Source organism: Dermacentor albipictus, chromosome 7 (assembly GCF_038994185.2).
Source record: "Dermacentor albipictus isolate Rhodes 1998 colony chromosome 7, USDA_Dalb.pri_finalv2, whole genome shotgun sequence".
NCBI lineage: Eukaryota > Metazoa > Arthropoda > Arachnida > Ixodida > Ixodidae > Dermacentor > Dermacentor albipictus.
The window spans coordinates 65,697,221-65,838,108 of record NC_091827.1 but is presented as its reverse complement, the minus strand read 5'-3'; the positions used below and the strand labels follow the sequence as shown (position 1 = coordinate 65,838,108).

Here is a 140,888-nt window from a genome sequence, read left to right as displayed (position 1 = left end):
TAATCTCATGGGTGGCCATGAGTAACTACTTAAGAGGAAAAAACGAAATCAGGAAAGAAACAAGTTATGATAACTCAAAGCGAAGCTCATTACTTTTTTAAGCGAGATCCGGATGCCTTATAACACGCACCTATAAAGCGAGATACAAGAAGTTAAGAAGAAGCACGTGCTTGCTGCGGTGAAGCTAGGGAAACTGTGGAGCATGTTTTATTAGAATGTGAAGACGTCTGCCCAGCGGTCGATTTAGGCACCACTGGCCTCCTTGAAGCCCTTGGGTTCAGTGGGAGTGGAGTGGTGGTAAAGTAAACCTGTCCGCAATAGGCATTAGTAAGAGGCGATCGGAGGATTGGTTGAAGAAAAGTAGGGAAACGACAAAAGACGTACAAAAGCACAGTTCGCAATAGGGGATCAGAAAATTTGGGTGTGGTAGTTCATAGTGTCTTTTTTTCTTTTTTTATTGTTTAACCTAGGTAGGACATTAGGCAGTATAATAGCAAGAGCTTGGTGGCGCAACCCACCGCCCCGTTCCAAAGGGGACGCTCATAACATCCATCCATCCGTCCGTCCGTCGTCTGCCGTTTTATCCATCCATCCATCCATCCCTCCATCCATCCATCCATCCATCCATCCATCCATCCATCCATCCATCCATCCATCCATCCATCCATCCATCCACCCATCCATCCACCCACCCACCCACCCACCCACCCATCCATCAACCCATCCATCCATCCATCCATCCATCCATCCATCCATCCATCCATCCATCCATCCATCCATCCGTCCATCCATCCATCCGTCCATCCGTCCATCCGTCCATCCATCCATCCATCCATCCATCCATCCATCCATCCATCCATCCATCCATCCATCCATCCATCCATCCATCCATCCATCCATCCACCCATCCATCCGTCCGTCCATCCGTCCATCCGTCCGTCCGTCCCTCCGTCCGACCGTCCGTCCGTCCGTCCGTCCATCCCATCCATCCAGCGCCCGCAAATGACCGGCGCTTTCCGCCGATTTGCAAGTTCAGAAAACAGGCATGCAATAATCTGTGAGGGCCAGTCAACCTTACAGAATTAGCGAGCACGCTTATCGCGATGAGCGGTGAACTAAAACTTTTTTTGGGGGCTAGTTGGCCCTCATATATGATGGCCATGACGGCAGCGTAACTGAGATCAAGAGACACAGAAACGAGAAGGTGCACTTCTGATGTGTTTCTATGTGCCTTGTCTTCGTCTCTGTTGTGCTGCCGTTTTAGCCAGAGTGACGGAAGCTACGCAAGCAGCCGTAATAAAATGGGCTTGGTATTCTTTTCTACTGGAGATGCGACACCAATCAGCCCACAAATGTGGAGAGAGGAAATTAAATACATTCTGTTCGTGTCGCGCATATAGTTATTTGCAGCTTTACAAAATTGCACACTGTGGTCCGCAAAAACGCTGTATGGGGAGCGCTTTGAAAACCTATGTGACAAGCTTTTTTTTGTTTGTTTGTACAAAGCCGAAAGAAGAATCTTTTCGCCTCCGCATCGGTCTCTCTCTCTCTCTGGAGTGCGCTCGCATTTGGCGGCGCCTCCACGGAAACAATTATACATCACCATATTGGATCTACTTAATTCAGACAAGGACCTTTAACGACGCCCTCTGCAAGATGTGTAAGGAGAAAGGTACGCTAGACCATGTAATATGAGAGTGCGCTGGCTCCCCAGGGACCAAGGAAAAGATTGGCAGTGGAGAAGCCTGCGAGGCCTTGCTCCGTGAGCGAGGCCGTAGACGAGCAGCGTCGAGCAATCCGCCTGGCCGTTGAGGACGTGAAGACTCACTGCCCTCAACGCGCGGGGATTGCTTTGTCCCCCCCTGCGTGTACGGTAAGAGGCGGGCACCCCAGCTCGATAGAAAAATGGCCAGGCTTAGCTTGTTCAAGCCAAGAATGCGTTGCATATTGCGCGAGTTGGGGCCCAGCTTTTCCTCCGGCTGTCGTGACGTCACGTCACGTGGTTGCGCTAAAGGTCAATGGTGGCTGCCCGGCCGCGCCCAAGGGCTGAACTGATTGCAATATGCAACGCATAAAAATAGAAGCAACTTAATAACAAGGATTGCAAACTTAAAAGAGAATAGACCCACATATGAGACGCGCGCAGCAATGAACAATGGCTCATACCCTCAATGGTGGCTGCCCGGCCGCTCCCAAGGGCTGAACTGAGTGATTGCAATATGCAACGCATAATAAATTTTTCAATCAATCAAAATCGCCTTGCGGAGTATGCCGGGCGGTGGGCAGTCGCCGTCTTCTACCCCAGCTGGCTCCGATGCTGGTCATCATGCAAAAAAAAAAAGGCAAAGCTAATTTAAGATAGAATTAATTCAGGCACACGAACCCACTACCTCAAGTGGCAATCGAGCCCTCGAGCTTATGTGGAATTCGAACGCACGACCTTTGGTGTTGTGGCGATGTTGATTAAGACACCGTTAATTAAAAAACTCGAGTCCACGAGCGTTTGTGTTAATTAGGGTGAAGTTAATTAAGGTACAGTTATTTAGCGTAGCATCAATTAGGACACTCGGACCCACGATCTTTGGTGGAGAAAAGAAGTAAGAAGTAAAACGCATTCGAATGAGAATGTCAAGTAATTCAATTAATGTCTCCTGAGCGCGCAAGCTTTTGCCTTCACCCTTTGGTGCGTGCTATAAAGTGACTGTAATTTTTTTTTATGCGTTATGCCCGTCATTTAGTTGTTTCTGCCCGGTACTCTCGGTGAGACATGCGGGGCACGGCGTTTATATTTATTCGAAGTACGAAGCGTTGTTCTGAGTGGCCAGCGATGTATGTTTACACAGCGTCGGTTCATTACAGCCTTTGTAGAAACTTACTCATTGAAGCGTTCCAAGGCATCGTATACTGCCGCTATTCGAAATGTTTCCCAGGCTCCTAAAACAACGCGAGAGACGGTTAAAATCCCGTGAAAATAGAATTTTAAAGGCAATGCGTTGCGAGACTTTCACTTTTCTACTTTATACGCAAGTGTTGCAGATAGTTACTAAACGCCTGCTTTTGCATATTTTTGTTTTCGTGCATCGTACGAGATTCGTAGTTTGTTTCCCCTGTGTTCACTGTGAACTAAACAAGGTATCGTGTTGATATCTAGGGAATATGTGGCATGGAAGGCCAATGCCCAGGCAATGTTCCAGATGGGTGGGTGGCATGGTAACTACAATGTGCTACAAAATTGTTACGTTCCTAATCAAGTTAGAAGCGCTGAAAATAATTAGAGACGTCGTTTCTCCTTCGATATTTTCAGGCGTCATAACACGTTCCGACTTGGTTTCAGCGATGTCCTCGGGGGAACAAGCAAGACAATTTGTTTATGTCTGGCGAAAATAATGGGCGCCTTATGAGCAATATGTGGGTAAACTTCAAAGACAGGCGACTAATTATGACATCTGCGGTAAATTGCTCATGCAAGCGATACAGATCTCTATGACTGTGTTTTGGGAACAAATCCTTTATCCCGTTGTTCTGGGAGGACTACGAACTCAACCGATATCAAATCTAGCGGAAATTGAATGGGTGCGGAGGAAGGGAGATCGCGATGATAAATATTATGGCGAAATAATGTGCGTTGAAGAATTACTGGCTTTTTAAAAAAGATAAAGCAATACATGTTCGAAAGCATTACATGCGTGAAAGCTTTCAAAAGGAACAGCCATATATATATATATATATATATATATATATATATATAATACAGACACAAAGGACAACATAGGATAAATTACTTGTAACAACTAATTGATTTGAAGAAATTATAAATTAATGACAATGAAAGTGGACGAAAAAAATTACCGACGATTACGTTACTTCCTAATGCGAAATTTGAGCGCAGCAAATGCGAGCCTTTGTTTGCGTTTGGCCTCGGCCTCGGCCGCGCGAACGGTAGAGTCTTCTCTGCGATGGCGATGAGCTTCTGCTTCAGCCTCGCTTACTGCTGGTTGCTCTCGACGGCGGCGATGAGCCTCCGCTTCGGCGGCGGCGCTTAGCCTCTGCTTCGGCGACGCGTACTCCTGGATCATCTCGACGGCGGCGACGGTAAGCTTCTGCTTCAGCGGCACGCACCTCTGGATTCTGACGGCGACGGCGCTGGGCCTCTGCTCTGGCAGCTCGTTTAGCAGCAGCAGCAGCAGCAGACGGAGGACTTCCATCGGTCGTCTCGCTCATGGCTCAGAAAGAACTGGCAGATAATTTCGCAGTGGCGAACGGCAGCGGCAATTTCGGCTCGGGCGGTGCACATATACAGATCCGCCGCCACCGATCTGGCTCTCTGATTGCCACCGCACAGGGCGAACGGCAGCGGCAATTTCGGCTCGGGCGGTGCACATATACAGATCCGCCGCCACCGATCTGGCTCTCTGATTGCCACCGCACAGGGGTTGCATTGGAGGAGGAGCGAAGAAAGGAATTAAGTTCGAGCCGGCGCTTTGGCAACCGGAGACTCGCAGGAAGAGGGGGGAGGGGGGCGGCGTGTACACCCAGCGGCAAACGATGGGGGCAGAAGCGCGCGCAGCAAGCGGACAACACGATAAAGGGAGGAGGGAAGAGATAGCAGCGACTGACTGATGCCGCTGACGCCGATAGTGAGTCAACCCCAGCTGCGGAGTTGGTTTCAGGGACAACGCCGCCGATGCCGACACAAACAATATGATACCCTCGCTTCCGCAGCGCTAAGAACCAGGTCTAGCCGTGGGAAGGTGGTCACGTATTCGTCGACGTGCCGGGGCCTACGTGAAATAACCGGCGCGTCGGCAACTGAAGAGCACCCTATCCGCCACACAAGAACAGGGGGGGGGGGACCCTTTCCTCCTCTTTCTGCATGGCGGCGACGGTGTTCTATGCAGTCACGTTATCTTGACTCTCTAGCGGCGTCAGCGGCATCCAGCGGTATCAGTCGGTCGCTGCTAGCGCTGGGGGGATGAAAGGGGGGGAAGGATCCCACGTCTTTGCATTACGCGTATCGCACACGAAAATTTTAGCAATGCCGTATTACCGTACAGCACGTCCGGTATACGGTACGGTATTACCGTTCCATACCAACCTACCGCGATGACCGAAGTCGTTTTAGCCACCGTTACTAGATTACTTCTTTCAGTTTGCAAACTCCGCCGGGATGCGGCGGCAAATGTTGCCCCCTTCGGTTCCCGCTCACGAGATGGCGCTTCTGACGCCATTGGCCCGGTCGCATCATCGTTACGGAGCCTGCGCGCTGCGTTCAACGCAATTTACGCAGTTAGTTATGTGTAATGGGAGTTATTTTCGAGACAGTGAGCAAACGTTATTTCCACTTCGCTACTAGAATATCGTTTGAGCCATTAGATCGATGCCACCCGACAGAGGTGCTACTGAGATGCCTGAACCTAGCTACTGCTGCGCGGGACTCGTCTATTGAGCTGTGAGTATTCATCGGTTTCCTGTTCTTTTTAATTCAGTTTTGCATAAAATCACATGTTAGCGGTGAGCCACGTAAAATAGGTATCTGATGCCGCCGAAAATACTGAAACCTAAAGCTTTTTATCTGCTGTTTAGCTGCTGTTTATCTGGAAGAATGTCAAGTGCACGTTCCACTCTCTCTTTAGTAACATTCTGAAGTTTGTTTTTTTTCATGGTGGTTACTTCCTTCTTCATCTCTTCTCTCTGCATAGTTGCTCTTAATGCGTTTCGACGCAGGGACTTCACTTTAGTGCTCCTATATTTCAACCTGTTGCTTGTCTTGCGACGCCGTGAAAAGAGCTTGGGCAAACTCCGGCATTCGTGGCATGTTGCAGTTAGAGACAGAATTGTGCATGATTTGCGATGCCATGTTTCACTATTTTTAGTGGCCACAGCTGATGACAAGACACAGGGGTAATTATCAGCAGGGCAACCTTCACAAAAATTTAGCCTTTCAATACATGAAAGTAGCAACTTTAGGTCGTCACATGATTTCAGTTCAATGCTCGCATCAGAAGCATACACAGCCGATTGCACACGTTGCCCCTTGGCACTGACAGAGGCGGTCATGTCTCGATACTAACACAGCCCTGTCGATTGCTGGAAGGTCTTCTCTCATTACCAGCTTGTACACCACTATTGTAGTGCCAACCACCTCAAGTAACCAACCCTGCAACCATTGGCCTGCTGCTGCCATGCCACACAACTCATTGAAAAGCTGGATGTTGTTCTCCTGCACAACATTGCTGTCAATGTCACCACTGCTTACCCTAGAAACGCAGAAATTCGACGTAGCAGCCCACTGATCTCCACTAGGGTTCTGGATGGCGCTTTGAGCGTGCCTTCGCACGGCTACCGGAAGTTCTAGGTCATGTCCCGGAAGTCTGGCAAATGGCCGCCGTGTTTACATGGTAGTAGCTGCCGTTGCGCCGTTTCGCCGGTATTTGTTCTGTTTTTTTTCGAGAAAATGCCTGCTTGCTGCGCTATAAACTGCACAAGCAGGCCGGAGAAGACATCTGGGAAGACATTTCACGCGTAAGTATTACGCATTCATGTTGACTTTATGCGACACACGGCGAAAACGCGACCGCTTGTCATGTATAGAGGTTGTGTTTCTCGTCTTATGCAGGTTTCCACGTTCAAACCCTCAGCTGTATCAGCGGTGGGTCGTGAACCTAAAGAGGGACAAATGGACACCATCTCCTGGCAGCAGACTCTGTAGTGACCACTTCGAGGAGGGTTGCTTTGATCGAACGGGCGCAAGGATACGTCTTCTACGTGACGCAGTTCCCACGCTGTTTTCTTTCCCAAAACATCTGCAGAAGGTAGGACGATTCTGAGTTGATGTTCCCTAAAACATATCAAACTAGAATAAAGCTGTGCCGTTGTATTCGCTCGCCCGGGGTATAGTCAGAACACTTGCCTAGAACGCTGGAACTCCTCGATGCCGCACAGAAATGACATCCTTGTTCAGGTACTTGGTTTCCCAAGACAATGCTTGCGCTATAGTGAGTGCACAAACGCACAAAGTGCCTGGTCAGTTTCATTTTCCCAGACTAAGAGCAGCTGGGCACACCTCTCCAAAGCTCTGCACAAGCATGGGGATGAGTACACCTGAGGTTTTCCCTAAAAATAATTTTCTTTCTTATAGCAGAGGCTTGTGCGCGACCGCCTTGGCAGTCTTATCTCGAATGGCCCGAACTAAATTGAGAGCACTGGGTGGCCACTTTAAACTAAACCGGCATTACACTGTGAAGAAAGAAATTTAGTGAGATGTTTACAGTGCTGATGATCCAGATTGCTAGTGTATCCTATTCATTTCGCCAAGTTTCTTTTTTTTTTACATGCTCTGAGCTGTACCGTAGGTAGGCAAATAATGGTGTTACCATGCTCACACTATGTCCCACATTTGTGTTGTTGTGGCCAGCATTACTTTTTTTTTACTGTTATGCAGTCTTGGTAAGAACTGAGCACCATTCACATGGCTGTTTCAGAAAACGGCTGGGAGGAAACCACCAAAAGAAAGAACCCCAGCTGAGGACACGACACCAGAGAATGAGCCGACAACTAGCACTCGTACATCAACTGAGGACAACTCAGCTAATGTAAGTCTTTGTCACCTCACCATGATCAAATTCATATGCTTTAGCCTCCCTAAGGCATTACTATTGTGGCATTTCTATGAAACGAGAATTATCTTAGTGTATTTTCACATTTTCAAAGAAAAGGAATTCTACGCAAAAGCCACAGTGCTATTCTAGTTGAAGTATTTTGAAAATTTGTTTGATAGGTTGAAATATACTAGCTCTACTTGGCTGTGATGTCTGTGTCGCTAGATGTCTGCTTTCAGCTCTCATAATTTTCTGCACATTGTACCTGTAAAAGCTTTAACTCCCTGTGGTTTATTTACAGCTCTCTGATCACAACTACGCCGTGTTCGAGTCTCCCAAGACATTAAAGAGGAAAATGGATCTCTGTGTGGACTCAGTAGTTGGTGTCAAGAAAAAGCTGAAGCTGAGCCTTGAACGAGAGCGCCGACTGAGAAAAAAGGTGTGCACATTCACTGAGATAATTAGTGATCTCAAAGAGAAGAACCTTGTTTCAGAAGATGCCTCTGCAATGCTTGAAAGATGTTTTTCAGGCGCGCCTCTAGAGATCATGCAACGCCTTTTGAAACATGCACCAGCAGAAGGAGATAAGTCTGTCAAGTACAGCCGAGAAAAATACCCCCCTATGTTGCGCATGTTTGCACTTACACTGCAATTTTACTCAACAAAAGCCTACAACTATGTGAGAGAAACTTTTGATTGTGCGCTGCCGCATCCATCAACAATTACGAAGTGGTATAGTTCTATAAATGGTGAAGCTGGTTTCACTGGTGAAGCTCTAAATGCTATCAAATCAAAAGCCAATGAGGCCAAGAACAAGAACAAAGAACTTCTATGCAATCTTGTGGTCGACGAAATGGCCATCAGGAAGCATCTTGAATGGGACGGAAAGAAGTTCAGAGGCTACGTTGATATTGGAAATGAGGTAGATGATGACAGCAATGCAGTTGCATCTGAAGCACTAGTTTTCATGCTTGTATCTCTGGATTCTCACTGGAAGATACCCTGCGGTTATTTCCTGATCAATGGTCTCTCAGGAAAGGAACGGGCAAATATAGTGAAGTTATGTCTTACCAAGTTGCACGACACAGGAGTGCATGTCACATCTATCACTTGTGATGGCCTCCGATGCAATTTCACTATGTTTAAAGATTTGGGTGCCAAACTTGAGGACGAATCGGCACTGTGCACATCATTCCCCCACCCTGTGACCAGTGGAAAGGTGTACTGTCTTCTGGATGCATGCCACATGGTTAAGTTGGTCAGAAACGCTCTGGCTTCACTTCAGTGCCTGAAAGACGCCTCGGGAGGATCGGTGCAATGGCACTATATCCGCCAGCTGCACGACGTGCAAGAGAAAGAAGGCCTCCATGCTGCTACAAAACTTCGTGCTGCTCACATTGAGTGGCATAGGCAGAAAATGAAGGTGAACCTCGCTGTTCAAACTTTGAGCTCCAGTGTTGCTGACGCCCTAGATTTCTGTCGGGAAGATTTAAAACTCCCGCAATTCAAACACTCCGAAGCAACAGTGAAGTTTATTCGCTTGTTTGACAGACTTTTTGACTACCTAAATTCACGCAACCCTATTGCCAAGAATTTCAAGGCCCCACTCCGACCTGCCAACAAGGGAACATGGATGAGTTTTTTTGAAGAAGCAAACAGCTACATAAAGGGGCTCACTGATGTAAAAGGCACGCCTGTCTTCAAGACACCAAGAAAAACTCAATTTCTTGGCTTCCTTATTACAATTGAGAGTGTAAAATGCCTGGCATCCACTCTCCTCTTGAGTGAAGCTCCTCTGTTGCGCTACCTGCTGACTTACAAGCTTTCCCAGGATCACATTGAACTCTTCTTTGCTGCTGTGCGAGCAAGAGGGGGATGGAACAATAATCCCACAGTGGCACAATTTGTATCTGCATACAAGCGACTCGTCACCCGCAACCAAATCAAAGGCGGTGCAGGCAATTGCACATCTCTTGATGAGACACGCATCCTGTACGTGTCCAGCCACATTTGTGCTGATGAGCTAGACATGGCGACAGCAAAATTGAATGGCACCGAAGACCTCATGCAACACGCTGACTTTCCAAGTGAAAGTGAACTTGATGCGGAAGTTGGAAAGCTCCCTGTATTGTCTCCCTACTTAGGAAATGTTGTACGATACATTGCTGGATTTGTGTGCCGTATGGTAGAGCGCAAGATCCCATGCACCCTATGCCACTCAGCTACTATTGCAGAGGCATGTTCTTCAGCGCTTTTGAACAGGAAGAACCGCGGAGGCCTTGCCAAGCCATCATCATCCACCTCGTATATCTGCGAGATGACCGAGAAGGTCATTCGTCTCCAGGAAAAAGTTAATGGCGGTAGCCTTTCAAAGAGACAAAATGTGGATAGCGCATTGACAGCCAAGGTCATGGTTGAGCTCTCGGCAACTCGGCTCGGCCAGCTGTATCCAGAACTGCACGAGCACATGTTTGAGTCAGCTGCTGACTCAAATCATTTTGTGCGTCTGGTTAAATGTGTCATTGGATGCTACATCAAGATTAGAATGCATCACGCTGCAAAGCAAGCAACAGCAAAGATCAACGGCCCAAACATCCGCAAGCGCTTGACGAATTTGGTACTTTTCAACCACCAATAAGGTAATGTAATATGTGATGTGAGAAAACTGCCAATTTTCGAGTGAAATAAACCATGTTTTATTTGTGTACTTATTTTGTTCCTAGTCAAGGCCTCAAACACATGTAAGTTAAGTGCATTGATGTTTTCCTCTAGTTGTTTTTCAAGACCTGAATGATGACTGGTAAAGAGATGACCATATGTAGATAGTTGTTGGTCCCGAGAAAACCATAACATACGTTCATAGGCTGCAGCCATTACCCATCAGGTTTTGGAGCTCGTTACAGGTTACCATTTCCAAGGTGGATCCAACAGCACAGCATATTGTAGCTAAGGGCTGCAGAAAGTGTTTGACCACCTGCTCTGCAACGCATATTAAAATCTTGATACGGCACTGTGGCAGGTTGGTTTAAGTTATGAAACCTCCAAAAGAGCTAACAGTGCACATAGAGGTTGGGAAGTTGAACAACACACAAATGATTTGAGGGAGGAGCCTCAGTCTGCTATCCAACATTTCAACAGACTTCTCTGGAAGACCCCTCCACCCTTCAAAGAAAGGTAAATACTGCATGTGTGCTGTGTACTCTGAAAACAGCAAAAATGCCCGGCTGTGCTAGCTCAAGCGTAGGTCTCTTGTCCCTTTTTGAAATGCCATTTAGTACTAAGTTACCGCCTAGAAACAAGCATCAGAGCGAGTTTGAGGTTATTTTTATCTTAAACGCGCTGCAAAAGCGATGAATTTTCGTTTACAATCGGCCAACTAGTTCTGACTTAAAGTAAATTCTGTTGAACTGGTTGCCTTGATCAGCCGCTTAGCGACAGGACCACCCATATTTCGTTCCATACTGTTTCAGCAGCGCGAACACGGTTAGGAAAAAAGAAGGCGGACAGGACAGAGCGCTGACATACGATTTCATACGATAGAATAACACGATCTGGCGGGCTAGTTGGTGGGAATCCATACGATTTCAGCAGCGCGAACACGGTTAGGAAAAAAGACAGAAGGCGGACAGGACAGAGCGCTGAACTATCAACACGATTTCAGCAGCGCGAGCACGGTTAGGAAAAAGGACAGAAGGCGGACAGGACGGTCCAACCACTGGGTCCAACAAGCCCGCCAGATCGTGTTATATTTCGTTCGAGCTGCTGCTACTATTTCTAGGGAGCACTGCTACGATATACAAGCAGAAAACGTTATATTTTACGCCTTTAAACATTCACTACGTGTTCTTCCAATAGCCAATTTGAACTGTGCAGTTCTAATTGCAACAAAGCGCAAGCAAAAACGCCAACTCCGCCGTTGAAAACCGCAGCAGACGCCGACTTCCGGGACAAGCACGCACACTTTCGGTCACTTCCGGTTGCCGTGTGAGCGCGCGGCCCCGAAAGCGGCGATGCGCCATCCAGAACCCCCTAGTGGAGATCAGTGTAGCAGCCTCTTTGTCGTTCTTTTTTTTTGTTTTAGCTGAGTGTGCCGCTCGACGCGTAGGGTAATGTGATAATGATGATAGCGGCCAACATTGGGGCTTTGCAGAATACAATAACTATGTGCTGAGCTGGAAATATTCATTTTGGCGAATACGGGAAAGCTTTAGATTGTCCATACACGGCATTATTCTTTGCAGTAGTGCCCGGCTACGGCAAACGTTGAGTCAGAAGGCCCGTAGCGAGATCTTGTGACACTTTGTCCTGCAACACGTGAAACCCTTTTTGTTTTTTTGCTACATAGGTGCTCTTATCTAATCAATATATAAAACAAAAGATTTGTGTGTTGCAATTTGACCGCTGCCGGCACTGTGCACCAGCAGATAAGTAGAATGCAGTTATTTACTGCAGTAAAAACTCTGCCTCCCTTATAAGTAAACTCTGCATCACTAGATGGCGCCACGAACCTGATGCGCTTTTTAAAGCGAGGTTTTCTTTGCCTCTTCCTTCGACTTTCCCATTGCTGCTGCTGAAGTGGGCTGTTGCTGTCGCGCACACCGCTTCTAGTTGCGCATAACTTTTCCGGCGCCGCTCGTACCGCTATTGGCCGAGCGCGAAAAATGACGTCAAATGATCCGCGCCGCTGCAAAGCCAACTTTACGGGCGCATCGCCGACTCATACGAACTCGTCGTTTCCGTCAGTGCCATCGCCATTGCAATCAGAAGACTGTCGATCGTGCGATCAGAGGAGCAGCTGCGGGGTTCAGGTACGGTATTCGACGATGTGAAGTCAAGGACCTTGGTGAAGTGATACGAAACACATCGTACTGGCACTTGTATTCTAGTATGACGGGGTGCAGCGCACCATACTGCACAAACCGCACGGAAGGCGGTAAAGCGCTCTACGCGGTGCCAGTGGAACAAAACTTGTCGTCCAATTAAACATACTGGAAATCTACGTTGTGCTTTGGTGAATGCTGTTTCCTGTGGGCGGGAGTGGAGTGAATGCACTGTTCAATGACGTAAAATTTCCTTGCCTCTGATGCGATAGGTCACAAAGCTTTGTAACTTGGCTTTTTGGCCAAAGCCTGCTTCAGTGATGCCATTGACTTGATACAGTGTCTTCAACTACTGGCTCTTCTCTGAGTGGTGAGAGATCAAGAAAAATGTGTTGTCATAATACAGTCTGCACTGTGTGAATAATTACTCTGCAAGTTTGCCATCTTGATGTGATTAGTGCAATAACAAATATCCTGTTGTTACTCTTAATAGCTTGTTGCCTTTCCAGTTTCTTTGGATTCTGCCCCCAAGGTTCCAAGAACCAGCACACTTGGCCTGCTGCCAGCAGCCGTTCATGCATTCCCTTGTATGAAATAAATTTGATCTAGAAGCTCTTGCATCTTTTTCTACTTGCAGATTTGCTGCTACTAAATAGCTGATTGGTCTGTGGTATGAATTAATCGTAAAAATACGCTTTACTTAAAATGTGCGCATGTGAACATTTGAAATGCGCGTAAATCGGTGTCTGCACCACATGTATCGAAAAAGTGCAGCTGTTGTGAACGATGGTTAGTGATAAATGACGCTCTGTTAACGGTCACTGACATAACTGCAGGCACGATAGCTCTCTTGGCGACGGTCATTAATCGGCTGGTTTCGGCAGCCAAAATGCGCTAAGTGTCCACCTTACGTGTGTGAAGTTTTCTTTAAACACTCTTTAAAACATTTCTTGCCTTCTGACCATGATAAGACAACTTCATATGCGTGCTGAAAATCATTGGACCGCTTTTTGTGGCGACGTACTGCGCGTTTGCGAGCGAACTTTGGAGCTGTTCGAGCCACGGAAGTATTTTATTTTGGGGAATCGAAGGCGGTCCTACCCCTATTTGTACGTTCGTGCGTGTGTTTGTATATGCGTGTTTACACAGGTACATACAAAGTTTCGGTTGGTTGGAAGCCCACCCCCTCCGACTGCACGAATGACTCGTTCGAGCGTAGCCTGTATTAAGAAGTGCCCTTTGCTAAGCGCCTGCGAACAATTGGTGCTTGTAGCTCGCGACCACTAAAGAAAAAGGCGGAACACCGCGCGGCATTTGGCTCCTGCGCGCGCGAGGAGTGGCTTCGCTGCAGAGCTGGAGCACGATGGCGGACCTATGCGCAACTCTGCTCCCTGCGGGAGCATATGCAGAAACACTAACCGCCTCGGGGTGTGGTTCAGATGGCCACCTAGCGGGAGCTTTCAACAGTACGCGCGGGAGCAGTAGCAGACGACAACCCTTTGCAGCAAGGATGGCTGAAGTTCGTGGCTGCGATTTCTCCTTTGTTCGCGCGCCAGACTGCTTCTTCTGCGGTGACAGCTGTAGTCAAGAAGCTGACCTCTGTGGGAGCGAGTATGAACACGATGTTACCGGTGTTTTGGGCAACATGGTCCACATACGTGCCAGATGCGTCCAGCAGACAAACGCCATGAACCCCATTTACGTAAAGTGGAGCTCATGTTAACTATAGTCGATAAATTTTGTTTAGTAATGCGATGTCTCGATCGCTCTTTTTAGATTATGCCCTTGCCGTAATGCTGCGTCTATACCTCAATAATAAGCACCCGTCGTTAGTGCAGACTTATATCAAACAAATCCGCACGGTGCGATGTCTGCATATGCCGTTGTGATTTTTCTTCCAATGAATACATGTGGCATCGCCGAATAAGTGCAGTCAAAGTCGCCTCAAGAAGAGTAATTGCGAATTTTTTGATGGAAACGCGTACACTAGTCAACGAATCACCAAACGCACGGGTTAATAAGAGCGCGTGTTAGGGCTGCACCGCCGGTGAACTGCTGTTTCCTCTGCAGTTTTTGCAATTTTAAATTCCCCAAGGGAACTGGTTGGAAACGTACAAAGCTAAAGTCTGACTAACTTTTCAGTACTTTTTTTTATGTTACTAGAGAGAGTTGCCACATGACATATTTATAGGCAGGGCAGCGCCAGCCAATGCAGATGAGCGCTGGCGGCAAGGCCGGGTTTAGTCCTCTGCGGCGTAAGCATAATAAGAAAGAATTTAGTTGAGTATAGAATTCACATTCAAGGTGGGACTACGTTGTGAAATAAACAATTCACTCGGCGTGTTAAGTCTGCTCAGACAGCATCGGAGGTGCGATGACTTCCCAAACGTGACGCGAAATTGTCAGCGAAAAATGGAACAAAAATACCATATGCAGCAACTATTAGCAATTCTCGCCCCCCTGAACTACCTATTTTCTAAACACATTTCCCCCCCAAAAACACAATATCTAAGATGCCCTCGGGCGAAAAGAATAAAGCTGTTAATGAAGGACTTCCTTGGTATCATTCCGATAAGACACAGCGTGAGTTATACCCTTTACAAACGAGGCAGGGTGAAAACCTCGCAGCTCAAAAAGAATCAACAAGAGTTATGCACGAAGCAACTAGCAACAGTTAAGCATGTGCGAAGCCACGTATAAAATAGATGCAAAAACATGAAGTGCGCGACAGCTGGTGCGAGGATTTACCGGGCCACATATAACCAAAAATTTCAGTTCTTGCAAAGTTCAGTAGTTTTAACATACAACACAATGCGATCGTGCTGTCCTGCTGCCTAGTTAGCGCAACGCGGTAATGAAGCGGAAAACAGCATTTCGAACTTTAGCGAAATACCTTTAAACCGCATGCTGCACTGCAGACGAACTTCCTCGCTTGCGTGTCTGTGATTGAGTGGGAAAAAACACCGACGCGACAGTGGAAAGGATGAGAACAAGAAATTTCCCGCCGAAGCGACGATCCATCGCTACCGTTGCTGCCGCTGATGAGGCTTTGCGGGGAATGATTAGAACCGTATCGCCGGCACGTTTTCGCCGGCATTTGAGCCCCCCACCCGGCAACAATTCTTCTCCAACATTCCTTGAAGCTTTGGCCACTTCACACATGCGAAGGGCTTGGCCCATTTTGCTCTGAAAACGTGAATAAGACTGAGAAGCACTGTCGACGACACAACAAACTACGGCGCGCCTGGCTCCTCTCCCGTGTATTCTGCGCAAGGCCGCCACCAGTGGCGCGTCCATCGGCGCGCACTACGCGTTTAGATGACAAGCGGAGAGGAAAGTGCGACCGGCGGAAATCGTTTTCACCCCACCGCGTCGAATGTGCACAATGCCCTCTGGAGCTCCCTGGCCGTCGCCACTTTTGCCGCTGTAATTATCCACGACTCCCCTCAGAAGCATTGCAGAAACTGCAGTGCTTCCCTTTCCACTAACGTGCGAATCCAGAGGGGACACAAATAGAACTGTAGGGAGAAGCAGTGCAGAAGAAGGCGAGGGAGAAGAGGCATATCCCATACAAGAAATGGTGGGAGGTGACGTGAGAAGGCAAGGAAAACCCACTAGTATACGACGGCGGTTGCGGAGAAACAGGATAAGCTTATGCTCAAGGTACGCTACCGTACGTTGCTGCTATTTCTGAAAAATAAACGCCATGCAAATATGTCAAGCGGGCAACTTGCGCAGGGCGTGCAGAAGCACAGCCGCATTAATTAAATCGCACCGCAGGGTCGAGGAAACACTATACGGAAGCGGTCGACCGTCAGATCAACTCTTCTGTGCCCGCCGCGTTAGCTTTGCGGCTATGGCATGTTTAGAGGTTGTGGATTTGATCCCAATCGCAGCAGCCGCACTTCGACGTGGGCGAAATAGAAAACGCACGTTCACTTTGATTTTGGGACACGTTAAAGAACATCACGGTGTCAAAATTAACCAGGAATCCGACACTACGGCGTTTCTCATAATCCGAGTGTGGTTTTGGCACGTACAGCCCCGTAATCCAATTCAAGTGTAATACTTCTGCCACAATGCAATGTGCCATGTGACGCAATGACAACGCTGAACCCTCTCAGAGGTTATAAAGTATGGCGCACAGCAACACCTCAAGCAAACACCTCTCCCTGTGCGTTCTGTGTACTACGCAAACAAACAGCAGTGGTGCACGCAAGGTAACGTTTAACATCAACTCACCACTCTCGTGTTAGCTCAAACGTTGAAGAAATTAAGCTGTAGCCGCCAACATCACCACCAATTATCGTCAAGCAAAGCATCCAGCACGGAAAGCTTCGCTTACGTCGATTCCCACAGTGCGTGGCATCTGCATAATTTTTTAATGCCATTTTTTAAATTTTCTGTTTGACTTTTCGATTATTTGCTCTTCTTTTAAGATATTTTTTTTCTCATTCAGCCAAAGTATATTAATCACCTGTTACGAAGGGTACGTACGGCCACAAGTTCAGTTCAGTTCTCCTCAAGTTCACCTTCCGCTTAGACGGGCTGTCATACTTGCTGCCACTTCGTCGAGCCGCAGAAGGTGAATTAAAGGGAACTCTTGCCTTGGTACTATCATATTGAAAAACAAAAAACAAAAAAAAACACGTGAGGTGTGGCCATGCACGGCGTGCACTCTGTGGCCGACGCCATTTTCTCACTGTCTTGGCTTGGTGCGGCTCGGCTCGCAACATATGGTGCGAGCCGAGTCTTACCGACTGCTTACCCTCCAGTATGCCGTAGAGTAAAGTGCGCATGCGCAGTCTTTAGAGACTTTTAGCAGTGCCTTATTACGGTACGGTAAGCGCGGTATACGGTACGGTATTACTGTTCCGTACTAAATTACCGCAATGACCGAAGACGTTTTAGCTGCGTGTGCCGCTCGATGCGTACGGTAATCTGATAATGATGATAGCGTCTAACATTGGGGCTTTACAGAGTACAATAACTATGCGCTGAGCGCGAAATATTCATTTTGACGAATACTAGAAAGCTTTAGCTTGTTCATACACGCATCATTTTTTACAAAAGGGCCCGGCTACGGTAAACTTAGACATCAGTCACAAGGCCGGTGGCGACATCTTGTGACACTTCGTCCTGCAACACGTGAAACCTTTTGTTACATAGGTGTTTTTATCTAATCAATACATAAAAAAGGGTTTGTTTCTTGTAAATTGCACCGCTGCTGACAATTTACACCAGCAGATAAGTTGAATATAGTTAGTTACTGCAATAAAAACTCTGTGTCCCCTCTAAGTAAACTCTGCATCACTAGATGGCGCCACCTACCTGGTTTTTTTTTATGCCACTGTTTACTTGTCATTTCGTCGCCCCGCAGATGGTGGTTTAAAGTAACCTCTTGCCTTGGTATTATCATGGTAAAAAAAAGCACGCGAGAGGTGGACTCTGTGGCCGACATCAGCTTCTCACTGTTTTGGCTTGGTGCAGCTCAGCTCGCGACACACGGTGCTAGCCGAGCCTTACCGCCTCGTATGCCGTACGGAAAGTCATACCGTACGGTACAGTTCGCGCATGCGCAGTCCTCGACCGGTACGGTATTACGCACTTACCGTACCGTATACCGTACTTTCCGTAGCACCGCTAAAAGTCGACCTGCACGGTAATTTGCCGCACTCACTGTACGGTAACTTGGCGCTGCTAAAACTCGCTAATAAAGCAACAACTGCATAAGAACGCGTGAACATATTCCATTAGTTGCAAACTGGTTTAGATAGTCGTTTCTCCTGTCTTGCTCCAAAACAAACGCGCAGTGGTCGTGACGCGTCAAATCTGGCTCTGTATGTGCTCCGTGCTGGAGCTTTGTACACACTGTGCTTTTTGTTGTGCATTAATGAGCCAATGTATGCAGCTCGGGTCTGCGCCAAGATCAAGACGCGACGGCTGGAACCGGGCTCATTCGTGCCGATGTTTTCTCGCGCTTAGAACAACAGAAGTAAGGTTGGAGCTACACCGTAGCACAAGTCGAGTATTCGCAAATTAGCATTTCTCTCGCTCACGCTAGCGCACATTTGTTCGGTCTCACGAACGACAATACCAGAATATGCTCGAGGAACTTTGTCAGCGGAGAAAAAAGCAATCGGCAGCCAATTCGCCACAACCTCGACCATTGTGAGGTGCAAGGCACGCTCCAACCAATGAGATAACAAATGACGGTTGAAAAACGTCCACGGGCGTATTCGCTGACTTACGTGGCATGAAATAAAGCTTTGTTAACACACCTTGAGTTCGACATCGTAAACATGCTTGCTTTGTTGTAACAAACACTTCGCGACCTGCGGTGGTTACATTAGTGGCTATGGTGTTGGGCTGCTGATCACGAGGTCGCGGGATCAAATCCCTGCCACGGCGGCCACATTTCGATGGCAGCGAAATGTGAAAGCACCCGTGTGCTTAGATTTAGGTCCACGTTAAACAACCCCAGGTGGTCCAAATTATTCCGGAGTCCTCCACTACGGCGTGCCTCATAATCAGATCGCGGTTCTGGCCCCTAAAACTGCATAATTTAATTTCAGCGCTTCGCTGCGATGTTCGTGCTGTTTACTTCTTTGACATGATATACATGGTTGTAGTGGTAAATTTGAAGTTAATTGTCAAACGTCGGTGGTCGAAAGTTAGCCTCGATGTCTTCGATTTACGTGTCGGGGTCGCACTCACCCCGTCTGTGACCGCTCTCCACAACAATACCATGGTCCTTACGGCTACGGCTCATCGTGCCCATTTTACAACACAGGAATCCAAAATGTGACAGTGACACACCTATTATGGACGTGCCCAGGGCTTCATCTAAGCCGTCTCCGCCATCTCCGGGCAACAGGCCTTCGGCCTGGCCGCCCACCCGACCTTGAACGATGGATTCATGGACCCCATCATCGTTCACTCCTACATTTTTTGCACGAGTCGAATCTGTTCGTGTATTTCTAACATCTTTTGTATTATGCCTAAGGGCATGCTTTCGAATTTAAAAAAAATGTCTTCGATTGCCTTAAAATCACAATTTAGAACGACCGACACGTTTCAAATGAGCGCCGCAAAAGCATGCCTCCGTAGCAGTGGCCTACTCGGTGTTCCGCGGAACTGGCACGGTGACACGGAATTCACACGGCTGAGCGCATTGCTGCGCCGCCTGAACATTTGAGGTAAACAATTCTACGAAAAACGGGAGTGGTTTAAGGCGCCGCGTCACTGGCGCGGTGTACTCGTATGTGATTCATATCTCTTGTGAAAAAAAAAAAAAGTACATGGGACAGGCGCAGACCTGTAGCTGCTTAAATGACCGTGTCGTGCCTCAATGATTTTGCGGTAGTCACGCCTAATTACGATTTGCAGAGGGCATTATGACCTCCCCATACCGGAGCTCTCCTCTCACGCACCCCTCTCGTGACGTCACAACCAACCCCCGAGCTGGCGTGCACCGCCGCAGCAGCAGTGGCCAATTCTAAGTAAGAGGCAACGCATTCCTGAATGCGCCAGTACGCATGAAAGTGTCGTGGTAAATTCACCTTTTGCATGTTCCGATTGTGCATGCACTGGCTGTACCCTAGAGGCGAGTGCCGGAATCGTTTCGTACGGCGCATGGCCTCCGAGATTCACCCCCGCGCGCGTTCAACGCGCGCGCCGCGGTGGATCTAGGAGGCCATGTACGGCGACGTTGGTTCGTTCAGCAGACGACGTGCTCACGTGCTTTGCTGGGAAAGCGAGAGCGTGGCGGCGTGGTTGAACACGTGCGAAGACGTGTCATACCTTAAGTCTGTGCGGCATTGATTGCTCTTAAAATATAGGTGAGAATTAATTTGGGGCATATTAAGGATTTAGATAATATGCGTATCGGTTCTTGCTAGATGGCGTGTGCTCTGAATTGTTATAGTATTTGCATTAGAAAAAAGCCGTGCAATACATGGCAAGAAAGCCGGAAAAGCATGCAGTGTGCGGGGCGTCCCTCAGGGCAGATGAGGGGACATTTGAGAAAAAGAAGATCAACTCCCGCACGAAAAAAAAAAGAAAAGTCACGGTGAACTCCCACAACCAAATCCCCTTTGGTGAACTTTGGTTTTGTATGTCTCCGTTTTTTTTTGTCCTTTCCCTACATTTCTTCCACCAATCTTCCAATCACCTCTTACTAATCTCTATTGCGGACATGTTTACTTTTCCCCTGCTCTCGCTGAACCCAAGGGCTTCAAGGAGACCAGTGGTGCCTAAATAGACCACTGGGCAGATGTCTGCACATTCTAATAAGACATGATCCAACGTTTCCCTAGCTTTATACTGCAGCAAACACATGCTTCTTCCTTCTTATATCTCGCTTTATAGGTGCGTGTTCTAAGGCATCCTGATCTCGCTTCTAAAAGTAATGAGCTTCCCTTTGAGTTATCACACGTTGTTTCTTTCCTGATTTCGTTTTTTTCCTCTTAAGTAGTTACTCCTGGCAGGTTTCTTTTCCACTGCCGCCAACCATGAGATTATTTCGGCCTCTATGACTTTCTGCCTGACGTTCGTTGTTGCTGTGCTGCCCACCCTACAGGCCGCATACTTGCTGGTAAGCTTCCTAGTTCTTTTCCTCCACTGTGAATCAATGTTTTTCCCGTACAGATACCTCAACAATCTCCCAGCCTATTTACTTTCTTCGGTATTCCTCAGTCGTTCTTCATAATCAATTTTAGTGCGCGCTTCCCTCACCTCAAAACTAGTCCAGCCCATATTGACACGTGTACTTGTCTTTATCGGGCGACAAGTTTTGCCGCCGAACAAATGTTATCGCACAGCGCGGGACGCGCCTGCATGTATCCGAAGTTTCTGGAAAGTTATCGATGCTTCTATCCGCTGTCTGTTGTCGCCGAACGTTGTGTTATCTGATTTCATCGCTTGACACGAATGGTGTAGAACATTTTAGAAGGCATGCGGGTCCCAACGTTTAATCTGGAACATTCGATGATTGCTGTATAAAAGCCGACGCGCTTGACCCGCTGATCAGATTTTCGACGATCGCCGAGCGTGTTCACCGCTATCGTTGTGCTATAAGTGTAGCCTGTTTTGTGGGCACAGGTTCGCCCAATAAAATATAGTTTTGTCGTTCACAGTATTGCTACTGTGTTATTCAACGTCACGACCACTTGACAATATCACCCTGCACAGCTTCATTTGTAGTCTTCCCGTGAGCGCCCAGTGCGAGGCGTCCCACTGACCTTTGGTTCCCATCGAGTCCTGCTTGTACCCCTGATTTAAAGCAAACAATTCCATTTCCAAAAGTAAGTCCTTGAGCCATTACACCTTTCCACAAACCCCGGAGCCCCTCGTATCTATTGTATAACCATTAAAGTAAAATAATTTACACCCATGATGGTGAGAATTGCGAATCATAACACCCTTGAAGGGTGTTTTCATTTAAGCAACGTCCCATCATCATGACTTCTTGCGAAGCATAGGGAAGCTTTAGATGTCACAACACCCTTTTACCCACGAAAGCGTGCACTGACTAAGAATATTTGGGGGGGGGGGGGATGATGCAAGGGTGTTTTTGTTTAGTTTTATTACATTCACAAACATACAGGTGTCCGAAGAGAAAACTTGTCCCACGGCAATGAAAAACAGTAGCGGATCCGGAAGCGGGCCCTCCTCTACCCCAATCCCTTCCCCCCGAGACATGTCCGGCTTTCAATGCCGACAAAGCTCCTGTCCCCTTCCGTTTCACTGTCTCTTTTGATGATCCAATTTAGAAATGTCTTGCGGAAAACCTGTTGCTGAAGCACTACTATCTATTCCGTCATAGTGGGCTATAGGTGGCACACAGTTCTCAAATGTCGTCGTGCACAAATTCCGCGGAATCCAAAGGCGCGCACACACTTTTTGTAGTATTGAATATTTAAGCACAAGAAAAAATGTTCAAAACGTTTTCAGCAAGGCAGAACTAGTGCAGCTCTTGCTTTTGGGACGGTGTTGGCCTGCTGAGCACGAGGTCGCGGGATCGAATCCCGGCCACGGCGGCCGCATTTCGATGGGGGCGAAATGCGAAAACACCCGTGTGCTTAGATTTAGGTGCACGTTAAAGAACCCCAGGTGGTCAAAATTTCCGGAGTCCTCCACTACGGCATGCCTCATAATAAGAAAGTGGTTATGGCACGTAAAACCCCAAATGTTATTATTATTGCTTTTGGGACAATTCAGCAAAATTAATAGGCCACGTGACACCATGCAGCTGGGCGCGCCAGAATTGCTCCAACGCAATGCGGTCGTCTAGGTCTCTGTCAAGCACGACAAAACAGGCAGAAAAGGGCGCGACGAACCATACGCGGACAAAAGATACGCCGATTCCGGAAGCTTTGACCCCACCTGACCTTCTTTCGCCGAATCAATAACCTCAATTCGTTCTGCTTCTCTCAAATTGAAGGAAGAAGAAGAAGGCGCCGACTAGTGCGGACGTGGAAAGATCGGCTCCCGCTTCCGTAAATATTTTCGGTCTGTGTCACCTACCGCGGAAATGCACGCCATTCGACACGGTTTCTTCTGAGGACTTCCTTCAGTGAGTGGCCTTTGCGCGGAAACTGTGGAACTTTCTGTGTAGACCACGCCGCGGCGACGCTAGGCGCGGGTAGGCTTAGGCCTAACTCGAAGAAGAGGGGCATAATGCCCGAAGTAGAAATGGTGGTAGGAGAGGAAATCTCCTCCGAAGAAGCGAACAGCCCAGGCTGGACGATAGCGTTGGGCAAGAACAAGAAAGCCCTGCAAGAAGCGCCAGTTTCAACGAGAAAGAAAACCCACATGGGCTCGAAGGGTGGCTGCCGCACGGCTGCTCTGCAAGGCGTGTTGCAACGTCTCGCAGCCTCGTCGAGGCTCCCCAGACTACCTAGCGAGCACATACGAATTATTGTCCGCCCAAGGGGCGGGCTGGACGTCAAGAAGATAAGCCAAATCAAGCTGGCTCAATGCCCCCACAGAAACTGGGCCTCTTCGATTTTCGGAGTTCTGGCAGCCCGCTGGCAGCCAGACGGCAGCCAGCTAGTTCCGGTTCTGAGAGGAAATTGCGTCATTGTCAGGCGGACTGAAATTTGAAGGCGAGCCTCAGTTCGCAAAATCGAATGCCGCGGAAGGAGCGCCGGCGTCGTCTGCTCGCTTGCGCGTTCTCCGCGTGTAAACATGATTGCCGAAGAACTCCTCCGAGTGGCTACATCGCTGTTCAGCCTGCTTTTCGCTAGATCATCCCGTAATAACAACGCCGACGAAGATTTCATCGGTGATGAGTTCGCATTAGTTCTCCACTTAACGAAGCTGCAAAGACAGGATCGGCACAGGGTGCCTTTGTACGTTGAAAGTGTCGTGCCAATGTACCTGGAATTTGAGTTTAAGAAGTTGTCCCGGCTCTCAAGAAGCACGTGTGGAGCCCTGGTCGAGGAGTTCGAGGCGTCGAGCAACTACCCAGAAGGTACCCGAGGACGTCCCCGAATTTCGGCCGAGAAAACGGTTCTTATTGCGCTAACGTACATAGGCACGCAACAAACTACGTATCACATTGCCGACAAGTTCGATGTCAGCGAATCAACCGTCCACGCTGCACTTAACCGTGTCCTGGATTTCATCTTCTCCATAAGTGCGAGAGAAGTCTGCTGGCCTGACCGCGCGACGAAAAGGAGCGGAGCAAGCGGGTGTTCTTGGGGTTGGTTCGTCGCAGGTCGGGACTCCCGGACGTTATCGGTGCCATCGATGGATGTCACGTCCGCATTTCTAGGCCGTCGGAGTCTGAGCAAAGGTATTACAACAGGAAGAAATTGCACTCGATCATTCTTCAGGGGGCCTGCAATGCAGATATGCTGTTCATCGATGTGTTCATCGGAATTCCCGGGAGCGCCCACGATGCTCGTGTTCTCCGGGACAGCTTCGTGTACGAAGAAGCACCGGCCAATTGCGAAGGTATGAAATCACCTCATTTCGTACCACTAATGCATATTTATTATAATGCAAAATTAAATTAAGTATAGCAGGCCAGGGGTCAGAAAATGCATGCATGTATGCCCACAGGCAAGTAATGAATACCCTGATGATGCGTAGAAGCTCGAATGTTTGATATAGCTGTATATATTTTCGTGTCATATTCAGTCTGTGTGTGTTTCAATTATTTTATCACCATACATTAACCGCCGCAGGAGGCTATCTGTTGGGGGACGCTGCATATCCTTTGACGACGCGGTTGCTGCCACCCTACCGCCAGACTACGGCGAACTGGCAGCCATGGATGAGTGCCTTCAACTATACGCGCACAGTAAGCAGCGAGTAGTAATTGACAGGGCCTTCGGAATCCTCAAAGCGCGGTTCCAGCGGCTGCTATATATTGATGTCGGCAGCATCAAGCAGGCGGTACAGATTGTATACATATACTTGCAGCCTGTGTGCTGCACAACAAGGCTCGACGATGCGGGGACGTCGTGGAGGACCTCGAGGCGAGCGACAGGGGTACCGACGTCTCGTCTGCTGAACCCCCCGAAGGCGATGACGCACCAGCGCTGTCGGCAGCAGCCTTCCGCGACAGCATCGCCCAGAGCCTCTAAATCACGACCTACTGTATAAGGGTTCGTACGCAAAGGTTATTTACATTTGTGGCTTGACTGTGATGTATATTCTCTTACTGTACGCATGGTACACACACATATACGTTTCGTTTTTTCAGTATCCGTCCATTTGCGTGCCTCTTTTTTTTCCTTTTACTTTGCTTTTATTCTTACGCATTGATCGATCGAAACCAATATAATTTTCATATATGCTCCTGTTTTATATACCTGTACTAGTTCTTTAATATTCACGTGTCTTGCAATTGTGCAGAAATTCAATCATATATACTTCCAGCTTCGTTTCTTCATTGTATGCTCACTTTTCTAATGTCGAGCGCACATGTGTATGTACTTTTTGTTGCTTGTTCCCTTCATCCTCAAGAGATATTACTCTTGATATTTGCAACTCATTAAGATTCTTTAATTGTTTGTATACATTCTAGTATTTTCATGCGATTACTGTGCGATTGTGTTACACAATTTGTGCACCCCTTTGATAACTAATTTACAATTTGATTAACTATTCATCCGAGCCCACATTATGCCTGCAACCTGGGGTTGTTTACTACATGCTACATCTTGGAGTACATGCATGTGATGTTCCCTTTTTGAAATGCAGTAGTAGAAATATGAAAGGTAGTCAGCTTTTATTCTCTTAATGATAAAAATAACCTTCATGGCTCTTCTGAAACAGGCCTGTATTGATGATGCTCAGTAACTACAATAAATATACTTTGCACTTGTTACTCATGTATTCTTTGCGATGCATACGCACGTGCATACAGCACGTGTTGGCACTACTACATCATTGACTAGCGTATTTTAGTACTACAAGTTTCTGAACAATTGCCTCACTGCATGGATATTGTTTCTTTATTCAATATCCTACCAGACTAGATAAATATTGCCAAAATTTCAATACAAAATTAGGGGCTCTAAATTTATTTAGCCCACACTATACATGCTAGGCCACACTGCAACATGTAAACTTGTTGCATACTGGCCAGGATTTGGATAATCAACGACCCAAGATTTTTTTTCAATGAGATGTTTATTCCTTGGATAAATTTAACTCGCACAAATAGAATAATTCACAGATAACAAAGGTACAACACTACAGTTAAATGGCACAAAAGAATATATAACAAGTGAAAAGGAACAGTTGATGTGAAAAAAAAGAACAATGCAACAAATAAAATGAACAATATAATTTAAATATTAAGGAAAAGCTAGGCAACAGTAATTAAAGGGCGCAAAGGAACAATAAATGAAAAAGAACAATCTATACGATTGAAAAGGTGCATGCAATAAAAAAATTTTAATGAACGTTATAATTTCTTGGATAAATTTAGCTCGTAGAAATAGAATAATTCACAGATAACAAAGGTACAACACTACAGTTAAATGGCACAAAAGAATATGTAACAGGTGAAAAGGAACAGTTTATATGAATAAAAAAGCACAATGCAACAAATAAAATTAACATCATTTAAATATGAAGGAAAAGCTAGGCAACACAACAATTAAAGGGTGCAAAGGAGCAATATATAATAAATGAAAAAGTTCAATCTATATAATTGAAAAGGTGCAGTAAAAGAATTAAAATGAACATTATAATTTAAGTATTAAGGAAAGGCTAGACAAAAGAACAATATATGTAACAAATTGAACAAAATTATATGAATGAAAACAAGATGACATAAACAAAATAAGTTATAATTTATATGTTATGAAAAAGCTAGCTATCATCAGGAGCAGGCTGCTGCTGCTCATGCATCTGCCACCTGCTTCAAGACAGCCAGGGCCTCCTGCAAGACCACCAGGGCCCCCCTGATCAAGCCTCATGCGCTCATTGTGGCGCCGTTCTCTGTTTTATTCCGACTGCTTTAGATAATTTAGAAACCCTTCTATAAGCACCCGGTTTGGATCTTGTCGAGGTCGTCTTCCTGAAGGGCCCTGTGGTGGTTGCTGGGCAGGACTCAGCTGCTGGGCAGGACTGGGCTGTTGTGCTGGACTGGGCAGTGGTGATGGACAGTCTGGGTCCAGCTCCATCACGTATTCTGATATGCTGCCCCTACTTGTCGTTGCCTGGGGACTCTCGACAGCTGGCGACTGGGGGCTTGAGACAGCTGACTGGGCACTGGTGGCAAAATATTGTGCCCCAAGTTCAACTGTTTTACAAGATAAAGAGCATTCTACACTGAACAACTAGCAAGCAGTAATAATATTACTCATTACCTCATCACTTAATTACAATAAGGAATAGGTGCTATTTAGGCATGGAAGCTAGGTGATTATTGATGGTATGCACACAATGCATTTCCATAAGAAAAAAAATCAATTGTAACTTGCCTCAATACTCGTCGACGTCCTGCCACCGCGACGTAGACAGGATTAAACGAGTGCATAGTCTCGAAGACCTCAGCCAACTGCCTGAAAAACCGAAATCAAGGCTACTTTTGTGCAAGCTTTTAATTGGCAGACTGCTTTTCAGCATGTATACGTTCATAAATAATAAGTTGACGGCTATACAACGTTGGACTCATTGGAATTAAGCTGAAATCTGGTCGATTTGCTGATTTATGAAGTAGTTTCTATTTTTGAGCATGAATTAAGTGGCTACAAAAGAACACAGAGAAAAAGTGTTTCAACCATGCAGAATATGTAGCTCGAACACTCAGCCATGCGAGAGCCTTATGTCGAATTAAGTCGAACTAACATGCAGGGAGGGGTTTAAAAATGTTTTCTCACTCTTCAAAGTCGCAGGTCCTCCGGTCACTGCCAGACATGCTCTTATGCTGCTTCACTAGCCTGTACTTTTTTTCTAGCGATCTCCACTTATTTTCTATTTGCGAAAAAAACATTTCGCAATTAAACCTCTGATTAATTGCGTCCGCCAGCATTTCCCAAACCTGTCGTTTAGATTTCTTCCTATTTCTTAAATAGGATTGATAGCTCTTGTACATTTCAGTAAGGATCAAAACTTTGGCCTCGGGCCACATCTCCACTGCCCTCTCCTTTGAGGGACCTGGGACTGCATCTTCTGTCGCTTCATAAAGAACTCGAACTTGCACGCCTTCTGCAACAACAAAACCACGCTGCGCTAAGATTGCATGAGAAGCTACACAAATAGTAATATCGCAATCATGAGAGGAATAGTTTACTGTACCTGCGGTAATGTAGACCGGGTTGCCGTTTTCTGTGATAGGAATTGTCCGTCATCATTGAGGGCCGGGAAAATTTCCGTTTCTTCGTCTCCGAGGAGCACTCGTAGAGACATCCTGCAACGGAGCGAAGTGAGCAAGGAATCGGGAGCTGCAACCGCGACGTCTTCGCTAATTGTAGAAAAAAAAAGAGGATACCACCCATTAGAAACAGGAAGAGATATCACTACAGAAACCGCAAAAGGCACCGCAACGTAGAAGCACCTATAGCTGCAACCTGCGAGACACAAATCAGATGTACTATCGGCGTCAAATGAAAGTTGAACAGCGGGGCGCGTGGCCCAAGCACAAGTTAAGATATAGTGCGCGCCGTCCAGTCATCAACATTGACAGGCGCGCACATCCGATTTGGCCGCACTGCGTGATCCCCCTCTAGTGAGATAATTTCGCTTCTGTCCTGGTTCTTACATTTGAGAGGGAGGATATAAAAACTAAAAACGAAGCTAAAATATTGCAGTTTACGGCGAGTATTGTCGCACAGATCGCCGAAGCCACAAGTGCTGTCAGCGCGAATAGCGGTGCGCGTGGTGCAGTTTGCACCGTCATCGCAAAGTAGATTCGCCCGCGCGGTGCGGGCGATGACGGTGCAAACTGCACCGTCATCGTCACCGTTTGGGACACGTTAAAGGACATCACGGTGTCAAAATTAACCCGGAATCCGACACTACGGCGTTCCTCATAATCCGAGTGTGGTTTTGGCACGTACAGCCCCATAATCCAATCCAAGTGTAATACTTCTGCCACAATGCAATGTGCCATGTGAGCCAATGACAACGCTGAACCCTCTCAGAGGTCATAAAGTATGGCGCACAGCAACGCCTCAAGCAAACACCTCTCCCTGCGTGTTCTGTGTACTACGCAGACAAACAGCAGTGATGCACGCAAGGTAACGTTTAACATCAACTCACCTCTGTCGTGTTAGCTCAAACGTTGAAGAAATTAAGCTCTAGCTGTCAACATCACCACCAATTATCGTCAATCAAAGCATCCAGCATGGAAAGCTTCGCTTACATCGATTCCCACAGTGCGTGGCATCTGCATAATATTCTAATGCCATTTTTAAATTTTCTGTTTGACTTTTCGATTATTTCCTCTTCTCATAACATTTTTTTGTTTCTCATTCAGCCAAGGTATATTAATCACCTGTTACGAAGGGTACGTACGGACACAAGTTCAGTTCAGTTCACCTCAAGTTCCCCTTCCGGTTAGACGGGCTGTCATACTTGCTTCCACTTCGTCGAGCCGCAGAAAGTGAAATAAAGGGTACTCTTGCCTTGGTACTATCATATTGAAAAAGAAAAAAAAAAACACGTGAGGCCATGCATGGCGTGGACTCTGTGGCCCACGCCAGTTTCTCACTGTCTTGGCTTGGTGTGGCTGGGATCGCAACATATGGTGCGAGCCGAGTCTTAGCGACTCCTTACCCTCCAGTATTCCGTACGGTAAAATGCGCACGCGCAGTCCTCGACCGCTACGGTAACTTACGGCACTAACCGTAGGGTAACTTCGCACTGCTAAAACTCGCTAATAAAGCGACAACTGCATAAAAACGTGTGAAGATATTCCAGTAGTTGTAAGCAGCGCTTGTGGTGTCTTCTTGTCTCGTCCCTTGTCTATATTTTGCGCTGTTACTAGCAGGATGGAAAACCAACAAGCCCAAGCTGCTATTCTGTTTTAGATAGTCGTTTCTCCTGTCTCGCTCCAAAACAAACGCGCAGTGGTCGGTACGCGTCAAATCTGGCTTCGTAAGCGCTCCGTGCTGGAGCTTTGTACCCACTGTGCTTCTTGCTGTGCATTAATAAGCCAATGCGCAGCTCGGGTCTGCGCCAAGATCAAGACGTGACTGCTGGAACCGGGCTCATTCGTGCCGATGTTTTCTCACGCTTAGAAGAACAGAAGTAAGGCTGGAGCTACACCGCAGAACACGTCGAGTGTTCGCGAATTGGCATTTCTCTCGCTCACGCTAGCCCACATTTGTTCAGTCTTCGCGTTGTTCAGACTCAGCTGGTTGCTTTCTATTATGTTTCAGCGGTGATGACCTCGATCTCACATTCGATCCCGAACGACAACATCAGAGTATGCTCGAGGCACTTTGTCAGCGGAGAAAAAAGCAATCGGTGGCCAATTCACCAAAATTCTACCATGGTGAGGTGCAAGGCACACTCCAAGCAATGAAGCTACAAATGGCAGTTGAAAAACGTCCACGGGCGTATTCGCTGACTTACGTGGCATGAAATAAAGTTTTGTTAACTTACTTTGAGCTCGACATCGTAAACATGCTTGCTTTGTTGTAACAAAGACTTCGCGACCTGTGGTGGTTACTTAGTGGCTATGGTGTTGTGCTGCTGAGCACGAGGTAGCGGGATCAAATCCCTGCCACGGCGGCCGCATTTCGATGGCAGCGAAATGTGAAAGCACCCATGTACTTAGATTTAGGTCCACGTTAAACAACGCCAGGTGGTCCAAATTATTCCGGAGTCCTCCACTACGGCGTGCCTCATAATCAGATCGCGGTTCTGGCCCCTAAAACTCCATAATTTAATTTCAGCACTTCGCTGCGATGTTCGTGCTGTTTACTTCTTTTGCACGATATGCATGGTTGTAGTGGTAAGTTTGAGGTTAATGGACGGTTTGCAAAAATACTGTTGCGCATGCGCGAACACGGCTGTCACGAGCGCCCTCTACATGGTTAGGTACGAGGAGCAGACGAACAACCAACGCAGCTATAGCGCACCCTGAGACGACGGTTTATGGTGGTTTTGATCGCGGTATTTTCCTGAAAAGGACGGCTCGTTGTGTTGCGCATTGTGCACAAAGTGTTTCACTAGCAAACGGAGCACGAGTTTATTTCGGTTTCCGTCCGAGAAGAGCTATCCGGCGAGGAAAGCAGCATGGATAAGCGACGGCCGGAGATGCCACCACAGCACACAACTTGCTCGCTCTTCGCAGAGCCGGTTGTCATCGCGCTATTTGCTGCTGCTGAATTGTCACATGCCAGCGCTACGAGGTTATATCCGCCTGCAAGCTTCGAGACACCCTTAAACGCAGCAGCAAGTTGCCGGAATAGGGAAAGTTCAAGATGGACGAGGACGGACAGCGCTTGCGAACGCGCCGTGGTGTCACTCAGTTGTCGCTGACATGTTATTATACTAAATATTATAAAGTGATGTCGAAAGTGCGCCTCATATGACAATCAGAGCCTAGTACTACGCCACTGAAGTGATCGAAACACACCATTCGAGGGCAGTTGGCGCGACCACCGTGCGACGGAGTTCGGCTGGTTTGCTCTTTTCTGCCGACTGTGTACAGATAGCCAAATGTATTTCTTATTTAGCCTTTTAATATTGATGCATGAGTTAAAGAGCTAGCAAAAAATTATGCGTTCACTTCCTAGCAGAAGCTTCTTCGTAACCGGCGACACCCACGGCCAGCGAGCGAGGCCTACCGTCTTCATCGATGGCAATTAGGCGCGTCGTTTGAGATATTCCCGTATTTGCCGCGCGCGAAAAAAGGACCGTCGTAACAAGGCAAACAGCTGCGTGAAGCTTTGCTTTGTTCCAGATGGGCCATATTAGTAGGATAAACTCTCCTAAGCGGAACATCCTACTCGGCGCGCTGACTTTGTCGGCAGCCGCCGATCGCTCGAGCCGGCAGGCCTAGCTGCCGGTTGTCGAAGCAGCAGCAGCCGACGGCGCTTGTAATGGAAACGGAGCGGGCTATAAAGTGTTTATTTTCGTGAGTATTTTACCGTCTGGACGATTATGTCGCGGTTAAATGAACGCAGGGCTGGTTCTCTCTGTACTCTGTCGGCAGCAAAGAGCAACTTCAAGGCTAGCCGCCTTGCACGGTGGTCGCTGCGCGCGGCCACTCAGCGAAACCAAGTGCGGACACTCGGCGACACATCGGCAGCGTGTTTCGACGACGCGCACTCTGCTCTTTGTTGAAGCAGTTTATTTCGCTCGCATCAGTCCTGTGCTGGCATCAGCAGCCCCAAATACACGACATTTGTAACGTGATCTTCCTTCAGTGCCGAGCCTCAATGAACCTGGCGAGAAGTGGCAGTTATATAAATAGCAGATATTGCCACACGCGATCAGTTTAGGTGGTACGCTTCGAGAAGTCGGAGGTCTATGACATGTACGGAAACTGGAACGGAGTGACGGCGTCTTCAATTGACGGTTTGCAAAAATACTGTTGCGCATGCGCGAACACGGCTGTCACGAGCGCCCTCTACATGGTTAGGTACGAGAAGCAGACGAACAACCAACGCAGCTATAGCGCGCCTTGAGACGACGGTTTGTGGTGGTTTTGATCGCGGTATTTTCGTGAAAAGGACGGCTCGTTGTGTTGCGTATTGTGCACAAAGTGTTTTACTAGCAAACGGAGCACGAGTTTATTTCGGTTTCCGTCCGAGAAGAGCTATCTGGCGAGGAAAGCAGCATGGATAAGCGACGGCCGGAGATGCCATCACAGCACACAACTTGCTCGCTCCTCGCAGAGCCGGTTCTCATCGCGCTATTATCTGCTACTGAATTGTCATATGCCAGAGCTGCGAAGTTATTTCGGCCTACAAGCTTCGAGACACCCTTAAACACAGCCGCATTTTGCCGGAATAGGGAAAGTTCAAGATGGACGGGGACGGACAGCGCTTGCGAACGCGTTGTGGTGTCACTCAGTTGTCGCTGACATGTTATTATACTAAATATTATAAAGTGACGTCGAAAGTGCGCCTCATATGACAATCAGCGCCTAGTACTACGCCACTGAAGTGATCGAAACACACCATTCGAGGGCAGTTGGTGTGACCGACGGGCAGCGCGGAGCGACCACCGCGACGGAGTTCGGCTGGTTTGCTCTTTTCTGCCGACGGTGTACAGATAGGCAAATGTATTTCCTATTTAGCCTTTTAATACTGATGCATGAGGTAAAGAGCTAGCAAAAAACTATGCGTTCACTTCCTAGCAGAAGCTTCGTCGTAACCGGCGACACCCACGGCCAGCGAGCGAGGCCTACCGTCTTCATCGATGGCAATTAGTGCGTCGAGAGAACGGCGCGTCGTTTGAGACATTCCCGTATTTGCCGTGCGCGAAAAAAGGACCGTCGTAACAAGTCAAACAGCTCCGTGAAGCATTGCTTTGTTCCAGATGGGCCATATTAGTAGGATAAACTCTCCTAAGCGGAACATCCTACTCGGCGCGCTGACTTTGCCGGCAGCCGCCGAACGCTCGAGCCGGCAGGCCTAGCTCCCGGTTGTCGAAGCAGCAGCCGACGGCGCTTGTAATGAAAACGGAGCGGGCCATGAAGTGTTTATTTTCATGAGTATTTTAGCGTCTGGACGATTATGTCGCGGTTAAATGAACGCAGAGTTGGTTCTCTATACTCTGTCGGCAGCAAAGAGCAAATAAGGCTAGCCGCCTTGCACGGTGGTCGCTGCGCGCGGCCAGTCTGCGAAACCAAGTGTGGACACTCGGCGACACATCGGCAGCGTGTTTCAACGACGCGCACTCTGGTCTTTGTTGAAGGAGTGTATTTCGCACGCGTCAGTCCCGTGCTGGCATCAGCAGCCCCAAATATACGATATCTTTAACGTAATTGTCATTCAGTGCCGAGCCTCGATGAGCCTGGAGAATAGTGGCAGTTATACAAAGCAGATGTTTCCACACGCGATCAGTTTGTGTGGTACGCTTCGAGAAGTCGGAGGTCTATGACATGCACGAAAACTGGAACGGAGTAAAGGCGTCTTCGATTATTTTTGACGTCATGAACACACGCGGTTGCCGCGGCAGAGGCCAGGCAGCAGCCGAGAAACGAAACTCGCTCTCTAACCACATACTCTCGCACGCAGAGCACTGCAGCTTTGCCTGTTGTGCGCCAGGTGGCGCTCACTATTTTGCAAACCGTCCATTATTTTTTGGCTCCATGAACACACGGGGTTGCCGCGGCAGAGGCCAGGCAGCAGCCGAGAAACGAAACTCGCTCTCTAACCACATACTCTCGCACGCAGAGCACTGCAGCTTTGCCTGTTGTGCGCCAGGTGGCGCTCACTATTTTGCAAACCGTCCATTATTTTTTGGCTCCATGAACACACGGGGTTGCCGCGGCAGAGGCCAGGCAGCAGCCGAGAAACGAAACTCGCTCTCTAACCACATACTCTCGCACGCAGAGCACTGCAGCTTTGCCTGTTGTGCGCCAGATGGCGCTCACTATTTTGCAAACCGTCAATTGTCAAACGTCGGGGGTCCAAGTTAGCCGCGATGTCTTCGTTTGCCTTAAAATCACAATTTAGAACGACCGACACGTTTCAAACGAGGGCCGCAAAAGCATGCCTCCTTAGCAGTGGCCTATTCGGTGTTTCGAGGAACTGACACGGTGACACGGAATCGACACGGCTGAGCGCATTGCTGCGCCGCCTGGACATTGGAGGTAAACAATTCTACGAAAAACGGGAGTGGTTTAGGGCGCCGTGTCACTGGCGCGGTGTACTCGTGTGTGATTCATATCTCTTGTGAAAAATAAAGTACGCGGGACAGGCAGACCTGCAGCTGCTTAAATGACCGTGTCGTGCCTCAATGATTTTGCGGTAGTCACGCCTAATTACGATTTCCAGAGGGCATTATGACCTCCCCGTACCGGAGCTCTCCTCTCACGCACCCCTCTCGTGACGTCACAACCAACCCCCGAGGCGGCGCGCACGGCAGCAGCTGCAGAAGCAGTGGCGAATTCTAAGTAAGAGGCAACGCATTGCTGAATGCGCCAGTACGCATGAATTATGACCTCCCTATACCGGAGCTCTCCTCTCACGCACCCCTCTCGTGACGTCACAACCAACCCCCGAGGCGGCGCGCACGGCAGCAGCTGCAGAAGCAGTGGCGAATTCTAAGTAAGAGGCAACGCATTCCTGAAAGCGCCAGTACGCATGAATTATGACCTCCCCATACCGGAGCTCTCCTCTCACGCACCCCTCTCGTGACGTCACAACCAACCCCCGAGGCGGCGCGCACGGCAGCAGCTGCAGAAGCAGTGGCGAATTCTAAGTAAGAGGCAACGCATTCCTGAATGCGCCAGTACGCATGAATTATGACTTCCCCATACCAGAGCTCTCCTCTCACGCACCCCTCTCGTGACGTCACAACCAACCTCCGAATCGGCGTGCACCGCAGCAGCAGTGGCCAATTCTAAGTAAGAGGCAACGCATTCCTGAACGCGCCAGTACGCACGAACGTGTCGTGGTAAATTCACCTTTTGCATGTTCCGATTGTGCATGCGCTGGCTGTACCTTAGCTGCGAGATCCAGAATCGTTTCGTACGGCGCATGGCCTCCGAGATTTACCCCCGCGCGTTCAACGCGCGCGCCGTGGTGGATCTCGGAGGCCATGTACAGCGTCGTTGGTTCGTTCAGCAGACGACGTGCGCACGTGCTTTGGTGGGAAAGCGAGAGCGTGGCGGCGTGGTTGAACACGTGCGAAGACGTGGCATACCTTAAGTCGATGCGGCATTGATCGCTCTTAAAATATAGGCGAGAATTAATTTGGGGCATATTAAGGATTTAGATAATATGCGTATCGGTTCTTGCTAGAAGGCGTGTGCTCTGAATTGTTATGGTATTTGCATTGAAAGAAAGCCGTGCAATACATGGCAAGAAATCCAGGAAAGCGTGCAGTGTGCGGGGCGTCCCTCAAGGCAGATGAGGGGACATTTGAGAAAGAGATCAACTCCCGCACAAAAAAAAAAGAAAAGACACGGTGAACTCCCGCAACCAAATCCCCTTTGGTGAACTTTAGTTTTGTAAGTCTCCGCTTTTTTTTGTCGTTTCCCTACTTTTCTTCCACAAATCTTCCTATCACCTCTTACTAATCTCTATTGCGGACATGTTTACTTTTCCCCTGCTCTCGCTGAACCCAAGGGCTTCAAGGAGGCCAGTGGCGCCTAAATAGACCGCTGGGCAGATGTCTGCACATACTAATAAGACATGATTCACCGTTTTCCTAGGTTTATACCGCAGCAAACACATGCTACTTCTTCCTTCTTATATCTCGCTTTATAGACCTTTTCATCGGGCGAGGAGGATAGGGCGCGCGGGAGAGCCTTTCCTCCTCTCTGGCTTGGGCGATCCGGCGCGGCGCAGCTTGAAAGTATTGCGATCGCGTGCTGCGGAACGATTTCGAGATGTTTTAGATCTTACTTTGTGAAATTTACGCCATGTTCGTTCATATAAGGTCGTCAGGGAAGCCGTTCGATGCATCGGTAACTACTGTAGGCAGAAATATGTCTTGGGGGCGCAAGAATGTGACGCGCATAATCAGCCGCAGTGTACGCGCATTATCAGTCGCGGTGCGTGTATGTGTTGTCTACTGTTTTGCTTACATCGATTTTAATTCAACAAAGAAAACCAGCGTCTCTGTATTACCAGCATTAAATGGTAAATCAGCTCACTGTCTCAGCTCACGAGCGCATGCTCGTGCACGGCCAACCTAAGGCAACCACGAAACATCTGAGCGGCATGGGCTATCAAGTATTTGTGATACACTGGCATCGTTCTCACGCATTTCAAGTCTAGTATGCTTGAAATTACCATATGTCTACGCCAGCCTTGCTGCATGAGGCCCACGGCGCTGCTCGACACAGCGATCGCTGCAGTTGGTGAGCCAGCACGATACATATATAAGCTGTGTGCTTCGGCACAGCCTGTTTGGCCTGTATATAATAATAATAATAATAATAATAATAATAATAATAATAATAATAATAATAATAATAATAATAATAATAATAATAATATCCTTTATTTCATGAAAATAGTACACATTCAAAAAACCGGTCAGCCCAAGCCATGGAGGCTTGTCGGGCTGTACTCGGCAGTCAGCGACAAGTACTAAAAGAAATAAAATAAAGCATGGTTAGCAAGCCATAAACTGAAGCAATTTACAAAAAGCAAACTACAACGAAAAAGGAGGCTACAACACAAAAGCAAAGTACCACAAACAAAACGTTAGCTACGAGCAAACGCAGGCTAGAAAAGATACAAAGTGAAACAGACAAGGATACACACCAATCTAGACCAAACGAGACTAATCGAAACTAAAGAATTAAAAATATTAGGAACATAATATTTTCTGGTAAAACGACCAACACGGGTATAACACCGCGGCGTAGTGAACGCATTATGGTGCCTCAGTGGTCTGGCAGGAATCAACGGAACCCTCTCATATATATAGCCATAATATATGAGAGGGTTCGCATATAAAGAATTCGATGGCTACTTTTGAGCCCAAATTTCCTTAATACGTGTGAGGGCGTCGTAAAGAACTGAACGAACACAACCGAAAAGAAAATTCCGTTATGATCCTCTTTCTCTAAAAAGCAAGAGAAAACGGGCTAACGCCGCACAAATGTTTCTTCATATATAAGCGCTGATGCCGTATGCTTGGACCACGCGCTATATAGAACAAAGATATCTATAATCCAGCACCTACTACTGCTTATAGGACGCTCGCTCAATTGGTAAACGGTCGCTTTGCTGGACAAGCTTAATTCAGACTGTAAGGTATGCTGCTATTACTAACCAAAACGATTTTATTCGTGGGTGGAAACGTCATCCTTCCAACCAAGTAGTCACGCAATGTAACCTGCAACTAACAGTTTGAACGCTTGTCAAAGTATAACAGCACAGCTTCTATCGTAGCAGAACGGTACCCACGCTGTTACGATCGTCGCGTATGTTTCATGGCTCCTAAACCGCAGCTTAAAAATAGAGGATAATACTGCAATAAGGTCACATTAGTGATTGGAACATTCGGAAATACACAACTCATCTCCGAGGAACCACAGAGCAGAAGACTTTAAGAACGGCACAATAACACCCAAATACCTCAAATGGATCCCGGCACCTATGGGAGAAGTTACCATGAATGCCCCTCCCAACCTCAACGAGAAGGCCCACCGAGTCGCGCGAACACTAACCCACCGCGGCACGGACAGTGACGGCCCAACACCCCGCAACCCTTGGGGAAGAGGAAAGGATTGCGGCGGAGGCGATGGAGAAGACGGAGGAGGCGAGGACGACGAAGAAGCGATAAAAGACGACAGGGACAAACTGGTCACGTACCACGACATACTGACACACTACACGAAACAAAGAGAAGCATACCCAGAACCCCACAAACAACTCGACAGGTCTCAAGAAACAGATTGGAGAAGATTGCAAACCAGAACGTTCCGAAACCCAGTACACTTAAACAGAATAAATTCAACACAATATCCAGACTCAAACTGCAAGCTCTGCAAACACGAACACGCAGACATGGCACACATCTTGTGGAAGTGCACACAGATCGGTTCAGTATACGTAGAGGACAAGATAGAACCGGACCTTCTCGAGGAGCGATGGCTAAGCGCTCTGACTAGCTCAGAACTACACGACCAATTATGGGCTATCCAGCGGGCCCGGGCAGCGGTGGAAAGGCTATGCCTCACCGCACACAATGCCCGGGTGGCCTGAGCCCGGGCTGGCAACCTCGCAGGTCCTTTTTCCATTAAAGTTTTTTCCGTCCGTCCATCTCCGAGGCTGATTGTAGGCTCAAATATGCGCGCACACATCGCGCTGCGTGTTCCGTCCACCTCAACGCTGAGCAGAAATTCCGGCCATGGCGCCTTAAACCACATCAGCACGTCTCACAGAACCACTTACCACGTAGACGACGCACGTCATGCTAAACACACCGCACGACCGCGAAAACAAACGCCAGAACCCACCGTCGAGCGTATGCCTGCCATGCAAAAGACCGCTTTCAGCCAAGCCAATATGGCGCTGCTCATAGGCGGTGCCACTGCGTTCACAATATGGCGGCGCCTACGAAAAAACGGTCTATAGGCGCGTGTTCTAAGGCATCCCGATCTCGCTTCGAAAAGTAATGAGCTTCCCTTTGAGTTATCACACGTTGCTTCTTTCCTGATTTCGTTTTTTTTCCTCTTAAGTAGTTACTCCTGGCAGGTTTCTTTTCCATTGCCGCCAACCATGAGATTATTTCGGCCTCCATGACTTTCTGCTTGACGTTCTTTGTTGCTGTGCTGCCCACCCTACAGGCCGCATACTTGCTGGTAAGCTTCCTAGTTCTTTTCCTCCACTGTGAATCAATGTTTTTCCTGTACAGATACCTCAACACTCTCCCAGCCCATTTACTTTCTTCCGTATTCCTCAGTCGTTTGTCATAATCAATTTTAGTGCGAGCTTCCCTCACTTCAAAACTAGTCCAGCCCATATCACCCTGCACAGCTTCATTTGTAGTCTTCCCGTGAGTGCCCAATGCGAGGCGACTCACTGACCTTTGGTTCCCATCGAGTCCTGCTTGTACCCTTGATTTCAAGCAAATAACTGCATTTCCAAAAGTAAGTCTTGGAACCATTATACCTTTCCACATACCTCGGTGGACCTCGTACCTATTGTATCCCCATAGCGCTCTGTGCTTCATTCTGGCTGCATTTCTCTTCCCCTTTACTTTTATGGTTTTTTCGAGGTATGCACTGAGCTCGACCCGCGAGGCGGCGACAGTGTCGCTGGGACAGCCGCGCCATATTGACGGTCGGGGAGCATCGAAAAAAATGGCAGCGGTCTTTACTCGCGCAAAGATCTGATCCCTATCTTTTGGCCCGCCGTTCGCCTTGTTTTCTTATCCAGTCGCTGATGTATAAGCAGGACGTTTCAGTGTCTCGAGCGCAGTGCTGTTCTACGTCTACGAACAGGTCTACGTACAATGTTTACGTATCCGGACAGACTACGCTCCGGCGTTGCCGTGCGTCAACTGAGCTTCGGTGTCGCGGTGAACTGGGCTATGTTCGGATGCAGCAGTCACACAAGAAAGAAACTCGGTGATAGGAATATGTTGTCCAGATTGGGCTCCTCTCGACACGTGCTTATTTCTCTTCTTAACTACAACCTTAATGTAAAAGAGCACAGCAGCTATGTGCGAGCACGCCTCTGCCAGGCCTGCCTTGCAGGCGCAGTGTGCCGCCAGCACCTCCCCGTTTTATTTTGCGAGAAGCCATGGTGCGAGTGGATTATCATCGAATGATTGTGATTGACAAACCTGGGAGGGCAAAAAAAAAGAAAGACTGTTTTGGCAAGACCAGAATAAGTGCCGTAACATAAAAATTACGAAGGCTGTGTAAGATCAGTGAATAGTTCTCGGAGGCAGGGGGGGGGGGGGTCATTGTTTTTTCATTGAAGCAAAGTTAACGCTATCCTTTGAAGACGCAAGTGGACAACGCGGTGTAAATTCCGTAATGAAGGCGATCATGTTACGCGAGCACTTTGACGCGCGGCTGCTGCACCCAGCCGCTCGCCAGATTATTGTGGCCTTCCATCGACTTGTAGGATTTCGATTGCTCGCGGGTCGCGAAGCTCGTTGGATTCGAAGTGTAATCCTTGATGTCTGCGATGTCCACGCGAGGCAGTAGTCCGACATCGCGCCGAAGCTGATGATCTTTGAGTTAAAGCTGGTCGACACAGTCGCACGAGCGCACTACGTTTTCATAACGCGATTTTTCTGGTTCACTCAACCCACGCATGTACATGCTTTGGCCCATCGTTCACCTAAGACGTACTACTCTATAGCCAAGTCAGAAAGGCACATTGAAAAGGTCGCTTCACTTGGCGACGCAGGCCTGCTCGCATAGACAGCGCGAACTGGCGACCGCAGTTATGGCGGCCTCCGCAGATGCCGCTAGCGCTCCTAGCGGATGACGTCATGGCATTGCCTTCGTTTATCCATATACCAAGGTATTCATATTCTGTTACCCGAGGTATTTTTTGGCCCTGTATCTCCACTGTCCGTTCACTGGTTTCATTTAATACCATAACGCCTGATTTTCGAATACCAAATTTCAAACCTAAATTCTCGCCTTCCGCTACACAGATATTAGCCAGACATTGTAAATCACTTTTCTTGTTAGCTAGCAACACAATGTCGTCGGCACAAAATAAACCTGGGAGCTGCTGCTCTACTACAGCACCCACCTGTTTGTATGAGAGAATAAACCCGATGTTATTTCCTTCCAGCGTCCTCTCCACAGTTAGCCTCGATGTCTTCGATTACCTTAAGGTCACAATTCAGAACGTCCGACAGGCTTCAAACGAGCGCCGCAAAAGCATGCCTCCGTAGCAGTGGCCACCTCGGTGTTTCGCGGAACTGGCACGGTGACACGGAATTGACACGGCTGAGCGCATTGCTGCGCCGACTGATCATTGGAGGTGAACAATTATATGAAAAAAGGGAAAGGTTTAGTGCCCCGAATCACTGGCGGGGTGCACCGACACTCTCTTTAAGGCCTTATGCTGACCCTCTGACCTTGAGCTACGTCACGCATAAGAGGCCAACATAGATGTTCCGTGCAGCGCGCTGCGAAGCTACTAGCGGCGTACCTGTGTTGAAAATGGAGCGCGGAAGATATACAATAGTTAACCCCGGCTATTCGGAGAACACCGAGGCGACGACGGCGGCGGCGACAACAATTCGATTATTTCCAGCAGCCGTGCCGCTCCTCGGATAGCTTCGCGGTTAAACGAGTCCCGGCATGCTCTGCCATGCTGCCGCATGCTTCCGAACGCACATTTTTTTCTAGACGTGACCAGTGCATGCAGTCTCAACACATGTGCTGCGCTTGCGACTGTGTGTACCGCGAGTCTTCATTGCCCCGGAATGTGGAGTGCCATGCCAAGATATGCCTAATAAGTGCTGCATGCCCTATTGCCGGAGCAATTACAAATCGGGGGAGAAAAATCAGGTCTCCAAGTTTCCGCAAGATGAAGAAGCCCGGAGTGCCTGGATTAGGGCGATGCCACGTGCAGATTTCATTGTATCACCGCACTCCAGGGTAAGATGTTCAGCACTTCTTTAAATAGTTACTTTTGAAAAATACGGGAAGGTTAATTGCTCAATTACAGAAAGTTCCTTTAAATCAGGAATGTTAGAATAAAATTCAGAATAACTTTTAACTTCCTTCTAGATTTCTGAACTTCACTTCATTGAGGCCAACATCGTGCGGGAGTTCTCTCACCTCGACGACCTCACAAGGCACACCGTCACTGCACCACTCTCACGCCTGCGTCTTCGCCCAGGCGCAGACCCATCAAAGTTTCCTCAATGTGCACCTTATCTTTCGAAGCCAAGCACCTCGAGGGAGGATTCCGATTCCAAGCGCATGCGTCTTGAAGCTGCTTCTTTGAAGAAAGCGTGTGAAGCGTCTGCTGAAGCATTCCGCAAGGAGAAGGAAGCGGATAAAATTCTAAACCTAGAAGACCTGATGCAATTTATAACAAGCAAAAAGTCTACGTTCAGGAAGAGGAATTTACTAATGTGCCAAACCAACGTCGTTTAGTCACTGACCTCACGCTTGAACTGCTCGTCAGTGATGATTCCTCAGAGTTCGACGCTTGCGAGGATGGACACAAATGTCAGTTTGTGTTAAGGCCCCTTTTGCGGTGTAGCACGAATATTTTATTGAAGAACTACTGCTGCAAGATGAATGACAAAATATTGGATGCCAATGCTAAGGCAAGGAAGCCAAAAGCTGAAACTCTGCGCAATAAGGCAGCTGTTTCCTTCTAAATAGCTGCACGAATGTTTTATATTCTGTTTCTATACTTATTTGAGTTGTTGTAAATTAGCGCACTGCGGTAATTAGTGCGTCGACAGCGAGATTATTCATTTAAGCATAATCTAGATTGCAATAAGTACATGTGTCCCCAATAAAACTGTTTATACGCAATTGTGAAGCTACTAGAGTGCCTTACATTCATCATTGCCGCGCTATAAAACCATAGGTACAAAACTACGGAAGGAAAAGTTTTTATGGATTCAAGTTATTTGAAGTAATAGGTGTGAAGTGTGGGGTATAATAAACAATAATAATTATTATAATGCACAAACAACGTACATTACAAACACGACAAAGCGCGACGCTATAAAAAGCTGCTGGAATCAATACCTGCACATGTTTTACAAAGCTGTTTTGTATCTGTGCCTTTATATAAATGCTTTGTGAGGTGCCTGCTGCTCATTCCGTAGTTTAGACTGAAGAAAAAGTGCGGAGTGGTCAATAATAGCATACGGCTGCTAGATGAACTAAGCCGCGATCCCTCCATTCAACCCGTATCCCCGAGCGTGCCGATGGCCTCTTGTCCGTGACGTCACTCGCCAAGCACTCAGGCCTTCTTGTCTAGGAGGTGGTGGGTGTACTCATATGTGATTCTTACCTCTTGTGGAAAAAAAAAGTACGTGGGACAGACAGACAGCTGCTTAAAGGAGCGTGCCGTGCCTAAACGATTTTGCGGCAGTCACGGCTAATTACGGCCTCCAGAGGCTCGTCTCCCGCACCCCTCTCGTGACGTCACAACCAACCCCCCAAGGCGGCGTGCATGGCAGCAGCAGCAGTGGCGAATTCTAAGTAAGAGGCAATGCATTCCTGAATGCGCCGGTACGCATAAATGCATTGTGGTAAACATTAACAGCAGTGGGGATAGGGCACCCCTGCCTGAGTCCCTTGTTGATATCAACTTTCTCCTCGCTCCTCATTGAATGCAAACGGTACTTTCTAGGTAAATCACTCTCAGAAGGTGTAGACAATCGTCACCTAAGCCTTCCCCTTCCAGAATATCCCAAAAGATGTGGCGGTCTGCGTTATCATACGCCCTTGTAATGTCTAAAAAGGCCACATATAACGGTCTGCTTTCTACTCTTGATATTTCTATACGCTGAGTAAGAATAAATAAGTTGTCATACAAATACCTACCTATCCTGAAGCCCTTCTAAAGTTCTCCCAAAATGCCATTATTCTCTGCCCATGTTTGCAGCTTTAATTTGATTGCCTACATTGCTAGCCTGTATATTGACGATGTAATGGTCAACGGTCTATGCGAGTGAATTCTATCTTTCTCCCACTTACGTTTATAAATCAAATTCATTCTACTTTGTGTCGCCAACTGTCTCGCATTCCTCTATTTTTTTAAAGTTTTTTACACTGTTCTCACCAGAACTTCCTTACTTTTTTGTCCTAGTGGATTAATCGGCCTAACGGGAACCTCGTCTAGCCCTATGGCTGTGTGCTTAGGAATTTTCTATTCCGCTTTCTTCGAGTTTAAATTTGTCAGCACCACCTCCTTTTCCACTTGGGTCTTTTTCATGCACGTTTTTTTCTACAGATACAACCTCATCGTTGCCTTGGGAAGATTCGGCTGTTATTTTTCGGATGTAAATTATTGGCGCTTCCTCTTCCAGTTTGTTTCCATCTTCGTGTAGGATATGTTGTTGAATTCACTTCACTTTATTACCTTAAAACCCCATTGGAGGGGCGTTACATAAGGGGTGGTCAGTAAAATAAACATTATAAACAGGTGTTCATTTTGAGGTACGGGTGACAACAGCTTCGGGTAAAGGTAGATGGGCTTGTGATGGCGGCGATGGCGTGTGGAAGGCCATTCCAGTCCCTTGATGCTCGAATAAAAAATGATGCTTGAAAAGTGGTGGTCCGGGCACTTGCGCGTGCAACTTGAAGCGGACGACCGGTGCGATGAGATATGTATGAAGGGGGCGTGATGTACGGTGGGTGATTTAGAGAGCTGAAAAAAAATGAGTGGAAGAGAGAGAGGGTGGCAACCTGTCGACGGAAAGAAAGCGTTTCCAAGCCAGATTCCGCTTTCATTGATGAAATGCTGATATCGTACGAATATGAAGATTGAATAAACCCAGTAGCACGATCTTGCACAGCCTCAAGTGCATTTCTGATATAAATCTGATGCGGATTCCAGATGGGAGATGGATAGTCAAGTTTCGATCTTAGAAATGATTTATAGGCCAACGCTACTACTTGGTGTGAGGCATGACGCCGATGTCGCCTAAGAAATCCCAGTGATCTATTAGCAGGTGGTGGTGTTAGTAGCGTGTAAGCGCCAGGACAGATTCCAAGATAGGGTGACACCGAGGTATTTGAATGATTGGACTGATTCTATTGGAACATCAGCAATGGAATAGGTAAATGTGAGGGGGTTACGGCTGCGAATGAAAGACACCAGTTTACATTTGTCCAGATTTATGTTCATTAGCCAGTGATTACACCATTCTTGTACATTATTGAGATCGTTCTGGATGAATGTGTGGTCGGATGTGTTTGTAACTTTGCGGTAGATTACCCAATCATCTGCAAACATGCGAATGTTACATAATGCATGCGTTGGTAGATCGGTAACGTAAATTAAAGAAAAAAGAAGTGGTCCCAAGACGGATCCCTGGGGGACGGATCATGTTACGGGGAGCCTGCTAGAATAATGGTTAATAACAAAAACAAACTGAGAGCGGTTAGTCAAGAGCGCTTCTATCCACTTTAGCACGTCGGGGTGTAAATTTATCTGAGACAATTTTAGCAGGAAACGTTTATGAGGAACTGTGTCAAATGCTTTCGCAAAATCCAGGAATGTGGCATCAGCCGGAAGGTTACTGTCAAGGTTAACATGTAGGTCGTGAAGGAACACTGGCAACTATGTGTCGCAAGAATAGCGTTTTCGAAATCCGTGCTGACAAGGGTGAAAAAAAAAACAGATTGAGTCTAAAAAGGTCATGATATGCGAGTATATGACATGTTCCATGATTTCGCAGGGCACACTAGTTAAAGATATAGGACGATAATTTAATGGTGTGTCTCTGTTGCCTGATTTGAAGACTGGAGCGACCTTGCCCACTTTCCATTCGGAGGGTAAGATGCCTGTAGAGAGTGACTATGGAAACAACAAACTTAGGTACGCAACAGATACATGCTTAATATTTTTTAAGAGTTTGGAATTAATATCATCTTCACCTGATGACGATGAAAGCTTGATGTTATCAATAGTCAACGTGATTCCGTCTGCCGAGAATATAATTGGCGACATACGCGCGGTTATGTTAGTAGATGTGGGAAGATCTGGAGATGAAGTCTCGTTAGTAAATACAGAGAAAAAGGCTGCGTTAAAAATGTCAGCACACCCGCTGCCGCTGACCACTTCGCCATGTGCATTTACCACGCTGATCATGCGCGCCTCCTGAGGGTTTATTATTTGTCAAAATTGACGAGGGCTCTTCGTAAGCATTTTAGGCAGTTCGTCGTGGAAAAAGGAGAATGTAGCATTCCGTATAGCCCTCAGATAATCGCCTTCGGCCACAGGATATTTCCCCCAAGCAGAGGGGTGTCCGATTAGTGTGGCTGATCGGAAGAGACGTTTCTTTTTGTTTTCAAGTCGCTTAAGCGTTTTAGAGAACCAGGGCTTGTTTCGGTTTCCGCGGAATGTTATTCTCGGTATGACCTTATCAACGAGATCACCTAGTTTGTTTTTAAGTATTGACAGGTCTCATTAGTAGAGCACGTAGAACATAACCTCACGAACATAGGAAGAAATGCGCTCATATCACTATTAATTGCATCATCAATACGCGTTTCAAGCCTGTGTACCACGGTGGTCACTTGAGCTGTACACGTTTTCACGGCTTCAAAGTCAGAGCGCAGGGAGACAAGATCTTTATAATGCCCCTCGAGATGGGTCATGCGCCCGCCCATATCAGCTTTGTATTGTTGTTGACTTCCTGCCTAATAATTTGATGTGGTTCCAAAATATTCTAGGTGCAGCATTCTTTTTCTCACGTATCTCTGACAATCAACGTTTACTTTCACCTTTTATCTTTGCTTGCACCATTATTTGAAGCATAGACTTTTTGTCCTCGTATATTTCCCATTTACTTCATCCTGCGGCAACTGCGCCTTCTTTGCCTGTCTGTACTCTCGGGATGGTTTCTTACGTTCGGTGATCGCATCTCGTGTATCTCCTTGTTCTACCAGCTTTTCGGTTTCGTTTTTCCTTCCAACGAACATGTTGTTTCTTTTTTCGTATTTCTGTTGTTATAACACTTAGAAGCTCAATATATTCCCCCTCTTTAGTTGACCATGTATTTGCCAAGTTCTTCTTTGACTCTATTGACTATATTTGTTATTTCTTCAGCGTTCAAATTTGGACTGTCCATTTTGCACTCCTTGCCGTCTTTCCCGACTACATATCCCATTTTCAAAAGGATGCGTTTATGGTCGCTGCTATACCCTTCCTCGTCAATGACCATTTTTCTCAACTTATCATGGATTCCTTCTGTCATCAGAGAGTAATCAATGGTCGATCGCCGATTTCCCACTTCCCACATGATCTGCGCTCCACACTTAGGCCCTCTATTCGCGATAACAAGGCTATGTTGCTCACAGAGGTCTTGCATTGACTTCCCGTTGTTCTCGGTACAGCCGTCTCAATCCTGTAGGTGGGCATTCATGTCATCTAATATGATAATTTCGGCACCATTCTCGAAATTCTTAATATCAGCACTTATGCATTCCACTAACTCTTTATTCTTCTCTGTGCGATTACTTCCGGTTTACAAATACGTAACACCCAGCCAAGTTTGTGTCCCACTCATTGGGTTTCTGTTGCTGAGATGCGGTCAAAACACTCACATCTGCTTTTTCTTCAGTTGTTTCAGATCGTTGTAGCAGCGTCCGGCACTGGTTTAATTTCGAGACAGCTGGGAAGATGTGGCGATGTCTACAACGCATGCCCAAATGGAAACATGGCGACTGCGTGGCCTCGTCTGCATGAACTGTCGGAGCGTCAACAGCAACAACAGGGGCTTGCACACACGTGCACAACTACCGACAGTAGCGACTTCCCCAGAGGACAGTGCTCGGCTTAATCACTGACTGGTGGTTACGGCCATATCTGGATGCATGTAACCAGCGTGATAGCAGTTGTCACTATACCGGTCATCGAGGGCGCTCGCTGTTAGAGGAAACACTATTTAAACACCTGCTACAGACAAAGCCTTTGGGTTCTGGTGCCGAGATGCGGTCGAAACACTCACATCTGCTCGTTCTTCAGGTTGGTCTCTTTTACCGTTACAAGCCGACTAGCACGCCCGAAAACTCGGTACCGGAGCTCACCTGGTCGTTACGGCGGTTTGTGCTTGTTCGTGCCGGGTACCTGTCGCTGTGCCGGTGCAATAGATTTTTTTTTTTTAGAATACGATTACTATTAATTAGTTGGCGACGTCGAAGAGAACCCTGACCCTCTGTCGGACAAGCAAGAGCGTGAACTAATGGAAACAATATGTTCGTTACCAAAGATATTGGCAGGCTAAACAACATAATTAAACAGTTAGAAACACTGCGAACTGAGCAAAAGCAAATCGAAGACAAAATTGGGAATCCAACGTCAAAAGTTGCCAAATTAGCTGAGGATTTATCTGTTGTGTCTGCGCTTGGGGACAGAGAAGAAGTGCAGGCGCAAAGTAAGCAGCTCTCAAAAGGTATGCGAGGCGTATTGATCAATCAGGACGAACTCGAAAATCGTTCACGTAGGAATAATTTACTGCTTTTCGGCACAGACGATGAGAACGAGAAGGAAACATGGGCTGAATCAGAAAGGAAGGTTATGTCTGTCTGCTCGGTCAAACTGGGTATTACTGTTGAACTCTCAAGAGTTGAGAGAGCTCACAGGATGGGGAAGCATAATAACGATAAACCAAGGCGCATTATTGTGAAGTTTGGACTATTAAGGACAAACAGCGTATTCTTCCTGCAGGTTCGAAACTGAAAGGCAGCAAAATATCGCTCAGTGAAGACTACTCCCAGCAGGTTCGGCGATGTAGAAGCAAGCTGATTGCTTATGCGCGAGAACAAAACTCTGGAGCTAGATATAAGCTGAAGTACAACAAGATGATTTATGAGGGCAAGTCCTATATTTACGATGGTACAACAGATTCCGTACGGGAGTACATTTAATAGCAAACAAAGCGTCAGCCGCCGCGGCTCAGAATAGACACGGCGGATCTCCTGTCCGTCATCGTTATCAATTGTAGGAGCCTGAAGAATAAAACAGACGTATTCTCTAGCCTTCTGCGCATTTTACAACCGGATATTTTCATCGGGACAGAATCGTGGCTCGACCCTGGCATAACGGATTGTGAAGTGTTTCCATCCGAATACATAGCTTATCTAAAAGACCGTAATCACCAGGGAGGAGGTGTGTTCATTCTTGTACATGACAGAATCAGAAGTGTACCGTTATACTGTGATATTTCTTCAGAATGTATTTGGTGCAGAGTTTTGTTGTCTGGTGGTAACAGCCTTGTGGTAGGATCGTTTTACAGGCCACTATCTTCGACAAGCATACAACCATTTCACAGCCTTGTACAATCATGCATGGTCGGCCTTATCATCGGAAACTATTCCACTTGGGGGCGATTTTAACATGCCTGACGTTGTATGGCGTGACCGCTATCCTGTAGTGACGAGCGCCTCGGCACTTCACTTGGCCTTCATTGAACTAACACGGAACATTAAACTTGCTCAGTTTGTAAATTTCCCAACGCGTTACGGTCCAGCTAAGGACATTACGTCGGACTTATTGTTTAGCAACAATGATGATTTAGTTGAAGCAGTTACGGCAACACCAGGAATAAGTAATCATGAGGTCGTAAATGCCACAAAAGTGTGCAAGAAGTTACAGGTTATAGCAAGAATTGCTCGAGAAAGATTTTTATGTATGAACAGGGGAATTATAATGCCATAGATGAAGAGTTACACTTATTCCTGCCAATACTGCTGGAATAGAGCAGTCAGTACAGCACAGAAAGATTATGGGCTCTGTTCAGAGACAAAATCCGGTCTTTGGTCGCTAAATACATTCCCTCAAGAGTGATATCATTTAGACGTAGAATGGATAAACCTTGGATTAACAAAGAACTGCGTCTGTCAATAAGAAAGAAGGCCGGAGTATACAAGACACTCAAGATAGCACCAAGTCAGAACTTATATCACAAGCTTAGAACTCTAACTGAACACTTGAAACAATTAAAGGCAGCAAAAAGAACATACTTGTCGTCGCTAGCTGATAAAATAAGATCTAATCCTAAGGCGCTATGGCGATATGTCAAAAGTAACGGAAAAGACAGTGTTAGCATGCCGGCTCTCCGGCATGAAAGTGATATGTTAACTGATGACACAAAAAAAGCTAATTGCTTCAACGAATATTTTCACTCCGTCTTCACAGCATGTCGTCATACTCCGATATCTGAATTAAACGAACAATTACCTCAAATGCATGACATCGTTTTAAATGAGGCTGGAATTAGGGCTCTGTTGTGCCACATTAATCCTCATTCTGCTCATGGTCCGGATGGTATATCAAATCACGTCTTGAAGCGCGTTTCCCACAGTATTGCTCCTATCTTGTTTGAATTATTTACCAAGTCAACAAATTCTCAAAGACTACCTAGTGACTGGAAAATGGCCAATGTAATTCCTATATTTAAAAGTGGTTGTCGTGATTTGGCAAACAATTACAAACCGGTGCCTTTGACATGTGTTTGTTGTAAAACACTAGAACATGTTATTTACTCTGATCTTATTAAGCATCTTCATGACCATGATTTTTTTATCCCGACCCAGCATTAATTTCGCATGAGATTATCCTGTACCACTCAACTTACTGAATTCATACATGACGTTGCACTCGGCTTTAACAATAATACACAGATAGATGCTATATTTATTGATTTTCGAAAGGCGTTTGATGCAGTCCCGCATGACTTACTTTTGTGCAGACTGTCATTTCTTGGCCTCCCCGATTCACTTTACGGTTGGCTTAGAGATTGTGTATAAACGGAGCAAAAAGTGGTTCTGAACGGTGCGACGTCGAGAACGGTCAATGTTCGGGTGTGCCTCAAGGGTCGGTCCTTGGGCCGTTGCTGTTCCTTATATTTACCGATAATTTAAGTGAAGGCTATGTTTAAAATATCAGACTGTATGCGGATGATTGCGTTGTGTGCCACCCTGTGTTTTGTGCCGAACATACGAGTGTGTTGCAGTTTGATCTCGAAAAAATTTGTTCCTGGTGTGCTAAACGGAAAATTGATTTGAACGTAGCAAAGTTTTATCATGTTAAATTCACGAACAAAAAGAAAAAGGTGCCCAGTTCATGCTCTCTAAATAATGTTTTAGTGCTATACGTTGACGAAGTCAAATACCTGGGCGGCACTTTCACTGCGGCATTAGACTGGACATCCCACATTGACATAACAAGCGCTAAAGCGTGCCGCCTTTCGCACCTTTTCCAGAGGAACTTCAAGTATGCGCCCAAACCATTGAAGGAAGCTTTGTATCTTACAAATATTAGACCGGTGTTAGAATACGCTTGCGCAGCATGGGACACCTTCACAAAAGTTCTTTAGGATAAGTTAGAGCGTGTTCAGAAAAGGGCTGCAAGATTCGTCGCGGGCACCTACGACTACAAAATTAGAGGTTTGCAAATGAGGGAAAATCTAGGGCGAAAGTTGCTGTCCACACGCAGAAAAATAATCAGGTTAAAGCTTTTACACAACATTAACAGCGGTAACACAGGAATCGATAAGAACATATAATTAAAACCACCTCATTATCAGTCTAAGAGACGCGACAATTCCAAGAAAATAGGGGCCTACCAAAGTCGTCTTAATGTATTTAAATTTTCATTCTTTCCGCGAACACTTGCAGAGTGGAATTTGCTCCCGGATGAGGTAGTGTCTGCACCCTATTTTTCGTCTGCTTTGCATGAATCTGTGTTAGACAATATCTACAGTGAGCCGTTTTATGCATTCTGTAAAAAAATTTATTGTCTGATATTGTTAGTTGTACTAATTAGGATGATTGTATTTTATTACTGTAGCTGATATGATGCCGTTGTTCGCGAAGTTGACCTTTATGTTTATAATACCCCCCCCCCCCCCTACGACAATGCCCAACTCGGGCGCTCTATGTATCTGTAATAAATAAATGAATAAATACTCGATAAGCAAAAATGCTCATGACATTTCGAACTCCCCCAACCTTTCTTTCGCACTTATTTCGGTTGCACCCTTCCCAAACATAATTCTCAATCACTGGCGGCTTTTCCCAGTCTCTAAGGTGCGTTCCTATAACGGCATACACCCCTATTTGTTATCTATTTATCTGCTCCTCACTCTCTGCACACATTGGGCGCGTTAAGTTAGCGCGCTCCGAACTCCAAAGGAGCACGCTCGAGTGCGCTCGAGTGCGACGCCTTCGGAGCTTAACTTAACGGCCATTTTCGCCGACTGTTTTTGGGTGCACGAACGTGCCGTCTGGCGAATGTTATGTTGCTTCCGCATCCGCTATTGCACTTCGCGCGCTTCTCGAAAATGGCCCCGCCGACCGTACTTCTGCAGCGCTTGTTTAGACGATGAAGAGGTAGAAGAACTTGACGCGCGGCGACGCAGGCAGCAGCAGCAGCTTATGATGCGATGCAAGCTCAAAGCGCGCCAACACGTTGCCGATCTCGCCTGACAGCAGCTTCAGACGCCCGGCAGCGCGGCGGCGAGAGGAACGAGTGGGCAAGGAGAACCGACTTGCATTGGTGGAAAGAGTAGGAAAGACGTCATTTTTCCGGAAGCCGTAGCAGGTGCGCGCTCTCGTGCACCGTTTCCAGGATGGTGCGCGTAGAGCGCGCTCCGCAATCACGCACCGGAAGTCGCTTTTTAGCCGTTAAGCTTAAAAGAGCGCGCTCTGCTGGCTAGAGCGCGCTCGAGCGCCTTAACTTAACGCGCCCATTGCCTTTCTTCTGCCGCCCTGCATCTTTACGTAGCCTATTGCATGGCGAGCTCTCTTTCTTGTTTTCCTCCTTATTAAGTTATTGACGGCGATGCTATTCTGAGGTTCCCTTAGGGGACATTCTTCATTACTATCGACTGTGGCCTCCTGAGCACCCGCGGGCCGCCTAAAACAGCAACAGCGCGACCAGCAAGTCGCCAGCCCACTTCCCGTGCACGCCTGTAATTGAAGTGGATCCCGTCTCGTTCAAAACAACCACACCTTCTCACTTCCCTGTTTACTTCGACAACCTCGAAACCTTTCTCTCGACACATTTTCCATATCGCATCATTAGCAGCCGCTACGGCTCCTTGTACGTGACTGTCACGCACAGGCACCTCCGGCACCGTGCACACCTCGACCTGCACACGAGGGGACAGCTCGCGCAAGTCGTCGACTCCTTCGCCAAGCGCTGGCCTAGTCCTGTCTCTTTCTTTGCTTAGGACGTCATTTAGCCCACCTGCTACTAGAAAAGGCTGCGTCCATTACATTTTCCGAGAACTTTGCTTTTGCTTACTCCATGATAGAACCCTGAGTCTTCCCTGGAAATGTCCCTTTCGCACTCTTCTATCGCCTTTTACCCTCTCCGCAATCGCTTCTGAGTACCTAGCCAACTTTGAGTCGCCGGTGATAATCACCGTGCTCTCTCCTACCTGTCACTGCTTCCCTTTGTCCTTCTGCGCGTGATTCGGGCTCGACAAAGGTCACTGACCCCCGCGTTCTTGCTTTTTGTGTGTGGTGGCCTCGAGGTAGGGGCTGCTCGACACGCACAAGTTCTAAATCCATAAAACGTCGCGAAGTAATCCTCAACGATGCTTTCAAAGCAACCAGTGCCGCACAGACTTAAGGTACGACACGTTTTCGCACGTGTTCAATCACGCAGCCACGTTCTCACTTTCCGACCAAAGCAATCCCGATGCCAAAGCAAACACCGTAAAACCCCTGAGGGCCGATTTACGCTCGAGCCGCCCACCGCCGCAAGCCGCACCGCACGCTTGCGGTCGCGCGAAAAATTGCACGTATCCAGCATTTGTGCACAAATTACCATTTACACTGTGTGCACAGTGTATACCTTACACATTGTAAACCGAAATTTGTCCACAAGTGTTTGATACGTGCAATATTTCGCGCGACCGCACGCGTGCGGTGCGGCTTGCGGCGATGGGCGGCTCGAGCGTAAATCGGCCCTAATAGCTATTAGTCTTACCGCTTCCAAACTACTGTTTAAAGGCTATAAAGACTTCACGCAACACTAAATCTTTACGAAAAGGGCTTTACAAATACACCATCGACATACCATGCACATACTTTCCAGTGACAACACTAGAATATATAACGCAGACAAATCCCGAGCATCTGCACCAGCCGTGATTCCCTCTTTATAAGCCCACAATACATAGAAGCTAGCTTATACAGATCTTGAAAACGTATTCGGTGAAGCTAATACGCGCGTAGATGCTTGCACTACACACTCCTCAACACTACAAATGTTCTACAACTTATCCTCAGCAACTTACGAGGCGCGATGCCAAAACGGTATCTCTCAGAGGATGCGAAATTTCCGCACAAAAGGAACAGAGAGAAATGACGGGAAGGTTTTTGTTTACAATATTCACGCAAAGAAGGAGGAAAAGCACGTAGCAACAACACCTAGCTGTAAAGTTGACACATAGATTTCCAGCACGTCACAACGATCTTATATGCATCCATTCCTTTCGTCTACATCTGCAGTTATTCTTTCTTGCTTATTTTCGTTTGTAATCCCGAGAATTGTATTAAACACTGCTCAACAAAACGAAAATAACTGATATTCGAAATTATAACGTGAGAAAGACTGAAGAAGCCGTAAAAAATGGACGCAGCCTGAAATCAGTGAGAAGGAAACTAGGCATAGGATAAACCAAGATGTATGCACTGAAAGAGAAGCAGGGTAATATCATCAGCAATTTCGAAGGTATAATAACTGCAGCGGAAGGATTCTGTGCTGACCTGTACAGTACCCAGAGGACTCAGGCGAACATCATTCGAAACGACAATGAACAGGATATAAAAACTCCTCCTATAACTAGAGATGAGGTGAGAAGGGCCTTACAAGGCATGAAACGGGGGAAAGCGGCAGGAGAAGATGGAATAAAAATTGATTTAATCAAAGATGGAGGAGACACAATCCTTGAAAAACTGGCGGCTACCTATACGAAATGTCCCAGAAAATTGCAAGAATTAAAAAAATTAAATTATGGAGTTTTACGTGGCAAAACCGCTTTCTGATTATGAGGCACGCCGTAGTGGAGGTCTCCGGAAATTTCGACCACCTGGGATTCTTTAACGTGCACCTAAATCTAAGTACACGGGTGTTTTCGCATTTCGCCCCCATCGAAATGCGGCCGCCGTGGCCGGGATTCGATCCCGCGACCTCGTGCTCAGCAACCCAACACCATAGCCACTGAGCAACCACGGCAGGTCAAATTGCAAGAATGCAAACACCATACTAATCCAAAAAAGGGATAACTTAAAGAACTGAAAAATTATAGGCCTATTAGCTTACTCCCAGTATTATACAAAATATTTACCAAAATAATCATAACCTTTAGTCAACCAAGGGAACAGGTGCGCTTCAGCAAGGGATTCTCTATGATGGATCACATCCATGTCATTAATCAGGTTATCGAGAAATCCGCAGAATACAATAAACATATCTATATGACTTTCATAGATTACGAAAAAGCATTTCATTCGGTAGAGATACGAGCAGTCATAGAGGCATTGCGTAATCAATGAGTACAGACCGCTTACGTAGATACCTTGGAAAATATCTACAGAGATTCCACAGCCACCTAATTCCGCACAAGAAAAGTAGGTCGATACCTATAAAGGAAGGAGTCAGACAAGGAGACACAATCTCTCCAATGCTATTCACTGCGTGCCTGGAAAAAAATATTCAAGCTATTAAACTGGGAAGGTTTAGGAGCAAGGATCGACGGCGAATGCATCAGCAACCTTCGGTTTGCCGATGACATTGTTCTATTCAGCAACACTGCAGACGAGTTACAACAAATTATTGAGAACCTTAACAGAAAGAGTGCAAGAGTGGGGCTGACGATTAATATGCATAAAACAAAGATAATGATGGATAATCAGGCAAGGGAACAAGAATTCTGGATCGCCAGTCAGCCTCTGGAGTCTGTGAAGGAATACGTTTACCTAGGTCAACTAATCAGAGGGAACCCTTACCATGACAGGGAAATTCACAGAAGAATAAAAATGGGTTGGATCGCATTCGGCAGGCATCGTGAGCTCCTGACTAAGCTTACCGTTATCATTGAAAAGGAAGGTATATAATCAGTGCATTTTATCAGTGCTGACATATGGGGCAGACACTTGGAGACTGACAAAGAAACTTGAGATCAAGTTAAGGATCGGGAAAAGAGCGATGGAACGAAGAATGCTAAGCATAACTTTAAGAGACAGAAAAAGAGCGGTTTGGATCAGTGAGCAAACGGGTACAGACGATATTCGAATAGACATCAAGCGAAAAAAAAAATGGCGCCTGACAGGTCACGTAGTGTGCAGAGATTCAACCGTTGGACCATTAGGGTAACAGAATTGGTACCAAGAGAAGGCAAGCGCAGTACAGGAAGAGAGAAGACTAGGTGGTGCCACGAAATTAGGGAATTTGCAGGTGCTGGTTGCAGTCGGTTGGCGCGGGGCAGGGGTAATTGGAGATCGCGGGGAGAGGCCTTCGTCCTGCAGTGGACATAAAATAGGCTGTAGCTGCTGCTACATGCTGATAATAATGATGAATAGTTCACGTTGCACGTGGCGTGAAAGGACTTTCTGAGTATCGTGAAAAACGAAATACACACGAATCAGACCCGCGCACACGAAAAGAGAGAGACAAAAAAAACCAAAACTACCCAATTAATATTTAACGGCTAAAAAAAATCTGCAAATCAAAAATAGAAGCAAGCTCAATGCATGGACAAGAACTTACGATTTCGTCGCCACCGCCACAGAGCCCTGATAAGCACCTCCATTCGCCACAAAATACCACGTCAGGTAGTTGCAACTGTAGCCATCTACGTACCGTGGAGACAGGTAACAGCAAGCAAAAAAAAAACTGTTTTGAGGCTGAGGCCTATGCTGGGGCGAGCTTCCGACTCGCCTCAGCTGAAAAGCCAGCGTGTCCTTTAACTATAGTGGTGGTGTATGTCTTAATGTGAACCTAATTAGGCTATTACTGACGGCAATTGCTCCAGTAGCTTCCTTAGGAAAGTGAGCGAATAGTACGGAAATAAATGACACTGCTACAGAGGTTTCAAAAGCAACTTCACTTTTATTTGTCTCGAATAATGCAACCAATATAACTGACCAAACAAAACATGTTTCAGTGGATGAAAAATACCATGACCAGCAGACAGTTGTAATGTATGCTGGTATGCGGAACGTTTTCACTGAATCATTCGTAATTCCTTGCGACACAACGTATTCATATACAACAGTTATCAGACAGGACAACGTTGGCCAACAATACCATTTAGAAGACATTCGACTTACTAATTTTGCGGCCCGTCGGACACTCAGAGATTGTGTTACATAGCGCGCCGTTTCTTCACGGAGCGTTTCGTATTTATCGTCAGGACGAGCGCGTCGGATGCCGCAGCATGAACTAGCACGATAACAAATCGAATCAAGTCGGATCAAAGTCGGGATCGAATCCACGGCCTCTAGCCATGCCATAGCCGCAAAGCTGCTGCGGCGGGCACAGAAGTGCTGATTTGACGGTCAACCGCTTCCGTCCGTAACATTTCGGTGCGCTTTAATTAATGCGGCTCTGCCTCTGTAAGCGCTGCGTGATTTGTCCGCTTCACATATTTGCGTGCTGGTTATTTTTTTTCAGAAATGGCAGGAACGTACTGGTGCCGTACCTTCAACTGAGGCATATGCAGTTTCCCCGAGCTGTGGGACGATGGCCTCGGCGACGGACCTCCCGAGGTCCTCCGAGCTGTGATACAAGGGGCTCGAAACATCGCCGGAATCATCTTATGGACCCTGGACTGAGGGTTCCTCCCACACTGCTCTCGACATTCAAATATTATTAATAAAGCTGGTTTACTCTCTCTCCAAGCGCTGTCGTATGGCGTTTCCTTGCCTCATCGCGTCACCTCCCCTCCCCCTCTCGTGTATGGGAACTGCCTCTTTTTCCTCCTCTCCACAGTTGTATCTACGTACTTTGAAGAAAAAGAAGGGTGCGCTACAAAGACGGTTTTCTCATTTCTCTTGTGTTTCTTTTTCTTTTCCTCAAGTATGTTAAAGTATCTCCAATGCTTCGGAGGGGAGTCACGGATATTTACAGCTCTCAAGCGGCTGTGAAATCAGGTAAGGCCACGGGAGAGAGTGAAAATCACTCTCTCCCGTGGCCTTTCCTCGCTTACTCGCGCCTGTCACGCTCTGAACCCCCTCCCCACCCCTGACGCGGTGAACGTGACAGCAGCAGCAACAGCAGTGGGAAATTCGACGAAAGAGGCAAAATAGCTGAGGTGAACAACGCCCTTCTGTGCGACATAATAGCTTGTTTGCACATTCTTAAGCCAGAATCACTGGTTGGTAGGGGTAGGGAATCACTTGCGTGGGGGAGCGCCCCTCTCCCACCCAAGCAGTGGCGCTCCATTGTTTACGCTTCGCCTTTACTTGCAAGCTTCGCGACCAATTTAGATTGGCCGTGAAGGCGAGTCACGTGATGTCGTTGGCCACGTCAGAGCGATAGCAGCGCCACACCTCACCTGTGGTGGCTCTCTAGGCTAATATTCCAGTCGCGGTCCAGCAGCTGTCCGCACTGTCCAGCAGCTGCAGAGGGACAACGGGCTGTGGCCACATCGAGACTTGTCGTACGGTACGTTTCATTTTTATTTTCCTTTTTTATTTTTATGTTGCGGACTTAAACGCAGGAAAGCGACCCGTGATAAAGATGACGCGCCGCCAACAATTGAAATGTCTTCGAAAGCGCTCAAGCAGCTCCGTTTCCTATACGTAGCAGTCAACGACGCGACTGCTACGTATACGTACTGCTTGCACTGGCTTCGTTCGCACTTGGATATAGTTCGACGTTTCCTGACCGCAATTGTGTGCAACTGTTTCTTATATAGGTTCAATATTGGATGAAACAAGTTTTAATCCTTAGAAACGAACACACTGTTGTATACGGCTGCTAATGCGTTGTTTTAGATGGACGGACGGAAAAAAACTTTAATGGAAAAAGGACCTGCAAAGTTGCCAGCCCGGGCTCAGGCCACCAGGGCATTATGTGCGGTGAGGCATAGCCTTTCCACCACTGCCCGGGCCCGCTGGAGAGCCCATAATTGGTCGTGTAGTTCTGAGCTAGTCAGAGAGCTTAGCCATCGCTCCTCGAGAAGGTCCGGTTCTATCTTGTCCTCTACATATACTGATCTGATCTGCGTGCACTTCCATAATATGTGGAAGTGCACGCCGTTGGATATGTGCTTTGATTTCTTGTGCAAGTAATGTCGGCCTGTCTTAATAATACAGCAGAGAGACTAGAATTATGTTCTCTGCCACAGCCAATCTTTAACAAGTTGCGAGAAATTTAAGAATGATCACCCCGTATACCCTCCTTCAAATTTATATAGTGGCGCAATTAAAATGCATCTTTTTTTTTCTGCCTCTTCTCAACGCAGCACAACATTTATTCTGGAAGCATGGTAAGGACCGTCATGGACCGCCGCCACCACCAGCAGAAGAGGCGGCACCCCAAACCCGTCCGCCCGTCAAGCCCACTGATCGACCTGGACCATCTGTCCCCGAATGCCAGCCGCTGTCCCGGCCGCAACTTTCGCGGCCGCAGCGCTCGCGGGAGCGCGGGAGGAGACCGCAAGCCGCCCGTGCAACCGCTAGACTTCTCCCTCAAGGGCGCAGCGGCGTCCTCCCGTCCCTCGCCGTTGGCCCCCGAAGACCACCGCAGGCCGTCTCCGGACTGCGTTTGTCTCGGCGCCGCCTGCTCGAACCCAGGGCCGTCGAAACCGCTGCCGTCCCCGGAGTTGCATCATCACAACCCGTCCCTGCTGATGCCTCGCACGACGACGACCACGCCCGCCTCAACGTCACCGCCGGCCCCGTTCCAGAACGGATACGCGAACGGCCATGGCGGGGCCAGCGACCTGAAGCAGGGCCTACACAACTCTACGCTGACGTCGCCTCCGAGGAGCGAGCTGTCGGTCTCTCCGGCGCTCGTCAGACCACCGCCGCAGCAGCCGGTGACCACGCCCCTGCAGTTTCATCCGCCGGTCAACGCGTCTACTAGCCCGCAGCCGACTGTCTCGTCAACGACGAGCAAGTGCAAGCGACTCGGCACGGATCTGTACAGCGTTGCCGACCAGTTCTTGCCTGCGGCTCCAGCTGCGACGACGGGTCTCCACCACGCCAACCAGGCGGCCAAAGCGGGGTCCGCGGCCGCCTGCCTGCGGGCCGAGTTCGTGAACGGACGCAAAGGAGGACACCACAGGGCGTCGAGGACGACGGGCTCTCCATCTGCCGCCGCCGGCTCTGCGAGCCAGCTAGCCACGACGTCGCCTCCGCCACTGAGCAACGGCGCCGCGACGTGCCGCGCCGACAGCGGTGAAGAAGGCGGCCCGACGTCGCCGGAGAACAGCAACTCGTCCGGTTTGACCGTCGCCAATGAGGACACATCTACCAGCGGGCGCGTCGTCAACGGCGAAACTACTACGAACGGAGGAGCGCTCACCGCCAACGGAGGCGTCGCCGCCGCAAACGGTGGCCCCCCGAACGGCGATCGCTCCGCCGCTAGCGGCGGCGGTCCCATCCCCAGCAGGCGGCGAGGCTGCCGCCTACCCGAAGAAGAGAAGGACGATGCGTACTGGGAACGACGCCGCAGGAACAACAAGTCCGCCAAGAAGTCCCGGGATGCCCGAAAGGCCAGGGAGAAAGCGACTGCCATGAAGGCCGCCGACCTGGGACAGGAGAACTTGAGGCTCCGCTACGAGATCGCTGGTCTCCGTGCCAAGCTAAACCTTCTGCAGCAGGTCGTGTACCCGAACCTGTTCTCCCAACAGCTCCAGCAGCAGGCACGCCTGCAGTCATTCCCGCCCGCACACTTCTAAGGCCCTGTAACACCTGTGCGGCCTGTGGTGTTTGAAGGACATCGGGGCATGTCAACTCCCGCGGTGCGCGACCATCAAGGAAGCAGCTTAGACTACGTGCGAAATATGCCACGCCTTCAGAGAGATTCTGAAAATAAACGCCTATTGTATAGCAGAGGTTGTTTGTCAATGGTGGGTGGAGCCCCTCTTCCCGGGCCCCACTGGTCACAGCGGCTCACCGGGCCTGGTCAAGGGCCGCCCGGTTGGCTGTCAAATTCCAATTCCGCGATTCGCACCTCCCACGGCCAGTTATGGTGAGTGTTGTCTAGCAGCGGCGAGATGGCAGCCGCCGGGCGTAACGAGCACTGGAATGTTATGCGTTCCAAGATCCCTTCGCACCACGGGCATTTGTTGCTGTAGTTGTCTCGGTACATTTTGTGTGGCCTGTATAAATGTGGGAAAGGGTTTGTTTGGAGGCGGCGCCAGTCCCGTGCTGGCCTCCTGCTTAGGTCTGGGTAGGGAGTTGATACGGTTCGCCTACTTAGCCATTTTATTTCGAGGATTTCTCTTGGCGCACAGGGTGTCGAGGTGTTCTCATGTGCGGTGAGGCCCGTGGCTGGGCCTGTCATGCCCCGAGCCAAGCGGTCCCGCCAGTTCGTTCCCCGCGATCACTGCGTGCGCCGGGCACCAAATCACGCAACGATCCATAGTGAGCTCCGTTCCTTAGGGTGCGTAAGACGCAGCCCGGTAAAGCACCCACAAGGAAGAGGTGGCAGGCGTTCTGCGAGTCCGTAAGCACGTAGGTCGATTGGCCCTTAGCTTCCGCGGTGCGTATGGCCAGGGCTATGGCCACAGCTTCGGCCGTTGGAATTGATTTCGTTTGTATGGATGCTGCTGTGGTTGTTCGTCCTTGGCTAATCACGACTGCTGCGAATGTATTGAGGGTACCTGTATTTCCGTGATAAGAACTCGCGTCTGTAAAGTATCGGGATCGCTTTGCCACCTTAGTATAGGGTGGCTGCCCACTCGCGTCTCCATGCCACATGTTGGACTGGGTGCATGTGACCGGGGATTGGTGCCACGTGGGTGGCAGCAGTACTGTCTCGTCACCGCTGTGTTAGTGGTGTGAGTGGATAGTGAAGTCTTTGTAAAACCAAGCGTCCGTGAGGTGTCATGTTTAGCCGTTCACGCTGTGCCATTAGGGTGTCCGCTGCATATTCCTCGAATGTATTCATGCGACTGCTGCTGGATGCTCCGAGATTATGTGGAGAAGGCTCAACTCTGTATTAAGGCATCATCGGCCTATCAGTGAAGTTCTTAGATTAGATATTAATGGCATAGAATTATCTGGGAAGCGGCTTGCAAGTACGTTTAATACATATTTCGCAAGTGCAGGTAATACGCCTGTGCTACCAGATGATCTTTGCAATATTGCGGTTAATAGCAACACTATTTTCCTTAAACCTGTGAATGAAAATGAAGTAAGCCACATAATTGAAAATCTAAACACCAGCAGTGCCATAGATATTGACGGGCTAGAAATAAAACCGTTAAAATACGTTGTTGAAATTCTGGCTCCACGCATTGCACATATTTTCAAACTTTGTCTCAGCCGCGCTATTTTTCCCAGTAAAATGCAACAAGCTCGCACTTGCGTCTTATATAAGAAGGGTGACAGAAATGACATGAGCAACTATCGTCCGATATGAATCACACCTATGTTCTCGAAAGTACTTCAAAAAGTATTTTAAATCGGTTTATGGATTTCGCGCAAAAAAAAAAACTTCTAAATGAATGCCAATTTGTCTTTCGCAAAGGCCTCAGCACGGAGTGTGATTACTCCTGCCACACGGGCACAGAAAATGACATTAACTTCCTAATGCCTTAATATCTAATGTCATTTGCGTGGTGCCACACGAGCAAATCAAATGTCATTCGTCCTAATGCCATTCGTTATTTAATGCATTCGCCAGAACCCATTCGACTGAAAAATGCGTACTCTCCACGCCATAGCTTCGTAAGCCATGGCGTCGAGAGTACGCATTTCTTAGTGTAAGTAACGTATTTGAAACGTTTAAACCTGTAAGAAAACATTTATGCATAGCTTTCAACTACAACCAGCACTTTTACGAGAAGAAACCTTTTGATTTATTGTAAGCAATCGTTGCAAGGTTGCAAGCTGCAAGGATTGTTGCAGCTAGCGTAGCTGTACCGAAGGTTGGCAACCTGTGAAGCAGACGAAAGTCACGTGAGGATGGGTTGTTTTTGTTGTGGCACGGTGGCCTTTCGTCGTTCGCACGCCGTTCACGTGCACTCTGTGTTCACGGACTCCACGTGATAAAATAAAATGGAACGTCCCGTTTCCCGCACCGCTTGGACTGACGAGGAGACAGATGTACTAATAAGGCCGTGGGAGGAGAAGCTGGGCGGTCTTCGCGGCCGAAAGAGAAATGGAAAAATATATCAAGCAGTTACAACCGCGTTGGCGAGCTGCGGAATTGTGAAGACGCGAGCGCAAGTCCATTCTAAAATGGAAAGGCTGCGGAACAAATACAGGTATGTGTCTTGTTCTTCCACGCTTATGTAGCAATGGGAGTTGCGTAGTGCACGAGGCAAAGGTGTGTGTGCGTCTATGCGAGGAGGATGTCAGCTGTATATGTAGTCTGTTCAGGGGATGTTCGCTGAAATATGGTGCATTCAGGGAAACACAGTAAATATTTCGGAAAGCCCGTACACGCCTACATGTCGGATATGAAATACTACCAAAAATGTTCTTAGAGCAGAAACGAATTCGGACTTTGTGTTCGGAGTGTTCTGAAGCAACGAAATGAAAACAGTGCTCGTTTATTATGTGGGCAACGGTAGTGCAGTTATGTTCCCGTCAGCGCAATGGATTTCGGTAATGCGCATGTAATGCAAGCGACCTAGTCACGAAACTTTTGTCGTGTGCGTCCGCTGTTTTCAATAAGTAGTTCGAAAGCGTCAGCGCCCATATAATGCCCTATGACAGCTAAAATTTGCACATGCATTTTTTATGGCTTCTGTCATTTTTTATGAATGTCTTTTTCATTTTTTACATACTAGATGGCACACGAAGAACCGAACAACAGGTTCCGGAGCCGTTCCATGGACGTTTTAATAGAAAATTCATAAGTTCTTGGGAACATTGCCTGCTAATGATGCCAGCCTTGCAGTGGAAAGCAGCTGTGGAGAGCTCACAGTCTCCAAAGTAAGCATGGACGGATCTTTCAACACCCTAGGTTGAATTGTATGAAACTGTTCAAAGTGTCAGCTGGGTTCTTGCGACCATAAAGTACACATTCAGTACCTGTGATTGGATCTCTTCATGTCAGCAATGCTTTTGCAACCTTTTACAGATTGTTCGAAGCATGGAAACAGGGGAGCCATATGAGGAGCCATGCGAGTTATGGACATACAACACTCCATCAGACAGCCTGGAGCCGACGAAAACAGTCCACCATCATGCGTTCTCTATGAGGCAGTGCCAACAGAGATGGATGATGGGGTTGGCCAGCTGTCCACAGACCAGACATGCTCCAACCAGCCCACCCCCAGCCGCTGTACCCCTCCCAGATCTGCTGCAGGCCAAAAAACAAAAAAAAAAGATGCAGGGACGGCGTGCTGGGGGAAGTTGTCCAGGAACAAAAGAAGTTTCGAACAAGCTGGTATGACTTGAAAATGCAGGAGCTTGAACTTTATAAAAGGAAGCTCAAGTTGCAAGAAGAAGAAGCAATGCGGGACACGCAACCGATTGATGTGTTGAAGGATTTTTTTTCGCGGTAGAATATTCTCTGTGTGTGTGCTTTGTTTTTTATTTCAATACCTCCACGGCCCGAAGATGTTGCAGAAAATGTTCATTATTAGAAGGTCAATAAAGTTCATAGTTAAAGCCACTGAATTTTCTTTATTTCACTTGTGAGTCATGACCTCTCACAATGAAGCAGTACATTCAATAGTCGCATGACTCAGAATGAAAGACAATGCAAATGTTACATGCAATGACATTGACATGTTCAAAAATAAAACATCAGTACAGGAGTTCACACTTTCCTATAAGAATATGTGGTTCCATAATTGCCTACAACAAGCTCTTGTGCATACAAGTTCTCCAATTGCGAGGGATGCACAGTGGTGGCTGAAATCTAATTACAGCCAAAAAGAAATGGAAGTGGACAGCCTTGCCAAAGTATTCTGCACAAAACGGGAAATGCTTTATTTGCTTTTACACTAAAGGAGGCCACAACTACTGTGTTCATGTACAACGTAGCGGAAGCAATGGTATGACCTGACCACTTCGTTAAAATAGAACCAGTCGGGTACAGACCTTTAAATCTGTTAAAAGACATGTTTTTTGCAGAAATTGAACACGCATAAAAGGAAGACACATAAAGACAACACGGGCAGCACTTCCAACTGATTTATTTTGGGCTGTGACCCAAGAATATGTACATACACATACACGCATGTGCTGGCTGTTCACAAACCTACGTTACCCAGTGGTCAAACAATCTAGTTTCCGATTTATAGAATGCATCGCTAATGCAATTTGTACCTTTCTTTTTTATATAGCATGCTTCCACCAGCTCACACGCTGTTTGAACTCTACTTCTGCCAGGAATCCTAATCTCAGGAAACCGTGGTTTGCACATGCAGGACTCGCAGTGCGCAGGCAAATGTGCAAACCACAGTTTTCTGAGATTAGGATTCTTGTCAGAAGTAGATTTCAAACAGCATGTGAGCTGATGGCAAATGTGCCACGCCATCTTTCATTAGATTTAGTTCGTGTTCCCTGGCTCGTTCATTTGTGCAGCGTCCAGTCTGTCCTATATAGGACTTGCCGCACTCAAGGGGAATTTCATACACCACGCCTGTAGCGCATCTCCCGTAGGACGTGCTATGCTTCTTGCCACAGCCTTGCAAACCAGTCTCCTCGTGTGTGGTTTTCGAACAGAGTCGACCCAGTTTGACGGGGGCAGAAAAGGCAATGGGTACACCACACCGGCCTGCCACCTTCTTGAGGTTATGGAAAACCTTCTGAACATAAAGAATCACTGCAGGTCTTGCGGCTCTGGCTCTTTCTTTCTCCCTTGTGGCGCTGGTACCTTTAACCTTCCGTAAAAAGCTTTCGGTGACTGTGGTCACCAACGAGTCAGGGAACCGTGCCTCTTTCAGTCGCTTAATCTGAATATTGAACGAGGCCTGCATCGTGTGTGTACACGATTTTTCAAGGGCAGACTCCTGGCAGAGCATAGCAATTCCACGCTTGACAATTTTGGAATGGCATGAATTATACAGCAGCAACCCTTTCTTGGCACGTGGGAAATATTGCCAACAAGCTTGTCCATCATGAAAGGGTAACCTTAAATCTAAAAATTGCAGGGTGTTACGCTGTGGCACTTCATGCGTAAACGAAAGCCTTTTACCATTGTCCATAAAAATGTTTAAAATATCATCGCAGCGCTTCAATGAGCCTTGTGTGTTAAAAAGGATTAAAAAGTCGTCCATGTATCTAAAAACTTTTAAAATGTTTAAAGTGCTGTCCCGTTTAAAAGCATCTTCGAGCAGGCGGTCAACTCTAGATAAGAATATGTTGCACCGCAGCGGCGCAATACACGAACAAATGCGTGTGTGTTCAATTGCGGCAAAAAACTCTTTTAGCAAGCACCAGCTCGGCCAACAAGCAGTTCTGCTTCAAATCTGTGTTTGTACTTCTAAGGAAATTTAAAAAAAAGCAATAAAGATGTGCTAGAAATTTCTGCCTATGTAGATACAAGTGAAGTGTCCTAAAAGCCGGTCTAGCCTAGATGGGCGGGCTGCTGGCTTTTTGAAAAAAAGTGCTTTGCCAGTGCCACCCTTACAGCTTGGCCATTACTGGCACATGATTCCGAACTATGAGAAGGCTGTTCATGGGTGGCATCCCACACAGCTACTTCTTGCTCCCATTGCTGTTCTACTCGTTCTTTAAAATTCTCACATACATTGTGCAAAACACAGCAGGCCCTAATAACCAATCTGGCAGTGTCGAGACTGCACTCCATGCGCTTCATAACAAAGCGAAATCTGGCTTTTATTCGGCCAAAAGCATTTTCCACAATTCTTCGTGATTTTGACAAGTTGTAATTAAATGCATATTCATGTGTGTTGGGTAATGCATTTGCGTATGGCTTCTGAAGATTACACGTCAGGGAAAACGCTTGATCGCATAAAATAATAGGAGGTACATGAACACCTTCGGTGACAGCTGTTGGATGTTGAAATAAATCACTTTCAACTAGCTTCCGAAGCGTCGACCTGCCATAAACAAATGCATCATGGCACCACCCAGGAGAGCCGACACTGGTGTAGCAGAGTCGGTAACGGTGGTCGACCACTGCCAGCAGGATCATACTGTACCTGCAGGAAGAACAAAATGAATGTTCAAACAGCGATCAAATGCACAAAAATTCCAAGCATTCGAAAATATGTTCGCACTTCAAATAAACCAAATTCTACATAGTCAAGAAACTATGCAATAGTAAACAACCGCTGAGAGAACAAAATGCGAAATCGGGTTATTGCTTTGAAAGTATGAGGGCATAGTCGAAAAAACCTCAACTCACCACCCCTTGTAGTTGTGGTAATCTGAAGCATGTTCTTGCGGTGGTGACACCGGGAAATGGCATCCGTCAAGCGCACCAACGCCTTGTGGGAACTCAGACATAGCAAAAAACTCCCTCATGTGATCTTCAATATCTGCGGGTGCAGGCATCTTGATCCAGGCTTCCTCGAGGTTTCGCAGAACAGCTGCAGAAAACTCCTTATATATTTTGTTCACTGTAGAATGGCCAAGTGAAAATAACTCTGAAATCGTTCTGTCTTCCGCAGTTGAACACAAGCGCTAGAGTTCGACGGCGACTCTCTTTTCCACAGAAATGGCCTCGGTCATTACAGTATCTACACGTTGCAGGTCACTGCGACAAGACTCCACGATGTACCTGAACGTGGCTGGAGAAACATGAAAACACTTCTTGAAGTGCGCTTCTCCCAAATTAGGCAATGTGTCCTCAAACCACCGCTGGCTGCGAGGAAAGTGCCACCGAGATCTGGCTGTTGCGCTCAAAATGGTAGCGACGGCAACCACGTTGAAGTTGTTCGAAAACATCTGAAGCTCTACGTCGCGGATCTGACGTCTTAGAGCTTCTCTTTGCTATTGGAGCCTGCGAGGTTCCGCGCGAAAGATCGCGCGGAGGCATATCAACGCAGCTGTCAGAAGTTGTGCTCGACGAACTTCCTCAGGTCGGCGTTGCAACGGTCTCACTGCGGCAGGCGCCATTTTGCCTCTGGGCTTCGGATTTGACATACATTGGCCACAGTTGCTATGGTCGATTCTAAAAGACAGCAAGAAACTCAAACTTACTGCGCCATAGTATGCTTAGTTTTATATTTCACTGTTCATTACGGCAGTTTAACCTTGTAAATGCATATCTATTTTTTAAATTTATACCCTAATATTGCGCACTTCAGAAGACGCTGTCATCGACATCATCGGGTCAAATGTAATTAAATTTGGTCGTGTGGCAGCTCTGCCGAAAAAAATGTCATTCGGGAACTTAAGGCCTTAACTCCTGAATGCCATTTTCTGTGCCCGTGTGGCACTGGTATTAACTTGCTCAGAAAGAGTTAATTTCAAAGGCAATAGATGAGGGACAGCTGGTTCTGGGGTTTGTAGATTTTACAAAAGCACTTGATTCCGTCAATCATTCACTTCTTATTAGGAAGCTCCTACGTTATGGCTAGCGCGGGAAGGTTGCATCCCTCATCACATGTTATTTAGAACACTGCAAGCAAAGGGTTGGTATTAATATAGAACTCTCTAGTCCACTGCCCTTTTCTCTTTAATTTATATATTACTAATTATATATATAATTTATATATTATCAGTATCAAGGCAAACTATATAATTTACGCCGGTGATACCAGCATATTCCTGATAAGAAGATCGGCGGATGAATTAGTTGAGGAAGCAAACTTAATCCTTCAAAGATTACATGAACGGACACGTAAGAATACTCTTAAAATAAACACAAAGAAAACAAGAGCGATAGTTTTCGGGGGCAAAAATAAAAACATAATAATTATTACGCCTATATTGCTAAATTTAACACCTATTGATGTTGTTCCGTGCTTTAAAACTTTAGGCGTTATATGCCAAGAAAACTTACCATGGGATATGCATCTAAATTCTTTGGCGGCAAAATAATCTCAAGCTAGTAACCGGGAGGTGGGCTTGCCCGACGGGGTTGACCGACATGAAGGTATCCACACCTACAACGAAATGACCCTTTATTACCGCGAATCCAGGCGAATATATTCATCCCCACACGAGACACTGACAAGAATACAGGCCACTAACCTCAGGAGAGTACAGACTAGATCTGTACTTAGTCCAAAAAGGCTAGCTGCAATGACCGGTGGTGAACATCCACCAAACTGCAAACACTGTAGCTGTCCCCTAACGGACCAAGATCACATCTTGTGGGGATGCCAAAAGAACCCTCCCCCGAGAGAACTCTTTAGGCGAGCTCCCTCATATGACGAGTGGGAGAAGAAAACGAAAACTTCCAACCCGCAAGACCAGATACAGTTGGCGGAATGGGCTGATAGCATCGCGGCAAAGCAGACGCCACGCTATCCCACACCGCTGGGAAAGAAAGCTCCACTAAAACTTGACAATAAAAGTTTTCTCTCTCTCTCTCAAACAATCGGGCTTGTTTACGGTAACCGTCATGTAGTGCCAACAAAAATAATGATGCTTATTTTCAACACACGCTCTGGACCAAAGCATCTACTACTGGACAACAAGAACGCTATCTACAAGAAGCCGTCGATACTATCGAAAGATACCTCCAACACTGCGGTCTCCAATGCGCACCCGAAAAGTCGGAGCTTCGCGTCCTGAGAGCACGGACACGAGGAAGACCACCTAACTATATCGAACCCGATCCTAGCGTCTCCCTTAACGGAACCAAGATCCCTACAGTCGACTCTCTTCGCGTACTCGGACTTCACATCCACAATTAGGACGGATCAGGGGCGGCCACTCTCCCGCGTCTCCAACGCACACTGTCACAAGTTACGCACCTCGTCAAGAGGATCACAAACCAAAGAAGCGCACTCAAGGAGCACGACACACTAAGCATAATTCAAGCTCTCCTAACTAGCCGTATCACCTATGGAACTCCCTACTTGACGCTCAAGCCGGCAGAAATCTAGAAACTCAATGTTGTCATTCAAAAGGCAACCAAAGTAGCCTTTATGCGGGAGACACATGGTGCGATTTTCCGTACGATCGGTCGTACGGCGCGTCGTGTGCGTCTTGCCACATGCGGCGATTCGAGACACATGGTACGAATAGCTTTGCCGTGCGTTAGTCGCTGAACTCCGCCCACATTTTTACTCTTTCATTGTTGCTTGACAAATTTCGGTGTTCGCCGTGTTAACGTCAGAAACAAGACTAATAAACTCGTGTATTTTTATGTTGAACACAAGAATGTCATGGTTCACCAGAATAAATAATAGTTTGTGAATGCGACATAACTATGCCCTAAAGTTGGACGGATTCACATAGTGCTGGCAACTGCGGTCTAGTCGCAGCACGCGCGGGCCCGATGCTTGGCGAGTAGCATTGGTGTGTTGGCTTCTTGAACGTGCTATTCTCGCAATGATACACCTCGACCGCCGCAGAAGACTGCTTCTTCTTAAAAAGAAGGTTCTTCTGATTCAGAAGAAGAGGAAAGAAAAACGAAAGTGGTCGGTGCGGCCGTCATGGAGAGACCGGCACACGGAAAGCGAATATTTTACGACGGTGAGTAGCGTTCTGAAGGAAAACTATTTTTCACTTTTAATGAATAAATTGTACAACGCGATGGTGACTGAATAGCTAAATCCCATCACTGCTGCATGCCTGGGAAATGTTACTTTATTGTTGAGGATGTGACCTTGACATTAAGGAAGCTTCAGCACTGGACCAATTAGGATTTCCCTAGCAAGATACTTGTAAAATGCAGAAATGCTGCCGGGAAACAACCGCTAGACCGATTTGACTAAAGTTGCGTTTGAAAGGCAACGTGAAATTCTAGACGACAGAGGAAGCACAATTTCGATGTAGGACATCATACTTGGAAAAATTGGCAAGTATAACAAACTTAGACACGATGTTTACAAATCGCAACGCTACAGCGAAAACAGATGTCAGATCGATCTAACCTGTAACAGTACAGCTTACGAAAAATTCTTACGATGCTTACGGGTGTTTGGCGAAAATCCTACAAAATATGTCCGGTGTTTCGGCACTTCAGGCAAAGGGGTGCTCTGTCCGGTACCACAACTAGGGTCTGCTCACCAGCTTCACGAACTTGATGGGGCAGGTCTCCTACGGTCATACCCGTCTTCAGAACCATGGACACCGCCCGTGTCGACGATGCTTTATCTTGAACTCCTTGAACACGCCACTTCTCGTGGAAAACGTCCGTGACCTTTCCGAATGGTAACAGGGCTGTCCGTATATCCTCGTCCGACACGTTATGAAGCATCCAATGCAGCTTCAGCCGCACGGCTTGATTGGCTGGATCAACGACAATGCACCGATGTTCATTCACCTTGAGGTTCTTGGTGCTTGAAAGCCTTTTCACGCCTTCGTCACTCTTGAAAGTCACCGCCCAAACGTGGCTCATCTGATACGCCCCTAGGGCGATGACATCAGCAAGTAGGCCTAAGCTAGCCAACGCATCTCGGAAATGTTCCACACGGTATGGCCTGGCACGCACATCCGCATGCAGAAAAACTGTATTTAAAACTATCCGACCTGTCGGCAATTGAGGCAGCAAAACTTGGTATTCCGGGTCTTCTGAGGCAAAAGTCCTGGTACCGCGGCCCTGCTGGGCCGCTGAAACCGCTCCCACGGAGCTCATGATCGGCACGTCCGCTCGCTAGCGCGGCAGAAAGCCGACCCACTAGACCACGCCGGAACGGAGTAACACGCTGCCCAAGTAAGCTTCAATCTGTGCGAAAGCTCTGCCATGGCATCTAAAATATTCGCCAAAGCAAGTAAAAAATTGCGGAGAGGTCTCACCGAGATTTGAACTCGGATCGCTGGATTCAAAGTCCAAAGTGCTGACCATTACACTATGAGACCATAGCCAAATTTTCCGACGCCGGGAATCGAACCCGGGCCTCCTGGGTGAGAGCGAGGTATCCTAGCCACTAGACCACGCCGGAACTGAGTAACACGCTGCGCAAGTAAGCTTCAATCTGCGCGAAAGCTCTGCCATGGCATCTAAAATATTGGCCAAGGCAAGTAAAAAATTGTGGAAAGGTCTCACCGAGATTTGAACTCGGATCGCTGGATTCAGAGTCCAAAGTGCTGACCATTACACCATGAGACCATAGCCAAATTTTCCGACGCCGGGAATCGAACCCGGGCCACCTGGGTGAGAGCCAGGTATCCTAGCCACTAGACCACGCCGGAACGGAGTAACACGCTGCGCAAGTTGGCTTCAATCAGTGCGAATGCTCTGCTATGGAATCTAAAATATTCGCCAAAGCAAGTAAGAAATTGTGGCAAGGTCTCACCGAGATTTGAACTCGGATCGCTGGATTCAAAGTCCAAAGTGCTGACCATTACACCATGAGACCATAGCCAAATTTTCCGACGCCGGGAATCGAACCCGGGCCTCCTGGGTGAGAGCCAGGTATCCTAGCCACTAGACCACGCCGGAACGGATTAACACGCTGCGCAAGTAAGCTTCAATCTGTGCGAAAGCTCTGCCATGGCATCTAAAATATTCGCCAAAGCAAGTAAAAAATTGTGGAAAGGTCTCACCGAGATTTGAACTCGGATCGCTGGATTCAGAGTCCAAAGTGCTGACCATTACACCATGAGACCATAGCCAAATTTTCCGACGCCGGGAATCGAACCCGGGCCTCCTGGGTGAGAGCCAGGTATCCTAGCCACTAGACCACGCCGGATTTTTTTTTCTTTATTGCCTGTTTTATAACAAATACACGATTCACAGCTATTCTCCGCTGTGATTACAAAACAAAAAAGACAGTTCAATGTGCGGGTGTACCTTGTCGGTTAAATTTTGGTTTAAAAAGGCTGAATGTTTGCAAGCTGTTCAAATGCTGTTAACCACTCAGGTGGTTCGCTGAGCGCTTTAAACGCTTCGCGAATGTACAATACATTTTCAGCAAAATATTCTTTGGCCGGTTTTGCGCCAACATCCTCATTACGCATCGCCATTCGTGTTTTCCACACGCTGTGCATGCAGAGTAACATCACCATATCACATGGCACGCCTTCTGTCTCTTCAAACGGTAAAAAACGGATTCCAAAAGGTGTTAAAAGAAATTCTTTTTTTAGTGTCCTTTGTAGAATGTCCCAAAGGAAGACTGAGTCCCTGCACTCCAGAAAAATATGCTCCATTGTCTCCGGTTTCTGACATATCTGGCAATTCACACTCCAGGGTACAAAGATCCCCTTCTCCTGCAGCCATGGCTTGACAGGAAGCGTGCCAGTGTGTAGCATGAAAAAAAAAGTTTTTGTTGTTGCTCTTACAGGCATTTTCTTAACTCTTTTTAAGACATTCTGCTCACGCCCCAGTGCATATACTGCACGGTATATTGGTACTGGACACATGATATTAACTAAATCTCGGTATAATCGCTTTCTTGCGACTGTGTTCAGGTATTCCAAAGAAAAGTGCACTTTTAGAAAACGGAAAGAGCTTATCACTTCAAACAAAAAACCTCGGACAACCACTTGACGTATGCCACGTCACAACATATTCTGGCAGTGCGTCACCTAATCGCGTCTGGATAACGCACCGCAAAAAACAATCGCTTTCGTCGCGCAAGAACATGAAGCGCGACACAACTTGTTTCAAAAATAAATGCGACAAACCCAACCCTCCTTTCTGCACAGCGTGAAACAGATTCAGACGACTCGTGCGCTCCCATCCTGATCCCCACACGAATATAGCAAAAACCCTGTGCAACTTTTGTACACACACTCGGGATATACATAAACCTTGCGTCATATAAAACACTTTAGCGACAAGAAATAAATTGCAGACAGTGGCTCTCGTGAATATTGACAGATTCTTGCCTCCCCACTTCGTTGTTTGTGCTTTAGCCCGCTCAGTTTGTTCAGTCCATTGCGTCGTGGTATCGCGATAGTATTCCAAAGGAACACCAAGATAACTGGTTGGCGTATCTGTGAACGGTACTGTTTCTAACACTGCAGGCCGGCTGTCCCATTCACCGTGCCAGAAGCCTAAGCTTTTTGGCCAGCTTATGGCACTCCCCTTTAAACTGCAAAACTTTCTTGCATCCTTGACTGCCTCCCGAATGTTCTCTTGGTCAATGCAAAAAAGTGCGATGTCATCTGCGTAAGCTAGTATTTTTACTTCCTGAGTTAAAAGACGGTAGCCGCGAATGTTTTCGTTTTCTCGTACCTTCAAACAGAAAGGTTCAAGAAAAATCGCAAAAAGTAAGGGCGACAAAGGGCACCGCTGGCGCACACTGGATAATACTGGTATGTTTTCGCTGAGTCTTTTATTGATTATTAGGTGAGCGGAACAGTTCTCATAAGCCATGGCTACTCCGTCCTGAATCACTTCGCCTACATTAATGTGTTTTAGCAGGGCAAGAAGTATGCTATGAGCAACCCTGTCAAAAGCTTTTTCTAGGTCTAACTGAACCATTGCTACACATTCGAGGTTCGCATCACAGCATTCCAATATACTCCTAGCGATGTGAATATTCGACAATATTGTTCTATTCCTGATACCGCATGTTTGGTGTGGGCCTACTATGGAATTAATAACTGACTGCATCCTTTTTCCGAGCACCTTCATGTAGATTTTATAATCCGAATTCGCAAGACTTATGGGCCTGTATCCAGCGACAGATTTCAGCTTTACCGTATCGGTGGTTTTCGGTATAAGCACAACATGACTTTTTCTGAATGATGACGGCAAGTGCTTAGTTTCATGAGCTTCTGATATTACACAGTGCAGTATCTCGCTTATTTCGGCCTTGAAAGTTTTATAGAAAGCTGCTCCTAGGCCGTCTGGTCCAGGCGCCTTTCCTTTACCCAAGTCTTCTATGGCTTCTGTAATTTCTTTCGCAGAGATCGGTCTCTCGAGTCCCTCTTTTATTTCGTCTTGTAATTTTGGCAGAAGTGTTAGAAAGGTGTTCACAAACTCTTCTGTTACGGGCACCTGCCTACCGAGCAACGCTCGGTAGTGTTCAACGAAAGCTTTTTCAATTACTTCTGGGTCTTTTGACATTGTGTTGTTAAAACAAATTTCTTTTATTATGTTTTTGGATGCGTAACCCTTTTCGTCACTGAGCGCGCGCGTTGGCGCCTCTCCCAGCCACAGCCTCTCGGATCGTGCTCTTATCGCGGCTCCTTGGTAAATTTGAGCGTCCATCCTTTCAAGTTCGCGTTTAATTTCTCTAATCTGTTTCGAAAACAATCCCTGTATTGTGCACTCCGCGTTTAGAAAATAATCGAGCATGCTTTGCAGTTCTTTCTCTCTTTGTTTAGCTTTATGACGCATCACACAAGCCCTCTCGATCGCACTCATTTTCACTTCAATTTTAAACTGCTCCCACAGCTCAGCCCAATTTGTTGTAGCATCTATTTGCATTACGTCAATTTTTCCTTTTACCGTTTTGACAAACCATTCATCACTTAAGATCGTTTCGTTCATTTTCCACAGTTCCCAGTTAAAGTGAGACCCTCTATGTTTCGTGCCCAATGTACACATTACTAGGCTGTGATCACTGAAGCTCACGTGCTTTACTGCGTAGCTAGTGACCGTTCGCGCAAGGTTTGCTGATACGTACAAACGATCTAGTCGAGCGTGACTCTGCCCTTGGAAATGAGTAAAAACAACACTGTTACCGCTTAATATGCTTCCAACGTCTACTAAATCATAGTCTGCCACGATTGCGCAGAGTTGATGCGCACTTGTATCCCGTATTATTTTACTGGGCACCCTATCTTCGGACATGCAAACACAATTGAAGTCACCAAGAAGAACAACATTTCTTTCACACGTCAGGTGTGACTCAACAAAGCTAAAAAAATTTCCTATCACTAATTTTGTTTAGAGCCTACACACAGAAAATTCGCCAATCAATATTATTGAAAGATAAATCACATAGGACCAATCGCCCATCTTGGGCCGACATTACACTCTGCACAACAATATTTGTTGAATTACGCAAAAATAAAAGACAGCCACCGGCCTTACCTACTCCATGACAAACACAAGTGTTGTAACGGGATTTAAAAACCTGAACCACTTTGTCCGTTTGCTCTTCGCTTTCAATTTCAGTTTCTTGAACAGCAAGAATATCTATGTCGTTTTCCAGCATCAGGCGACTTAATTGTGCTTGTCGCCGTCTAGCCGTTAACCCTCGTACGTTAAGCGTGCCAATACGTATTGCTATTCCATGATTATTTGCCATTGAAAGAGAAGAGCAAGCACAAACTACAATACATTTCGGAAATCAAAGACCGCCGAACTTACAAAAAACAGAACCCTGCTCCATCATAAGCTCCGTCTCATACGGCGAATGCATGACGTTACCAAATGCGCTACTCATCATTCACTTAAAGGTTCCGCAGCACCTAGTCCTTACTGAGCCTTCTACCGAACAGCACCCCGCTACCGCGGGGGAACTGTCGGCGTTGTCCGCTTATCTGGTGGGACAGTCGGCGTCTGTCGCCCGTCTGGTGGGACGGTCGGCGTCTGCCGACCACCTGGCGGATTGGTCGGCGTCTGGCGCCCCTCAGGTGGATGTTCTCGCGTCGGCCTCCTCTCGAGCGGAACGTTCGACTTGGGCTTGAGTGTAGACCGCCGGAAAGAGGAAGTCTTCGTGGGTGGCCCTTCGCTGCTGACACCATCGTCTTGCTCAAGCCTGACATCTTGATCGGGTATTTGGCGAGGTCTCTTTGAAACGGCGCTGGCCTGGTCTATTTTCTCGCCGGATTCTTCAATGAAGGCAGCGCCAGAGTTGCCCTGTCGCAGAACGCCCTCGTCAGCCTCCGCGTCCCCCTCACTTTCACGCACCGTAGAATTTTCTGCAGACGGTTCCCTTTGCACTTCATTCTTGGCCACTGCCTCGCTACTGCCCTTTCTGGGTTGACACTTGACGCTTGCCATGACCACTGGCTTCTCTTCCGTGCCTCGTGGGTCTCCGCCCGCTCCAGCAGTCTCTTCCGCGTCCGCTTGATCCATCAAGTGCTCGTCTAACGCGTCGCTCCGGCCAGACCCGGTCACGTTAGCGTAGCTTCTCACGCACTGGGTCTCGTCATGGCCGAAACGACGACAGAGTCCACAGCGTGGCACAGGGCACTCGCGCCGTATATGGCCGGTGCCGCGGCATCGGAGGCAGAGCGGAGCTCTGCCTGGAACGATCACGAGCGCATGGTCCTCTGATACTCGTAGCTGATGCGGGATGTCTTCCATGGTCATTCCAGCCTTCAGCCGTAACGATACCAGACGCGTGTGAGAACCTTTATCACCGCACCCTGGTACTCGCCACCGCTCCCTGGAAATTTCGGTCACCGTTCCGAACGGCGCCAAGGCTGCTCTGACGTCCTCATCGGGAGTCGTGTGAAGCAGCCAGAGCAGCTTCATTCTAATATCCTGGTGGCAAGGGTCAATGGCGACGCAGCGGTGTTCTTTGACACTAAAGGCCTTCGCTGACACCAGCTTCTTTTTTCCGACTTCATCCTTGAATGTTATAGCCCAGACATGGTTCATCTGGTAGGCCCCGAGGGCCACCACCTCCGGCAACAGCTTATGACGGTCAAGCGCATCGCGAAAATGTTCGACTCGATAGGGCCTGGCCTTCAAATCACCGTGCAAAAACACGGTATTACACACGGTCATACCTGATGGCAGATGCGGCAAAACAAGCTGGTAATCCTGTGAAGACGTTTCCGTAAGCCTGATACCGCGGCCCGGCTGGGCCGCATGAACCGCCCCTACGGAGCACAACATTCCGTGACCGTCCGCTGTGGTGGCCGGAAATGGAATGGCTAGACCACGCTGGAACGGAGTAACACGCTGCGCAAGTTGGCTTCAATCAGTGCGAATGCTCTGCCATGGCATCTAACATATTCGCCAAAGCAAATAAAAATTTGTGGAAAGGTCCCACCGAGATTTGAACTCGGATCGCTGGATTCAAAGTCCAAAGTGCTGACCATTACACCATGAGACCATAGCCAAATTTCCCGACGACGGGAACCGAATCCGGGCCTCCTGGATGAGAGCCAGGTATCCTAGCCACTAGACCACGCCGGAACGGAGTAACACGCTGCGCAAGTTGGCTTCAATCTGTGCGAATGCTCTGCTATGGCATCTAAAATATTCGCCAAAGCAAGTAAAAAATTGTGGAAAGGTCCCACCGAGATTTGAACTCGGATCGCTGGATTCAAAGTCCAAAGTGCTGACCATTACACCATGAGACCATAGCCAAATTTTCCAACGCCGGGAATCGAACCCGGGCCTCCTGGGTGAGAGCCAGGTATCCTAGCCACTAGACCACGCCGGAACGGAGTAACACGCTGCCCAAGTAAGCTTCAATCTGTGCGAAAGCTCTGCCATGGCATCTAAAATATTCGCCAAAGCAAGTAAAAAATTGTGGAGAGGTCTCACCGAGATTTGAACTCGGATCGCTGGATTCAAAGTCCAAAGTGCTGACCATTACACCATGAGACCATAGCCAAATTTTCCGACGCCGGGAATCGAACCCGGGCCTCCTGGGTGAGAGCCAGGTATCCTAGCCACTAGACCACGCCGGAACGGAGTAACACGCTGCGCAAGTAAGCTTCAATCTGTGCGAAAGCTCTGCCATGGCATCTAAAATATTCGCCAAAGCAAGTAAAAAATTGCGGAGACGTCTCACCGAGATTTGAACTCGGATCGCTGGATTCAAATTCCAAAGTGCTGACCATTACACCATGAGACCATAGCCAAATTTTCCGACGCCGGGAATCGAACCCGGGCCTCCTGGGTGAGAGCCAGGTATCCTAGCCACTAGACCACGCCTTTTTTTTTATTTATTACCGGTTTTCAATATAACATCGTACATATGAATTTCACACTCATGACACAAATGCAAGCTTCTTGCAAGAGCAAAAGAAGGCGAGAAACAAAAAGCGCTACAAAGCCGTCTATCCGCATAGGACTGACGTTGTCAAATTAAAATTCCTTCATGACTGTCAGAGGTTCGAGCCTCGACAGCCAATCCGGTGCACACTCTTGAATTTTCTGCGTTTCAATAAATAAGGACATAGACTCTCTGAAATATATACGCGCTGGCCGAGCGTCGGCGTCGCAATGATATCCGGCCATGCGAGCTCGCCATATAGAGTGGAGGGCATTCAGCATAATGAGATCATACGGTATTCCGTCTTCATCTTTAATTGGCAGGTACCTGATCCCTTGGGGGTCCACCGGTAACTCCTTTTTCAGCGTTCGCTTTAACACGTCCCAAAGGAAAACAGCCGCCCAGCAATGCAAGAAAACGTGATCAATGGTCTCCGGCTTCTGACAGATCAAGCAGTGGGATCCCCACGGCACAAGACAGCCTCGTTCTTCCACAAACGTTTTCACAGAGAGCGTCCCTGTGTGGAGCTTAAAAAAGAATGTTTTAACCCCTGGTGGCACCTGCATTCGTTTCACCCGTTTAAGGACGTCTTGTCCTGGCCCTCCACTGTATATTGTTCTGTATAACGGCACTGGGAACACAATGTCGCACACATCATTATACAGTTTTTTCCTTTTAACTTCAAACAGATAATCATTGGAAAAACGTACTGACAGGAAACGCACGCTGTCGACCACTTCCTTAAAGTAACCTCGAAGTTTTCCGGTCATGCTTGCCGTACTAACAACATATGCAGGCAATGCGTCGCTCAACCTGAGCTGACATACGGTGCGCAAAAAAGGATCGCGCACATCGCGAAAAAACAAAAAGCGGTTGACAAGCTGTCGAACAAAAAGATGTGCCAAGCCCAGCCCCCCTTCCTTCACGTGCCTGAACAGATTTGTTCGGCTACACCTTTCCCAGGTAGAGCTCCAGATAAAAATCGCGAACACTCTGTTGCAGCTTTTGCACGTTTACCCTTGAACAGTACAACGTCTGCATGACATACCACAACTTCGTAATAAAAAACATGTTACACACCGTTGCCTTAGCGAAAATGGAGAGGTTGATGCCTTTCCACCTTTCTGCTTTTTCTCTAGTTTCTTTTGTTTGGTTCATCCAGTACTCGTCGCTATTTTTGTAACTGTCCATGGGAACACCTAGATACTTGGTCGGGGTTTTCATCCAGTTCACATTTGCAAAATGGTCCGGGGCGGAAGACCACTCTCCGTGCCACAAACCGAGGGACTTCCCCCAGTTCACTCTACTGCCCGTCACACCACAAAAACTTTTCACTACGCTTATCGTTTCCGTTACACTTTGTTTGCTTGTACAACACACTGCGATGTCGTCTGCATATGCCAAGAGCTTGACTTCTGTGTCTGCCAAATTATACCCGCGTATTTGATCATTTTGGATTATGGCCAAACACAAAGTTTCTATGTAAATTCCAAACAAAAGAGGACTGAGGGGGCAGCCCTGACGCACAGAACTCATGACGTTAATGGGGGCCCCCAATGATTTATTCACAATTAAGCGTGTTGTGCAGTTCTGATACGCCAACGCCACTCCCTCAGTGATGATGGAACCAATATTAACGTGATCCAAAATGGCAAACAAAATCCCATGCGAGACACAATCAAAGGCTTTCTCGAGGTCGAGCTGAAGCACTGCGACTCTGCCCAAGGTGACGTCGCAGCACTCGAGCACGCACCGCATCGTGTGAATATTCGAAAAAATCGACCTTCCTTTGATCCCACACGTTTGGTGATCTGCGACAATTTCCTTTATTACACTTTGAAGTCTGGCTGCCAAAACCTTCATGAAAATTTTATAATCTACATTGGTTAAAGATATCGGCCTGTAAGATGTCACCAGCCTAAGTTTCTCCACTTGATCACTCTTAGGGAGGAGTATGGTATGCGCTTTGCCAAAAGAAGGTGGCAAAGCTTTGTTCTCATACGCATCATTAAACAGCCGTGCTAGCAACGGTGACAGTTCCTTCTTGAAAGCTTTATATAAACAAGCGCCCAGGCCGTCAGGTCCAGGTGATTTGCCTTGATTCAAATCCTCAATCGCCTTTTGAACTTCGCTTTCTGTTATTTTTCCTTCAATTCGTTCTTTTGTGTCGTCACTCAATCGCGGCATGCGACCGAGGAAGTCCTTTTTGAACTCGTCTACATTGGCTTCTTGAAAGGCAAAGAGGGACTGGTAACACTCGAAAAACGCTTGGCCTATACGCTTACTGTCGTCGGCAGTTGTGCCATTCCATAGAATCTTATCGACGTGATTCCTTCGACCTTGCGCTTTTTCAAGTCCAAGCGCCCTTTTAGTGGGCGTCTCTCCAGCTACTAATGCATTTGTTCTTGCGCGCACAATCGCACCTTGATACCGTTCTTTCTCGTGCTGCTCGATTTTTTCTTTAATGGTTCGCACATCTTGTTTATACGCCCCTGGCTCTTCGCACTCAAGCGCTATCAGCTGCTTAAGTGTCTTTCGCAAGCTCTTTTCTTTCATTTCCTTCTCAAACTTTAAGCAGCTCGATCTTTCACAGGCTTTCATTTTTACGTTTTGTTTGAACCCTTCCCATTTCTCTGCTGTTGTTTGACTATTATCCTCACAAACCTCCCTTACGGCCTCATGTACTGCCTCTACAAATGGTTGGTCTTTTAGTAGTAAGGCGTTCATTTTCCATAGGTCCCAATTAAAAGATTCTCTCTTCTCCGTGCCTATGTTACATTTCACCAAGCAGTGATCTGAGAACGATACTGGTGCCACAGAATAACTATGGCACTTTGGAATCATGTCTTGCGATATGTACATGCGGTCTAACCTCGCGTGACTGTTACCTTGAAATCGCGTGTAAATTACTTCCCGCTCCCCCTCCAGACACTCGCAAACATCGTCCAGTTCATTTTCACGTATTAGTTTAGTCAACACACTGCTGCTTCTATCACGAATACCGGCATTATTGGCTCTATCCCGAGCACTCAAAACACAATTAAAATCCCCCAACAAAATCATGCACTTCTCGCTGCAAATATACTGAAAAAGGTTCTCAAAAAATAAGGTGCGCTCTTCTACAGAATTCGGCGCATATATGCACATGACTCGAAATTCAATTTCACGATAAACAAAATCACAAAAAACAATCCTTCCAGACTGGCATGAAAATACACTTTGAACAACAAGATCAGGCAACTTCTTTACAAACAGAACACAACCGGCGGACGTCCCTACCGCGTGACTCACGACCGCATAATATCTAGTCGTGAAACGCCGCACCATGCTCCCGGTCTCCTCCTCTCCGTCAACCTTGGTCTCCTGGACGGCTAGTACGTCTATGTCTTGGTCAGTGACCAACCGTAGGACCTGACTTTGCCTACGACTAGCCGCCAACCCTCTCACGTTCAATGTGGCGATAGTAAGTGGCGGTAAGAGAGCCATCTTAACTAAGGAAAAAAAAGTAGGCCCGGAGCATGGTGCTTACCCTTCACGACTTGCCCTCGGCTAGCCGCCTCCGGGACCTTCCGGCTTGCTGGCGTTGGTCACCGCCCCCACTTTGACAACAGGCTTTTTTTTCTGGCGGAATATTAGGTTTTGGTTTGAAGCCCATCCGCCTCCCATGAGGTGCCTTCGGCGGCGGCCCCTCGTTGGTGTTGGTTGCACTACCGTCCCGGTCCTTCGTCGCGTCGTGGGGGCGCTTGACTGGGGCACCGAGAGTTGCAGTCTGCTCACCGTCGTTGGTGTCCTCGCCCTGCAGCATTGCTGTCGTGTCGTCATCGGGTGCCTCGTCGTTAACGCCCCCCGTAGCATGACCCACTGAAGACAGGACCTGTAGCGTCTTGCTCGTTTTCTCGCCAGCCTCAGTCACCGTGCCTTCTGCGCCAACGGTCGATGTCCCACTGACTGTCGCTGTCGGAACCAGGTCTCCGGTTCCTTTGGTGGCGTCCTCCGTCTCGACCACGTCCATAAGGTGCTCTGCAGCAACGTCACTCGCTGCTGGTCCTGTCACGGCTGCATACGATTTGACGCAGTCAGCATCAACGTGGCCGAAACGCCTGCACCTTGAACAGCGGGGAACTTTACAATCTCGGCGGACGTGTCCCGTGCATTGGCAGCGCAGACACTGCATGGGCCTCCCGGGAACGACCACCAATGCTAGCTCTCCGCCGACGCGCACCTGATGAGGCAGGTCTTCCAGTTTTACGCCGCTGTTCAGCTTCAGGAGCACGGTCCGGGTAGTAGAGGTCTTGTCTCCCATGCCTTGGACACGCCACCGCTCTCGGCTCACCTCTTCCACCTTGCCGAATGCAGCGAACGCCGTCCGGATGTCCTCATCAGAAACGCCGTGCAGCAGCCAGTGAAGCCTAAGCTTCACCTGCTGGTCTTGTGGGTCAACAATGACGCACCGTCGTCCCTTCACTTGCATTTCCTTCATGGCCAGCAGGCGTTTTGTAGCAGTCGCATCATTGAGAGTCACCGCCCAGACGTGGTTAATTTGATACGCCCCTATGCATACCACGTCAGGTAGCAGGCCCGTCGGCAATAGGGCGTCCCTGAAGTCTTCAACCTTGTAGGGTCTCGCACGTACATCCCCGTGTAAAAACACGGTGTTGATCGTTACTCGTACTTTCGGCAGTTGCGGCAAAATAAACGGGTACTCCTTGTCTTCGTCAGTAAGCCTGTTTCCGCGACCAAAAGTGGCCGCTGTCGCTGCTCCACTTGAGCCCATGATTCTGCTGACCGCTCAGCTCGGCTGTCGGAAGCAGAATGACTACACCACGCCGGAACGGAGTTACACGTTGCGCAAGGTGGCTTCAATCAGTGCGAATGCTCTGCTATGGCATCTAAAATATTCGCCAAAGCAAGTAAAAAATTGTGGAAAGGTCTCACCGAGATTTGAACTCGGATCGCTGGATTCAAAGTCCAAAGTGCTGACCATTACACCATGAGACCATAGCCAAATTTTCCGACGCCGGGAATCGAACCCGGGCCTCCTGGGTGAGAGCCAGGTATCCTAGCCACTAGACCACGCCGGAACGGAGTACACGCTGCGCAAGGTGGCTTCAATCAATGCGAATGCTCTGCTATGGCATCTAAAATATTCGCCAAAGCAAGTAAAAAATTGTGGAAAGGTCTCACCGAGATTTGAACTCGGATCGCTGGATTCAAAGTCCAAAGTGCTGACCATTACACCATGAGACCATAGCCAAATTTTCCGACGCCGGGAATCGAACCCGGGCCTCCTGGGTGAGAGCCAGGTATCCTAGCCACTAGACCACGCCGGAACGGAGTAACACGCTGCGCAAGGTGGCTTCAATCAGTGCGAATGTTCTGCTATGGCATCTAAAATATTCGCCATAGCAAGTAAAAAATTGTGGAAAGGTCTCACCGAGATTTGAACTCGGATCGCTGGATTCAAAGTCCAAAGTGCTGACCATTACACCATGAGACCACAACCAAATTTTCCGACACCGGGAATCGAACCCGGGCCTCCTGGGTGAGAGCCAGGTATCCTAGCCACTAGACCACGCCGGAACGGAGTAACACGCTGCGCAAGGTGGCTTCAATCAGTGCGAATGTTCTGCCATGGCATCCAATATTCAAAGCAAGTAAAAAAAATTGTGGGAAGGTCTCACCGAGATTTGAACTCGGATCGCTGGATTCAAAGTCCAAAGTGCTGACCATTACACCACAACCAAATTTTCCGACGCCGGGAATCGAACCCGGGCCTCCTGGGTGAGAGCCAGGTATCCTAGCCACTAGACCACGCCTTTTTTTTTCTTTATTGCCTGCTTAGACATTAACACACACAAAAAAAATTCATATACACAGTGCACCCACATCAAATCAGGTGGGATGGTCGCTAAAATTTCTTGAGGCACACCAGCTCATCAAGGATGCTAACCCAGTCTGGGGTTTCGCCTTGTGCACGATACACTTCTCGTAATAGTGACATACTTTCAATGAAGTTCTCTCGCGCAGAGCACACATTCACATCAGCATGACGTACAGCCATTCTGGTTTTCCACAAACTGTGGAGGCCCAGCAACATGAACATGTCGAACGGTGGCCCGTCATCACTTTCAACTGGAAGGAACCGAATTCCATAGGGGTTTATGGGGAGTTCTTTTTTAAGAGTGCGCTGCAAGAGGTCCCAGTGAAAGACAGCGTCCCAACACTCAATGAAGGCGTGTTCAATTGTTTCAGGCTTTTTACACAGCAGGCAATTGGTAGTCCAGGGTACGAATATTCCTCTCTGTTCTAGCCATACTTTAACGGGGAGGGTGTTCGTGTGTAGGTGGAAAAAGAAAGTTTTCGCAGCAGGTCTCACAGGCATCCTTTTGACTCGTTTCAGCACATCTTTTCCTGGGCCTCCACAGTGAACACTCCTATACAGTGGAATAGGTAACATGCTGTCAACTAAATCTGCGTATAGTTTCTTTTTTCTCACTGAACACAAATACTCCAGCGAAAAACGTGCGCAGAGTATTCTAAAAGATGCAACGACTTCACGATAGTAACCAGTCGCTCTTCTAGTGATAGCACTAGATGTGGACACAACAAATTCAGGCAGTTCTGTTGCCATTTTCGCCTGAATGACTGTACGGAGAAAAACATTTCTTTCATCTCACAGGAAGAAGAACCGCGATACGATCTGTCTAATAAACAAGTGTGAGAGCCCAAGGCCCCCATTTCGAACTGTGCGAAAAATATTTGTTCGACTGGATCGCTCCCAAGTGGAGTTCCAGATGAAGATAGCAAAGACTCGATGCATTTTTGAACGTTTACACGGGACATGAACATTACTTGCAGTATGTACCAAACTTTGGCAATCAAAAAAACATTGCAAGCTGAAGCACGTGCAAACACTGACAATCCCCGGCCCTGCCATCCTTTTATCTTTTCTTTCATTGATTCTATTTGTCCGGTCCACAACTGTGTCGAGTCCCGATAGCACTCAAGGGGCACTCCTAGATACAGTGAAGGCACTGTAGTCCACTGCATACCGGCGAATTTTGTGGGTGTCGCGTCCCAGCTTCCATGCCATATCCCAACACTTTTTTCGAAGTTTATCTGGGCACCAGTGTACCTACAAAAGGATCTTGCAAGGCGGCAGCCTCGACCACGCTTTCCCTGTCTTCACAAAAGACGGCGACGTCATCTGCATAAGCTAGCATTTTAACTTCTGCGGCGTGCAGCCTAAAACCACGAATGTTTTCATCCCATATGACTGCCATACAAAAGGGTTCGAGGTACAGGGCAAAAAGCAAAGGAGACAAGGGACAGCCTTGCCGTACAGACGAGCGGACTGGCACCCGCGAACTAAGACACTTATTAACTATAAGCTGCGTGTAACACTCTTCATAAGCCATTTTAACGCCATCTACAATGACGCTCCCAACATTACAGTACTGCAGTATAGCGAAAAGCACCTCATGTGACACCCCGTCGAACGCCTTCGCAAGGTCTAGCTGCAACATGGCCACCCGACCCCCAATGGCATCACAACATTCGAGCACATTCCTTGCAACGTGGGTGTTCGTGAAAATGGTGCGGCCTTTAATGCCACACGTCTGGTGTGGCCCTACAAGCTGCTGAATCACGCTTTGAAATCGTCGAGCCAGTACTTTCATAAATATTTTGTAATCTGTGTTGGTCAGACTTATCGGTCTGTATGAACCTACTGAAAGGAGCTTTTCCCGGTCATCGGTTTTCGGAATTAATACTATGTGTGAAGTCCGGAATGAGGGTGGTACTTTTTTAAATTCATACGCCTCTGAGAGTAGTCGGTGCAATATACACGCAAACTCCCGACTGAATGCCTTGTAAAAAGCGGCGCCTAGGCCGTCCGGCCCTGGGGATTTGCCTGATGGCAGTTCTTCCATCGCCCTTTCGATCTCGGATACAGCTATTGGTCTCTCAAGACTTTCTCTAACGTCGTCATCCAACCTTGGCATCTCGCTCATGAATTCACTCTCGAAGACCAGTCCAGAACGCGTCACAGTGCCGAACAATTCGCGATAGTGCTCCACAAAAGCTTTCTCAATCGACGAAGCGTCTGACGTCACCTCGTTTTGAAGACGTATCTGTTGGATCTCATTTCTTGACGCGTGACGCTTTTCATCGCTCATTGCCCGTTTGTTTGGTATCTCACCCATCCATAGGCGTTCGCTTCTAGCGCGTATAACTGCTGCTTTGTATCGCTCTTCGTCGATAACTTCAAGCTCGCGTCTTACTTTCTTTACGTTTTCAGCTAATAGATCGTGACCCGCATTTTCTGCGCTTGACAGATATTCTAGCTGTCTTTGCAGCCCTCTTTGTTTCTGTAATTTATCGTGCTGAAGGCTGCTTCCTCTTTCTATTGCAATGAACTTAACTTGAATCTTAAATTCCTCCCATGTGGCAGTAAAATATTCATCCTCATTTGTCATCAACTCTGTTATCTTTTCCTTAACTCTTCGCACAAATGGTTCATCATCAAGCAGCTTTTCGTTGAATTTCCACATGTTCCAGTTGAATCGTGTTCTTTTAACTTTTTCCCCAATCGAGAAGCTTACCAAGCTATGGTCCGTGAACGATTGCGGTGCGACGTTATAACTATTACAAAGGGTGATCAAGACGTCAGAAACATACACTCTGTCCAGCCTTGCTCGGCTATTTCGCTGAATGTGCGTGTACTGCGGAATGATACCATCAGTGAGGACTAGGCCCACATCTTCTAAGTTGTGGTTTTCAATTAGTCTGCTCAAAAGGAGAGCACTTTTATCCCGAACCCTTTCCCTTTTTAGTCGGTCTTCCGGAGAACACACACAGTTAAAGTCACCAAGAAATATGACGAAGCGATCACATTTTAGATATTGCTCGATAGATTCAAAAAACAAAAATCGATCATTCACATTGTTTGGCGCATAAACGCATACCAGCCGCCACAAATCGTGAGAAAAAGAAAAATCTACAATAAGCAAGCGGCCAGTTTCAGAAACAGTTACACTTTCTTCAATGATACCAGCACTCTTCCGTATTAACAACGCACATCCGCCTGATGTGCCATTCGCATGGCACACGCACACATTGTAATGCGCCGTGAAAGGCGTCACCATGCGATCGGTCTGCTCTTGGGTTTCGATTTTAGTTTCTTGTAAGGCAACTACATCGAGTTCCTTCTCCATACACAAGCGGCCTCCTTCGCGCTCCAAGGCCACGAACATTTAACGTGGCAACTCTCAGTGCTCTCTCTAGTTTCCCCGCCATTTATCTGCAAAAGCAAGCCGATCGCACGGTGCCGCTAAAGAACAAGCGATCCGGACACACTGTAGAAAAAAATTGCATGGATAACTTTTGCACTGAAAACCGCTCGATCCACACGCGTACCTTTAGAGCGTACGCGAAGCCCGATTCCAAAAAGGACGCCATGTCTTCACGACGTTAGTCCGGGCGCCCCAGTAGGCGCCGGGTCCTACTTAGGCGGTTTTGCCGCCGGCCGTCTGTCCGGCGGGATGTTTGGCTTCGGGCGCACGGGCGCACGACGACCCGCCTGCGCTTTTGGCGGCGGCTCGTCTTTGGCCCCGTTGTCAAGGTTGCCGTCCAGGTTGCCGTCCAGGCTGCCGGTCGAGTCCCTCGCTCTTTTCATAGCCGCATTGCTTGCACTCGATTCTTCGACGTCCATCAGGGGAGTTGCCGGTCCGTGCTCCGTGGCGGCCTCCTCGGCAGTGGCGGATTTTGCGGCCGATTCTTCTTTGGCTCCTTCGTCGCATGCCCTTTGCACTGCATCTTTCGGGCCCGTAGGCAGCACTTTTACCACCTTCGTGGATTTAGCCGCCGGCACAGAAGGTGTTGCAACTGTGTCCGCCGGTGGTACTAGCACGCGGGAAGCCTCATCAACGTCAGCCTCGTCCATTAACAGGTCAGCCACGTCCTCTCGAAGCGCAGGTCCTGCGACGGATGCGTAAGTCTTAACACATTCCGTATCCTGGTGGCCGTAGCGACGGCATACTGCACATCTCGGGACGCGGCAGTCACGTCGGACATGTCCGGTGTTTCGGCACTTCAGGCAAAGGGGTGCTCTGCCCGGTACCACAACTAGGGTCTGCTCACCAGCTACACGAAGTTGATGGGGCAGGTCTTCTATGGTCATACCCGTCTTCAGAACCAGGGACACCGCCCGTGTCGACGATGCTTTATCTTGAACTCCTTGAACACGCCACTTTTCATGGAAAACGTCCGTGACCTTTCCGAACGGTAACAGAGCTGTCCGTATATCCTCGTCCGACACGTTATGAAGCATCCAATGCAGCTTCAGCCGCACGGCTTGATTGGCTGGATCAACGACAATGCACCGATGTTCATTCACCTTGAGGTTCTTGGCGCTTGAAAGCCTTTTCACGCCTTCGTCGCTCTTGAAAGTAACCGCCCAAACGTGGCTCATCTGATACGCCCCTAGGGCGATGACATCAGCAAGTAGGCCTAAGCTAGCCAACGCATCTCGGAAATGTTCCACACGATACGGCCTGGCACGCACATCCGCATGCAGAAAAACTGTATTTAAAACTATCCGACCTGTCGGCAATTGAGGCAGCAAAACTTGGTATTCCGGGTCTTCTGAGGCAAAAATCCTGGTACCGCGGCCCTGCTGGGCCGCTGAAGCCGCTCCTACGGAGCTCATGATCGGCACGTCCGCTCGCTAGCGCGGCAGAAAGCCGAATGCCACTAGACCACGCCTTTTTTTTCTTTATTTCCAATGTGACAACACAAAACCGAGAAACCAACACAAAAATATTAAAAGCGCCAACCAGTAGCTTGTTGACGCGACATTGCTAAAAACGTTTTAATGACACTAGGTCATTAAGTACAGGATACCATGTTGGCTGTTCGTCCTGGGACTGGTACACATCTCGGATATAGGCAATGCTTTCAATGAAGTTTTCTCTTACCGATCTTACAATAGGATCTGCATGTCTGACAGCCATTCTTGTTTTCCACATGCTATGCATGCTTAATACCATGAACATGTCATAGGGCACACCCCCGTCATTGTTAACCGCAAGAAAGTTAATTCCATATGGTGTGAGGGGCAAATCTTTTTTCAGCGTTCGCTGGAGGACGTCCCAATGAAAAATTGAATCTAGACAGTCTAGGAATATATGTGTTACTGTTTCTGGCTTGCGGCATAAAAAGCAATCAACTGACCAGGGAAGAAAAAAGCCCTTTTCCTGCAGCCAGGGTTTGACTGGGAGCGTGCCACTATGGAGTTGAAAAAAGAAAGTTTTCACAGACGACCGAACCGGCATTTTTTTAACTCTCTTTAAAACATCCTTACCCGGACCGACAGAAAAAATGGCTCGATATAAAGGTACTGGAAGCATCACGTCACGGAGATCTTTGTACAATTGTTTCTTTGATACTATAATGAGATAATCAAAAGAGAAACGTACTCGAAGAATCTTGAAGGCACTTACAACTTCGCGTAGATACCCGCACAAGCCGCTTCCAGTAACGCCACACGATGACACAATAAAGTCGGGGAGAGCATTCTGCAGTCTCACTTGAAGCACTGCTCGCAAAAATGGGTCATGCTCGTCCCGCAAGAAAACAAACCTTGAGACAATCTGCCTCAGAAAAAGATGAGCTAAGCCGAGCCCTCCTGCTTTCAGTGAGTGAAATAAGTTGAGACGACTTGTGCGTTCCCATGTTGAATTCCATACAAACGTTGCAAGAATTCTATGCAATTTCTGCGCACTAGTTCGTGACATAGCGAGCACCTGCAACACATACCAAATTCGCGCAACAAGGAACGTATTGCAAATAGTTGACCTGGTAAATATGGATAAATTTTTTCCTCCCCATTTCGTAGTTTTCTGGCGCATTCTCTCAGCTTCTTCTTTCCAGTATTCTGTAGGCTCATCATACCAGTTTAAAGGTGCTCCTAGATATTTTGTAGGAGAGACTGTCCACTGTAAATTTTCAAAGACATTGGGCTTCTCATCCCAGCTGCCATGCCAAAAACCGGCACACTTCTCCCAGTTAACAGCGCTTCCAGACATTTTGCAATACGTTCGAGCTTGTTTAACAGTTTCACGGACACTTTCTTTATCCCCACAAAAGACGGCTACATCATCCGCATAGGAGATAATTTTTACTTCACTGCCCATTAAACGGAAACCGCGTATTTTCTCATTGTGTATAACTTTTAAGCAAAAAGGTTCCAAGTAAATTGCGAAGAGAAGTGACGAAGCTGGGCATCCTTGTTTTATGCTTCTACATAAGTTAATATTACCAGAGAGTTGTTTATTCACTAATAAGTTAGTGCTACACCCTTCGTAAGACAGTTTTAAGCCTTCTAATATAATGTTTCCAACATTCACGTGCTCTAGAATAGAAAAGAGCACACTGTGCACAACACGGTCGAAGGCCTTCTCCATGTCTAGTTGCATCATAGCAACTCTTCCTTCCCAGGCATCGCAACACTCCAGAATACTTCTTGCCACATGTATGTTATTAAGTATCGAGCGGCCTCTTATGCCACAAGTTTGGTGTGGGCCTACTATTGATGTCATCACTGATTGCAACCTTCTTGCTAACACCTTCATGAATATCTTATAATCTACATTGGATAAAGTTATGGGGCGATACGACCGCACTGAGAGCAGCTTTACAGGGTCTTCGCATTTCGGGATCAGCACTGTATGGGTTTTTGGAAAGAAGGCGGCATGTATTTTACTTTATAAGCCTCGGCTAGAACACGGTGTAAAATGACTGCTAGTTCATGCTTAAATGCCTTGTAGAAAGCTGCGCCTAGGCCATCAGGTCCGGGCGCCTTTCCAGGTTTGAGTTCATCAATGGCGGTTTCGATCTCATTCAACGTAATCGGTTCCTCAAGGACTGTCTTGACGTCATCATCTAGCCTCGGCATTAAAGGCAAGTATTCGCTATCAAAGCCAGCTTCTACCGCTCCTTTGCAGCTTAACAACTCTCTGTAGTGTTCGAAGAAGGCACGCTGTATTGTATTACTATCGGTACTACGCACGTTGCCGTATTCAATTTCTTTTATTTCATTTTGCGATGCGTATCTTTTCTCTTCGCCCAAAGCGCGCCTTGTGGGCGTTTCCCCGAGCCACAAATGCTCCGAGCGCGCACGTATCACTGAACCCCTATATCTCTTGACATCAATGATTTCAAGCTCATTTTTTATATTCCTTATCTCTGTTGACAACTCTTCTGGCTGTGGGCATTTTATCGACAACAATACGTTAAGCTTATTTCGCAATTCATTTTCTTTTCTTTTTTCATTGTAGCGTAACACAGAGGCTCTTTCAATGGCTGTTATTTTAAATTCCTGTTTAAACTCTTCCCACATCGCTATAAATTCCGCGGATTCACTAGCAAGCATCTCTCGTATATGTTCTTTTATAAATGCGAGAAAGGTTGCGTCGTCCAGAAGTTTGACGTTGAATTTCCATAAGCACCAATTAAAAGGGCGGTTTTCTTTTCTCTTGCCGAGCGAGAACATTACAAGACTGTGGTCGCTGAAGGATACGTGCTTTACGTCATAGCTTCTACACAACGGAACCAGTCTCGCTGATATATAAGCTCGATCTAATCTCGCGTGACTGCCCCATTGGAAATGCGTGAACACAGTCTGCTTTCCACTGCAAAACACCGTACCAACATCTTCTAATTCACCCTCTCGGGTTGCTGCGAGCAAGAAACCTGCGCTTTGATCGCGTACAAGCAAGTTGTTATTCCGGTCGTCAGAAAAACAAACACAATTGAAGTCTCCCAGCAAGATAATATAGCGCTCAGATTTCAAATAGACATCAAGTTTTCCAAAAAAGTCACGGCGTTCTCTTTCATTATTTGGGGCGTATATGCAAATTACCCGCCATTCCGAATCCCAGAGCGAAAAGTCACACACAATCATTCGACCTTCATCACAAACAAATACGGATTGCGGTACAATTTCTAAAGATTTCCGCAACAACAAAACACACCCACCAGAACTGCCGACAGCATGGGAAACGCACGCACTGTACCGCGCTCTAAATGTTTGAACCATTCGGTCGGTGCGCTCTTCACTTTCAATTTTTGTTTCCTGTAGAGCGACTACGTCTAAATCATTTTCTTGCAGTAACCGGCTGACCTGGTATTGCCGCCTTTTCGCGCTTAGGCCTCGGACATTGAGCGTACCAATGCGTAGCGCTATTACAGATTTTGAAGCCATTTCCTTTTTTTTTAGAAGAAGAAAAACAAGCATACTAGTTCAAGTGAACCCATACATCCTGCCATTTCTCAGAACGCGCACAATTCTTTCCTAGGCAAAAGCGACCGAACTTCACAATTGTACTCTGCAGCCCGTCCCTCACCTCGCATACAGGCATTGCTGGGCGACGCCCTCGTTATTACGGGGGCGCCTTCGGTACCGTCGGAATGGAATCCGGCGGAATGTGAGGCTTTGGTTTGAAAGAAGGACGGCGGTACGAACTTTCTTTCCTGGGCGGCTCCTGTGCCTTCCCGCTGCCCCCTTCGTCACCTTCGGAAACTTGCGTGTGTGGGCGTTTCGCAGACGAGCTGCTCGCGACGTCCATGTCTTCTTGGTCGCTACTCGGCGAGGCTTGAGTGGTATCGGAGACGTCTTTGACGGAGCACGTTGGCGTAGCGGTAACCTGTCGTTCAGGTGCCACGTCACTGTGGTCGCTTCCAACACTTTTCGCAAGTTCCTTCTCGGACGTTTCAACAGCTGCCGACGTAGGTTGTCTGTCCTTGATTCCCGCAGCCTCCGCCGCGTCCGCCTCGTCCATGATGTGCTCGGTGGGGTCCTCCCGGCTCCTTTGGCTCGCTACGCTTGCGTAGGTTTTAGCGCACTGGCTATCGTCATGTCCGAACCGACGACAGAGCTTACACCGTGGTACGCGGCAGTCTCGGCGAATGCGCCCTGTTCGCTGACACCGCAGGCAAAGCGGCGGTCTCCCCGGCACCACCACAAGGGCCGTAATGCCACACACTCGCAGCTGGTGTGGCAGGTCATTCAAAGTCACGCCACCCTTGAGCTGCAGATTAACCGTCCGTGTCGAGGAGCCCTTATCGCCGAGTCCTGGTACTCGCCATTGCTCTCTGCAAACGTCCATCACTTTTCCGTACGGTGCAAGAGCAGCGCGCACGTCTTCATCTTGTATGTGGTAAAGCAGCCAATAGAGCCTTAGGCGGACAGTATGGGTGCTCGGATCTATCACGAGGCAGCGGTGATTCTTCACAGACACATCAGTGACGGCGAGCAACTTCTTCATTCCTTCCGCAGTCTTGAAGGTGACCGCCCACACGTGATTCATCTGAAACGCCCCCAAGGCAACTACCTCGGGGAGCAGTTCCAGACGATCCAATGTATCTCGGAAGTCCTCAGCTCGAAACGGCCTGGCTTTAACGCTGCCGTGAAGAAAAACAGTATTTAAAACAGACGAACCTGATGGTAGTTGTGGCAAAGTAACGTCATATTCCGTAGAATCCTGTGCATCTGTCCTGTTACCGCGGCCCTGCTGGGCCGCATTCGCCGCTCCAAGGTAGCTCGACATTACACGACCGTACACTACGGTGACCGGAAGTGGAATCCTCTAGACCACGCCGGAGAACGGGACTGCGTGACGCAGCGCTGCCTCTGCTCGCTAAACACACACCGCGCAATGCGAGGGAAAAAAGGAAGAGGTCTCACCGAGATTTGAACTCGGATTGCTGGATTCAGAGTCCAGAGTGCTGCCCATTACACCATGAGACCAAATCCAAATCTTCCGACGCCGGGAATCGAACCCGGGCCTCCTGGGTGAGAGCCAGGTATCCTAGCCACTAGACTACGCCGGAACGGAGTAACACGCTGCGCAAGGTGGCTTCAATCAGTGCGAATGCTCCGTTGTGACTTCTAATATACGTCAAAGCAACTAAAAGATTGCGGAAAGGTCTCACCGAGATTTGAACTCGGATCGCTGGATTCAAGGTCCAAAGTGCTGACCATTACACCATGAGACCAAATCCAAGTCTTCCGACGCCGGAAATCGAACCCGGGCCTCCTGGGTGAGAGCCAGGTATCCTAGCCACTAGACTACGCCGGAACGGAGTAACACGCTGCGCAAGGTGGCTTCAATCAGTGCGAATGCTCCGTTGTGACTTCTAATATACGTCAAAGCAACTAAAAAATTGCGGAAAGGTCTCACCGAGATTTGAACTCGGATCGCTGGATTCAAAGTCCAAAGTGCTGACCATTACACCATGAGACCAAATCCAAACCTTCCGACGCCGGGAATCGAACCCGGGCCTCCTGGGTGAGAGCCAGGTATTCTAGCCACTAGACCACGGCGGAACGGAGTAACACGTTGCGCAAGGTGGCTTCAATCAGTGCGAATGCTCCGCTGTGGCTTATAATATACGTCAAAGCAACTAAAAAATTGCGGAAAGGTCTCACCGAGATTTGAACTCGGATCGCTGGATTCAAAGTCCAAAGTGCTGACCATTACACCATGAGACCAAATCCAAATCTTCCGACGCCGGGAATCGAACCCGGGCCTCCTGGGTGAGAGCCAGGTATCCTAGCCACTAGACCACGCCGGAACGGAGTAACACGCTGCGCAAGGTGGCTTCAATCAGTGCGAATGCTCCGTTGTGACTTCTAATATACGTCAAAGCAACTAAAAAATTGCGGAAAGGTCTCACCGAGATTTGAACTCGGATCGCTGGATTCAAAGTCCAAAGTGCTGACCATTACACCATGAGACCAAATCCAAACCTTCCGACGCCGGGAATCGAACCCGGGCCTCCTGGGTGAGAGCCAGGTATTCTAGCCACTAGACCACGGCGGAACGGAGTAACACGTTGCGCAAGGTGGCTTCAATCAGTGCGAATGCTCCGCTGTGGCTTATAATATACGTCAAAGCAACTAAAAAATTGCGGAAAGGTCTCACCGAGATTTGAACTCGGATCGCTGGATTCAAAGTCCAAAGTGCTGACCATTACACCATGAGACCAAATCCAAATCTTCCGACGCCGGGAATCGAACCCGGGCCTCCTGGGTGAGAGCCAGGTATCCTAGCCACTAGACCACGCCGGAACGGAGTAACACGCTGCGCAAGGTGGCTTCAATCAGTGCGAATGCTCCGCTATGGCATCTAAAATATTCGCCAAAGCAACTAAAAAATTGCGGAAAGGTCTCACCGAGATTTGAACTCGGATCGCTGGATTCAAAGTCCAAAGTGCTGACCATTACACCATGAGACCGAATCCAAATCTTCCGACGCCGGGAATGGAACCCGGGCCTCCTGGGTGAGAGCCAGGTATCCTAGCCACTAGACCACGCCGGAACGGAGTAACACGCTGCGCAAGGTGGCTTCAATCAGTGCGAATGCTCTGTTATTGCAGCTAATATATGCCAAAGCAAAAAAACGTAAACAGCTCTCCTTGATCTGTAGCAGCAGCTAACTTTAATCCGGGGCTACAGACAAGACCGACATTGAAGTGGGCTGAGGAGGAGATTGGCGGGTGGCCACGCATTGTTTGCGCAGTTCATCGAAGGTTTGACGGAGACTGACGAGTTCAGACACTGTTACCGGATTTCGGGCCAACAACATCTGGAACGCGGCATCTTCAATGCCTTTTAAGATATGCCTGATCTTCCCGGCATGAGCCATTGTTACGTGAATGCGGTTACAGAGGTCGACAACATCTGCTACATAACTTGCAAATGTATATCCACTCTGTTGCTCACGACCACGTAAAGGTTGCACAGCGCGAAGCTTGCGAATGGTGGGGTGCCCGAATAGCTCCGCCACTTTAGTTTTGAAGACCGGCCGTCCACTTCGTTAGATCACGTTCGTGGTTGCGGTGCCACACACTCTCGACACCGTTCAGATAAAACGACGCGTAATTCAGCTTTTTGGTGTCGTCCCACTGGTTGTAGATGCTTAACCGGTCGCAGTCAGCGAGTCTTCTCCTTATGCCGGAAGAATGACCACCACAACCGCAATCCGCTGCCACGGTGATTACCGCGGTCTGACCTGGCCCGCTGCGTCAACCCAACCTACCCACCTCCAGCGGTACAACAGACCATGACGAAGAAGAGTGGCTGTAGTGTCTGATCGCGAAGTTCCAGATTTTTTGTTGTACACCAGCAGCTCCACCAATTGTAAAGGGGGTTTATTCGGGTCGTAGAACAGCAGCGACAAACGCAGTACGAGCAGGTAGGCCCCAGCCAGAGTGAACTGCGTCCGAGCCGCGTGATGGCAACAGTGCTTTTCAGCGTGCCGATCTTCTTCCTGACAATTTATTTATTTATTTATTTATTTATTTATTTATTTATTTATTTATTTATTTATTTATTTATTTTGTAGCGATGCAGACAGGCGTGTGCTTCAGGCGCATCGTCAGCGCCTCACTCGAGAACATTACTCGCGCGCTCGGTGTCCGACCCTTGATCAACAGACCTGCCTGTGTATCGTGCAACATTCTGGCTTGTTAATTAAACTGCCCTACATTTTGGTGGAGGTTGCTAGGTTTTCCCCAACGCTGAAACTCCGCAGTCGGAAATTGCCACCCATGATGCCTGAAGACGCAAGCCAAACACCCCCGCCGGCCTCGCCCATGCTTCTCTGTTCCGGCTCGCTGCGTCAACGTGATTCAGCCATCTTCAGCGGCTCCGATGAAAACGACGTCGAAGACTGGCTCTCGTCCTATGAATGCGTGAGTATACTCACGCAAGGGTACGCCCATAACAAACGGGACGATGCTCATAAGTTGAACAACGTGCACCTTCTACCTCACGGGCATCGCGAACGTCTGGTTCCGCAACCACGAATCCCACCTTCGCACCAAGTCAAATTTCAAGGCGAGCTTCAGGCAAGTTTTCGGTCGGCCCGCGGTGCGAAAGGTTCGTGATGAAGAGCGCTTGCGCAACTGTTTGTGCTTGTGTCTCGTCCTTGGTACTTTGATGTTGCATGTGTATGCGCTGTTACAATTTTTATGTCATGTTCCTAGCAGCCCGCTGAGAACTTCACCAACCACATAGAAGACATCGTCGACCTCTGCAAGCGCGTCAATGCATCAGTGACCGAATCCGATAAGATCCGTCGTACTTTGAAGAGCATTGAAGATGACCCCTTTCAAATCCTCCTATAAAAAAACGCGCAGAGCGTCATCGAAGTCGATGATCTTTGTCAGAGTTACGATGAACTCCGCAGACAACGTCTCCTAATCCGGCGTTCTTCCACGCAGGATGTATCTGTTTCGAGCTTCACTGCAGTTCATGACCACGGCTTCCTGCTCTGTGAGATCAAAGAGTTCATCCGTGCCGAAGTCGCTCGGCATCTGTCTCTACTTAGTGCCGTTTCAAGCTCTATGCCATCTTTCACTCCAAACCTGCGAAAAATGGTGCAGGAGCAAGTATCTGAGGCTATTCTGTCCCCGCGTGCACTGTGGCCGTCGCATGCACCTGTAAAATACGCTGAAGTTGTAGCGCGGACCGTGCTACCGACGTTCTCGCCACCACGGCCTGCTGTGCTATCACGTTCGCCAGCGTTTCCCATCTGGATACCAGCCAACACTGGACCATGGCGCACGTCCGACAACCACCCAATATGCTTCTACTGCGGCATGCCTGGTCACGTGGCATGGTTCTGTCGCCGTCAACTCAACCCGAGTTGACCGACCTGCGCCGTCGTACGCCCCTCGAATTCCGTTCTTCTTGTCGTCTCGTGAATCAGGCCCGACTTGTCAACGCACCGCAAGCCCTGACTACGAGCGCCGCTCTCCATCTCCCCGACGCCGTTAGCTTTCGCCAATGCGTCCGACTCCTACCGAGAAGGAAAACTAGTCGCCGCAGTTCCCGAGGCAAGAACTGCGTCTATGTCGAAAAGCACAGGGTCTCGCTATTCTGCGACGAACGTTACTGAAGCATCTGTAGATGGAACTGTCGCACTTGCACTATAGTTGACGCAGGAGCCGCCGTTTCTGTAATTAGCAAAGAACTTTGTCGCTCCCTCAGAAAAGTAGTGACACCGTTGTCTGCCCTGTCGCTCCGTACAGCAAGTGCACAGCACATTACCCCTGTTGCTGCATGCACTACCAGCATCACCATTCGAGAACTCACGTACACAGTCGAATTTGTTGTTCTGTCTTCACGCACATACGACATCGTCTTGAGGTGGGACTTCCTTTCCGATAACAAGGCCGTCATTGACTGTTCTCGCGCCGGATCGAATTTTCGCCGCTTCCTAACGCCCAAATTGATGATGCTGATGATTTCGGCGCCAAGCTGCTCGTTGCTGACGACATTACGGTACCTCTGCACTAATCAGTGATAGCAACTACTTGTTCGAACGATGTTACAGATGCCACTACTCTTTTTACACCATTGCATATTTTTGTTCATCGACGATGTCTTCTTCCCTTCGCTGTCCTCACTGTCTACGGGAGCTTCACTCATATGCTTGTCTCCAACGATTATGCCTCGCCCCTCACTTTGCATCGCGGTGAGTGCCTTGGACGTTTTGAGCGCATCGACTCTACGACCATCTCCGGTGCCCCTCTTGATGGCACATGCTCCGAGATCAGTACATAGTTGCCCTACTTTCCCCCTATCTCCGCCGGACGTCTTCGACAGTTCTATGAATACCAACCTGAGCCCCCGCACAACGTTCCCAGCTTCTCAACCTGCTTCGTAAGTACTCCTCTACATTCGAGTGTCAACAAGCGACTTTGGGCCGCACATCGACGGTGTACGTATCACGAGATCGATACGGGCGCCCACGCTCCGCTGCGCCAGCGACCTTATCGCGTGTCACCCACAGAGCGCCGTGCTATGGAAGACCAAGTTAGCGATATGCTTCAGCGCGGAGTTGTTCAACCTTCTAACAGACCCTGGGCGCCCCCTATAGTCCTTGTAAAGAGAAAGGCTGGGTCCATCCAATTTTGCATGGGCCACCGCCGGCTTAACAAGATAACGCGCAGAGATGTATATCCTTTGCCGCGTGTTGACGACGCCCTCGATTCTTTGCAAGGCGCGGAGTACTTTCCTCACTAGCCTTACGGTCTCGCTATTGACAAGTACCCATGGCAACAGCCAATCGCCCAAAAACAGCTTTTGTAACACCAGAGGCCCTGTATGAATTCAACGTTATGCTGGTTGGTCTTTGCAATGCTCCTGCTACTTTTGAACGGATGGTGGACGATCTCCTCCGTGGTTTAAAATGGAAGACGTGCTTATGTTACCTTTATGACGTGGTCGTCATGTCTCCTGACTTTGCCTCTCATCTGTGCCGTCTCTAGTGCTTGACTAATGCAGGCCTCCAACTCAATATGAAGAAATGTCGCTTTAGAGCCAAGCAACTAACGATACTAACGATAAAGTTCGCGCTATCACCGATTTCCCGAAACCAACGACCCTGACAGAACTTTGAAGCTTCATCGGGCTCTGCCCATACTTTCGTGGTCTTATGAGGAATCTTGCTTCTATCACTGCTCCGTTAACCCACCTTCTGCGAGGCGACACCGACACCGGTTCCCAGCTTGTGACAACGCGTATACAACAATGCGCCGTCTGCTCACATCGCCGCCCGTACTGCGCCATTTCGACCCCGTGTCTCCCACAGTTCACACGGACGCCAGCGGCGTAGGACTTGGGGCTGTCCTCGCTGAGCGCAAAAGTGGATACGGCGAATACGTGGTAGCCTACGTCAGCAGTATACAATAACCAAGGCCGAATCTAATTACTGCGTAATTGAAAAGGAGTGCTTATCTATAATTAGGGCCCTTGGCAAATTTCGACCATACATGCACGGCCGTCCCTTCGATGTCGTTACCGACCATCACGCCCTATGTTGGTTGTCGACATTGAAAGTCCCATCAGGCCGCCTCGCCAGCGGGGCCCTCCGGTTACAAGACTTCGACATGTGCGTTGTCTATCGGTCTGGCCGCACCGACGCCGACACGCTCTCTCGCTCCCCTACGTCAAGGGACACGACTTGCCTTTCTGCCACCGATTAGGTGTTTTCGTCACCAGCGCTCATCGATATGGCTGCGGATCAGCACAAGGATCCGTGGATTGCGGCTCTTTTGGATTGCCTATCTGACTCCCCGGTGACTCACCCTTCTCGTGCTCGCTGCCGTCCATCTTCTCACTTTACGGTACGGCATGGACTGCTCTATCGCCGCAGCTACGTTTCAAACGGTCGCAAGCAGTTGTTCGTAGTCCCTCGCCACCTCCACGCAGTTGTGTGCTCCGCTTTCTATGCAGACCCCCCAATGCGCCCACGCTGGCCTCTTCCAAACGTACAGCAGGATCCGCTTGCGCTTTTATTGGCGTGGGATGTGCAGTTTTCTGCAGAAGTACGTCCGCTCGTATTCACAATGCCAATGCCGCAAGTATCCTGCTCGCCGTCCTTGTGACCCCTTGCAGCCAATCCCATGCCCCTCTCGACCATTCGAACGTGTCGACATCGACCTCTACGGCCCTCTACCCTACACACCTGATGGGAATCACTGGATGGTTGCTTCCGCAGATGACCTTAGAACTTATGACCTTAGATGATCTTATGCAGAAACAGCTGCCCTACCAACAGTAACAGCGCGCGACGTCGCGTCCTTCCTCTTGTAACACTTCGTACTTCGCCATGGTGCACCCCGGGAACTTCTCAGTGACAAAGGACGTGTCTTCCTTTCCGAGGTGGTTAACGTGCTCCTTACTGCTTGTCGTACTGTCCATCGCACCCCTGCTGCCTATCACCCGCAGACTAACGGCATGAATGAGCGATTCAATCGCACTTTGGGCGATAGGCTATCCATATACATTGCGTCCGACCACACCAACTGAGACCTCTTTTTACCATATGTGACCTCGCAGGCCACGACAGGCTTTTCCCCATTCTTCCTCGTATATGACCATGAACCTTCCTGCACCTTCGACACGATTCTCCCCTAGCGACCTGATCTATCGGTGTGCACGCCACTGTCTGAAGCTTCCAGATACGCCAAAGAATGCCGCCAGCTATATATAGCCCGCTCTTTTACGACTGAAGACCAATGGCAGCAAGAGTTCCATCGCGATGACGACCAACCCACCAGCTCAACTCGTCCAGACACTTTAGCCTGGCCTCGGATACTTTCCACCCCTCCCGGCCTTTCCCCTAAACTTCTGCCAACTACCACGGTCCCCACCGCGTCGTGCAACAGACGTCTCCTGTCAATTACCTTGTCGAGCCTCTCCCGCTGTCCGCTGACTTAAGGCGCCGTGGAAGTGAGACGGTGCGCGTGCAGCGACTAAACTTTACTGTGACCCGGTCCTCCTCTGCTCCCCTTGAGTCGACAGGATGGCGGCCTCTTCTCCGGGGGGACGTTGTAGCGAGGAAGACAGGCGTGTGCTTCAGGCGCATCGTCAACGCCTCGCGCGAGGACAGACCTCGCGCGCTCGGTGCCCGACGCTTGATCAACAGACCTGCCTGCGTATTGTGCAACGTTCTGGCTTATTAATTAAACCACCTTACGATTTATTAACTTATTTGACTGAACATGATGGTGCTCTTCATCTATGAGGGGACATCTGAAAATCGGGTGGCATTTGAGACTGACATATAACAGGCAGCAATTTTGGAAGAAGGTGATAATCATAAAAAGATACCATCAACGAAAACTTGAAAAAAAAATATTTTTAGCTTTCAGTATAAACAGAACATCATTCAAGGCAGACTAAATACCTCTATGACAATAGGTTTCCAAGTAAAGAATTGTCTTCTTGTGGCCTCGACACGTGGATCATACTGACGAGGTGGGCTGGCCACACTGGCACAACAAAGAAGAAAAGCAGACAATTAAACAAGAAATGCCAGGTTGCGCAACTTAGCCATACCTAAGTTTTGGTTGGGCTTCAGAAAAAAAAAAACCTTAAAGTATGATCGAGCTCGACCCCCCCTACACCCCTCATATAGAAGATTACGCTACAGCAGCGTAACTTTCCAGACGCTTCAGTGAACTTATGCAGAGCAGCTGTAACAGACCTGTCCATGGTAGTTATGTAACATGCGCCGAATAGACGATGAGGAAAACGTGAACCAGGTGAATGCAGGAGGCAACGTTTCGACAAGTGGACTTGTCTTCTTCAAGACAAGTCCACTTGTCGAAACGTTGGTTCCTGCATTCACCTTGTTCACGTTTTGCTCATCGTCTTGAATTTCTATCTCCCGCATTCCCCGTCTTTTCTATGCGCCGAATAGGTTTCATATTGACAAAGTTGAGGCTAGACCACTAGTCGGAAGTAGAGGAACGTATATCTGAAGATGGACGTCAGTATCGTCGTAAAGGATGAAGAAGAAGATCGCGTGCTTCCTCTACGGAGTCGCCACGCAAAGCCTGGATCGTGCTGTGCCCACCGACGTCCGGCGTTATTCGGGGCGACTGCATCCAGGACACCATCCCCGCTCGAACGCGCGCCTCCACTTGTACCCGTGCCTTCGGCCATGCACCTGATATCGTCTAGCGGACAGTCCCAGCAGGCGCTGGTCGACATTCGGCCGGAAGACGTGACCACCTCGAGCCGGCCCTCCCTGCAGCGCCTGGGTGGCCACAAGCGCACCGTCATCGTCTTCTGCATGGCAGCCGCGGTGCTGGCCTTGCAGGTAAGGCACGTGAGCGCTGGGCCCGGGTTCGAATCCCCGGCTGCATACGGTGCGGCTGCGCTCGACGAAAGCACTTGTGGTATTCACTTTGAAAAAAGGTATAGTTAAAGGGACACTAAAGTGAAAAACGATTTCTTCTGCATCAGTAAATTACCGTTCTACAACACCGAAAACACCACTCTTACAACGATAAGACGATTGGTAAGCCAGAAAAAGAGCAAAAACGAAATACGGGTGGCGACGCCTACTTAAGTTCCCGCAGCTGGGGGCTGTGAGGTCTTGGATCTTGATGGCATCTTCTAAGGCCTACTAAGTATATATAGCGGTACAGATTCACTACATTGTGTTCTAAAGGAACCAAAAATTAAACATGGTAAGTTTCGGGAACCTTTATTCAGCCAACGCGGCCCAAATGTGAAAACATACTTTGGAATCCCTGACGTCACGCAGACGTACAGGCGCTGGGGTTTCGGCGCGAAATTCAAATACTGATACTTGGACCTTCATTTTCTCATCTAATAATCAAACTCTCCTATTGAAATGACTGCCTGCTGGGTTCTCAAACAATGATTCTAAACTGATTTATTGTTTCGCTTTAGTGTCCCTTTAAACTCGAGTTCACAGAAAGTCTATAAATGTTATGCTACGAGGTTAATAGAACTTCTATATAGAGAGTTCGGTCTCGTGTGCTGCGTGTTTCGTAAATTCGTAACTATTTTCTCCTGGCAGACAACCCATCTGAAAGGCTATATGGTTCTCAGAATAAAAGAAAGAATTTGTCGAAGGAATGCCGACGCTATACTTTCGACTCTTCATCTTTTGCGTTAACTGGTAGCTGTTTAAACGAGCAGCCATCTTGTCGCGAGCAGCGCACCCGTATATCTCGTCAGGGAATCCGAAATGACACACCGGCCGCGATGATGGGACGCGCATGCGCACTGTCGACAGCAGGCACACCATGCCGAGGGATGGCTCGTCGATGCAGTTTTGCATCGGGTTTCCTATAGGGTTGAGGATTGGGCGAGTTGGTGTTGCATTGTAAAACTGGTACAGCGCTACGTAGAAAGGAAGAAACAAGCCGAGCCGGCCAACTCTGCCTCAACTTTGTCAATGTCAAACCTATTCGGCGCAAGTCACCTAACTGCCAACGACAAGCGTATTACAGCTGCCCTGCGTAAGTTCACTGAAGTGTCTGGAAAGCTACGCTGCTGTAGCGTAATTTTCGACGGGATGCCGCCGCGAAAATGAAGAAAGACGGATGTCTTTGGGAAAAGGGGACCGAGACTGTGCTGGTTTGTTCGGAACACTTCACTCGGGATGAGTTCTTTCTTGGTGTACTTTTATTTAAAATACCTTGCTGGCGTTTCAAATCGCGGAGGGTACATTGTGTGTGTGTATATATATATATATATATATATATATATATATATATATATATATATATATATATATATATATATATATATATATATATATAGTAATGTACGCTTAAGCTTCATTTGGTTTTGTTCGTTTATAGTTTTCTGCCACAGCGTTACTGTTACTAATGTTTTAAGCACCAGGAATATATTTGCTAATGTGCTTTTGTCTTCGGGCACGGTATAGCCGGAATGATACTTCGGTAAGCCTGATGATCATGACAATCATGTCGCGAAGCGATATATCGTTTCCATAGCATGCTTTAGTTTAGCGGTGCAAGCAGAGGATGCCTTTTTTTTTTCATTCAACGCATCGAACTGTCAGTTTATCTGCTCGCAATAAATTTGGAAGCAGCTGCTTCAAACAGCGCTCGATCATGCCAGCTTTGCAGGGTTCTACTGGCGCACGGCGCCTCCGTAGGTTGCGTTCCGACACTTTGCACACACAGCTAATGTCCATTACAACAGGGTGAATTCATTTCCGAGTCGCGTACATATACACTAATGCAACTGACTTTGGCAAAAGGAAACCCTCGCTGAATTTTGGAAAGATATAAACTTCAGAATAGTGGCTAGCCCGGCTTGTTCGCGCCTGCGCCGTGTGATCTCTTTTCTGTGTCCCGTTATTCGCGCCGTTTGCTAAAGAATTGGAAGGAGGTTGGAGGAGACTCAACTTGGTCCGATCAGTCGTTACTCGCTTATGGCGCCGGAGTCTTAGAATTCCTACGTGAGGCGGGTGTCCGCCGTGTTTCCAAGTCCGGACCGCACACCTCGAACACTGCCTACTATATAGGAGCCCGAACAAGCGCCAGGGTCATGGGACGCGGCCGACCTTGTCACACGTATCAGCTAACTATAAATGAAAGGTGCGGCCTCGACTCACAAACAGAACTTTCATTTGTTTTTATCCAAAGACACACTGACCAGCTAACGCCACAGTTTGTTAGCCTCGTTATATCGGTGCACAATATTCGTATTCTGCTGCTGAAAGCACGGCAGTCGCTACCGCCTATACATTGCGAGATATGTGTCATAGACAACACGTGTCGCAGGGCAGGGTTGCCTAAGAACGAAAACAGTCATGTATCGTACTTGTCGCAGTGGAGCAAACCCGCGAACGAGTGCTTGCACCTTTCGCAGAAGCTCGCTACGCACGAACACTTTCATATTTTTTTTAACGCCCGGCTCGCTTCAAAGGACTTTTGTCTATAGAAAAAAAAATATATCTGATGCGCGGCTCGCTGGGCAGGCTATACGTTTGCCACGTACAGCTCAACTATAGTTCCGCTGTGTTGTCGCCGAAATAGTTGGGACCGATCTAAATAAGCTGATAGACAACAAGGGCCCTTTCGGCTTCGACGAAACACCCTAATTCGGCGCCGTGGGCCGACGCCAAACGTGAGTGCACAACCAAGCGAAAGAGCCGCCGTCAACATGAACTTCGTAGCCATCTTTTGTTTATTTCGACAGTGTTGCCAGCACAAGTCACGGATCCTAGAGTTTCAAACAGCTTGCCGCTTTAACGCTCGTGAACATTTCTTTGTAGCGTCCGCATAGGTGCCGTCTGCTTCATTCTCCGGCCGTGCAGGTGACATTAATCCTGGGGCTTTTCCGTCCTTCCCGGGTGCACCCAGAAGAGGCAGTTTCTCTGAAGGCCTTAATCGAGGTGAGTCCAGAGGACTATATGTTTATCAGGCGAGATGCCTAACATACTTAGCAGGTGACACTGCTGAAGCTGCTGAGTATAATGCGGTGATAGAGAGGCCCCACTCCGCGCATTTCGCAGTGTACTTGCATTCGATCTGCGACGCCTTCTACCGCACGTCTGCTTCACACATTATAATTAGAACTTCGCGAACTTCACGTTGCGTTAAATCACGCGTTATGTGTCACGTGCACATTTTCGCAGCCCCAATGCGACACACTTATGTTTGAGTGGCGAGAGCATGCTTTGAGCTGTGGCTGCTGGCACCGAGATGCGTGTCACACCGCCCATTCGGTGGTAAATAGTTTAGACCTGCCATGCCTTCCACGTAAAAATTGTGCCACATTTTGCGAGATTAATTTATTGTACTTCACGTTGCGTCGGATTATATGACGAATCCCCATGTATTTCTTTCATATACGTGACGCACCATTTTCTGGTCGCGAATTCGAGTAGGGAGACAAGTACTTCTGTAGACGTCCCTGCTTATATGTGAAACGAAACAAACACCATCTTCTGAACTGGACTATAGATAACCAATAGACGTTATTCAGTGAAGTGCATTAGTAGCATGAGGACAGCCTGTGACCCCGTTTCTATACATCTTAATGTCAATAGATTAAAGCAACGTCTTGGCCTGGTTGGCTCGTACTTGCAGGCTTCCGCGAGCCCGGAAATTAATGATTGTATTATTATAATGATTGTATTATTGTATTGAATTAATGAATGTATTATCGAAAAGAATAGAAAGGAGAAAGGTTTGTAGCCGTGGCACTCTGGAAGCCGTGGTTTGGTTGCATTATTGGATTGCGAGGTGACTGTGATGTTATTCTTTTCAGCTTATGCGCGGCGCTGTCTGCGTTCCTTCCTTGGTTTCTTACTTACCCAAAATAAACGTTACAATGACGAAGTATTCTATATACATAAGCAATGAAAGAAACAGCGCCACAGTGGCACATGGTGGAGCTATCTCAACTTAAATAGCAACGGTTAAGTCAAGGCCGGAAAAATGTGTCTGTACGTCGCGGGAAGCAAGTTTTGCGCCAGTGTTATAATTAACCCGTGTCACTGTGGCGGTGGTAGTAGCGCATGGCGGCAGCAGCAGCAGCGCCACCAGGGACAGTAGTACGTCAGTTGTGGTAGTAAAGTGGTGGAGTGGTGGCAGTAGTTGTGGTAGTTAAAATAGTGCGGTATAGTAGTAGTAGTAGTAGTAGTAGTAGTAGTCAGTATTAGGGGTAGTAGTAGCTAGTAGAAGCGGTACTGGTACTTAGAGGACACACTACGAGTAGCATAATAGCGATTGTGGCAACAGCAGTAGTAGTAGTGCCATTAGAAGTGTTAGAATCAGAATTCATTATTAGAAGTTGGCTCATGTTACAATTATTTAGTATACAGGAGTAGTAATAACAGCAGTAGTAATAGGTAGTATGGTAGAGGTAGCGGAAGCAATAAGGGTGAGTAATACTAGACTATAGTAGTACTACAGCATAGTAGTAGTATAGTAATAGAATTACTAGCCGCAGTAATTGTAGTAGCCAACAAAGAAAAAGGCTTTAGTAGTGTGGTTGTCGCTGCCTTCAAGGCCTACGCTGGCGTACATCGCTCGCTGCCTATCAAGGCCTCCCTCTCAATACAGAACGCCTCTTTGAAACTGTCATAAATATACACTCCGTCGAATCTATTGCTTACCTTCAATCACAGTCAAATGTCAGGAAGAAGGAGTAAGGTAGAAACATAACAATACCGATGCTTCAAACCATTCATCTATACAGATCTCTCTGTTCAGCAATATGCATGTCTACGCATTCTTCAAGCGTCCGCCGGGCGGACTGCCTAAGCTCAACGCGTTGTCGTCGTCATCATCATCACTCAGTTCACCCTTAAAGGTTCCAGTGAGAACCTTTAAGAAGCCTGCTTTTCGTATTTGCTGCCCTTAAATATTCCAGTGAGAACCTTCAAGGGCAGCAAATACGAAACAATTTAATAAAGTGAGAAGCGTAAGACAGTAGAGGCAGAAAGCTATATATAAATATAGCCCTAGGATTACAGAAAGGAAAGCAGAAAAAAACTTTATACAACATGATATGTGAATGTACGAATATAGAGTATTAGCACGTACCTGCGATAAGTATAATAACTAGCTCCCCGCATTTTTCGGGTTTACCCTCGCTTGAAACAATACTTTACTACAATGCTGATGGCCTTCACTCGGTTGTGCGCAGGATCTCGATACGTTGAACTGACAAAGCGGCGCTCGCGCTTCAGAGACCCTCGGCGGTGCGGTGCTCTGCTCGGCGGCGGCGGCCGCGGATCTCAGAACCCGCTTTGTTCCGGCAACGAAGAGAGATCCAGTGCACGACATGCGCATAAGGCGGGAGTGAAGCACGTGCTCGCGTTGTGCGCAACGACGAATACATTGCAAGCGCGCTGCAACTGCTGTGTCATGTGTCTCTGGTTTTTTTTAATTGGCTTAAACAGTAACTTGACTTGACTATATATAAAAACTAGAGTATGCACGCCTCGCCCGTCTCGTACCACTCGCCAAGAATACAATTAAATATGACCTCGAACAACTTCAACATCGCGGGGATATACACCAGAACACCGTGAATTCAAAGGGCGCCGCCATATTGATGAGCGCCGGTCGCGCCATCTATCCCAAGCGCCGCGAAGTAGCAGGCCTGGGCTGCCACGCCGGGAGATGCGACCCGGCGCGAAAGCGAAACTTGTGCTTTTTAGCTGGGCGGAAGGCGTGTTTCGCGTTTTTTCTAACCTGTCATTTTCGCTGTCTGGATTCAATCAAACTTCAAGACCTCATGCAAGTCCACAATGGCCACACTGCGTGCTGTGCAGACTGCAGAAGCGAATACATCGGGTAGGTACGCTATTACGTTGGTACAAACCGCGCGCTATATGCTAGAATACGTGTGAGATTTTTGGCACGTAAACTGTGAAGGAATTTACAGCACTGTGTTGGTGCCATATATTATGAAAGCACGCAGAACACTGTCATCTGCACTTTCAGTTTGGTCTTGTTTGTCATGGTCTCTACTGAGTTGGCCGCGTTTGGCAACCAACTGGCGAGGTCGTTTGACTGCCTGGTTAGCAGACGCCTGCCCTTCACCACCTGCACATTGAAAACAAAATAGATGTTATAGTAAGAAGGGCTGTAGTTCTTTCCCATGCCATCACTGTTGCGAAGATATAAAGTCCTCTCAAAATGAAATAGAAAATACACCAGGCCAATTGTATCCTGCAACCACTTAGACATTCAGAACAAAAGCCTACAGCACTCGAACAAGCAGCATATGATGCTAAACCTGCACTCATTGGAAAATGAGGTACTACAGTAGTTATAATGTTCAACTACATGTGCATTCAGAGCCCGTATAACAGGGCGAGCATGACAGATGCAGGTGTTGTACAGTTGCACAAACCATGACAGGGCACGTAAAATTACCATCCCTACTTAAAGCTGCATCATCAGGACCCCTTTGGTAAGACAACAACCGCACCTGCATTCCAAGAAATTAGCCCCACCAACTGCAGCTACCTGGTACCAGACCTGTTTCGCTTGTGCGAGGCCATCGGATTGTTGGCGCTCCCTTAGAAAAGAAAACAGTAAAAAAAAACGAGTGAGTACGATCAAAATTTTGTTACAAAATACAAGAATAATTAAGCAACTTATTTTCCTCGCCATATGAAGGGAAATATTTTGCGCTTTGCCCCGCATAACAGCCCGCACGCAGTTTAAAGCTCAGGAGGCTCAAATAAATTCGTTACGAATGACACCTGCAACACCAGCTCGTAAAGGTAGGTGCGCTGCAAGAACACCTTCGGCGACGAGTAGTCGTCCTTTACGTTTTTGTGGACGCATGCTACGTGACGAGCAGACTTCGGTTTACTTTCATTAGCAATAACGCTCACCAGCAAGGCCTACAACTTGTCGTTCACGCTTAATGGTCATTCCGTGCACCAGCTGCAAGTATCGCTAACCGCAAACTCAACTGTTCCGCTTAACCGTCGGGAGCTCTGCCTGAATGAAAACACGAAAAGGCTTGCCTTTTTGTTATAGTCAAGGCGAAGCACCGGCGCGGGATTCTGCTCTGTAGGCTTGTTGCCCAGAAAGTGCTCGAAGCATATTACGTACACGTACATACACGTACATATACACGTATTACGTTCGTAGGGCGCAAAGTTGAACGTGGCACCAAAATATACACAGATCGAATACTCACTCGTGCATTTTCACTGGGTTGGTAGTTCTTCCTATTCACTGCAGCTATCCACCGGTGGCGCAGCTTGGCATTCTTCGTTGCGGATGGAAATCGGCGCAGGCTGAAAACACCGCACCGGCACGATTCCCTACGTGTGTTGTGCTCTTCGCAAACAGCGCTAAGCGACCTGCTCCTTTTCCGCTGGTTGTTTTGGCATCCAAACACGACGCAATGATGCCCAGATGACTTCTTCTGCTTTGGATCCGTGTGAACGGGCACATTTCCGCACTTTGGAGCCCTAGAGCTGGCGCTTGCCATGTCTACTAGTCGCCGGCGAACACACTTTGGCAGCCCAGTACAAAACGGCGCCGGTCGACCGGGCAACCCGGGTGCGAGAGTATGCGTTCGGTTAGTCTGGGTGCGAGACTAGCGTGTTCTGGTCTATAGGTTCGTATTCATTGATCATGTATTCTTAAGGCACCAGTGTTGTCGTCTTTGAAAGCTGAAAGCAACTTGCCACTTCCTATCGTCGTCGTCGTCGTATAGTATGTCACCCTCCATTTCTTCCGTATGTTTTTCTGCGGTTCACTGCATCTTGCACCTAAAGTTGTATATACGCCACTAGACTTGTGAGGGCTCGCAAAAAAATTTTGTGGAAAGAAAGCTGTTCTTTAGTTTACTTCCCCGCGGGGCAGAAAAAGTGGGGGGACAATCGTGCTCATGTTTACTCAATAAAATTACGTAAGTTTTCTTAAATTTAGATTAGTGTCACTGTGCTAGTATAAAAATTCAGGCTGCATGTTAATTCACACAGTTCACATAGTTTAACCTTTCTTTAACGCGATAACGTTTTTATGGTGGTAGTGTACGGCATAACTCCATTATTGATTGTGGCTCAGGGATGGCAACTTCAACCGCGGCCTCACTTATCGCGTGACGGCAGCACCCTACCTTTTACTGATCTGAAATGACGGGAAACAGTTCTGGTAACGCGCTCGTCGAAATAGTATATTTTAAGCATGAAATGTTTTTAGCTCCCGTTGTCGGCGACCTTCAAGTGACCTTGAGCCAAAACCAGAGCCGTTATCCGGGCACTCAAATGAGAACACCCGGGAAAGTCGCGAGAACAAAACGAGATCATCCGAGCAACCAGTCAAGACACCACTGCATACGCTATAGTTACTTCCCAAACAAGTTACAAAAAATATTGCTTCCAAGTTCTTCCTATAATGTTTGCTCACAATATCACTTAAAAGGACACTAAAGTGAAAAATGATTTCTTCTGCATCAGTAAATTACCATTCCACAACACCAAAAACACCACTCTTACAACGATAAGACGTTTGGTAAGCCAGAAAAAGCGCAAGAACGAAATACGGGTGGCGACGCCTACTTGAGCTCCCGCACCTGGGGGCTGTGACGGCTTGGATTTTGATGGCATCTTCTAGGGCCTACTAATTATATATAGCGGTACAGATTGACTACATTGGGTTCTAAAGGAACCAAATATTAAGCATGGCAAGTTTCGGGAACCTTTATTCAGCCAACGCGGCCCAAATGCGAAAACATACTTTGGAGTCCCTGACGTCACGCTGACGTACCGGCGCTGGCGTTTCGGCGCGAAATTCAAATACTGATACTTGGACCTTCATTTTCTCATCTAATAATCAAACTTTTTTTTTTTAAATGACCGCCTGCAGGGTTCTCAAACAATGCTTCATTAGTCTAAACTGATTTACTGTTTCGCTTTAGTGTCCCTTTAAGCTGTAACTTCTGGTACGCTGAAGCTTTAGTTGTCATTTCCAATAGCGACGTTCAAAAGCCAGACACGGGGCACTATACACTTGATTGTCCTGTTTTGGCGCTGAGTGCTCTTTTCAACGCCAGCGGTCCGTGAGTTCCGCGGCGAGTCCGGCGCACGGCGAATGGCCGTTTGACCGAGACTATATTTGCAATGAGGCTCCGTCCGTGACAACGAAACTGTTGCGTTCACATGGACCTGTGCACAGCATGGCGTGGTGCGGTGTGACGTGGTAGGGTGTGCCGTTGCGAACATGCACTGCAGCCATTTTAAGATCGTGGCTGTAACATCATCTCCAACCAATCTCATTTGCCGGTAGCCGTTTCAAGCTTACGTCTACTCTCGATTACGTTTTCGAAAGGAGCACTGGCATAAAAGCATTGCCTTACTTCTTTACTGGATAACTGTTAATCCAGTAATCACGCCATTAATCACGCCATGCCATATAGACTCAACTCTACTCGATAATACAGCAAACAATTAGTTACGTTACACTTGAAGGCTACTATAATACCAGTTTAAAACGCGCGCCGGCGCTGTGGGGCTCCTGACGTGAAAAACCAAACTATGAAAAACCGATCTATTCGCGTCACCAGAACCCGATGCGGAAGATCTCGCAGTAGGCACCACTGGCGCATTCACGCACACCGTGACCGTGCCATGAAAAGGTGAGTTCACCAGCACTCGACGGCAAGGGAGGGAAAAGCGGTTTGGGTTCCCCGATGTTTCTATTAGAAGCGCACAATAAGAATGGGAAAATAGGGCAGTTTTCAGTGCATACGTGGTCCTGCGTGTGGCCTTCAACCACCGCACGGATTTGACTGGCAAGCCTTTATTGTTCGCCCGCCGGTTCCTTCAGTTGTACACCGATCCCTTTGCAAAAGCAAACTTCTGTAACAATAAGCAGCAGCATGTTACCCCACCCCTTATGCAATACTCTTAATACTTTTTATACTAATAAATTTATTCTGATACTTCAATATTACAGTTTTACTTCCCTTAAGGAAATGAAACTTTTGTCGTCGCTGTCACCATGCCGTCATAGTCTTCCCGTCGCCATGATCACCATCGTCCTTTATCGTCATAATCATCGTCGTTGCCTGGGGCACACTGTAAGATACCCACAAGTCGCGAAATAACGAGACAAGGTGTACACCCGCTGTACACCCGCGGTATACACGAACTGTAATAGGAGCAGAGGCCTTTTGTCAGGCTACGTAGCCTTTAGCCTTTGCTCCCGTTCCTGTAAGCAGGCAGTACAAATAAACTTCAAACTTCAAGTGCGGGCGAGCTAGGCAAAGAAAGCGATCCCGTTAACAGAGCAACCAATAGACGTGCTCAACTCCAGCAGCTACACATCACAGTGTGCAAAGAGTTGGCATTCACTTCGTTCGGCACACCGGCTTCATGCAGACGACCTACAGTTTACCACGAGCGCTTGCTGTTGCTTGTGCATCTGGCGTGCGTTGGTCACTGTGCATGGGTGAGTCATTTTTCACGCATCGCTTGTGTCCCCTGAGGATGACATGCCTGGCGTACGGCCACTGCAAACCTCACCAGCACCAGTTCGAAGAGTCTGTCTCCCTCTCATCCACCTCGTTTGCTGGCTAACGACTGCGGCGTCGCGAGGGACGATTGACTAAAATTCAGTGCTTACGTTTCCGCATCCATTCATACTGGAATGCTACCAGACATGAAAGGCTTCACCGGACATTCTGTTGCAAGCGAAGGGCGACGGCTTCAGTTTACTCCGGCACAAGTTACCGCCCCATTTCCAGTATGGCCCGAACACGCGCAAGTCGTGACCGACGGTTTCATATTCAAGCTGCGTTTCGTAACCGGTGTCAACGAAAAAAAAATATTTTGCGAAGAATGGGAACATTAAAACAAACAAACGAACAGCGCTGCGAGCAAGAACACATTTAATCGTCTGAACTTCAAATTACCGGTTTCATTATTATCGACTTCGCAACTCGCAGTTAAGCGTAACTGTACACGCCCTCATATTCGTCTCTCTCTCTCTCTCTCTCTCTCTGTAGATTTCTATGAATAAGAAAAATAAAATGTGGACCATGCGTTGCCCAAGAAATCGAATTTCGTGTCTCCGGTTCTCCACGAAGCAAACGTCTATGTACGTGGCGCCATCTCGCAACGAACAAGAAAACTGCACACTTGTGCACCGCCCGATCACGGAGGCTTTGCATGGGACGCAAAGCAGGCACGCCCGCGATGTTCTGTAGTGTCAGTGCGGCGTAGTGGACGGCTTAGAAACCATAACCGCAGATCAAACAAGTGCGAAACATCATTTGCTAGATCTATTTGCTTCTTCTGCCGAAGATCCGCTTTGAACCAGGATGCAATCGCTTCCTTAATTCGGGAAGTTCCCGTTCCGGCGTGGTCTAGTGGCTAGGATACCTGGCTCTCACCCAGGAGGCCCGGGTTCGATTCCCGGCGTCGGAATGTTTGGTTAGGGTCTCATGGTGTAATGGTTAGCACTCTGGACTCTGAATCCAGCGATCCGAGTTCAAATCTCGGTGAGACCTTTCCCTTGTTCTTTTTTCTTTTCGTACTGCGTTATCATTAGGAGTGTGAAAATTAAAGCATATCTGAAAGTTTGGGAAGCAGGTCACATGGTAGAAGTACACGTGTGTGTGGGGGTGAATATATATTGTTCAGAAAATGCATGTACCTGGCAATTGCTGAATTCTTCAAAGCACGAATTTATTTTCGACGTTCTAGCCGAAACGTCAAAATTAGTTTTATACGCATGTATGTGTATGGAGCGTGATCCCCTGATACGTTTCTTTACGCGACGTTTCGGCCGGACATCCGGCCTTTATCACAAACTCGGAGTCGAAACGTCGAGTAAAGTGTTTCCAAGGTCTAAGCTCTATTTCTTTAAATAGGTAGTGTAGTGAGCAAACTGTTCACAATGGGAATATGTATGTACGTGTATGTATGTATGTATGTATGTATGTATGTATGTATGTATGTATGTATGTATGTGTGTATGTGTATGTATGTATGTATGTATGTTTGTATGTATGTATGTTTGTATGTATGTATGTATGTATGTATGTATGTATATATATATATATATATATATTGGTCTGCTCCGAGCCAAGATATCACTTTAGCAGCATCTACTCCCAATTCGCTGCATAAACAGTGACTTGTCGTTGCCAAGCCCGCAGGTTGTATACTAAAGCTTCTGGAGTGGCAGCCGCAGTGGCCGCCTACGGGAGCGAGTGAAACCAAGATGCGGAAACTCCATGCGGATATCTGCTTCCACCCCTGGCGGTTGCCGGATATTTAACTAGAAATAATTCACAAACAAAACAATGCCTCAATGACGTCACTGACTACGTCATAAGGTAGAGGAAGAGGGCGCGCCACCTGGAGGAAGAGGCTTGCGGCGTAGCCCTCCTTTCACACTTCGCGTGCAAGCGGGCTGGTGTTCGTGCTCTTTTGAAGGTCCGCTGGCCGCGCGACGACATTGGATAAATCGCTTAGCAGAACCCGCTGAAGCGTGTCGTGTTTACGAAGCGCTGTTTTCTCTGTCGCGTTTACCCTGGAAGCTTCTATTCTTTTCTTTTAAAGCACTGGGACAGCGCTCGTACGCACCAGTGCCAAGCAATTATAATTAAAAATATTTATATAGCAAACCGTCATTAACTACCAATATTCGCAGGCAATATATTACATTTCGTCATTTCGTGAAAGTAGTCGCTTTGAAATTCCTAGGTTGTTAAGTTCAGGGCTACAGTTCAGCTAGTCCGCAGATATAATATGGGGTACTATAAAAAAGATAAGATAACTTCTTGGCACCATCGATTGTTAATTTTGTTCGCGTGTTGTGAAATGGATCAACTGCAGCTGGCCGATTTCTCAGTCAACCAAAACTCAAAACAAGTAATTGCTGAAGATTTTATACAGCGAAAGCTGTATATGACTAACCTTCCGTAGTTTTTTTCGGTGTCCAGTTACAGAAACGTACTTAGCGATTTCTAGCAAACCCACACGGATGCAGTGAGGCGACGCAGATGTCAAAATTCGCAACAGATTAGAACGCTCGCCGTGAAAAATAGCGTGACGTGAAAGATATTGCAGTATATAAGCAGGAGAGGTTTCGGCGCTAAGAACAGCTGCGTTATCGATGGGGCGGACACGTATAGTTCGCACTCCCGAAGAACAACATGCGTACTAGGAGCGCCGGAGGTAACAGCAACGAGAATGTAAACGGCACCGGCGCGAAACGACCTCCGAAGAAGAACGTTCCCGCGATGCTGAACGAACAAATGACACACCATTCCACTATGTGAAGATGGAATGGCAGCGAAATCTCTTTGCTTTTCGTTTGAGAGCTTTGACTGTCGTGAGCTTTCGCTGCCATTCCATCTTCACAGAGTGGAATGGTTGTCATTTTCTTTTTATTCACGCATTCCGTACTAGAAAGAGACTGACCTCCACGCAGTGCGAAAGTGTCAATCTGCGGAAGCAACTTGCATTCACAACTGAAATTTGTACATAATGAGCGAACATAGATTCCAGAAGATCCAAACCATTTAGAAACTTAACCATCACGGGCTGGTGACACGGTACTTGACTGTCACGTATGTTATGACGGCGACACATTTTGTCGCTTACAGAAAGAAGACCGAGTTCAATACGTGTATTTCACTGAGAGTATGAGAAGTAAGGACCCACAGAATTTTAAACTCGCTACACGCATCTGCATGAACAGGAAGTAGCCTATATAATTGATCTCATTATTTGAACTGCATGCCGAATGAGGGAGCATATTTCTATAGCGCTTACAAGCGCATATGATCTGCCTGTCATTCTTTGTGTCATATTCATATATAGAGAAAAGCACGGCGAGTATTGGGACACTATTTTCACACTACAGCAGCGCAAGGAACCAACCATTCATAAAGAAAGAACTTAATAGCACTCTTCATCGCAAGGGGGATTACCAGCTGGTAGTTAATTAGCATTAAATAATCTGTACTTGTATTACTGGTATAAGTAAATACGTTTTGCTGCGAAACAAGTAACATTGCGCTTCATCTGTAATACAAGTGTTCATAAACTTGCACACACCGAAGCTGAACCTAAAGCAATGTAACTAAGCAATAAGAACAAACAAACGCACTCAAGCCCTTCAGTACAAGTATTTCACCGACAGCAGATGGGCTGCCGTCATGACGAATAGGTCGAGCGACACTGCTCCTATGTCAGTCCACTCATGCTTGCACAGAACTGTTTTACCGGTGCAAATGAATACTTGCTCAGGAAATAAAGTGAAATACTTGTGCTTACCTGCTGTCCATTGGGAAACCTGAAAGCTTCGCAGAAGTGGAATTCCCCGTGTTGCAATACCACAGAGCCGCGCAACGCATGTGGTGGCCCCCATTTGGCCGTCTCCCAGGTAGCACACAAAGTCTTGAAAACGTCGTATTAAGGGATTCAACGTCTGAAACGGATTTTTGACCAAAATCGACGCATCAAAGACGTTCCAAACAAGATAGCTTAAAAACGAGGGGTGAATACGTTTGGATACCGTTGGAAGCCAGGCAGCTTAAAAACGAGGGGTGAATACGTTTTGAAAACGACTTCATATGACTCGCTCTATCTCTTTAGTTATCATGTGACCAAGGTGGCCACGTGATTCGTGATGCCGGGCAGCCGGGCGAGCCGGGCATAGTCGCGTCTTCATGGCGTCGTCGCGTCCGCGCACTCGCATTGCGCTGTGGTGTGTTTGCGGCTGTTCTGAATGTGCTGCCGCTGCCCTTTGCTATGTAAGTGTTGCAGTGTTTTGCTGTCACGAAAACGATATTCTGTGATTAGTTTGGGTTGTGCGAAATTGTTTGTGTGGTTTTAATTCGGAAATCAGTAGTGTTTTCAATTGTTATCGGACCATGGCGGCCGCGTTATTCGTGAAGCCTGGCATAGTTTCGTTATCGCACTTGCATTGCGCTGTGGTATGTTTGCGGCTGTTCTGAATGTGCTGCCGCTGCCCTTTGTCATGTAAGTGTTGCAGTGTTTTGCCGTCAAGAAAACGACATTCTGTGATTAGTTTGGGTTGTGCGATCTATTTGTGTAGTTTTAATTTCGAATTCAGTAGTGTTTTCAATTGCAGGGCGCCGAGTGGAGGGCACTAATCAGCTCTTCAAGTTCATTGTCATGTTATTTGAGGCGCCTTTTCACTGACGCTGTAATTCAGGCGTTAAGGGCAGTATAAGGACGAAAGTTAGAGGGAAGAAATCGTGCCTGTGTGTCCCTAGCGTCGGGATCGGCCGCTATGCGTGATCCTAACAAGAAAGCATTTTGCAGAATGCGAAGATGGCAAAATTGCTGTCTGTGCGCACCTTGCCAATCGCAATAGAGCCGTCATCGTGGTATTTTAGTCTCCCGTTTAGCAAGAGTGTTGCAGAGAAGATAACTGGTTCAAACAGGCTTTTTTTTTATGATTCAGTACTAGTACGGTATCCCAAAAGGTGAGGTCAAGCGCTCGCCCTATTTTCTTCCCTCGCGCTACAGCGCACTGACAGAATTTTGCGTGCACCATATATACCGTGCTTTTATCGTTTACGCTTCAGGTTCTCAATTGTGTTTTCGCCCCCTTTACCCACGTGAGCGGTATTTCATGGTCTTACGGGGTACCACGTGTGTCCATATATTGTGTCCAATATATGAAACGGCCCAACTCTATTTTATTTGACGCCTCAAATGGTATTAATGTATTGAGTCCCTTGTAGCTTTGTGCTTGTTATCAATTTTACTACTTGGCGAATGGATACAGCATGTACGCTGCATAACTCGCTTGTGGATACTGCGTACGTGAGTCGAGTATGCTTCAGGTAGTACGATTGTTTGCCGTTTGGGACATGTGTCGGAATGTACGCTGTGCGCCCTTCGCGCTTTAATTAGTCGGCGGCCTGCCGAGTTCGTGCGGGTGCAATGTGTGCGCGTGGAGTTTGCGAAGCGCTCGCGCGGTTTTTTTTTATATGTGTTCTGTTCGCGCGCTTCGCACAGCAGGGCATGCCGCAGTTCTTTGTCCTTGTGCAACACATTTTCCTAGCGTACGCCTGTGCATTATTTGATACCGGTTTCACACGGGGCTCTTTTAACCGCTATCCAATCCGTTACAAATTGAATTTCTCGGTCGTGATTGGCTCCTCTGCGCAAGCTACGACAGTGAGCCAGTCGCATCGATAATTTCGATCCGGATCGGGCGTGATGGCGATCGAGAATGGTCGCGTGACGCCGGTTTTACACATGGCTCCTACATAGGGAACACTTTAAGTTCAATGCTACTGAGTGAAGAGCAAGTGCATATATATGCCAGTGGTGGTATGTGGGCAAGTCTTTCTGGCGAAGCCAATACTTGTGCATTCAAAACATTCCAACTACCAGCGTAGTGCATCAATGTGTCTACTTCGACAAAACGGAGCACCAGTGCAGATATCTGAGCATACCTGTCCAGGGCAGCAAGTGTGTCTACATTTAAACCACTACCAGCTTGTGCGGCAGTTCTATTTCCAGCGGGACTGCAGAATAATCAGTAGGGTGCGCTCAAGCTGTTTATCTATGAAGCTCTGCCTCGACTGTGTGCCAAATATTTTTGGACGTGAAAGTGGGGGTGAATTGCTAAACATCAGTGGAACTATGCCTGAACTTTGTGGCAAATGTTTTTGGATGTGAAAGTGTGGGTGAACTGGCAAAGAATTTGCTCTGGGCTACATGTGTTAAACGTTTTTCTCATTCAGAGTGCTTTTTTTTACTTTAGGAGACTGAAGATGTGCGCAAAGTGTGACATGTCAGTGTGCTAATTAATGTATTTGCTAATTTGCAAATTATTCGTTGCAACTTTGTCTTTGCCAGAGAGGTACAACTTTGCCTCTTGTACAGGGTTTTTTAGATAAAACACTTACTATTTATTACGAGCATTGCTTCCTTTGTTACACAAATGCAGCTTCCAGTGCATTCCAGTTTATTTCCATGTTTATGTAAGTTACTAATATGAGGCTTGCATATTCATTTCTCACGTTCTGGAGTGGCAAGATGCAGCATTACTGTCTCATCGTTCACTGTACTACAGTAGTGTTCACTTGTTACACTGAATCCCCCGTTTAAGTATTCTGTACTAATTTCACTTTATTGCTTTTTTGTTGTATGGTTATTTTTCTCGCCATTACCTTCTTTGATATATCCTAAAGGCGATATTTCCAATTTTGCATTGTTCCCATTTTTTTATTTCTGTCACAGGATTATTTTATGATGGTATGCGGTGGTATTTCTTTTTGTGCTCTTTTCAAGCTTCTAGCTGATTGGTAACATTGCTTGGAGGCAGTTACCATCCGACTCATACTCTAGCATTTTTCAGTCTACTTCCATTCGCTCCGAATGTCACTTCTGCATAACTCTAGTCCATCTAATAGCACGTGCTCTTTACTATGATAAATGAGAAACTTTAGTACACTCCAGGTTCTTCTGTTCATTTTTGTATGTGTACTTGGAATTTTGTTTATGTGCTAGTGAATGTTCGCTTTCGAGTTCATTACGAATCCTTTCTGCGACTTTTGTCATTTTTGATGTACTTTTACTTCTATTTGCATTTCTCACACAGTTTGTTCGAAGCTTGCATAAGCATTACATTTTAATAAAGTGTTTTTGCTTGGTCACAATGTTCTCATTTCATTCACTTTTGGCACGAAGGGCTTGGTCTTGCCGCCTGCCAAGTCGTGACCATTTGTTCTTTGCAGGATGTCATTCCCATTTTGGTTGTAAGCATCGTAGCTTACTAAAGGTGGTATTAAGGATTCATTATTCCTAACAGGCTTATTTTCGTGGGACTTGGTAGAGGATACGCCGGCCATGCGGGGAACAGTGCTTGGCACTGCGCCATGGCTCTTACAGTCAACACCGACGCTTCTACTCATCTGGGGCGCGATTGGAGATCGTTGTTCGAAACGCCCGATCAGTTTCACCTCACGCGATTGGCCTAGGCCATGCCAACGGGTGCGGCTGACGACGTCTGCGCGGCATAGGCCAGTCGCGTGAGGCGAAACTAAACGCGTGTTTTGAACAACGATATCTGATCGCGCCCGTCACCCGCGAAAATTACCTTCAGATGATCGTAAACCTTTCAAGACCGCTTCTAGACCAGCTTTTTGATAACGTCCTAAAAACGTTTAGAAAATGGTTACGAATAGTTTTGCCAAAGGGATTACTTGTGTCTTTCCCAATCCTATTTCTAGACCAGCTTTTCGAATACGTCTTGCAGACCTGTTCTAGATCGTCTCAAGAAAGTAATTAAGCCGGACATTAGCAGAGATATACGACGTTTTCCCGCCGAAGTTCTCTCATTCGTGTCTTCTTTAACCCGTTTTTATCGTCTTGGATAAACGCTACGAAAACGTTACGTATCTCTTTTGTGCTACCTGGGCTTCGTCTAACGCCTGGCTGGCCTGGTTTCCGGCGTCTTCCGTTCGTTGCACGTCTGATCAAGCTTATCTGTCTTATCTTTCTCATCTTTATACTTGGGACGACAAGCGAAGCAGATGACCAAGCGCGATCCGACTTGCCTGATCAAGCTTCTCTGTCTTATCTTTCCCATCTTTATACTTGGGACGACAACCGAGGCAGATGACCAAGCGCGATCCGACTTGCGATATCGCTGAGCGAGTGGCAAGGGTGCGCGGAGGTATAGCTCGACGGACCCACGAAGACAACCACTTCCCGCGTCTCTGCCGATTTTAAATTGTCAAAAAGAGAAATAAAAAATAAGTTAGGATAATCGGCAACCGCTTGGAGCGCGCATGTTCCTCGAAACCGAAACGACGACGGCGCGGGCGTTTTGCCCCTAGAAAGATGGCGGCGACCAGCTTCACTTTCGTTGAGCCACCTCAACTCCAGAAGCTTTAAAATATAGCTTCCTTGGTCGATACCCCCGGTCTGTCGGTAAAGTGATCAACACTATGTGTCATATTTTCAAGGCAAATATTGTCGAAAGTTCGTGCGCTGCTTGAACGTGTTGCTGTAGCGTGCTGCAGAACGATTGGAAGGTGTTTTATCTCGTTCTACGTGAAATTTGCCTGACGTCAGTTCACGGAAGGTCGTCGAAGAAACACTGTGATAGCCTTTCGGCGTAGCAGTAAGGTCAATATGGGAAAATTTCTCGTGGCTACGCAAACGTGTTACGTGCATATCATCAGCCGCGGTGTGTTTATGTGTTGTAAAATATTTGGCTGCATCGGTTTTCACTCGACGAAGAGAAGCGGCACCTGTGAACTCAAAAAGATTATCACTATCCGATAGCTTAGCGTGTCAACTAAAGCATAAAACCCTTCTAAAGCCATTGACACTATCGCTGCCGCACTTGCGCTGACGTCACGAACGGGTAACAGGCATGCAAGCGCGGAGAATGAGGCAGACAAATCATCCGTTCAAGCGCAAACATATCGAGTAAGGACGGCAAAGCTTTAAATTGCTTAGCGAAAGAACATCGCAAGTCTCCGTGGCTGGCAGCGTACGACGCCAATTTCGTTGAGCTCCACGTATACCTGAAAAAGAAAATCGCCATAGTGATCCTGCCTGCATGCCTTCGTAGCAGTGGCGTAGCTAGGTCGTCTGGCACCCGGAGCCCATAGGTCTCCGGTCACCCCCCCCCCCCCCTAGTGTAGCCGGCGGAAAGAGGGGTGTTTTCAGACGTATATGACACTCCCCCCCCCCCCTTCCGGCCCCTTGCACCCGGGGCGCACGGCCCCCCGGTCCCCTTTGTTGCTGCGCCACTGCTTCGTAGATATCTTTTTGGCCATAGCCTCAAGGTTTCTTGCTAATTAGTTTAGCTTATGCTAGGACCAACGTTTCTCAAGTAAAGTCCACAGTGTTACGTCTTCGCGGACAACTCATATGCGCTCTGCAGAACGCCAGAGCGGCAGACGGCATCGCGATTGACGCGCCAGCGACTCATCTTCAGCGGGTCTGGTCTTCCTTGGAAGATCTTGGCCATATTCCCGAGATTTGCTGTTGATTAGGTCAGGTTATGTCGGGATAAATTTGCTCCATAGAGAGTCCACAGTGTTACATTATCGCGGTCGACTCGTATGCGCTCTGCAGAAGAAGGCCAGAGTGTCGGACCGCCACGCCGACGGACGTGCCCGCGCCAAGTCTTCCTGGGGGCGTCGCGACGACGATGTCCAAGCCGATCGCGGCTCCGCCACCACCGCCGCCGCCGCAGGCGGTCGCCAGCTGTGGTGCGTGTACGAGCCCGGCCGGCGCGGCTACCACCTGCAGGACGTGCCGGTGCCGCTGTGCACCGTTGTGCTCTACTGCTGCGTAGAGCTGACGGCGAGAGGGGTGCGCTACCGGCGAGTCGAGGACGAAGGCTCCGACGGGGCGGACGCGTTCGCCGCGACGCTGCGCCGAGGCCACGCCAACCTGCCGCTCTACGCTCTCTTCGGCGACGGCGTCCAGACGACCGCGGTCTTCTGCAACCAGGCAAGAAGGAAGTGCGCGCCAGACGATTACGCAGGGCGTACCAGAAGTTCTACCTCTACGCCACCGTCAGATGATGATGACCAGAAGTTATTCAATGGCACTCTATAGTTATCCATGTGGGGACAGCCATCTTACCTCTTCTTTGTCAATCAGTATCTCGCCTCATGTGCGTGTACCCGTATGGAGCAGCGACTTGCGCAGTGTAGGAAGTGCAGCGAAGCAGAAGTCACGATACGAAGCCTTTGGAGAGGCGCACACAAGCGCCTCGATTGTGTTTCGACGCCCTTCAGTATTTTTGTCAGTAAGGTTGAACTTCTACGGCCTTGCTTCTAAACCTTGCTTAATTAGCAGCTTGGACTCGTTGGTTTTCCGTCATGGTGTTAACAGTGCAAAGCGTAGAGGGGGACACGAGAGGAGAAGACGACACCACGAACGCTCGTGGTTTAGTCTTCTCGTCTCGTCTCCCGGTGCAAGTTTTTCGCGTTTTACACCAGGTTGTAAACCTTGTGGTTATTGCTCGATAAATTTAGCTGGCTATGTTGAGGGGGGCAAAGCCGGAAGCCGTCCATAAACAGTGAAAGGAACCAACGCGCCGCACGAGTGCAGGTCCGGGGTTCGACTCCCAGCGAACTGAGCGCACTGACGACCACGTGGCTGCACTCCAAGCAGTTGGACGGTTTCCTGTTCTTCTACCGGTCGCACCCCACGGCCACCGTCTCGGACGCCGAGTTCCTGGAACACTTTCGGCGCTTGCGCGACGACCTCGGGCAGGTTGGCCTGTTCGTCTCGGCCGTGGTCTCCTTCCACAAGGATCAACCCGACGGGCCGCTGTCGATCAAGAGGTATACGCGACGGTCACGCACACCTGCACGTATATAGGTAGCACATATTCCCGACAGTCGTGGGCAGATGAAGGACATAATCATTTTTCAAGTTGCTTCTTATTGCCTGGTTCTATGCTGCGAACGGTGTTACACCACAGTGGCGATCCCACCGTTAGCAACCAGTTTGTTTCATTGGTAGGCGATCCCACTGCTAGTGACCTGTCTCTTGCGTACTCCAGGGTAGCGTACCGTACTGCTGCCGAGAAGTAGCGGCGCCTGCCTTTCGAAGCTCGACCGACCTTTCCTTATTGGGTAACGTGGCGTTGTCGGCGAGCTGCAGGCATCCGGTAGACCATGGCGACCGAGCAAGGGCGAGACGACGATTTGCTAGTGCGGAACTTGCACTGTTTATTCAAAGGTAGTTGAAAGGAAATAAGAAGAGAATGAAGTATATCACAAGTACATTTCGGAGCCCCTTAATTAAATAAGCTCTCTACAATCGTGTGGGCGGGATCTTGCTTCCGTCGATGACACGTGACAGGCACAGAGAGAAGGCCCCTCCTCCTGCAATACCGAGCACGGGAAGGAGAAGTCGATCCTCTTTTCGACGAATCCAGTGAGAGGGTCGGGTGAATGACCTCTCCGGTGCCGTGGGGTCCGGCCAAGTAGAGGGGAAGGGGATGACGTATGGCCCTTGGCGTCCGGCCATACCTAACAACGGGGAACATTCGTTTTATTTTTCTGCCATTTTTTTTATTTTTTGGTATACCACGTTTAGGTGCCAACAGCAGTGTTACTGAGTGGGTGTAAAAAGTTAATGTCCTCAGCTTTTAATATAAAAACTGGTTTTCATTGCCTCCAATTAGGAACAGGCCGTAATCGAGCTGATCACACAGCTGAGTTTGACAGACAGACGACAAGTTAGAACAAAGCGGGCGAACCCGGATTGGGGTTATTAAAATGAGGTTTATTATCGCTCTCTTTGCCTAAACCCAGATATGCAGGTACGAGAGGCTGGGCACGGTGACTTAGTGATCAAATTAGTGTCCATTTTCACGAGACCCCTGACGGCAATATAACATGACTAGACCACTTTCTTACAGTTGCACTCCCATCCAACTTTATATTCTGGATTACGTAGCCGTTTCCGAGTTATAACTTGAAAAAGAATTGAAGACAATGTGCCTTGCAACGTGACAAATGGTCGCACGAGGATATAGCTTTAGAGGAGTCGGTGGTAGTAAGTGCCGTATAACCTCGAGTAAAGCCCGCGTCCGTTTAGTTTGGGCCGCACCCCAAACTAAGCAGCCCAAAATTTGGTTTAAAATTTTTTTTGAAGTGAGAAGCAATTGCATTCGGTGCGGACGCCGCGCGCGCGCACCTCAGTGAACTTTCGCGCGCAGAGTACTTTTGCGCGCCGCTACTAGATGGCGAGACTTAGCTTTGGCCTCTGACGTCAGAGGCGCAGTCACAACCGGCTGTTCCCTGTTCCTACGTGTATAGCTCACAAGTCACTGAAGTTCCGTGGGAAAGCAAGCAAATTCGCTGAACTCGTAGACGGAAAAAAGTTAGGCGAAATGGCCCGGCCCCGTCAAAATCGCGCGATAAAGAATGTGCGGCCCTTACACGAGTAACCTCATAAAGTACAGGCAATGAAGCCAATGTAAGCGTAGGGGTAATTAGATGCGGTTGAAATTGAAATGTAGAAAATAAGTAAACAGAGGGAAATCAAAGCAGAAGAAAAGATAACTTCATTGTCGCAGGTAGGGACCGATATTGTATAGTTTCAGGTCATCAAACTCGCACATGAACCGACTCACTTGAGCTCACTCATACTCATACTGACCCCTGAGTCTTTGCCCGAGTGAGCTCGAGGGAAATATGAGTCCGAGTGAGCCCTTGCTGAGTGCAATCTTGGTGAGCCTGAGTCCTATTAAGCCCGGCTGATTAGAACTTTGATAGGTCTGAGTCTGAGTCTGAGTAATGAAAGAGAAAATAGTCTAGAGGAATTCGAAATCCCACAGGTAACGCCGGAAGAAGTAAAGAAAGCCTTGAGAGATATGCAAAGGGGGAAGGCAGCTGGGGAGGATCAGGTAACAGCAGATTTGTTGAAGGATGGTGGACAGATTGTTCTAGAGAAACTGGCCACCCTGTATACGCAATGCCTCATGACTTAGACCGAACCCGAATCTTGGAAAAATGCTAACATAATCCTAATCCATAAGAAAGGGGACGCCAAAGACTTGAAAAATTATAGACCAATCAGCTTACTGTCCGTTGCCTACAAACTATTTACTAAGGTAATCGCAAATAGAATCAGGAACACCTTAGACTTCTGTCAAGCAAAGGACCAGGCAGGATTCCGTAAAGGTTACTCAACAATAGATCATATTCACACTATCAATCAGGTGACAGAGAAATGTGCGGAATATAACCAACCCTTATATATAGCTTTCATTGATTACGAGAAAGCATTTGATTCTGTCGAAACCTCAGCAGTCATGGAGGCATTACGGAATCAGGGTGTAGACGAGCCATATGTAAAAATACTGAAAAATATCTATAGCGGCTCCACAGCCACCATAGTCCTCAATAAAGAAAGCAACAAAATCCCAATAAAGAAAGGCGTCAGACAGGGAGATACGATCTCTCCAATGCTATTCACAGCATGTTTACAGGAGGTATTCAGAGACCTGGATTGGGAAGAAATGGGGATAAAAGTTAATGGAGAATACCTTAGTAACTTGCGATTCGCTGATGATATTGCCTTGCTTAGTAACTCAGGGGACCAACTGCAATGCATGCTCACTGACCTGGAGAGGCAAAGCAGAAGAGTGGGTCTAAAAATTAATCTGCAGAAAACTAAAGTAATGTTTAACAGTCTCGGAAGAGAACAGCAGTTTACAATAGGCAGCGAAGCACTGGAAGTCGTAAGGGAATACATCTACTTAGGGCAGGTAGTGACTGCGGATCCGGATCATGAGACAGAAATAATCAGAAGAATAAGAATGGGCTGGGGTGCGTTTGGCAGGCATTCTCAGATCATGAACAGCAGGTTGCCATTATCCCTCAAGAGAAAAGTGTATAATAGCTGTGTCTTACCAGTACTCACCTACGGGGCAGAAACCTGGAGGCTTACGAAAAGGGTTCAACTCAAATTGAGGACGGCGCAACGAGCTATGGAAAGAAGAATGATAGGTGTAACGTTAAGGGATAAGAAAAGAGCAGATTGGGTGAGGGAACAAACGCGAGTTAATGACATCTTAGTTGAAATCAAGAAAAAGAAATGGGCATGGGCAGGACCTGTAATGAGGAGGGAAGATAACCGATGGTCATTAAGGGTTACGGACTGGATTCCAAGGGAAGGGAAGCGTAGCAGGGGACGGCAGAAAGTTAGGTGGGCGGATGAGATTAAGAAGTTTGCAGGGAAGGCATGGTCACAATTAGTACATGACCGGGGTTGTTGGAGAAATATGGGAGAGGCCTTTGCCCTGCAGTGGGCGTAACCAGGCTGATGATGATGATGAAGTCTGAGTCCGAGTGAGCCCTTGCTGAGTAGACCTTTCGTGAGTTTGAGTGCGAGTGAGCCCACGCTGAGTAGAAGTTTGGTGAGTCCGAGTCCGATCGAGTGAGCCCGGCTGAGTAGAGTTTTGGTGTGAATGAGTCGTGCGAGTGAGCCCTACGCAAAAGAAGAAGAAAAAAAAACATTTTTCTGAGTGAGTCTCAGTGAGTTCCGTTTATTCTGCCAACCAACGGGTGCGGTGACAACGGGTGTGGTCCCTAGTGTGCCACGGGTCAAGAGACAAGATGTGCGTGACAGGTAGTCTGGGTACTCGTGTTTACTCACTTGTGCTTACTCACTCACACACGTTATGGTGCCTCCTCGCAAGGTACCGTCCGCTGGAGAAGCGAATACAGTTGACTGTTGTTACAACGGACCCCGATAATCCGACAAATAACGTCCGTATTATCCGAAGTCTGTAACATCAGAAACGTCTCACTTCCGAACAACTGTAGCCAGGTTACACGCTATATATACGCGTCTGGGGTTGTGGGGGGGCCGCGCAGCGTGCTGTCCCTGGTGCAGGACGTCGTGGTCCTGCGCACGCACGACTTGTCTCCGGCGCCGGCGGACGCAGCCGCCTGCCCGATGCCGTTCGCCCTGGGAGGTGCGACGAGGGCGCCGAGCCTGTCGCGGCTGCTGGCCGACGCGAACGAGGCGGTGCCGGACTTTGAGCGGTCGCTGGCGCCCCGGCTGCTCTTCAGCGTCACCTGCGAGGCGACCAGCTACTTCCTCAACGCGTCCGGCGCGTTCCACGTACGTGGCGATCGCGTCTACATGCACCGCGGCGAAACGAAATCGATTTCACCACACCTTGCTGGTGAAGCAGCGCACTGACATGGACACGGCGAAGACACACACGAAAGCACCACACCTCGCTGCTTGTGTGTCTTCGCCGTGTCCGTGTCAGTGCGCTGCTTCACCAGCAAGGTGTGATGATTATTCACCAACTAGCCCAACTTTCTACATTACTGAAATCAATTACATTTTCCGGCATGCACGCCGGATGGTCATTTCGGGCTAAAAGCTACATACGCTTGCTCGACACGTCCCAAAAGACGTTAAACGTAACTCATTTTAAAGGGACTCTAAAAAGCAACAAATAAATCAGTCTAGAGAGCCGTGTAAGGTATTAATTCAAAACGCTGTTTTTGTTCATCTTGCTGGGGAACATTGACTCCTATACCGAAGAAAATCATGCTTAAGCTTCCTTTTTGACGCGAACCGTCTTTCAGTTGGGTGAGCACAATCTATTCGCTTTCTAAAGCCGCATGTAACAAAAACACGTTACGAAGAATTACCGCCCCAAATATATTTGCAACCGTATAGCATACACGCGCCTTACTTTGGTGCGGTCATGTAGAGGAACGAAGCCATTACTCCATCACGCATGGGTCGCTCGCGCAGATGGCGCCGTGGTCGCTCCACGCATGACGTAATCGGAGCCAAACTTTCGCTCGGCGTTTGGAGAGGCATAGTTTGGCTGTATAAGCTCCTGAGCGAGCTCACTCGGCCGTAGTAGGTGCAATTCATCAAACTCGAATATGTGCTCGTCAGGATCGAGTATATAAGGATGGACATGTCTGCAATTCGATCGAGAAATTTTACGGTTGCTCGGCTATGGCGCCCCCGCGGTCGACACACAGGGCCCAGAAATTACGTGAATAGTCTCGCGGAAGCAAGCAAGAAAGAGGCGTGCCAATCCACCTCCGCCACCATTGACCACGGCGGGCCCACTATGCGACTATATAGGAAGCGATCGAGCACGATTGCATGAATAGGCAGTACGACCCCCAACTGACTGTACCGTAAGTTAAGCGTGCAAGCTTTGTAATGCATGGATAAATGTCACGTGCGTTAACATTATTTCCGTAGCCTATAACGCCCACTCATCCCCTGCAGCACGTAGAAGACATTTCGCGTTCCCCCACTGCGGCTGCCTCACCGATACAGCCTACCATATTTTATGCGTAGCATATTGCAATCGCTCAGTTCAGCCCTTGGGCGCGGCCGGGCAGCCACCATTTAACCACGTGACGTGACGTAAGGACAGCCGGAGGAAAAGCTGGGCCCCAACTCGCGCGGTCGCGCGCGGCCGCAGCCACCACCTGACTCCCGCTCCTCCCGCTAGGGGCGCTGCGCCGGTGCCTGACGTCACGGAGGAAAAGCTGGGCCCCAACTGGCGCGGTCGCGCGCGGCCGCATATTGCGCGACCGCACAATATGCAACGCATTCTTGGCTTAACCAAGCTAAGCCTGGCCATTTTTTATGCGTTGCATATTGCAATCGCTCAGTTCAGCCCTTGGGCGCTGCCGGGCAGCCACCATTGACCTTGAGCGCAACCACGTGACGTGACGTCATGACAGCCGGAGGAAAAGCTGGGCCCCAACTCGCGCGGTAGCGCGCTGCCGCAGCCACCACCTGAATCCCGCTCCTCCCGCTAGGGGCGCTGCGCCGGCGCGTGACGTCACGGAGGAAAAGCTGGGCCCCAACTCGCGCGGTCGCGCGCGGCCGCAGCCACCACCTGACTCCCGCTCCTCCCGCTAGGGGCGCTGCGCCGGCGCGTGATACCCCTCCCTCAAAAAAAAAAATAGACCGCGCAATATGCCACGCATTCTTGGCTTAACCAAGCTAAGACTGGCCATTTTTTGTTCTTAAGTTTCCCGCAGCAACCTCAGTGCGTTGCCTCAGTACGACGTCACAGTTTTTAAGGCATTTTCATCGTATTCGGCTCTTTATGGCGCACGAAGTGTTCTACGAACTTGCTATGAAGTTGCGTACACAATCAAAGCTGCTTTGCCCTGAATTGGTTTTTTCTGCTTGCTGTAAAAGTCACAGGACTCCCTCTTTCGTAATCTTCAGATTGCCAATGTCCCTGACAGCCATTAGGAAAATAGAAGTAACGGCGAATGCAGTAACTACGATATCAGGAGATCGCTCAATCTCACGTTGTTATGAACCAACCTTGTGTCCTTTCAAGTTTTGTTATATTTGTGTTTCTGTAGATATGACTCAAGACACGTTAGTCTATATGTACGGTATAAGTACGGAAAACCCAAAAAACAATATTTTGGTGAAGCAGGCGTTAAGCACTCCCCATACGTGGGCCGATCCCAAAGATATTAGAATTCAAGAGTACAGACTGGTGGGCTAGTTGGCACTGCATACCTTAAGGGAAAGCGCAAAAAACACGAGGACAAGAGAAGGCAACGAAGACACAGCGCTGCCGGGCAGATCCGCGGCGGAGGTGAAGCAGGCGTTAAGCATTCCCCATACATGGACCGATCCCGAAGATAGTGCAGTGACGGGCATACCCGCGGCGGACGTGAAGCAGTTAAGCACTCCCCATGCGTGAGCCGATCCCCAAGATAGTGCAGTGACGGGCAGACCCGTGCACGGCGGAGAAGAAGTAGGCGTTAAGCACTGCCCATGCGTGTGCCGATCCCGAAGATAGTGCAGTGCAGGGCCTACTTGCGGCGGAGGTGCACTTCGCCATTAAGGGGCCCATATACACAGCTTCGCTGGTCATCATTCTTCGCAGAGTGGAAGGGCACTGGGCTTCTTTGTTGTTGTTTGTGTTGTTGTTGTTGTTGTTGTTGTTGTTGTTGTTGTAATTTCGTAACTTCGAGACCCTAAATCATCGTTCTGCTTCACAAGTCAGTAGAGTTAATACCTTTCTCTTTAGTGCAACACGTTTCATCCAAATTGTTTGAGCGGTTGTGTAATGGCAGCATTTTTTCATTTCACATATCTTAATAGAGAATTTGAAGTTGGCGTCGGGAGCTAAATCATCCCACTAAATAAATATTGGGCCCTCAACCAAATTCAGATACCTGATGCTGTTGATGTGGTTTTTTGCTTTAAATTAGACAAACTTCATCTAAGGCGGTGCAGTACTTTACAAATAGTAGGACTGTAGCTCCGTTTATTAGTGCAAAAACAGAAACAAATTCAACTTCGGTCTGATCCACGCGCAATGTGGAAACTCTAGAACGATGCGCTGGCCGTTTGCTCGATTAACACGTGATGCAAAAGCGTAAAAGAATGAATGTGGGGGATCGAGAAAGCATGACTTCCTGACTTCTGCTGCTATTTATTGTTCTTCAATGAAATATGACGTAACCATTCCTCAGTGCGTGAATCCTCTAAAGTCCAACTAATTCGTGTACCGATACACGCAGCATTCGCGCGCACAAAACTTAGAGAATGCCTATAGACCATCTGGAACGGTAATCGAGTGTGCTCTTCGGGACGTTGTCAAATTTGTTCGTATTATCGAATTCGGCAATGGCGGCATATTAAGCCAATCAGAGAGGTCGCGCCAGCTCTGTAATCCAATCACAGCTAACAAGATGGCGGATTGGACAATATGGCGGAATTTGACCATGTCCACAATAGCCACCACAAGAGTACTCAATGGATATACCTTGTGTTAAGCCCTGCGAAACCGTGCTGCACGATTCATTATCTCACAGTGACCGTTAAATCATTCCTACAGCTGCTCACTCTGGCGTTCCCCATCACCGGATCCGTCGAGTTTGCTCGTGCGTCACCAATTTGTTGACTTGTGCGATTCTATACGCTCTTAGCTGTAAAAATATAACTACGACGCATATAAATACCCGAAAAAAAATGTTTATTTTTTCTATTTTTGTCATTTTTCATGACAACAAGCACACGCAATAACCAACCTACTTTACATCTGCAGGTTTGTCAGAAGCTCATTATATCTTAGTACTACTGCCTGTGTCCCTGCAGCTGCTGCCAGAATTCTCCCGAGCGTATTTATCTGCGCAAAAAACCACTGAATTTTGTTTTACTGCAACTTTTTTCTTCTTATGCCGCCTAAACCTTGGTCTCTTGTCCAGAGCGCGATGACCTCGAACGCAGAACTCGCACATACGAGTGGAGCAACTTGAATCCAAGCTTGAAAATTTGACTTCCGAGTTTCTTGACGACACGTATGGAACATTCTTACTAAATCTTAGAACTTCGGGATTAGACGTTGTTGAAATGAAAAGAAAAAACAACAAATGGATAATTTGGTGACCAGCTAGTGTGGAATTCCTCAACAATCTAGTAGAGAAAATGAAGGATGAAAAGGCTGCACTGGTAGCTGAAAATAACGTTCCAAAAGCTAGCAGCAGTACGCTCACAAAAAAAAAGTGAGGGGTCTAGAAAAGCATTGGAGGCTGAACAACGTCGAGGTGAAAGGTGTTCCCTGCACACAAGGAGAAGACTGCCTGGTGGGGATGCAAGCCATTGGCGGCAAAAGTGGTTGCCCCGTATGGCCAGATGATATCGAAAAGCGATGAAAGCACGGCTAACTGTAGGTGAATTGGCACATCGGTAAGAAACGCAGCTATACGTAAATGGCCACCTAACACCTGAAAGTAAGGCCCTCTTTTCTAAGGACTCAACTCTAAAGAAATTTAAGAAATGGCAATTCTTACGGACTGACAACTGCCAAATAAAGGCTCGCAACACAATTGGCAGCCGCGTTTATATGGATCGTCACGGAGGCAGACCTTTCTGTGATCACTTAGCTACCTTCGCCTTTGACAAATCGCTTCACCAGACAAATTCACAATGTCATCAGATTTTACAACTAACGAGCTAAATAATTATATGTCCAATAATCACAGATCTATCATTCATTTTAACGCACGAAGCATACGCAGACTTTTCAAATCTGATTGCGACACTTCAATTCTCATGCTCGATAATTGGGATCTTGGAAGCTTGGCTAAGTGAACACGACAAGAACCTGTTCTGCTTTCCAAACTATGAAGCAGAATACTCAAATCGTCCGTACAGCTGTCATGGCGGTGCCGCAATCTATATTTTAATTACTCTTACGTACAAAAGAAGGCAGGACCTTTTCCTCGGCGTACGTGACTGTGCATCATTGTGGGTCGAACCCAAAAGTGACCGTATTAATGTGTACAACAAAAAGTCTAATAATAGGTTGTGTATATCACTCGCCTTCATCGTCTATGAATGTTTTCTGCGCCACTCTTCATGGCATGCTGAATATCCTTGCAGACGACAGCAGAAACGTTATAATTATAGGCGTTATTAACATTAACCTTGCAGACAGCTCGTCTGCCTGCGCCTTACAATATTCAAATTGTTGCAATAGCTTCGGTTACGAATGCTTAATAAAAATGCCTACGCGGTACGCTAACTTTGCGGATGGTACAATGATCGACCATGCGCCTTCAAATCTGCTGCCTCCACCAGACGCAGGCGTCCTGTTACAAAATCTGACTGACCACTACCCGATATTTTTACGCTTTCAGAATAATGAAGACTATGTCAAAGCCCCTTACACAAAGCTGACACTTGACAAAAAAGCTTTCATTTATTCACTGAGCCAAGCTGATTGATCTTCTATATAAGATATGAAAGATCCACAAGTGGCCTTCTCGCTCTTTATATCGGTACTAAAATCCTATTTTGGCTGCCGAAGCCACAAAGTCAAATGCAAAAAGAAGTTTGCGTCCCCACAGAATCCTTGGTTGTCCTATAAGCTTCCAGCCTTCATGCGGAAAAAAGACAGTCTGTACGAGAAAACGAAACTAAGGCCATTTAACGGCAATTTGTCTAGGAGGTACAAAAAATGTTCCAACTTTCTTGCTATCGAACTAAAAAAAAGCTAAAAAACTTTATTACGAGAAAAAATTATTAGAATGCGAAAAGACATTAGTAAGAAATGGAAGATAGTAAATGATTTTTTTAAATAGATGAAACAATCGCGATATTTTAAAGGATATTATTCATAACAACAGAGCGTACACCTCCTCACAACACATTGCTGATGCTTTTGCAGAATTTTTCTGTAGCAGCGATTTGCATATACCCACGCAATATAACCATTTAATGCGACGCCTACCTCACTCATTCTTTCTTTTTCCAACCACACCACAAGAAATAGAAAACATTATAAGAAATTTAGAAACAACAAGTTCAGGTCTTGATAATATGCATTCGAATCACATCAAGCTAATTGCACGCCTAATCTCAGATGTTCTCGCAAGTATTATTAACCTAATGTTCAAGACTGGAACCTTCCCACAAGAACTAAAACAAGGTAGAATTGCTCCTGTATTTAAACAGGGTGAGCATGCCTTGATTACTAATTATAGGCCAATATGCACTCTACCCTTTTTTAGCAATGTTATTGAACGGCTGGTAGAAAAGTGCCCAACTAAGTGCCTATCTAAATTTAGTATTCTTTCACCATTCTAATTCTGCTTCCGCAAGGGCTATTCAACCGAACTTGCTCTTATCGCCCTAACTGAACAATTAAAGATGGCAATCGATAACGTCATGTATGCTGGATCAATGTTCATGGATCTAACTAAAGCCTTTGACAAAATTAACCACCGCATTTTATCCTTTAAACTTGAATCTATCGGAATAATAGGTCCTGCTTTAACTTTGATTCAAGAATACCTAAAGAATAGAACACAAAGAGTTAGAATTAATGGTGTTCTTTCTAAATCAAGGATAACAAACATTGGTTTACCTCTGGGATCCATATTTGGCGCACTCTTGTTCTTAATACATGTTACCAACCTGCCTAATTACCTGCTTTCTTCTAACTACATTATGCAGATGACACAACTATCTTTAACTCTGGCATTTGTGTAGGGAATCTAGTTTTGAAACTTAATGCCGACTTAAACAACGTGTTAAATTGGTGAAATATCAATCAGCTCAATATAAAATCGTGTAAAACTAAATTTATTTTATTCACGTCCCACCAACGCTCATCCGCATTCATTCCTTCGCTCTACTTTGGTAATAATCTTATCACGCGTAGTAGTTCCTGTAGCTACTTTGGTGTAGAACTTGATTCTAACTTAAATTTCATCAACACGTACCCAACGTTAGGCAGAGGGAAACATACGGAATAAGGACACTTTTAAAAGCTCGGTATGTATTTAACCAGAAAACACTACTATCTTTATGCTATTTATTTATTCATTCACATATAAACTATTGCATTGCATGCTGGGGCCATACGTATCGTACCCACTTACAATCATTACAAGTATTGCGAAACCAGGCTGTTAGAATAACTACATTTAGTCCTAACCATTTCAGTTCCAAACAGTTATTGGATAACTATAACATTCTTACTGTGGACGAACTTATTAACTTTAGTTTTGGTATGTTTTTATACCGACAGCTAGATTACGCTCACCGCAACAGTCTGATACCTCAGTCTCGGCTAATGAATACTAATCTTACGCGATTTGCACTAAACAATAACTTTATTCTTCCCGAGGTACGCACTAATTACGGTAAGTAATCCATTTTAAGTCCGTTTCCTTCTGGAACACACTAGCTCCTACTATTAAGTCATGTAAATCGTTTCAATTTAAACGAGAACTAAAAGACCACATTTTATCATCTGCAACCACTTATTTAAGTCTTCTTTTTCCTTTTCTTCCTTCCAAATGTACATTTGGTTATGCTACACAAGTCAAAGTTCATTTGGTCATGTCTCATTATCCATTTACGTTCATAATGGCGTTATAGTTCTATAGTTAGTCGAATGTAATAATAATTATTATACTTTTTTACGAGCATGTGTGCAGCTGATTTGTATTAGTACTGCCAAACTTAAACCAAATCTATTGCTATTGCTATAACCAAACCTTTGCTATTTTTTTATATTTTACATTATTTGTTGCAACTGTTTATATTTTTACTTATACGCTGTACAGGAGGTACCGTAACAGTATTTGACCTCGGGACCTCCTCCATTATAATATTCCCTTGTACTGTCTCCTGTCAATTAATAATAAAAGCTCATTCATTCATTCATTCATTCATTCATTCATTCATCTAAATGGGCAAGACGCATCGAGAATAAGCCTAATCAATGAAAATAAAAATATTTTGCCGACACTTTTTCAGCAAAAGGAGAGGAAAAACCAGGCCTGCAAGCCACCTATGGTTTCGCCTGGAATTTGTGCAGGCAGGTCTCGCCGTATGCCAACCTTAGGTGTACATTTTATTTGCTTTACATCACGTGCGTGACACCACTACGGCCGGAGACATCGCATCGGTCCGGTACCTAGCTCCGACCGACCGTTCAAAGGAAAGGGAATCGCATGGCAAACACCTTCCTCGCACTGTATTCCTGCTCTAAACCAGCAATGGACGCTTGCTGCCTGTCATCCAGTGTTGGCGGAAGCCATTTAGCCAGAAACTTCCTACTCAATGCCGAAGCTCGACAAGAAAGCTGTTTTCCTCGTCTGTTGTGTGTAGGCAACACTCGTCAATGAGCGGGCTAACATGGACCAAGATTTTTTAAAAAGGAGGGATAATTTTGCGCTAGCTAAAATAACATCAGAATATTTTTTCCTTACCCTTGCTCTATACGGAACAGTGGGAAAGTGAAGGCAATGTTCATTGCGTCGCAGGAAGGCGACCCCGCGGTCAAGATCACCACCGGCTCGAGCTACTGGCAGATGTGCGAGATGGCCGCCAGGCTGGGCTACGAGCGCCACTACTCGCCGCACGGCGACTGTCACGTGGTGCACAAGGACCGCTTCTGGCAGGCCGGCCTCGGACCCAACTCGACGCGCCTGTTCGCCGCCACGCGCCGATTCGCGGGCGCCGTGCTGTTCGCGATGCACGCCGACGACGCCAGGGGCCGCTGCGGGGAGCCCCACGCGCTGACCAATCACGTGCGGCGCTCTCTCGACCGCTTCGCGGCGCCCCCTGTCGCCGACCGCGAGCGCTGAAAGCAGTGGCTGGAGGCCTTTCTTACGACGCTAAGAATTGTCGAGTTATTTGTATGCTTGTTTTTTTTTACAATTGTGTCGTGGAACAAGTGTATATGATTGCACATGAATGAAATGAGGTGTTCTCTGCCTTTTCTTTTTCAATCTAAATTCCGCGTTGCAATTAGGCTTCTTTTGCGTCGCTCTGCAGTGAAATGCTTCGCGAAGAGAGCATTACTGCTTCGTTGCAAAAACTAATGGGACAAGCTTTGTTTTATAATTCACGGGGATAATTGAAATGTATTATTTCAGGATCTCATCAACAGCAGCAGCCTGTTTTATGTCCACTGCAACACGAAGGCCTCTCCCTACGATCTCCAATTATCCCTGTCCTCCAACCAGAGCGCCCGCTAGCGTCCAACTAGCGCCCGCGAATTTCCTAATTTAATCGCTCCACCTAGACTTCTGCCGTCATCGACTGCGTTTTCCTTCTCTTGGTACCCATTCTGCAACCCTAATGGTCCAACGGTTATTTAAGCGGCGCATTACATGACCTGCCCAGCTCCATTTTTTTTCTCTTAATGTCATTCAGAATATCGACTATAGCCGTTTGCTCTCTGATCCAAACCACTCTCTTTCTGTCTCTTAACGTTATGCCTAGCAGTCATTGTTTCATCGCTCTTTGTGCGGTCCTTAACTTGTTCTCAAGCTTCTTTGTCAGTCTCTAAGTCTCTGTCCCATATGTTAGCACTGATGAAATGCACTGATTCTTCATTTTCCTTTTCTATTATAATGGTAAGCTTTCATTCAGGAGCTGACAATGACTGCCATATGCGGTCCAACCCATTTTTATTCTTCTGTGAATTTCCTTCTCATGAGCAGGGTTCCCTGTGATTAATTGACCTACGTATAAACTTACTCCTTCACACACTCTAGAAGCCGACTGGCGATCCTGAACTCTTGTTCCTTTGCCCGGCTATTTATCATTTTCTTTATCTTCTGCATATTAATCTTCAACCCCACTCTTGCACTCTCTATGTTAAGGTCCTCAATCATTTGTTGTAACTGGTGGTCTGCATTGTTGCTGAATAGAACAATGTCATCGGCAAACCGAAGGTTGCTGAGGCATTCCCCGTCGATCCTTACTCCTAAACTTTCCCAGTTTAATAGCTTGAATACTTCTTCCAAGCACGCAGTGAATAGCATTGGAGAGATTGTGTCTCCCTGTCTGACCCCGTTCTTTATAGGTATCTCCCTGCTTTTCTTGTGTAGAATTAAGGTAGCTGTAGAACCTCTGTAGATATTTTCCAAGATACTTACGTAAGTGTTCTGTACTCCTTGATTAAGGTTTGCCTCTATGACTGCTGGTATCTCTACTGAGTCAAATGCCTAGATATTTAGTCCCTAGATATTTAGAGCGGAGAATCTAGGGACTTTAGTCGCGGGGTGCGCCTTCCGCCGGGGCGTTTCTTTCGCCTACCGATCCCTCTCGGCAAGCCGGCGCCGGCTGTCCAGCCGAGGCCCTGGAGATCCACTCAAGATGGTGGCCTGGCAACAGGAGCCCCCAGCGCCGCTGGCATCCAGATCACAGGTGATGGAGATGGCAAAGGAGAATCCTGCCTTGAGAGCCCTCATTTCGGTCCAGCAAGCCCAAATCTCCGCCCTGCGGTCCCTAATAGCTAAATTAACTAGCCATATCCAATCCCTTGAAGCTAAGGTAGACAGGGCCCTCGCCTCGCACACATCCACTCCGACATCCACACCCGCGTCACAAACACGGGAATACTCCACCGCCTCCACTAGCATGACATCACTGCTGCAAGCCTCAAACAAATGCAAGGTAGCCACACACTGCCTCGCTCTATGCCGAAGCGGACATTGCCAGCCGTTAGGCGGCTGTCTCCGCCCTGGAAGCTAAGCTGGAGTCGCGCTTTAACGCGATCAATCAACTCACAAACACAAATTTTCAGGAATTTCACGCGTTCCGCATGGATACTATAAACACACACACTACACTCAAGAGCTCTGTGGAGGCAACACAGGCTAAACACAGAACACAGCTCGACGTACTACAAGAAACAGTGGGCACAAGCCAAAACTATATACATCCCAAAGGAAATCCGCAAGAAGCCAGCCACACAGCAACGCCATGCAGCCAGGAAGGCTTCCACACCGGCACCAAACCTACGG

At 47.7% G+C, this 140,888-nt stretch overlaps 3 protein-coding genes, 1 long non-coding RNA gene and 35 other non-coding genes across 39 annotated transcripts; 5 read left to right on the top strand and 34 right to left on the bottom strand.

Moving 5' to 3' along the window:
* The first annotated feature begins 22,880 nt into the window (after nt 1-22,880).
* LOC135921552 (uncharacterized) lies at nt 22,881-58,064 on the top strand. Its single transcript, XR_010570556.1, has 4 exons — nt 22,881-24,379; nt 24,613-24,728; nt 24,851-25,035; nt 57,838-58,064. It is a non-coding gene; the product is annotated as an uncharacterized lncRNA (long non-coding RNA).
* A 650-nt stretch (nt 58,065-58,714) lies between these two features.
* Nucleotides 58,715-61,226, top strand: LOC135921544 (protein giant-like). The gene is made up of 2 exons (XM_065455862.1): nt 58,715-58,830; nt 59,633-61,226. The coding sequence occupies exon 2, from the start codon at nt 59,654-59,656 to the stop codon at nt 61,070-61,072; it is 1,419 nt and encodes a 472-aa protein (XP_065311934.1). The 5' UTR covers nt 58,715-58,830; nt 59,633-59,653; the 3' UTR covers nt 61,073-61,226.
* A 10,947-nt stretch (nt 61,227-72,173) lies between these two features.
* On the bottom strand, nt 72,174-72,245 carry TRNAQ-UUG (transfer RNA glutamine (anticodon UUG)). The gene has a single exon. It is a non-coding gene; the product is annotated as a tRNA-Gln (tRNA).
* Nucleotides 72,246-72,256: 11 nt separating this feature from the next.
* TRNAE-CUC (transfer RNA glutamic acid (anticodon CUC)) lies at nt 72,257-72,328 on the bottom strand. The gene has a single exon. It is a non-coding gene; the product is annotated as a tRNA-Glu (tRNA).
* A 95-nt stretch (nt 72,329-72,423) lies between these two features.
* Nucleotides 72,424-72,495, bottom strand: TRNAQ-CUG (transfer RNA glutamine (anticodon CUG)). Its single transcript has one exon. It is a non-coding gene; the product is annotated as a tRNA-Gln (tRNA).
* Nucleotides 72,496-72,506: 11 nt separating this feature from the next.
* Nucleotides 72,507-72,578, bottom strand: TRNAE-CUC (transfer RNA glutamic acid (anticodon CUC)). The gene has a single exon. It is a non-coding gene; the product is annotated as a tRNA-Glu (tRNA).
* Nucleotides 72,579-72,673: 95 nt separating this feature from the next.
* Nucleotides 72,674-72,745, bottom strand: TRNAQ-UUG (transfer RNA glutamine (anticodon UUG)). The gene has a single exon. It is a non-coding gene; the product is annotated as a tRNA-Gln (tRNA).
* An 11-nt stretch (nt 72,746-72,756) lies between these two features.
* On the bottom strand, nt 72,757-72,828 carry TRNAE-CUC (transfer RNA glutamic acid (anticodon CUC)). Its single transcript has one exon. It is a non-coding gene; the product is annotated as a tRNA-Glu (tRNA).
* A 95-nt stretch (nt 72,829-72,923) lies between these two features.
* Nucleotides 72,924-72,995, bottom strand: TRNAQ-CUG (transfer RNA glutamine (anticodon CUG)). The gene has a single exon. It is a non-coding gene; the product is annotated as a tRNA-Gln (tRNA).
* Nucleotides 72,996-73,006: 11 nt separating this feature from the next.
* Nucleotides 73,007-73,078, bottom strand: TRNAE-CUC (transfer RNA glutamic acid (anticodon CUC)). Its single transcript has one exon. It is a non-coding gene; the product is annotated as a tRNA-Glu (tRNA).
* A 5,202-nt stretch (nt 73,079-78,280) lies between these two features.
* TRNAQ-UUG (transfer RNA glutamine (anticodon UUG)) lies at nt 78,281-78,352 on the bottom strand. Its single transcript has one exon. It is a non-coding gene; the product is annotated as a tRNA-Gln (tRNA).
* A 178-nt stretch (nt 78,353-78,530) lies between these two features.
* On the bottom strand, nt 78,531-78,602 carry TRNAQ-UUG (transfer RNA glutamine (anticodon UUG)). Its single transcript has one exon. It is a non-coding gene; the product is annotated as a tRNA-Gln (tRNA).
* Nucleotides 78,603-78,613: 11 nt separating this feature from the next.
* On the bottom strand, nt 78,614-78,685 carry TRNAE-CUC (transfer RNA glutamic acid (anticodon CUC)). The gene has a single exon. It is a non-coding gene; the product is annotated as a tRNA-Glu (tRNA).
* Nucleotides 78,686-78,780: 95 nt separating this feature from the next.
* Nucleotides 78,781-78,852, bottom strand: TRNAQ-UUG (transfer RNA glutamine (anticodon UUG)). Its single transcript has one exon. It is a non-coding gene; the product is annotated as a tRNA-Gln (tRNA).
* Nucleotides 78,853-78,863: 11 nt separating this feature from the next.
* Nucleotides 78,864-78,935, bottom strand: TRNAE-CUC (transfer RNA glutamic acid (anticodon CUC)). The gene has a single exon. It is a non-coding gene; the product is annotated as a tRNA-Glu (tRNA).
* Nucleotides 78,936-84,169: 5,234 nt separating this feature from the next.
* On the bottom strand, nt 84,170-84,241 carry TRNAQ-UUG (transfer RNA glutamine (anticodon UUG)). Its single transcript has one exon. It is a non-coding gene; the product is annotated as a tRNA-Gln (tRNA).
* An 11-nt stretch (nt 84,242-84,252) lies between these two features.
* On the bottom strand, nt 84,253-84,324 carry TRNAE-CUC (transfer RNA glutamic acid (anticodon CUC)). The gene has a single exon. It is a non-coding gene; the product is annotated as a tRNA-Glu (tRNA).
* A 94-nt stretch (nt 84,325-84,418) lies between these two features.
* TRNAQ-UUG (transfer RNA glutamine (anticodon UUG)) lies at nt 84,419-84,490 on the bottom strand. The gene has a single exon. It is a non-coding gene; the product is annotated as a tRNA-Gln (tRNA).
* An 11-nt stretch (nt 84,491-84,501) lies between these two features.
* On the bottom strand, nt 84,502-84,573 carry TRNAE-CUC (transfer RNA glutamic acid (anticodon CUC)). Its single transcript has one exon. It is a non-coding gene; the product is annotated as a tRNA-Glu (tRNA).
* Nucleotides 84,574-84,668: 95 nt separating this feature from the next.
* On the bottom strand, nt 84,669-84,740 carry TRNAQ-UUG (transfer RNA glutamine (anticodon UUG)). Its single transcript has one exon. It is a non-coding gene; the product is annotated as a tRNA-Gln (tRNA).
* An 11-nt stretch (nt 84,741-84,751) lies between these two features.
* Nucleotides 84,752-84,823, bottom strand: TRNAE-CUC (transfer RNA glutamic acid (anticodon CUC)). Its single transcript has one exon. It is a non-coding gene; the product is annotated as a tRNA-Glu (tRNA).
* Nucleotides 84,824-88,473: 3,650 nt separating this feature from the next.
* On the bottom strand, nt 88,474-89,963 carry LOC135921557 (uncharacterized). Its single transcript, XM_065455881.1, has one exon. It carries the CDS (start codon nt 89,949-89,951, stop codon nt 88,746-88,748), a length of 1,206 nt encoding a protein of 401 aa, XP_065311953.1. The 5' UTR covers nt 89,952-89,963; the 3' UTR covers nt 88,474-88,745.
* A 5,016-nt stretch (nt 89,964-94,979) lies between these two features.
* TRNAQ-CUG (transfer RNA glutamine (anticodon CUG)) lies at nt 94,980-95,051 on the bottom strand. Its single transcript has one exon. It is a non-coding gene; the product is annotated as a tRNA-Gln (tRNA).
* Nucleotides 95,052-95,062: 11 nt separating this feature from the next.
* TRNAE-CUC (transfer RNA glutamic acid (anticodon CUC)) lies at nt 95,063-95,134 on the bottom strand. Its single transcript has one exon. It is a non-coding gene; the product is annotated as a tRNA-Glu (tRNA).
* Nucleotides 95,135-95,227: 93 nt separating this feature from the next.
* Nucleotides 95,228-95,299, bottom strand: TRNAQ-UUG (transfer RNA glutamine (anticodon UUG)). Its single transcript has one exon. It is a non-coding gene; the product is annotated as a tRNA-Gln (tRNA).
* Nucleotides 95,300-95,310: 11 nt separating this feature from the next.
* TRNAE-CUC (transfer RNA glutamic acid (anticodon CUC)) lies at nt 95,311-95,382 on the bottom strand. Its single transcript has one exon. It is a non-coding gene; the product is annotated as a tRNA-Glu (tRNA).
* A 93-nt stretch (nt 95,383-95,475) lies between these two features.
* Nucleotides 95,476-95,547, bottom strand: TRNAQ-UUG (transfer RNA glutamine (anticodon UUG)). Its single transcript has one exon. It is a non-coding gene; the product is annotated as a tRNA-Gln (tRNA).
* An 11-nt stretch (nt 95,548-95,558) lies between these two features.
* TRNAE-CUC (transfer RNA glutamic acid (anticodon CUC)) lies at nt 95,559-95,630 on the bottom strand. Its single transcript has one exon. It is a non-coding gene; the product is annotated as a tRNA-Glu (tRNA).
* Nucleotides 95,631-95,723: 93 nt separating this feature from the next.
* Nucleotides 95,724-95,795, bottom strand: TRNAQ-UUG (transfer RNA glutamine (anticodon UUG)). The gene has a single exon. It is a non-coding gene; the product is annotated as a tRNA-Gln (tRNA).
* An 11-nt stretch (nt 95,796-95,806) lies between these two features.
* Nucleotides 95,807-95,878, bottom strand: TRNAE-CUC (transfer RNA glutamic acid (anticodon CUC)). The gene has a single exon. It is a non-coding gene; the product is annotated as a tRNA-Glu (tRNA).
* A 93-nt stretch (nt 95,879-95,971) lies between these two features.
* TRNAQ-UUG (transfer RNA glutamine (anticodon UUG)) lies at nt 95,972-96,043 on the bottom strand. The gene has a single exon. It is a non-coding gene; the product is annotated as a tRNA-Gln (tRNA).
* An 11-nt stretch (nt 96,044-96,054) lies between these two features.
* On the bottom strand, nt 96,055-96,126 carry TRNAE-CUC (transfer RNA glutamic acid (anticodon CUC)). The gene has a single exon. It is a non-coding gene; the product is annotated as a tRNA-Glu (tRNA).
* Nucleotides 96,127-96,219: 93 nt separating this feature from the next.
* TRNAQ-UUG (transfer RNA glutamine (anticodon UUG)) lies at nt 96,220-96,291 on the bottom strand. Its single transcript has one exon. It is a non-coding gene; the product is annotated as a tRNA-Gln (tRNA).
* Nucleotides 96,292-96,302: 11 nt separating this feature from the next.
* On the bottom strand, nt 96,303-96,374 carry TRNAE-CUC (transfer RNA glutamic acid (anticodon CUC)). The gene has a single exon. It is a non-coding gene; the product is annotated as a tRNA-Glu (tRNA).
* Nucleotides 96,375-96,469: 95 nt separating this feature from the next.
* Nucleotides 96,470-96,541, bottom strand: TRNAQ-UUG (transfer RNA glutamine (anticodon UUG)). Its single transcript has one exon. It is a non-coding gene; the product is annotated as a tRNA-Gln (tRNA).
* Nucleotides 96,542-96,552: 11 nt separating this feature from the next.
* On the bottom strand, nt 96,553-96,624 carry TRNAE-CUC (transfer RNA glutamic acid (anticodon CUC)). The gene has a single exon. It is a non-coding gene; the product is annotated as a tRNA-Glu (tRNA).
* A 6,896-nt stretch (nt 96,625-103,520) lies between these two features.
* On the top strand, nt 103,521-138,869 carry LOC135921543 (endochitinase-like). Its single transcript, XM_065455861.1, has 6 exons — nt 103,521-103,923; nt 106,930-107,007; nt 124,189-124,569; nt 125,176-125,411; nt 129,462-129,711; nt 138,396-138,869. Exons 1-6 carry the CDS (start codon nt 103,585-103,587, stop codon nt 138,717-138,719), a joined length of 1,608 nt encoding a protein of 535 aa, XP_065311933.1. The 5' UTR covers nt 103,521-103,584; the 3' UTR covers nt 138,720-138,869.
* TRNAE-CUC (transfer RNA glutamic acid (anticodon CUC)) lies at nt 115,453-115,524 on the top strand. Its single transcript has one exon. It is a non-coding gene; the product is annotated as a tRNA-Glu (tRNA).
* On the top strand, nt 115,536-115,607 carry TRNAQ-CUG (transfer RNA glutamine (anticodon CUG)). Its single transcript has one exon. It is a non-coding gene; the product is annotated as a tRNA-Gln (tRNA).
* Nucleotides 138,870-140,888: the final 2,019 nt, after the last annotated feature.

Bases quoted from the DNA above. Each gene is read 5' to 3' on its own strand.
- LOC135921543 (XM_065455861.1), top strand. From the start codon at position 103,585: ATGGACGTCAGTATCGTCGTAAAGGATGAAGAAGAAGATCGCGTGCTT. The intron at 103,924-106,929 runs GTAAGGCACGTG...CCGGCCGTGCAG, and splicing joins CCGCGGTGCTGGCCTTGCAG to GTGACATTAATCCTGGGGCT. The intron at 107,008-124,188 runs GTGAGTCCAGAG...TGCGCTCTGCAG, and splicing joins CTCTGAAGGCCTTAATCGAG to AAGAAGGCCAGAGTGTCGGA.
- LOC135921544 (XM_065455862.1), top strand. From the start codon at position 59,654: ATGGTAAGGACCGTCATGGACCGCCGCCACCACCAGCAGAAGAGGCGG.
- LOC135921557 (XM_065455881.1), bottom strand. From the start codon at position 89,951: ATGAGCTCCGTAGGAGCGGCTTCAGCGGCCCAGCAGGGCCGCGGTACC.